Below are 144,179 nucleotides of genomic sequence, written 5' to 3' on the forward strand. Positions count from 1 at the left end.
TATACTCCAGCCCTTTCTTGTGCAGAGAGCTCAGGTGACCTGATCCTGCATACTTTTAATGATTAGTCCCACTGACATCAGCAACAGCTCACAGACTAAACATGGCAAAGTGAGTCCCTTCCTTTTTCATCCCCCCTAGAGAAGATCTTCCAGTGCAGAATGAATTATTTCTTTAACAATCTACTGCTGAAAACACCTGTTACTAAACCAGCAGCAAAAGGAAGGAGTGTAGGGAAGGCAAATTCCACTCACAGAGGTGAGAGCTTTAGAGTTTGGATCAGGGAACGATGGAGAGAAATTTGAGAACAGCTTTCACATTCCTCTGAATCCATAAAGCTCCTATCAAAAGAAATAAGCACCTACCGTGTTTAAGCAATTTTTATTTAAGTATTTAGAGGGAAACTTCCATATCATAAGTAAAAATACTAGAGTCGAACCTTGTGTACAAAAAAAAGTCACGGCAATGGGCTTTCTGCTGGACCACAGTAGTTTCTCGTGGAAAGGGGAAGTGAGGGTATTTCCAATACACTCTCTTCCAAATTAAAAAAATAAATGCTAATTAACTGCAGTACATTTCATCATTTTTATACAGTCAAGAGAATGAAAACAAAAAGCGATCTAAAAGAATGCAACCTACAAGGGAATAAAGTCATTTGGGCAGTAGAGGCAGAATAAGACTGTTTTTACGAAAGTTACAAAGAAACATGATACAACAACAAAAAAGGGAGTGGGGGAATTTCTCACTAAGATTAAAAACAAAATATATTCACTTGAACACCCTATTACTCAAACACAGAGAAAGTTTCAACCTTCTTGCTTTTTTTCTTATTTACGGGAAACACGTTAAAGTGCTTCTTCAAGAGTCAGAAGGCACCAATGACAGTTGCCTGATACCTTGAATGCACACTGAAGAGTGAGGAAATTGTCTGGCATGATGCAAACAGTAATTGTTTACGTATCTTTATACAACTTCTCTTTAAAAAAAAAGCAGCGACAAGTCATTACTTCAGTGCCATAATTTACTTCTGTTTGGTTGATTCATTCATCAAGATGAATTTCTCCCTTAGACCTCTGTGTGGCTTTTTATACACTGTACAAAGTGGGGCAATTCTGCAGTACAGCATTTTAGATTAGATTGGTAATCAGACTGTTTTCTAAGTTTTGAGCAGCCAATCCTGTTAAATACTCTTAAACATTAGACAAATGGAATAATTAAATGCACTATCTTGAAGGGAATACTCATCTGTGCGATGTAGAAATGGACTAGATTCCACAGAATTCAATTTGATACATAATGTCTTGTAGCAGATGTTATAACAAAATAACTTGCTTTTTGAACTACCTCACTGAGGCCATTAATGCTGTTCCTATAGTTGATTTTCTGGAGTAGGATGACACTTCATTGCTGTCCAAAGTGAGTTTGAACCTTTAACTCTCCAGAGTTTGTTCACTTCGTTGCTTATATTATTGCACTAGCTACTAAAGTCTTTATAGCTTCCTAAATAAATCTAATTGTTCAGAGTGCAGATTCTATATTTAGATAATGACCTGTATGAAATAAATAAAATAAGGGGATTTTTCTGGTCAGAGTTGCTGATATGTTGAATATCTTAATTATTTCTAATGTAAACTGTTTTGGTACGTATTCTTAAAAACCTAGTCATTCAGCATAAAAGGTTGACTTAAACAAATCCATTCTTAAATGTTTTCTTCTCAAAAATGCATCAGAGAATTGTTTTAAATACAGAATCTGTGAGGCTTCCAACAAATTCATGTAAATTGTAGTACAAACATAGTTTGTAATTCCGATAATGTAGACAGTTTTCTAGTGTCCATTGAAGTAAGGTCCTCAAAATGTAGTCTGTTTTGTTTCTGAATGGGAAAAAAGGCAAAACATTAAGCTGTTCCACTGGCTGAATAGGAGAACTGAGGAAAATGAGGTCTTCTCTCATTATCTACACAATCCATACTGTCATCTGCAAAGAGAAAAATAAATTTTACCCACATTGAATAATGCCGCGTATATTTTGATTTTAAACAGAGCGGAGGTTAATGATTTTCATGTCTTGGAACAAATGCATTGTAACTTCCCCCCTAGACCCCAAACTAAAAATATAGCTAAAGATAGTAACAGAAAGGCATCAAACTTAAGACCTGCCTTGACTCTCTATTTAATGTAAGTCACAGAAGAAGTTAATTTTCAGCACAGAGATGTAGCTGTGTTGGTGTCCATTTAACATTGCTGGAAGTTGTATGGCTGAATACATACTCACTGTACTGAATTTTCACCCCTCCGTGTCTAGTAGTACAAAGTGAATGCTAAGTTACCATGGAAATAGAGTATACTTAAATTAAAAAAGCACATTAGCCATTATGCAACAAGTGTTTGTTAATATACACCATGTGTATGTGTATGCATTTCTAAGCTTATGAATATTGGTGGTTGGAAATTTTCCAACGGAATGTTTTTCCGTTGGAAAATGCCAATTCATTGAAAATGAAATGTTTTGAGGAAACTTGTTAATTTGAACATTATTTCATTTGGAAAAGAGCCAGTGCAAAGTGTTCTGACATTTTCAGAATGAAGCATTTTGATTTATTATTTTGAAACAACTTATTAACATTTTTATATCAATTTTTGTAAAATGTCAAAATTAGAATGAAACTTTCTGATCTTGCAAAATTAAACATTTCAACTGACCTGAAATTATTCTTTCTCAGAACTTCATTTTCTAAGATATTTCATATATTTTGTTTTAGTTCCATTTCAGAACAGAAACCAAATTTTGAACTCTCAGAACTCCCCACAACAAAAAATCCAGTTTCTACTCAGTTCTCTTTATGATGTTCTATGCCTGTGAAAGGCACCAGACTGGAAGTCTCTATTTAGCTGTGGAGTGGGTACAGTCATTTACACTTCCCCAAAACACTAGACTGGAGAGACCACCAGTAGGGGCTGAGAGGGCAATTCAGTTTCTATGCCCAGTCAATAGTTTGCTTCTCTGCTGAGGCTACTAATAATGGGGTCGGTTATAGTATTGGTTTTCGAGGTATTTATGAGGATAGGGACTCAGACCGCCAGATCAAATCACATAGCTCACTGAGCAGCCACTAGATAACAACTTTCTGGTACTATCAATTAGAGATGGGCTCAGGGTGCAAAATTCAGTTTCAGATTTCTAAACATCCCAAAGCTGGAGCTGGAAGTTTGGTATGGACCCATCTTTGCCGCCATCCCAGATCTGAATAGGCAAACTAACAGTGAAAAGCTCCATATCAGTTTACTAACACCATGATCAAGTATAATCATACAGTTTAATTACTGTATATGAAGAAACCCAGATGAATCTGAACGGACATTTCTCTGATATTTTCTATAAGGCCAGATAACACTACTGAATATTATCTTGGGGTGGGCCTAAAAAGAAAGAGAAATATTTAGGAAACTTTACCTTGGTCAGGTGGAGTGATTGTAATCATCTGTGCTGTAAATTCTTCGTCAAAATACCTTGTGTCTGTTTCAGATGTAACTTGTGGTTTAAATGGAGGTATAAGCTGAAAGACACAAAAATACTGCAAGCTTATAGTTTATTGAAATACATTCTTTATAGGTTGGCTTTGAATTTCAGCTATAAACCACAGTGACTTTTCCTATACTGCTAATAAAATCATGGCTCGTAGGAAAGAAACGTATACAATACAAAGTATTTAAATGTGCATTTGCTGTTTATAGGATGTGAACGGCTTTGTTTCTAAATCGTGTTTGCAGTAGAAAGAGTTGTGAGCTCTTGATGCTACTTCAAGCAATAAATAAATAGCTGATATTTACAGTTAAGAAATTAATAGTCTGTTTTTTAAAAATAGTATACATACTATAGGCCTTATCACCTCTGCTTTAGGCAGGGGAGAGGGGCAAAAGGAGCAGAAAGCCTGCCTAATTACCCAAAATTGTTCAGAGGCAGAGGAGCTGTACTTCAGTGGCTTTACAGCTCCCTCCTATCCCATGGAAACAACTGGATATAAACTCTGCACTTCTGGAGCTCTGAAGGTTTAAGGGAAACTGGCATGGTCAGTGGAGAGCTTCTTACATTGCATCCTTCTCTGGCTAAACCATGAGTAGCACTAATAAGACCCTACGCTGTGCTGTTAAACTCTCTTGGGTGTGAGGGGTAGAAGTAAGCCCCGTGTAAGCAGGGAGTCCGGCAGCAGGACTGTAGGTAAACAGAGCTGTTTGAATGGGGTGAGGGAGGAGGGAGCGTGGGAAGTAGCACGCCCACCATGCTGGTCTTATGCAGATGCAGCGTTCCAAAGGATTTTGTAATGTGCAGTTCTGGAAGGCAGCATATCTGGTAGACAAACCTTGTTCTGTTTCCCACTACATGATACAGCAGAAACTTGAGTGTGAAGTCACAGTCTGTAGCCCTTCCACAGAGGACATGATGCTGGGCATCAGTTCACCCACCACTGGGGATAAATCTGGCAGTCGTAATAGCAACTACACTACACTAGGCAACACAACAATTGGGGAATGGGATCATGGAAGCATACCGTATCCCACTGAAACTGCAGGGACTACGTTAGCTAAGCAGAACATTAAATCACTCAGGCCTGGTCTACAATTAAAAGACAGATCTACGTAGCTATGGTGCTCAGAGGCATGAAAAATCCACACTGTGAGTGCTGTAGCTATGCTGACCTAGTCCCTGGTGTAGGCACAACAAGGTCAAATAACTTAAGGATGGCCACACTGGATCAGACCAATGGTTCATCTAGCCCAGTATCCTGTCTTCCAACAGTGGCCAATGCCAGGTGCTTCAAAGGGAATGAACAGAACAGGCAATCATCAAATGGTCCATCTTCTGTCGTCCAGTCCCAGCATCTAGCAATCAGAGGCTTAGGACACCCAGAGCATGGGGTTGTATCCCTGACCATCTTGGCTAATAGCCATTGATGGACTTATCCTCCATGAACTTGTCTAATTCTTTTTTGAACCCAGTTATAGTTATGGCCTTCACAACATCCCCTAGCAATGAGTTCCACAGGTTGACTCTGTTATGTGAAGTACTACTTCCTTTTGTTTGTTTTAAACCTGCTGCCTATTAACCTGACCCTAGTTCCTGTGTTACGCAAAAGGGGAAATAACACTTCCTTAGTTGCTACTGCAATACATACAATAAATAATACCATTAGGCCCCTTTAATTTTATTTCAGATTAGATTTAAAATTAAAGACAAAAATATGATCCACAGACACAGAATCTGGTGATACTTCAAAGAAAAATCCTGTGAGGTTTAGAACTAACAATTCAACATTATGGGAAGTGAGAATACAACTGTTTTAAAAATGGCCCTTATTATAAATACCTAATACAGTTACAATATGCAAACAATATACATATTTTAAACCTAAATTTTCAAAACTAACTAATCACTTTGGGTGTCCAATGATACCTTGAAGGAGTCTGAGGATTGGATAAGTGCTCAGCACTTTCAGAAATTCAGGCCCCTTTAAGAGGTCTCAATCATAGAACTGGAAGGGACCTTGAGAGGTCATCTAGTCCAGTCCCCTGCACTCATGACAGGACTAAGTATTATCTAGACCATCCCTGACAGGTGTTTGTCTAACCTGCTCTTCAAAATCTCCAATGATGGAGATTCCACAACCTCCCTAGGCAATTTATTCCAGTGCTTAACCACCCTGACAGGAAGTTTTTCCTAATGTCCAACCTAATGTCCTTTGCTGCAATTTAAGGCCATTGCTTCTTGTCCTATCCTCAGAGGTTAAGAACAACAATTTTTCTCCCTCCTCCTTGTAACAACCTTTTATGTACTTGAAAACTGTTATTAAGTCCCCTCTCAGTCTTCTCTTTTCCAGACTAAACAAACCCAATTTTTTTTTCAATGTTCCCTCATAGGTCATGTTTTCTAGACCTTTAATCATTTTTGTTGCTCTTCTCTGGACTTTCTCCGATTTGTCCACATCCTTCCTGAAATGTGATGCCCAGAACTGAACACAATACTCCAGCTTTTAATAGATCGGCACTATATTTGCCCTTTTCCAGTCATCTGGAATCTCTACCATCTTCCATGACTTTTCAAAGATAATCACTAATGGTTCAGATATCAATGTTAAGTACCCCAAATTATTGGACCCTATTAAAAATGAAGGCTTTGTAGTCTATATGTTATTAGAGGTACATTAGAAGGGAGCTCCATTTCATAAGATAACAATCCTATTTGCAAGTGAGTCCGACCAATCTATTTTTTTGTGAGGATAAACATCCTTTCTCCCTGATACTGAACCCTCAATATTCTGATCATCCATAAGGCAGTTTCTCCATCTAAGCAATAGCTTGGCCCTTTTTGCGTGTTTGTTCTATCCATAACCCATTTAGCTAATGGTGATTTTGGCACATGTGCTGCTCCCCGTCACTCTCTAAATTGTCTGCAGTGCTGAGTCTCAGAATGCGTGAGTGATTAAGGACTCGGGCTCTGCAGCAGAAACCTAAACTCTATGCTAGAGAATGACTGGGAACCACAGAAGGAAACAGAAAACAAGTATAAGATGTGTTTTAGATTATTTTTTACAAAATATTTGTAAAATACAATCTAAGACAGGGTGAGCTGCACCTACAAAACGAGGGAAATATTTTTGCATATGGTCAGATTTGGATTATTGAACTACGAGGGGAAGTGGGAGAATGTAGCAAGGAGTGGTGAGGTTTGTTTTATTAAGTGGATTTATTAAGTGGATTGCAGCCCTCACTGCAATAGCTCAGCAGACTATGGTTGAGAGGTGCCACTTATAGTGTAATGTTGCTGCATGCCAGCATAAGATACGTGGACTTAAGTTGCTTACCTAGCCAAGAGAAACTGGTGAGAAGATGCAATTAAAATATCAATATTTACATGGAGTTTGTGGAAGGATGAAGTACTGCACAGTTAAAATGCAGCCTTCTCCAAGGACAAATGGCAAAGATTTTCAGCAGGGATCTTCTGATAAAGATTTTAAATTTCTGTGACTAGACAAACTCAGCCAAACTCCCTGTTGTTCAAAGCAAGGTCTTGTCTCCCAGAAAATGTCCTTGTTCATACAAAATCTCAATTATGTAAACATATTCAACATTTCCTGATGACACTGGGGAACCATGTCTGTTCCAGAGATTCATGTAGCATATTTCACTCACTATGGGGTGATATTCTATCACTTTCAGAAGCTCCTCCAGGCCACTTAAACCTGTCTCTTTGGCTTTCACAGAGTGGGTATTTCTACAGTAGATAATGTCTTAGATCCAATTTCTGATTTGCCTACTTGCTAGAAATGGGCCAAAGAGGCTGGGTTTTGGTTTTGCAAAGACAATGTCAGAGGTAGTCTTGATCCAGGCACTCTTTTCCCCAAGGCAGCAAAGGTCTGGAGGGACTGGAAAAAAAGACTGAAGTTTTTGGCCCGTCACCACGCACTATAAGCTTCATGAAGATCATATTAAAAACAATATTTTTTACCCTGAACTGTGTAAACTCTGCAGTCAGAATGCTGGCACGCAGAAGTCCAAGACCTGATAAATTCACTGCAGACATTCTGCATGTGGCAGTCTCCTTTGATATCTGGTCTTAAAAGGGATATTGTCAAGGCTAGTAGACCCAAAATCAGACCTTCCAGACAGCTCTTTGTTTCCTGGCAGATGCACAAAAGGCAAATAAATGACTTGCTATCCCTCCAATTTGTTTGGCTGCCTTAGTCTGGGGAGCAGACAGAGTATGGAATATACACAACTCCTATTCTCTCAAGAATTGAGATCCTTGTAAATTTCAGAACTCTGCTTTCTGACAAGAATAGAGCAGGCAGAATGAGAGGCGCCCAGTAAAACATGCATGTGTGATCATGAATTAACATAGTTCTAGGGTTTGTTTTCCACTTGCCCAGCAGAAGAGTTGGAGTTCTGTCGGTTACAACCTTTTCTTTTAGAGGAAATGACAGATTTTCCAGAAGCAGAAGGGCAGAGTTATATTGTAAATATTAAAATGTGTATATAATACAACAGGTTAAAATTTTAGTCTGGCAACCTGGACAGCATCCTTTAAAAGGATCAATATATGCTGAATGATGTATAGGCATTCAAGTGTGAAACATGCAATGCTGAAATATTTCATCAGGATTCAGATGCATCTCTCTCCCTTCTGTGAAATGATATAAAGGGGCAACCATCTTTTCTAATACAAGAGTCTTCTAGTATTAGGAACGTGCATGTCATATTACATTTTGTTTGCTGTATCTTTTGCGTTCTCCAGGGGACTATTCAAAATCTTCATAACTTTATCAGGAATACAAAGAGGGACACATTTCTGCAAGGAGAGAGGGAAGTTTTGGAAGGAGAAGATAGGGTACCCTTTGTACTCCCAATACAATAGGAAAGCCCACAATGTTAATCTCTACTGGTATGATATGGAAACTGCTAACATATTATTACATTAGTTATACCAAAAGCTAAAACCCTGAGCAGATCATACATTTCTATTCATTAATAAGAGACTTTTAGGTTAAAAATAAATTATTATTGATGCCTACTGAGGCCCAAAGGTGGCTTTAGCACTTTCCAAAACCAAGGGAAGATATGACTCTTGCCTCCTAATTAAATTAGCTCTGATATGATGCGGGGAAAACAAGACAGTACGGAGGGCAAAGTGGGATAACATGAATAAAACCACACCGTTACTCAACAATGGCTAGTGCATGGCATGATGAAGTAGTTTCTCTTTTTATCACTAAGTAGATGTCTGAGTTCCATGTGGGTGTCATGACAAAAGTGTGTGTGAGGAGGGACTTGAATGAGTGGAGGGAAACTCTCGGAAGAGGTAATGAGGGCAACGTGGAAGATGGCACTAAGATAATGAAGGAGGAAGTGACTGAGGCCGACATCACTGACAGAATAGTGGTTATGCCAGTCACATGGCAGCTGGTCAGTCTTTCTGACTCTAGGGGCTCTTGTTAGAGAACATGGGGGCAGGGCTTCAGAAAAGAAGGTGACAAACCATGAATTCAGATACTTAAAATTGTCCTTCCCTTCTTTGTCACAAACCCCTTACTAGAACTGGACTAACTTTAAAAAATCCAAGTTTTACTTTGCTGTGTTTATGCTATTTGTCTGATCTAGTCTATTTGCATTATTCAAACAGAGAGAAATGCGAAAAAGCAAAAAACAGTTTCGCTATTATTTCTGATTAGTTTCATGTTCAGAGTCTCAGGCACTGGTTCAATGAGCCAGTTTCTGGGCTTCAAGCATCTTAGGGGTATCACTTGTTAAAGAGAAAACTGTTTCAACTAGAATTAAAACAGAATTCATGGAAACCAGTTTTGTAAAAGCTTGTGTTTACAAAAAACTAATATTTTGAGCCATTTTTGACCTAACAGATTCTCTTTTACTCCTATTATTGATTTAGATATGTTTTCTTTAGCAGGAATTTTTTAGTTAGAAATAAAGAACTATATTGGTGTAAGAACTATGTAACAATTCTGGCTTAGAAAAGCTGACTCAGAAACATAGCAAACCTTTTTTATGAAGTAATCTTCAATAACCAATATAGGGGACCACCTCAAACGTATTCAGTTTCTCCACAAACCCACTTTACATCAGAGGAATTATTATAAGTACCTTTTTCTCATATACGTCTTGCCAAACAATGCCAGAAAAAAATTTGTGTTGCATAATCTCCTTTGCATCATCAGAGCCACCACCTAACCTGTTTTGGGGCAAAAAAAAAAAAAAAAAAAGAACACTTGAGCATATGTAGTTTTCAAATAAGATTATTACTGAGAAGTGAGGAAGTCATGGGTTATATGGTTAAGTAACCAACAGTTTATCAGTTTCGGGTCTGAGAACAAGCCTTTACCTTGATGCATTTGTTTCGTGTACTAAGACTCATGAATACTGTTTGATTGTCCATTTCAGACTTCAACATGCTTTCAAAACCTCTAGTGGAACTATTTTAAAGAGACAAATTATTGATACAGAAAAAGATGCATCTAAAATTTGTGCTTCAAACTATCTGACCTCAAAATGAAGTTCTATTATGTGACTTTAAAAGGGGGCTTCTCTTACTCAACATCTCTGCTCTAATTCATATTTGTTTTAGTGGCAAAAGTAAGTTATTACTTTTAGCATGCAGAGCTTGTGCATCCCTATGGGAGAGTGAGCTGGATTCTAGTCCTTCTTGTGCATTAAGTTTTACTGTGTTCCAATTAGAGGTCCAATCAGTTACACCTGGCAACTAGGAAAAGGGAATGAGGTTTGCTCATGTGTAAATTAAAGCTAAAATCTGAAGATAATGGGAGTTATACCATAGAAATGAAGAAAGGCAGAATTTGACCTGTAGAACACTAATCATTTGTTGGAAGCATAACTTACAGGCCATCAAAAAACTCTCTTTGTGGAAATATTTGATATGATTCATAGATTCCAAGGCCAGAAGGGACCACTATGATCATCTAATTTGACCTCCTATATAATACAGGTCATAGAACTTCCCCAAAATAACTCCTAGATCAGATCTTTTCAAAAAACATCCAATCTTGATTTAAAAATTTCCAGTAATGGGGAATCCACCACGACCCTTGGTAAATTGTTCTCACTGTTAAGAAGCTGTTATGGAAGATAATGAAACACAAACACAGAACCCCATGTTGCCATTTTAGTCAACTTTCAGAGAAGAGCTGAAGCTTAAAAATACATTTTGTAACAAGAGTTGAGTGAGCCCTGACTGAGCTAGCCAGACTTCCTTCTAACTCTGTTACAAGGAGTAGTCACTTCTCAGTGGGCTGGGATATTTTCTTGGAAGCCAAAATGATCTTAACGACCAACAGTGAAAGACACAAGGCTTTAAAAAGAAATGAATTATGCAACCTGATGTAAATGTAAATTATAAGAAGACACTTGGTGCTATAATAACACAAATAATATTATCAAATTGTACACAAACAGTACCCTCCTTCCTGGATTCAGGGAAACACAATGGGTTTTCTATTGATTTAAATTATATCGAGATAGGGCACTTTTATTACGACAGAGTCTTCACACAGACATGACCCAACATAATTACAGGTATAAATTAAAACAATTTAGTTATTTTTGTTCCAGTTAACGTGTAGAGAAGCCCTGAGTCAACAGGAGTTTTAACTTTATTATATGGGTGAAATGCTTTCTCTCAAAGACTGAACCACATTATCCAAACAATACAAAAAGCATGTTCTTCTGGAACAAAACACACACAGAGATCAACAGGCTTCTAGTTCACCTATCACCTTCAGACAGATGAAATTCACAGATATGAAGGCTGGAAGGTACCATTACAACCATTATGATAATCTAGTCTGACATCCTGCATAAGGTGCCCATCACCATAATTTCTGAGCACCTCATGAACTTTAATGTATTTATCCTCCCAAACACCCCTGTGTGGTAGGGAACTATTACCATCCCCATTTTACAGGTGAGAAGCTGAGCCACAGAGTGGCTAAGTGACTTGCCCAATCACACAGGAAATAGGGTAGAGCTGGGAACTGAACTCACGACTCCAAGTCCCCGGCTAGCACCTTACCACTGGGCCACACTTCCTCTTATAACACAAGCCACAACACAATTTCACTCTGCAATTCTTGCAATCCTAACTGGATATAAATAACACTATAAAAGCAATACACCATTAAAAGTTTACAGTGAAATATTACAAAGATTAAATGAGAACCGAGACCTAGAAACTACAGAAAAAACTATAGTCTAAATCAGGGTGGATAAAAATCAATGATTTAAAAAAAAATAAATAAAAAAAATCAGATTTTTTTAATTTAAATTGGATTTTTTTTTATAAAATGCTTTTTGAGGAAAAAACCTATCTAAAGATAGTTTTAATTAAGATACATTATAGCTCAAAGATATCTCATAATGGAATAGGGATTATAAAGTCTAATTCTATAGTATGAGACAATATATTCATGTACTGTTTAAGAAAAGTTTTGTAAATGAGTTCCAATAGTTCATGGATTAGGGACGCAATCTTATGGGGTTCCAGGGGCTTCTGTATAGATTATTTCGGTTAGTCTTTCTATCTACCCAGTGGGACTCAGTGCTCAGTCTAGAAGATACCATCAGAGAGGCTTAGTTTTGCAGTTCTCAAACTGTGGATTTGTGTCTCCAGAGCTAACATGCTTGTTAACAGCAAAAATGTTTTTAAATCAATCAATCAATAAATAATATACAGAGGTGAGAAATAACAGACCTCAACCCTACTGTCCCTCTGCAAATTTGTGTACACAGAGTCAATCACTTACCTCTCTCTAAAAGTGAAAAGTTTCAAAAAGTTCAATGAATAGAAGATTGTTGGGAGCGGAATAGATCTGGACAAGGAGAAGAAGTCTGGAGATAAATGTGAGAAGGGAGGGACAGGCAGTAGAAACAAAAGTGAAACCATTTGAGCAGCATATTCCAGGAGTCTTGAGGTCTTTCTGAGTGTAGCCTTCATTGATCTACTATACCATTCTCTCACTAGAAGGGAAAACCTATAGTGGCAGCAGACCGTAAAAGAGACCCAGTTTGGGAATATTTTAATGAAGCTCCTCTACCTGTGGGTAAGACAGGATGCGTGCAAAATGCAAACAGTGCAACAAAGAAATGCAAGGCCTGGTTGCCCGAATGAAACAACATCATGAGAAGTGTTGCTTCTCAGGAGGAAGCTGCATTGAAGATGATGAAAGGAACATGTCCTAACATGCAGGATCTCCTGGTTGGTAAACTTTTTTATTTCATACTTCTTTCTTAAGGACTGCCTGTCTTCCTTCTGGACTAGTCTTGAATTCTCATGTTTGAGCAAAAAATATAGTTGTTACTCTATTGTACTATCATTTTAGATGCAGTGGTGATAAAAAATAAATGGCTGAAATAGGCTGATCTTCCTTTTACAATAATCATCTCTTGTGGTTCAAAAGAGAAAAATCATCATTAGGAAGGTGCTTAGAAAAAAACCATGAAACATGTGCATTCTCTGAACTTATAAAACTGCATGCAGCCTGGAAGTTATTTTAATGATCTGACTGCAAACATCTGTGCTCCAGAAGTGAAAGACAGCCAGCTATCATTCTGAAGAGAAACCAAGTGCAAATACAGTAATCATTCTGCATACCTAAATCACTGACAGGATTACAATTAGGGCCCTATCAATTTCATGGCTGCGAAAAAAGTGTCACGGACCATGCAACAAGCCCTTCCTCGTGAAATCTGATCTCCGTCTTGCTGCTGGGAGTGCCCCAATCAGGGGGCTCCTAGCTTCGAGTCCCTGCTGGGCTGGGGAAGGACAGGACTTGTCCTTCCCTTGCATGGCAACTCAGTGTGGGGAAAGGGAAGATCAGATCGACTTCCAGGTACCTTTTGGGTTGGGACCCCCAAGGTTACAATACCATAAAATTTCAGATGTAAACATCTGAAAACATGAAACTCCAATTCCTATGTAGTCCCAAATCAGCACTAACTTAAGCCACTTTTCATTACTAGGTCTTAAAGTGTGATCCTTCTGACTTTATGATAAAGACTACATACTCAATACACCTAAGTTTACAGAATCTGCTTCCTTCCGTTCAAATTTCTACCATTCCAACCCTGAAAAGCACTCTACGTATACTGGTTAAACAAATGCATTAAACACACTGAAGTTTAATTTTCACAGACAAGGTGGGTGAGGTAATAATATCTTTTATTGGACCAACTTCTGTTGGTGAGAGGGACAAGTTTTTGAGTTATACAGAGATCTATTTCAGGTCTGGGAAAGATACTGAGAGCATCACAACCAAATACAAGATCAAACAGATAATTAAGCATAAGTAGTTAGAATATGTGAAGGTGAAGTGGTCCATTAATATCCCTATAGTCATAGGACAAAAAGGGGGGTTAATGGGTTACGGATTGTTGTAATAAGCCATAAATTCAGTGTCTTTGTTAAGACCATGATTTTTAGTGTCTAGTAAAATTATGAATTTAAGCTCCCAGGCTCATCTTTTGAAAGTGTTGTGCAGGTTTCCTTTGAGGAAGAGTTAGATACAGAGCGATCGCTTTGTCAAAAATGTTCACTCACAGGTGATATGGTGTTTTTGTCCTTTATCATTTTCCTCTGAGAATTCATTTGCGACTATAGTGATTGTCTAGTTTCACTCACATAGTTGTTATTGGGGCATTTAGTGCACTGGATGAGGTACACCACGTTTTGTAGGATCCATGGATCTTGAAAGATGTGTGTGTGTGTGGGGGGGTGTTGATCATTGTAGCAGTAGAGATAAGTCTCAAGTTTTGCATCTGTTGTTCTATTAGGGTCCAGTGCATCCTGATCTGTGGGGAGCTTCCTGCTGCTGATGAGCTTGGATAGGATGGGGAGTTGTGTGAAGGCCGGAAGAGGGGATTCAGGAAAGATATCTTTCAGAATAGGGTCCACACCAAGTATGGGTTGTAGTTGTTTCATGATACCCCATATTGATTCCAGTGTGGGGTGATAGGTGACAATCAGGAGTGTGCAGTCAGAGGGTTTTTTTTTCTGTATTGAAGCAGGTTCTCTTGGGGTATTTGGGTAGCCCGTGCCATGATGTGATCTACTTCTCTCGTTGAATGTCCTTGTTTGGTGAAGGTAGTTTTAAGTGTGTTAAGGTGTATATCCCTAACTTTCTCCTCAGGGCATATTCTGTGGTATTTGAGTGCCTGGCTGTAGGTAACAGATATCTTGGTGTGTTTGAGGTGGTTACTGTATCTATGAATGTAGGTGTGGTGATCCGTGGGTTTCTTGTACATAGTTGTCTGAAGGGTTCCATTATTGAAGTTGATTGTGGTGTCCAGAAAGTTGATGTTAGTGTGGGAGTGTTCCAGAGACAGTTTAATGGACAGGTGATGGTGGTTGAAGTTGTGGTAGAAATCTATGAGGGAATTGAAGTCATCTGTCCAGAAAATAAAAACATCACCGGTGGTATCTCAAGAATATCATTGGTTTTGGGGTGCATTTGTCTAGAAATTCTTCTTCAAGATGGCCCATGAAGAGGCTGGAATATTGGGGAGCCATCCCAGTACTCAGGGCTGTTCCCATGGTTTGGACAAATTGTTTGTCGTCGAATGTAAAATTGTTATGGGTGAGGATGAAATGGATGAGTTTGGTGATGTGTTTTGGGGGGAAATCTGAGAGTTGACCATTGTCTTGTCGATATTTGAGGCAGGCAGTGATGCAATTATTGTAAGGGATGCTGGTTGATAGGGAAGTGACATCCATGGTGGTAAGGAAGGTGTTCAGAGGGAGGTTGTTAATGTTGCAGAGTTTCTGGAGGAAGTCAGTTGTGTCCTGAAGGAAGCTGTCCCTTGTGTCCTGAGTGGTTAGGATGGTTTCTGAGTTCTAATATTCCTTCAGTAAGAATGCTGTGGCTAGATGATGGGTCTACTGGGGTTCCCTTGTTTGTGTATCTTGGGAAGAATAGAGAAGCTCCATGGAGTGGTGTCACAGGGAGGATTCCTGTGAGTCTCTCCCACCTTAGATACAGACCACACTCACTCCAGGTCACCTTCACCACCACCATGCTTTATGATAGTGTTCATTCAGGATGCTGACTGTCATACTATTTACATATATACAAGTCCCAGTCACTTCCCTTCTTACTTCTGGGGTAAAAGGGAATGGTACTAGCAGCAACCAGATCTTCTTTCTTTGAGGCTGTGTCAGCCCCCTTCCCCTTTCCAGGGCTTCCTTCCTCTCTATTTATATGCTCCCAGCTGCTGGGGTTGCTTCTCCTAAATAGCCATTCAGCTGTGGCCCTACTTGTTATCTGGTCTTCCACTTAGATTCCAGTTAAATTTGTGGGGATTTGAGTGACAGGTTACTGAGTCAACTCCTGACTCAGAACCCCTGTCACAGGTGGGCTCATGGGGGATGAGTTTGTAGAGTTTTTCTTACCATTGTTTGAGGAAGGATTTGAGGATATCCTTATGTTCCTGGGTAAATTGTGGTATGGGGTCTTCTTCGAGTTCTTTATAGTAGGTGGTGTCAGAGAGTTGTTGGTTGACCTCATTCATGTAGTCATCACGGCTGAGGACTACGATGGCACCTCCTTTGCTGGTCTGATCACTATCTAGTGGTTAGATTTCAGGGAGTGCATAGCTGTCTTCTTGGCAGTGGAGATTGTGTTGGATGTGTTCTTTGTTAAGGATTTCACAGTTAATTTTCATGTGAAACAATGTAATGATCAAGGGTGTGGGTTAGTCTGCTCTGTGCTGGTCAGATTATTCTTTTTTCTTATGGTGGTCAGATTATTCTTTTTCTTATCACTGTGGACATGGGGTGATTGTTGGTAGGGACGTGATAACTGTGAGTGGTTTCGGAATTGTTGAAAGAATTCTTTGAGGCAGAGTCAGCAAAAGAATTCTTCTAGTCCTCCGCATGTTAGTATGGTATCAGGTTCTGTGGTAGTTTAACCACTTGGTTTTGTCTTCAGTTCTGACAATTATGGTCTGGTCAGAACTAAGCCTATATAAACATTCAGTGAGAGACCATCACCATTCCAAATTGGCTTCTCCCCCATTTGCAGAGCTCTGTGAACATGCAGCATTTTGTGTGAAATTTTTACAATGGTAAAGTTTCCATCAAAACTAGAAATGACTTTTTAAAAAAAAAAAAAAAATGTGTTTTTGAAAGTTTTAAAACGAACGTTTCATGGTGCATTTCAGATTTCCAGCTGGGATTGGTTATATGGGCACCAGGAACTGTTTATTGCATGGTTCCACAATTGGCTCAGCATGGTCCAAGGGCTCAGGAGGATCAGCTCAGCAGTGGGAGTGGCTGCAGGTTGCCAGAGGGAAAAATTACTTCTTTGAATAAGGACCTGAGCCTGGAGACTTCTCTCTAGCAGCCATGCACAAGGACTTAGGGTTTGCATCTACCTTGTCTCCCCATGAGCAGTATTAGCCACAAGAACAGACTCTGTGCTGTTCCCTTCTGTATGGCAGAGCCACTTATTAAATATTATTTTGAGTTGGAAGGGCAATGATCTATTGCACATGCATCTATGAGGGTGAAAATACAACTTGTCATCTACGTTCAGATATCTAAGATGTACTGACAATATAACATGATTCCAAGTTTTTGCTTTCAACATTAGCTTCTCTTCCCAGCTTCTTTGTAAGATAAGTAGGTTGGATGCAGAAGCAGTGGATTGTGGGAAATTTCAAAAGGCCACCCAAGCATTGTAGACCAGTAGCAGGACGACTATTTAACTAATTCATCTTGTCCATGCTCATGCTGGTGCTAAACTGGTTCAGACTGAAATGGTTTAGACTAAACCAGTTCATACACCTGCTTACAGCCTCTACTCTGTCTAGATCTGCTGAAGCACTGTGTGCAGATGGGAAGTGCTTTACAAGCAGTATGCAGGGCTTAAAGGAGTTCTTAGGTCACATTTCTCTAGGTGAAGACAAAGCTTTAGTAGTTGTGACATGCATGTAATGAAACAAAATGATAAAATTCACCATCTGTCTTGCGTGTTTGTGATACTCTAATGTAGAGAGGAGGAAATGGCAGACTGCCTCTCTTGGGGCTTTAACTGTGGATTTTCACACTTTCAAAGGTTTGGTTTCAGAGTAACAGCCGTGTTAGTCTGTATTCACAAAAAGAAAAGGAGTGAAGTGAGCTGTAGCTCACGAAAGCTCATGCTCAAATAAATTGGTTAGTCTCTAAGGTGCCACAAGTACTCCTTTTCTTTTTTCAAAGGTTTGGATTTCTTGTAAGGTCAGGTTCAAGCACTCAAACCACTGGCATGTGCCTGCAGCCTTAACAACATACTTTGCAAGGGAGTAACAGTACTAGAAACAATGAGATGCAGGAGCACTTTGTGTTGCTAAAAGGAGTAATTTTTGGTTTTAGATTAATAGATTCATAGATATTAAAGGTCAGAAGGGACCATTATGATCGTCTAGTCTGACCTCCTGCACAACACAGGCCACAGAATCTCACCCACCCACTCCTATGAAAAACCTCTCACCTATGTCTGAGCTATTGAAGTCCTCAAATTGCGTTTAAAGACTTCAAAGAGCAGAGAATCCTCCAGCAAGTGACCCGTGCCCCATGCTACAGAGGAAGGTGAAAAACCTCCAGGGCCTCTTCCAATCTGCCCTGGAGGAAAATTCCTTCCCAACCCCAAATGTGGCGATCAGCTAAACCCTGAGCATATGGACAAGCTTCACCAGCCAGATACCCAGGAAAGAATTCTCTGTAGTAACTCAGATCCCACCCCATCTAACATCCCATCGGGCCTATTTACTATGAATATTTAAAGATCAATTAATTACCAAAATCATGTTATCCCATCATACCATCTCCTCCATAAACTTATCGAGTTTAATCTTAAAGCCAGATAGGTCATTTGCCCCCACTGCTTCCCTTGGAAGGCTATTCCAAAAGTTCACTCCTCTGACGGTTAGAAACCTTCGTCTAATTTCAAGTCTAAACTTCCCAATGACCAGTTTATATCCATTTGTTCTTGTGTCCACATTGGTACTGAGCTTAAATAATTCTTCTCCCTCTGTGGTATTTATCCCTCGGTTATATTTATAGATAGCAATCATATCTCCCCTCAACCTTCTTTTGGTTAGGCTAAACAAGCCAAGCTCCTTGAGTCTCCTTTCATAAGACAAGTTTTCCATTCCTCGGATCATCCTAGTAGCCCTTCGCTATACCTGTTCCAGTTTGAATTCATCCTTCTTAAACATGGGAGACCAGAACTGCACACAGTATTCCAGATGAGGTCTCACCAGTGCCTTGTATAACGGTACTAAAACCTCCTTATCTCTACTGGAAATACCTCGCCTGATGCATCCCAAGACCGCATTAGCTTTTTTCACGGCCATATCACATTGGCGGCTCATAGTCATCCCGTGGTCAACCAATACTCCAGGTCGTTCTCCTCCTCCGTTACTTCTAATTGATGCATCCCCATCTTATAACAGAAATTCTTGTTATTAATCCCTAAATGCATAACCTTACACTTCTCACTATTAAATTTCATCCTATTACTATTACTCCAGTTTACAAGGTCATCCAAATCTTCCTGTAAGATATCCCGGTCTCTCTCTAAATTGGCAATACCTCCCAGCTTCGTATCATCTGCAAACTTTATTAGCACACTCCCACTTTTTGTGCCGAGGTCAGTAATAAAAAGATTAAATAAGACTGGTCTCAAAACTGATCCCTGAGGAACTCCACTGTTAACCTCCCTCCAGCCTGACAGTTTACCTTTCAGTAGGACCCGCTGTAGTCTCCCTGTTAACCAATTCCTTATCCACCTTTCAATTTTCATATTGATCCCCATCTTTTCCAATTTAACTAATAATTCCCCATGTGGCACAGTATCAAACGCCTTACTGAAATCTAGGTAAATTAGATCCACTGCGTTTCCTTTGTCTAAAAAATCTGTTACTTTTTCAAAGAAGGAGATCAGGTTGGTTTGGCACGATCTACCTTTTGTAAAACCATGTTGTATTTTGTCCCATTTACCATTGACCTCAATGTCCTTAACTACTTTCTCCTTCAAAATTTTTTCCAAGACCTTGCATACTACAGATGTCAAACTAACAGGCCTGTAGTTACCCGGATCACTTTTTTTCCTCAAAAATATGAACTATGTTAGCAATTCTCCGATCATACGGTACAACCCCTGAAATTGCTGGATTCCAAAACTGACAGAGGTTTATGATGCTCTGCTGAGAGGCTTAGTGGCTCACTTTCTATCTTTTAGTGGTGGACCTAATTCTGTTTCTCATTCCTCCCTAATGACAAGGGCAAAAAGTGCCATTAAGGCAAGAGAGGAAGGAAAGAAAACTTGGGGTGATGACTTTTTCAGAGCTTGGAATGTGAGAGAGAATACAAACATTTGAGACCATCTTTATCTGGTGGGCTGGAAGTGCTGGGACACGGAATTACCATGAGAAGGGTCAAAATCCAGGCATAAAATCTGCAGGTGCTGAGACTCCTCCAAGTTCAGCAAGGCTGAGACTCATTAGAGGGTTTATTGGGTACTTGCTGCTGATTGTGCATGCGCACACACACACACAAACGATACACAAAGCCATCCAGTTTAGGAGGAGCACGTTGTCCCATTCAAGCTTTACTGGTCTCTGATCTTTGAAAAAGAATAATAAAGTTCTTTGGAAGCTTTGCAATTTCAAATGCAACAACGCACTAGAATTTTTGCCTGCTTCAGTCTAAGATCCATCACAAGGCAGCAGAGGAAAACTTCAGATCATATTAAAAGGAAATGTTTATAGAAGCGCTTTGCTCTTTCTACAAAAACTGAGGTTCACATTCCAAGATGAGTAAGCTTATATGCTTCCCAAAAGAAACCTCAAAATTCCTTTACTCTTAAAAAAGAGGGGTACAAGATTGATTCTGGGAAAGAACAGTGACTAAAAGGCTGAGTATAATTATCTTTCCTCATATGCTCATGACTTTGAAGTTGGATCAGTTTTACTGAAAACACATGTTGCCGAATGCTAAAACATCTCACACAGGGGTGGCCAACCTGTGGCTTCGGAGTGGCACGTGGCTCTTCAGAGGTTAATATGCGGCTCCTTGCCTAGGCACTGACTCTGAGGCTGGAGCTGCAGATGCTAACTTTCCAATGTGCTGTGGGCTGCTCACTGCTCAACCCCCTGCTCTGCCCAAGGTCCCGCCACCACTCCACTCCCTCCCCCAAGGCCCCTGTCCCTTCCCCCTGCCTGCCATGCCCTCGCTCCTCACCAGAGCCTCCTGCGCACTGTGAAACAGCTGACTGCAGCGGGCAGGAGGCATGGGGAGATGCTGATTGGCAGGGCTGCCGGTGGGTGGGAGGTGCTGGGAGCGGCTGCTGATATATTACTGTTGCTCTTTGGCAATGTTCATTGGTAAATTCTGGCTCCTTCTCAGGCTCAGGTTGGCCACCCCTGCTCTCACACATTACCAGCTGAGATAGGACAGGTAATTCGTAATCTTAAAATTCCCTGATACCAGGCCAGGATTCATTAGTTACTGGCTATTTAGCTGAAATTTCCCAAGCACAGTACTTCACTATATCATCATCTGAAAAGAGATTTTATTGTGGGGGATCACATGGTTCAATTTCCCTTATAACTGGGGCTCTCTCCTCCCTCTCTACCACTTACCAGTATCAATTCAGTGTTGCTGATTTTCGGGATGGGCGACTCCTGCTGCTGGCAGTCTCAAGATGACACAAAGTTCTAGCAATCATGTGACTTGAGGGGGGCGGGGGAGGAGAAGGCTTCTAAACAGTTTTCTGTAGCCTAGTGGAAGAGGCACAAAACTGCAAGCCCAGAGACCATGAGTTCTAATCCTGGCTCTTTCACTGACCGCTGTTAGTATTTTGGTGCCCATACAAAACCTCATTATTAAACAAGGTTTTAGCCTATTAGACAGGAAGACCCAGAGACTTATAGACCAATCAGCCTAACTTTGATATCTGGAAAGATCCTGAAACAAATTATTAAATAATCTGTTTGTAAGCAGCTAGAGATAATAGGGCGATAAGCAATAGCCAACATTGATTTGTCAAGGACAAATCATGCCAAACCAACCTAATTTCCTTCTTTGACAGAGTTATTGGCTTAGTGGATATAGGGGAAAAACAGTAGACATGATACAGCTTGATTTTATTTAGGCTTTTGGACACAGTCCCACATGACATTCTCATAAACAAAGTAGGGAAATGTAGTCTAGATGAAATTACTATAAGATGTGTGCACAACTGTTTGGAAAAAAACAACAACACAACCATACTCAATGAGTGGTTATCAAAGGTTCACTGTCAAACTAGGAGGGCATATCTAGTGGGATCCTGGAGAAGTCAGTCCTGGGTCAGGTACTATTCAATATTTTCATTACTGACTTGGATAACGGAATGGAGAGTATGCTTATAAAATTTCCAGACGACACCGAGTTAGGAGGGGTTGCCAGCACTTTGGAATACAGGATTAGAATTCAGAACGACCATAACAAATTGGAGAATTGGTCTGAAATCAACAAGATGAAATTCAATAAAGACAGGTGCAAATTCCTACACTTAGGAAGGAAGAAAAATCAAATGCACAAATACAAAATGGGGAATAACTAGCTAGGTGGCAGTACTGCAGAAAACGATCCAGGGGTTATAATGGATCACAAATTGAATATGCAACTGTGATGCAGCTGCAAAAAAGGCGAATAGTCTGGGGAGTATTAACAGAAGTGTCATGCCGAAGACACAGGAGGTAATTGTTCTGCTCTACTTGGTGGGGCCTCAGCTGGAGCAGTGTGTCCAGTTCTAGGCACCACACTTTAGAAAAGATGTTGACAAACTGGAGACAGTCCAGAGGAGAGCAACACAAATGAGAAAAGGTTTAAAAACCTGGGAATGTTAAGTCCTGAAAAAAGAAGGCTGAGGGAGGAACCTGATCGCAGTCTTCAAAAATGCTGAAGGGCTATTCGAAAGAGGACTGTGACCAACTGCGCAGGTGGTCCCCCAGGAACTGGTTCTTGGCCCTATGCTATTTAACATTTTCATCAGTGACCTGGAATAAACATAAAATCATCACTGATAAAGTTTGTAGATGACACAAAAATTGGGAGAGTGGTAAATAATGAAGAGGACAGGTCACTGATATAGAGCAATCTGGATCACTTGGTAAACTGGGCACAAGCAAACAATGTGTGTCTTTAATCCGCTAAATGTAAATGTATACACCGAGAAACAAAGACTGTAGGCCATACTTACAGGATGGGGGGCTCTATACTGGGAAGCAGTGACTCTGAAAAAGATTTGGGGGTCATGATGGATAATCAGCTGAACATGAGCTCCCAATGCAATTATGTGGCCAACAAAAGCTAACGCAATCCTTGAATGCTGTAACGGGACTGGCCACCACCCGATCTCCCCGTTATCGCCAGAGGTTGCCCTCCAGCTCCCTGCATCTGTTGTCCCCCTCTTTAGGGCTCCTTAACCAAACTCAAGATAGTCCAAAGGAAATTAAAACATTCCCCACCTGGGGTCCACTTTATTCAGTTCTCAGGTATACACTGGTCCTCCAAGCCCCAGCACCAGTTCAGTGTCTCTCCTCCTAGCTGCAGGGTTCCCAGCCCTTTTCCCCAGAGCTGGGCATAGTTCAGTCTCTGCAAGCGCAAATCGTGTTCCCTGCAGCTGTTGTTTCCTCAAGCCAGCTACAGCTTCTCAGGCTTCTGCTTCCTGAGCATCTCCCATCTTACTGCAGCCAGCTGCTGCTCTCACACAGGTGTACCTCCTTTAGTAATCAGGGTTGGCTAGCCCCAGGCCCTCCAGGCATTAAGGGGTGAGCCACTTTGTTACAGATACATAAAAAAAGAATCTTGAGTGGGAGTAAAGAGGAACTGGTGTGACTGCTGCTGGAATATTGTGTCCAGTTCTGGTGTCCACAATTCGAGAAGGATATTGATAAATTGGAGAGGGTTTGGAGAAGAGCCATGATTAATGGATTAGAAACTAATTAATGGATTAGAAAACATGCCTTATAGTGAAAGACTCAAGGTACTCAGTCTATTTAGCTTAACAAAGAGAAGGTTAATGGGTGACTTGATTACAGTCTAAGTCAGAGCCTCATAAACAAACTAAGCAATTGCTTAGGGCCGCCAGCAGCTCAAGGGGGTCACTTATTCAGTTTTTATTATAAGAATTTGCTCATTTTAGAATGGGGGAGACAAAAATATTCCTGCTTAGGGCCCCCAATGGGCTAGCACTGCCAAAAAGTACCCACAAGGGGAACAAATATTTACTAATGAGCTAGTCAGTCTAAGAGAGAAAAATAAACAACATGATCCAATGGCTCAAAATTGAAGCTAGACAAATTCAGACTGGAAATATGGCATAATTTGTTTAATGTTGAGAGTAATTAACCATTGGAACAAAGGTCATGGTGGATTCTCCATCACTGGACATTTTTTCAAGATTGGATTTTTTCTAAAAGATCTGCTCTGGGAATTATTTTGGAGAAGTTCTATGGCCTGTGTTATGCAGGAGATCAGAGTAGACCATCCCTTCTGGTCTTTGAATCTATGAAAAAAACAAGTATTTACTTGTATTGTTACTGTTGTTCTTAGAGAGGAGGTGCAGACATGCATACATAGGTGTACACCCACCCAGGCTAGACTCTCCCCTGGTTATATAAGGGTAGCATCAACCAGACCCCCTCAGATGTCAAGAGTATAAAGTCTGATGTAGAGGCGACAGAGAGTGGTTGTGGAATACACACCTGCAACTCATCTCAAAGAACAGTTACAATGTAGGAAAAAGAAAAGGAGTACTTGTGGCACCTCAGAGACTAACCAATTTATTTGAGCATAAGCTTTCGTGAGCCATGCATCCGATGAAGTGAGCTGTAACTCACGAAAGCTTATGCTCAAATAAATTGGTTAGTCTCTGAGGTGCCACAAGTACTCCTTTTCTTTTTGCAAATACAGACTAACACGGTTGTTACTCTGAAACCTGTCATAATGTAGGAAAGGAACCATTTTTCTTCTTTGAGGAGACGCAGCTATGTTCCCTGTAGGCAGATCACAAGAAGTACCCTTGAATGACTTTACAGATGGAGCACTGTTCCTTAATGTACCGAGACACAAGCACCTTGGGTAGGGGACACTATTAGGGATGGAGGGTTCAGCACTCGTCCTGGGGTCTCGTTTAGGGCAGCTAGGCCGTGGGGTCCCACTTCTAAAAAAGGATACTTGACAGAGTCTGGGACCAGCAAGCATTCCAGAGGCCAGAGCCAGACATAATGTCTGAAGCCTACCGTGACTCAAGGAAGCTTGAAAGTACAAAGGCCCAATGTGTGAGTCCAAACACAGCAGCCTGGTGAGTGTTCAGAAAAGGGCTGCTTGACCAGGACTGTGACACCAGGTCTCAGAGGCCCAAATCTCAGCCACTTTTCCACACAAGTCTTTCAGTAGGAACACGGCAAATACATGCTTCTGTAACCCACACCAATATAGCATGATCCTGTGTCACCCTCTAGGAGCTGGACCACATATAGGAATGTACGACAGGATACTGCTTTGATACTAAGAGACATGGCTCCTTTGCTCAACTAATATAGGGCCATACTTCATCCACAGGCCCCAGGTTCAGTTCCCTGCAGATGACCCGAACAGAGTCATTGTTACATCTGCCTATTCTGTCTGTAACCATTAGGCCACAGTCTGATCCTAGAGCTGGGCAGAGAAACTAAGATTTCTGGTGGTCATTGTTCCACAGCTGTCTCTCAAATATTTATGTTATGTATACTTGTGTAAAGTAACTAGCAGTGTGCATGTCATGCCTCCTGGTACAGGCTAGTCCACAGAGAATAACAGCATACTTTCTGCCTCCCTGCTTATACCTATAGCGGACACTGAAGATATCTATGTTCTATGGCAGAGGTTCTCAAACTGTGGTCCGCAGACCATAGCTCCTTTTAAGGCACACCTGGGCAGCAGCACACAGAGAATGAAGGGCCACCCACCTAATCAGTGGAGCCATGCAAGTGTGACTCCACTTATTAGGTGCCTGGAACCTGGAGAAGACACACATGTAAGGTGAGGTGGTGGCCTTGGGTGGAATGGGGGTAAGTGGGGTGAGAAGAGGGGGTGGGGAAAATGTGGGGCGTGCAGGGCTCAACTGCCATAGAAAGAGGCTACTTTCCCCAGCTCCAGGGCTGGGGCTGCTGGGGAGATACGCCCCTCCTTCCCAGCCCCAGCTCTGTGGCTGCTGTGGCCGGGGAGAAACCGCCCCACCTTCCCAGCCCCAGCTCAGGGGCTGCTGCAGCAGGGGAGAGAGGGCACATCCATCGCATTAGAACGTAAGATTACTGATATTAAAATAAGAGTTGTGTGCTTTTATATGTAGAGCAAAAAAAGTTAAATATTATTAAGGTTTTTTTATATAGCGCTTTTATCCAAAGCTCTTTGCAATAGTTAGCTAATGGTGCAAATAACATTTGGAAAGTTCATTAAGTGGTCCGCCGAGATCCTCAGCAATTTTAAAGTGGTACACCTCTACCCCGATATAACGCGGCCTTCGGGAACCAAAAAATCTTACCGTCTTATAGGTGAGACCGCATTATATCAGGGTAGGGAGAGGAACTGCTCCCCGGCCCAGCTCACCTCCACTCTGCCTCCACCTCCTCCCCTGAGCGCACCGCTGCCGCTCTGCTTCTCCTCCCCTCCCTCCCTGCCAGGCTTGCTGCTCCAATCAACTGTTTGGCGCGGGAAGCCTGGAAGTGGGGGTGGGAGGGGGGGAAGAAGTGGAGCGGCGTGCTCAGGGGAGGAGGCAGAGTGGAGGTGAGCTGAGGTGGGGGGCTGCAGCAAGTGGCCGGGGGGGGGGGGGGGGGCAGAGGAACCGCTTGCGGTAACACAAATTCGGATATAACGAGGTAAAGCAGCCCTGCTCCCCGGAGCACTGCTTTACTGCATTATATCCGAATTCACATTGTATCAGACTGCATTATATTGGGGTAGAGGTATATGCAAAAAAAAAAAAAGTTTGAGAATCACTATTCTATAGATCAGAAGGTTGTACATTCAAACCCTGCTGAGGATGATTCGTGTGGAAGTGAAAACATATACAACGGCAAAGTTAGCATAAGAACCTTGGAGTAATAGTTGGAACTATTTCATATTGCAAAACATTGCATCTAGAAGTGAATTCGAATGCTGTGTTAATATTTATTTTATTGTTTGTATTTTGGTTAATAGGAGCTGCTCTGTTAAGGGGGTATGGCAGACTGAGAGAAGCTTGAAGGAGATTTTGCCTGTGTTTCCAGAGATTGGAAGAGGCTGTTTGCATAAGCTACAGAAAGGTGATAACTTGATCTAAGATGCATACTTTTCTGGAAAGCAGCCTCATTCTCACAGTGCAATGTTAATACTTAATAGCGATTGGATTCCTCAGAGTATTCCTAATAAACTATAGAACCTCTTCATTTGTAGGTTACCGGTTTGGATCCTAGCCAGCTCAGAAAGGATTAAAAATTGTTCCCATCTGATGGATGTTTGGTAGCCCCTATATGAGTATGGCAAGTCCCAGTTCCAGTTCCTAATATTGCCATTAAGCTTTGAACTAGATTGATCCCTTGTGGGCAGGGCCTGGTTCTTACTAAGTGTTTGTACCTACCACTATGGGGCCCCAACCTAAGTGGGGTCCTCCAGCTAAAACTCCTGCAGTGGGGGCCAGTCATCTTGCTATACATTTGTAAGAGTTGGGAAGACTAATGTCACATGCACACAGGAGTCTGGGCATGGGAAGTTCAAAAAAAAAAAAAAAAAAAAAAATCAAAGGACAGACCAAAAAACCAGGCCTTACATTTTTTTAAAAGTCTCAATTTCAGGGTCAATCTCAGTTTTTTGGGGACAGACATGTTATTTTTGTATGTGTGGGGTTGGCAGTGGTGCAAATGGTTGTAAGCAGTGCCAGGTCACTGTGGGAAGGTCAAATGTCCTTTGTAATCCTGTGATACTGTACTGGTTGTTGTGTATGAAGTCTTTCACTTATGGTTATCAATAAAAAAACAACAAGAAGGGAGCAGAGAAAGAGGGCTAACTTCACGGCACAGATAACACCATCTACCCACTAAGTTGCGGAGCAGCACTGCTAACAGCCCACTGATTCAACATGGAACTAAGAAACAGAAAACAGAATTGTAGATGTGAAAGCAGTCACTGCAGAGCATGCAAAAGTCATGTTCACTGTGATCTAGAATGGGTTATGTGGTTTGTTTGGGTTATAGCCTTCTGTACAATACAATGGCAGCCAGGGTATTTTGCAGTTCTGCCTCTCTATTACTGCATTTGCTTCCTGTTGCCATCTGGAGTATCCAGTCTGTACCAACATTTAAAACAAGAAAGACGACACCGGTTTGTTGGATCTTCCAACTACCCTTAGTTCCTGATAAATCTGCAATATTTAAAGGGATGTTGTCATCAAAAAAGAAAAAAAAAATCATCACACTTATCTGAAACCCTGAAAGAAATTAGAGGGGAAAAACCCCTTTTCCCTTTTCGTGTGTTTACTTAGGGTTTGTCTACACTGGCACTTTACAGCGCTGCAACTTTCTCGCTCAGGGGTGTGAAAATACACCCCCCCCCCCCCGAGTGCAGCAAGTTTCAGCGCTGTAAAGCACCAGTGTACACAGTGCCCCAACGCTGGGAGCTACGCCCCTCGTGGAGGTGGGTTTTTTATGGTGCTAGGAGAGCTCTCTCCCAGTGCTGCCGCGGCACTGCTTTAACGTTGCCAGTGTAGACTAGCCCTTAGTGAAAGTGACCATTTACAAAGTGTGGTTGAACGCACAATTTGCTCTGATTGTGTGGGTTTTTCCAACAGCAACATTGGTGAGAAACTATTTTTAACTCATTTTCTGAAATCCACTGGACAGGCATATGTGTTCTTTTTCATTTAGTACCTCAGCTGATTGTGCCCCTGTGTTTGTTTTGATGTGGTGGATCCAAACAAGAAATGCGACCATAGCTATCATTCAGAAAACCGAAGAAATTAAAATGTTTGATTTTTAAAAAACGGTCTCACCTTTGCTTAGGATCCTTCTTCAGCAAACCTGACAGAAGAGATTTTGCTTCAGGTGACAAAGTGCGTGGAAACCTAATCTCCTCCATGAGGATAAGTTCAAAGAGCTTCTCATGGTCCTGATTGTAGAAAGGGAGCCGGCCACACATCATTTCATACATTACGACTCCTAAGCCCCACCAGTCTACTGCACGACCATAGTCATTATCTTCCAGCACCTGCAGAAACACAAGAGAACAGCTTTAGTAGGTATTCCTGTGCTGTGACTATGCAAGGAATTCAAGTGACAGGGACTTATACTATTATATTCGTTTTCATGCATTTCACAACTCTGCAGGCACAGCATACTTGCTGCAGCTGAGAGAGCAGATCCCGTTGCACACAACTGACACTAATGCACACCAATGATTTATCCACAGGGAACGCTCTAGGCAAGCAAGAGGGAAAAAAGGCTAGAGAGAGATGGCTCTACCCCCCTTCCCCCCCCACATTACTTCCATGATATGCATAACCTAATGCCTAGAGGCTGAGAACCCAAGTCTGTTCTCAGATTACACAGCCAGCTGTTAAATCCTAACTTATTCATTAGAAACCATTCCAAATGGGGCCTCATTTTAAAAACAGGATGCCATTTGGGGGGCAAGAGAGGATTGATTAACCTATTGCTTCAAAGCTACAATCATATCTATATCTGTTCCCTTTCCATGTCAACTTGTACGTTTTCTTTATCCTCACCAGAAAAGCTATGCAGCAACCCAGGAAAGACAGCTTGCAAGTTTTAGAAGAATTGCTGAGCTGAATTAAACTGTAAGGGCCCAAGGTTCAAAATAGCTCAGTTCTCTTTTGCACTTCTGGCCTTTATGTTGCCCTAAATGGGAGCCAAGTGCTTTTGAAAATCTGGCCCTAAATCTTTTCAATTTGCAATCTCCTTATTATACACACAGATGTTCAGAAAAAAAAATTGTTTCTCTCTCACAGTGGAGAAAATCTACTATTACAATTTTCTCTTACTTAATTGTATCCTCAGGTTTAGGTTGGGTTACATGATATTTGATAGCTTTACTCTCCTTACAGTTCTGCACTTTACTGCTTCTCACTGGTACGAGGTAAAAGCACTGTTTGTTCATTCTTTAGTGCCTTGCAGTGTCAGTGCCTACCCAATTTACAGAACTGCACTTCAGAACCATTTATGCTCAGAAATAAGTCTTCAGTAGGACTCAGGACCAAAGAGCCAACTGAAGCCAGAAGTAGTTTTGCCGCTAACTTCCATGGGAGCAGAATCTGGCACTTTATGAATTAATTATTAAGATCCTGTGGATAAAGAGAAAGATCAAGATTTTCTTTGTAAAAAATTGTTTGTGTTCTCTCTATATATTCACTAATTATTTAGTACTCTGCCTTAAAAATGATCTGAATCAGAAAAAAAGTCCTGCAGTAAAAATCCAAAGGCTGTCAGGTATTAGATTACCCCGCACAGGTCTATTTACAGCATCTCTTGCTGTATGATTCACACCAAACGACAGCTGGTTCTACAGCTGCCCCATATATGTATAAGACCAACACAGCTGCTTGTCTGCCAGGATTCCAGGAGCCAGCCTCATCCTTTATGAGGAATCACAGTTTCTAACTTTATAGGAGATAGTGTGTGATAATGCAGTTAGCCATATTTCTGAGCCACACCCTTTCACGAAGCACTTCCTGTTCATTCTAAACCACTTAGGTTACTTAAAATAAAGTAGACACATTGCTGCTAGATACACAATAGGAATATTTTTTTTTTTTAAAAGCCAAGATCGAGTCCTACAAAATCAGGCCTTCTAAAACTCAACAACGATAATTTGGCCAAGATACTAAAAGAACACTAGTTATAATTCAGATTACTAACTAGAACCCTGAATTTCTTACCTCCATACAGCACAAAACAAGTACCAATCCTTATTTTTCAAAGTAAAAAATACTTCTCACAAACCCCACAGTGCTTATATTAATGTTTATACAAAACAGGACAATGATTTAGTCTTACTTTAAGTATGTTCACAACTGAGAAGAGAAAAAATAATATAGAAGTAGCATGAAAGGTACTTATATACCCATGATTTATTGCAATGTGCATGGTAACTGAGAAGCAATAGGTAACAAGGTCATTTAACTTAAATTAAGCGGATGGTCAGTTCACCACAGTTCTTGGCAGCTGTGTGATGGAATTTACAAGAGAAGACACAACAGCTGTAAACAGGACAGTCATCAATATATCTGACACATCAAAGCGGACGCAGTTCAGTCCCTGCCATCCATGCACAAGATTCCAATACGAACCTAAAAACAACTATGCAACAACTGTATAAACATGCTCTTATGCTGGATTCAAGTTACAAATAGAGAGGAAAAGAAAGAGACCCCTACTTTTAAGGATACATGACCTTAAACATACAGAATACTCATTCATGCACAATTTCCAGATTTTTTGCATGCTATCAGCCAGATGACAAAAGCCTTCAGAATTTAACACTCTAACCAATAGCTGGGATTTGCAATGAAGAGCGTGAGCTAGGTTAGTCAAAAGGATTTGTCCTTCTGTGTTATGCTTAAGCCAGATCATTATAAATATTAAAGGAAAATATTACAGGTAAAATGATTGAGGGGTAATTCATATAGAAACATTCCGTGGCTGCTTCAGACACATTCCGCGTCAGGAAAAAATTCAAAAGTAAAATAATCTCCAATGAGATTTGCCCAGTCTTTCACTGGCCCACAAAATCCACAGTTATAATCAGAGACTAAAGTTTAACACTGCTTTTAAAAGGGATAATGGCAGATTTAAAGCCATATTTGTAAACAACAAACTGCCTTAGCTGTTTTACTGATAACTCTTTGTGTCAGTGGTTCTCAACCTATGGACTGCTGATGATTCACAAGGAGCTTCTGGTTGTCCATGAGAGCTGGCAGACATCATGGAGCTGGCTCGATCTCCTTGCTTCAAGCTACTTTGACAGGTGCCCAGGTTCTTCATTTCAATGAAGCGGCTGGATGGCTGTACAAAGAGCTGGAAAAAATGAACACAGCTGCCTCCCCGCCACTGCTGTGTAGGAGGAGAGTATAAACAGAAGCCTCCAGAAAGGACAAGAGCCATCAGTGGAACAAAACAAAAACAAAAGCAATGTTTCCCAAAGGTAACTTTTCCATGTAACCAATTCCTGTACTTGTGCCTTACGCTGCTATAACTGAAAGCATGTTTACTCGTGGCTCCATTTCACCCAACTTGGACAAAGAGCGAAATGGAGCCACGGTTTCATTTTCATGCTGTTGTGCACTGGCACAGTGCTCCACTGTCCGGACTGCAAACAGTTCAGGGGAAAGGTTTAAAAACTTTTAAAGAGGGAAGTCATGAAAACATTTCTGCTAATTAAGTTCTGCAAAATGTCTTTAGTACAAAGAAATGTAAAATTCTGAACACAGATTACCTGTCCGTATTGTTCCTTCCAGAAAAGTATGGTACACTATTCACTTTGGGGAATATCTATCTATCTATAATGGTATATGCTAGCTGCACCTTTGTCCCCTACCTAGTCTCTCTGAGTGTACCTCCTCAGGTGTCAAACCTTGTGCCTTTACCTATCCCAGGCCTGAATTCCACTTTTCTACCTCTAATTAGACTGGGCCCTAGACCATCAACCCTGTGTATCAATCATGCTTACCCAGCAAGTCTGAGTGAGCTCTGACAACCTGTAGTTCTTCCCTTTGGGAGTCTCTGACCAGTGTTGTACAGTGACAAAACAGCTTTCCTAAAGGATGGTTTATTTTGCAGAAGGAATAAAGCATTTAGAGAAAAAAAGAGGGTCACTCACCTTGTGCAGTAACTGAGGTTCTTCAAGATGTATCCCCCTGTGGGTGCTCCACTTCAGGTGATTGGGCGCCCCATGCCTCTAGTCAGAGAGCTTTGACAGCAGTACCCGGTTGGGCTGCACATGCACTCTCCCTGTCTCACACCTGTAGCAGTGGTTAACAAGCGCTGTGTGGCCAGCCCCCATCTCAGTTCTTTCTCAACTGCAGAGGACCTTGCAAAAACTCCAAAGCAGAGGGGAGGAAGGTGGGTAGTGGAGCACTCACAGGGACATACATCTCGAAGAACCTCAGTTACTACACCTTCTCTTCTGCTTCGAGTGATGTCCTTGAGGGTGCTGCACTTCAGGTGACTGTAGAGCAGTGCCCCTCAGCGGAAAGGAGGGGCTTCAGAGTTGGATCTGTGACAGATGATAGGACCGTGAGTCCTAATAAAAAGTGTCAGATGTCAAATCTTGCTTGATTGCGTAGTGCTGAATGAATGTGTGGGCCGAGGACCAAGTGGCTGCTTTACATGTCTAATAGTCACAGCATTAAGGAAGGCTACCAACCGGAAGAGCGACCTGGTAGAATGCGTTCTAACCCCCCAGTGGGGGTTCAAGTTTGTCTTGGCGTTAGCAGAGATGAATGCACTCTGAAATCCATTTGGAGAGTCTCTGCTTATATATAGCTTCTCCTTTGGATCTCTCCGTAGTTGAGAGAAACAGTTTTGGTGCCTTCCTGAATAGTTTAGTCCATTTGAGATAAAAGGCTAGTGCCCTTCTGACACCTAGAGGATGAAGTGCTGCTTTTTGCCTGTTGTTATGAAGTTTAGGGAAGAATGCAGGAAGATTAATAGGTTGGTTGAGGTGGAACGAAGAGGGTACATTAGGTAGAAATTTAGGATGCACTCAGAGTGACCTTGTTCTTGAAAAAGATCGTGTATGGGGGTATGCCAGGAGGGCCCCATATTCTCGTACACATCTTATGGATGTGATGGCGACAAGGAAGGCTATTTTCATTGAAAGGCGTAATAGTGAACGGCAGCCAAGGGCTCAAACGGAGGTCTGGAAAGTGAATGAAGTACTAAATTAAGATGCTATGGAGGCATTGGGACTCAGAGTTCAGGACAGAGGTTCCAGAAACCTTGTAGGAATTGTTTTGTAGTTGGATGGGCAAAGACTGAAAAAACCTCATCCACTTTAGAGTGGAACATTGTGACAGGTGTGAGGTAAACTCTGAATGAGCTCAGTGAAAGACCCAGGTTTTTTTTATTGAAGTATATAGTCCAGGATTAGTGGTAGAGCAGAGGTGGTAGCTCTGATTTGTTTGTTCTGGCACCTGTGTGGAATCTCTTCCATTTGTGGAGATAGGCTGAGTATGTAATCAACCATCTCTGCTGCCTAGCAAGGTATCCTTCACCCTTTCTGAGCAGGTCATCTCCTTGCTTTGAAACCATGGAGGAGCCATGCTCTCAGGTGGAGTATCTCCAGGTTCGGGTACAAGATCTGACCTGCATCTTGTGACAGGAGATGTGGAAGAAGTGGGAGAACTCGCAGTGAACATGCAGACATCTGCTGCAAGTATGGAAATCAAATTTGTCTGGGCCATGTGACAGCTATCAAGATGACCCTGGATAGGTCAGTCTTGATCTTTTATCTGACCCTAGACAACTACGGGGTAAGAGAGAAAGCATAAAAGCGAGGTGCAGCCCATCTGAGGAGGAAGGCATTGTCTATGGATCCTGGCCCCAACCCCACTTTGGAGCAAAATGATGGGCATGTGCTGTTCTGACTCATGGCAAGTAGATCTCTGGGGGGAGAAACCCCATTGCTGGAATACATGCTGTATCACCGAGGTATTTATTTCCCACTCATGATTGTAGGAGAACTTTCTGCTTAACATGTCTGCTGTGGTGTTGTGACGTCCCAGAAGATAGGAGGCTGACATGGTGATGTTATGATAGATGCACCAGTTCCACAGTCTTAAAGCCTTGGCGCAGAGGGAGCGTGACCTTGCTCCTCCATGTTTGTTTATATAGAACATGCAAGCAACGTTGTCCATCGGGATCTGTATGGTTTTGTTTTTGATCATAGGCAGAAAGTGGGTTCATGGGTTGCGAACTGCTTGCAGTTCCAGAACATTTATGTGCAGTGCTGATTCCGAAGAAGACCACCTGTGCTGTACTGTCAGGTTGTTTAGATGGACCTCCCAGCCCACTAGGGAGACATCCATTGTGATTATCATTGTGGGGGAATCTGTAGAAAGGGGACCCCTGCACACACCTTGTGTGAATGGGACCACCACTCTAGCGAGTTCATGACCTTCTGTGGTATGTTGAGAGGCTTGCTCGGACTGTGTTTGTGGGGGATATACACTGTCCTGTGCCACCCTTGTAGGTAGCCCATGTGTAATCTGGTATGTTTTACGATGGAGGTGGTTGCCACCATGTGGCCTAGTAGTTTGAGGCAAGTCCTGGAAGATGTTTGTGGACTGTTCACTGTAGTGTTGATCAGATTCACTAATGTGACAAATCTGTGCCGCGGTAGTGAAGCTTTCGCCTCCAACGAGTTTAGGTGAGCCCCAGTGAATTCTAGTTCTTGTACTGGTGTCACTGTTGGCTTTTGAATGTTTATTTGGAGACTGAGTTTTGTAAAAACTGATGTTGTCTTTTGTGTGGCTTTGATGGCTTCTTCCCAAGTGGGGGCTTTGAGTAGACTGTTGTCTAAAAATGGGTACATCATGACCCTTTGCTTGCATAGATGGGCCGCTACCACTGCTAGAACTTTGGAAAAAACTTGAGGGGCCATGGAGAGGCCAAAGAGCAGTATCTTGTACTGATAGTGATCTTGTCCCAAAACAAATTGGAGGAACCGCCTGTGTGATGGATGTCTGGCGACATGAAAGTATGAGTCTTGCAGGTCAAGGGCCGAAAACCAGTCCTCTCATGGGATTACTGTTGCTAAAGTAACCATCCTGACAAAAGTGTTTTGACAAATTTGTTTAGGTTTCTCAGACCAAAAATGGGCCTCCAAACCCTGGATCAAGAAATATGGGAATAAAAGCCCTTCCCTCTGTGTTGTACCGATACTGGTTCTACTGCACCCAAGTGCAGGAGATGGTCTACTTCTTGTCTCAGAAGGTGTTCGTGAGGGTAGGTGGGGGGAATAGAGGTGAACTGGATGGACAAACTGGTGGTGATAATTTCCAGCACCCATTTGTCTGAAGTAATAATTTGCCATGTTGGTAGAAAGAGGTTTCAGCAACTGGAAGGATGGAGTGGAGGTCAAGGATAATCTAGGCATGGCCCAATATCTAAACAAATACTTTGCCTCAGTCTTTAATAAGACTAAAGAGGATCTTAGGGATAATGGTAGCATGATAAATGGGAATGAGGATATGGAGGTAGACATCACCATATCTGAGGTAGAAGCGAAACTCAAACAGCTTAATGGGGCTAAATCGGGGGGCCCAGATAATCTTCATCCAAGAATATTAAAAGAATTGGCACAAGAAATTGCAAGCCCATTAGCAAGAATTTTTAATGAATCTGTAAATTCAGGGGTTGTACCATATGATTGGAGAATTGCTAACATAGTTCCTATTTTTAAGAAAGGGAAAAAAAGTGATCCAAGTAATTATAGGCCTGTTAGTTTGACATCTGTAGTATGCAAGGTCTTGGAAAAAATTTTGAAGGAGAAGGTAGTTAAGGACATTGAAGTCAATGGTAAATGGGACAAAATACAACATGGTTTTACAAAAGGTAGATCGTGCCAAACCAACCTGATTTCCTTCTTTGAGAGAGTAACAGATTTTTTAGATAAAGGAAACGCAGTGGATCTAATTTATTTAGATTTTAGTAAGGCGTTTGATACTGTGCCACATGGGGAATTATTAGTTAAATTGGATAAGATGGGCATCAATAGGAAAATTGAAAGGTGGATAGGGAATTGGTTAAAGGGGAGACTACAACGGGTCCTACTGAAAGGTGAACTGTCAAGTTGGAGGGAGGTTACCAGTGGAGTTCCTCAAGGATCAGTTTTGGGACCAATCTTATTTAATCTTTTTATTACTGACCTGGGCACAAAAAGTGGGAGTGTGCTAATAAAGTTTGCAGATGATACAAAGCTGGGAGGTATTGCTAATTTAGAGAAGGACAGGGATACCCTACAGGAGGATCTGGATGACCTTGTAAACTGGAGTAATAGGAATAGGATGAAATTTAATAGTGAGAAGTGTAAGGTCATGCATTTAGGGATTAATAACAAGAATTTTAGTTATAAGCTAGGGACGCATCAACTAGAAGTAACGGAGGAGGAAAAGGACCTTGGAGTATTGGTTGATCATAGGTTGACTATGAGCTGCCAATGTGATATGGCTGTGAAAAAAGCTAATGTCGTCTTGGGATGCATCAGGAGAGGTATTTCCAGTAGGGATAAGGAGGTTTTAGTACCGTTATATAAGGCACTGGTGAGACCTCACCTGGAATACTGTGTGCAGTTCTGGTCTCCCATGTTTAAGAAGGATGAATTCAAACTGGAACAGGTACAGAGAAGGGCTACTAGGATGATCCGAGGAATGGAAAACTTGTCTTATGAAAGGAGACTCAAGGAGCTTGGCTTGTTTAGCCTAACTAAAAGAAGGTTGAGGGGAGATATGATTGCTCTCTATAAATATATCAGAGGGATAAATACCAGAGAGGGAGAGGAATTATTTAAACTCAATACCAATGTGGACACAAGAACAAATGGATATAAACTGGCCACTAGGAAATTTAGATTAGAAATTAGACGAAGGTTTCTAACCATCAGAGGAGTGAAGTTTTGGAATAGCCTTCCGAGGGAAGTAGTGGAGGCAAAAGATCTATCTTGCTTTAAGATTAAACTCGATAAGTTTATGGAGGAGATGGTATGATGGGATAACATGTTTTTGGTAATTAAATATTCATGGTAAATAGGCCCAATGGCCTGTGATGGGTTTTTAGATGGGGTAAGATCCAAGTTACCCGGGAAAGAATTTTCTGTAGTATCTGGCTGATGAATCTTGCCCATATGCTCAGGGTTTAGCTGATCGCCATATTTGGGGTCGGGAAGGAATTTTCCTCCAGGGCAGATTGGAAGGCCCTGGAGGTTTTTCGCCTTCCTCTGTAGCATGGGGCACGGGTCACTTGCTGGAGGATTCTCTGCTCCTTGAGGTCTTCAAACTACAATTTGAGGACTTCAATAGCACAGATATAGGTGTGAGGTCTTTTTTAGGAGTGGTGGGTGAAATTCTGTGGCCTGCATTGTGCAGGAGGTCAGACTAGATGATCATAATGGTCCCTTCTGACCTAAATATCTATGAATCTATGAATCTATGAATTGGGAGAGGTCTCTCGGACCCTCAACCAAACCATCAAATTTGATATTTCAGTCCAGGTTGTTATGATGTAGGAGATTGAGATGGGAGTGGCCTACGTCTTGTGGGTCTTTGTCTCTACCTCTGGGCGTCATATTACGTCTGCGGTTGTGTGTAAGGCACTGGTCTGGAGTGTTCTGATGGGTAATATATGACCTGTTTTAGTTTTTGTGCAGGTGTGTAGATGCCTAAAGACCAAAGAGTCGCTTTAGAGTCTTTCAATGCATGGAGGGACTCATCAGTCTTACCTGCAAATAATTTTGACCTTCAAAGGGAAGATCCTCTCTGGTGGATTGCAGCTCCTTTGGGAATCCAGACAGGTGGAGCCAAGAGGCACATTGCATTACTATGGCAGTTGCAATGGATCTTGCCACTGTGTTTGCGGAGTCTAAGGATGCCTGAAGATCTGTTCTTGCCAGGAGATGGCCTTCAGAAATGACTGACCTAAATTGCTCCTTTTTGTCTTCAGGGATAATGTCAATAAATTCAAACAGTTTTGAGTAATTTGTGTGATTGTATTTCGCCATCATGGCTTCATAGCTGGCTATTCTGAACTATAATGTTGCTGATGAATAGGTCTTGTGATCAAAAAGATCCCATCTTTTCCACTCTATCATATGGGGTGGTCCTTGAATGGTGTTGCCTGCCCTGCTCGTTGACAGCTTCTATGAGTTTGGCTGGGGGTGTGAAAATAGAAACTCTAGGTCCTTCAATGGGACATAACACTTCTTATCCACCCTCTTACAAGTAGTGGGGGGGATTGCTGTGGGTGTCTGCCAGATAGTCTTGGCAGGATGCATGAGTGCCTCATTATAGGAAGGGCTATTTTACAGGAGGCTGATGTGTGTAATATGTCCACCAACTTGTGTTGGGAATCAACAACCTCTTCCAGGGGGATTTGGAGCGTGTCTGCAATTCTTTTAAACAGCTCCTGAACTTGCTTAAAATTGTCTCCTACTGTAGGTGGTAGAAGCATGATGGTTTCATCTGGAGAGGAGGAGGAGGAGGTGTTAGCTGCAGAAGTGGCCTCCTGATCTAGAGCCTCCTGTTTCATCAAGAGTCTCCTCAGGGAGCTCACAGAGCCCCTCCTCTGATGCTGATGGGGAGCATCTCTGTCTTTCCCTGGAGTTACTGGGAAGCTTGGAATAATGTTCCCTACGGGTCCCAGTATGGCAGGAATGACACTCGTGGTGGCATCCATGAATGTCCATACCACCCCTGGGTGCCAACTCTGGAGCGGTGTCCTGGCTGTTCCTATAGATCTGGTCTGTTGATTCTCTGGATGGGTGAAGAGTGGTGTGAGGAACAAACCACTCCTCATCATCGGCCTCCTCGCTGGAAAAAGGAGAGGCAGATCTGTTTGTCTGTCTGTATAATGGTGCCGAATGTACCGATGCTGTATCAGTACTGATAGGAGGTGATTCTGGTGCCGCAGCAACTAAGTCCTAAGTACTAAGTCCTTATGTCAGAAAAATTGGTGCATTCCAAGAGATCTCAGTACCAAAGACGGAATCTGTAATTGTTGCAGTACTGGGAATTGTTGTGGTACCAGGAGGTATTGCGGCACCAGGAGAATCGGTGCTGATTATGTCCGTACCGAAGGGGGTAAAGTAGACTTTGGTACCGCTGTCTCTACACTATGCGCCAGAGGGCCAGGAGATGGCGCCATAAGCTGAAGCACTGCAGAGGTGCTCAATACAGAGTGTTTAATTGCTGCAGTCGGTGTCATGGTAGAAGGGGTGGTCTTGTCTCTGCAGTCCTTCTGAGAGCCTGCCCACTTAGGGTCTTTGGCCTTAGTGGTACTAGTAGGTACTTAGCCGTGGCGTGGTTTGTACTGATGATAGGGAGAGTTGGTGAACGCTTCTTTTTCAAGACTCCTTTCATAGGAGAAGTGGTAGCTCTCTTCTTCGTCTTTTTTTCTGAGAGACAGGCCCTTCCTGTGCAGAATCAGTGAGGGAAGTCTGTCAAAGCCGAGGTATGCAACCGGTGATCGGGAGGAGTTTGTGATCCCAGGTCAGAGGCTGGGCAGAGAGATTTCTCCATGAAGATGAGTTTAAGCTCCTTGCTTTGGCAACGAAAGCACTTCTGAGGTACATGCGTTTCCCCCAAGCAGCAGACACGCTAGGAATGTCCATCTGAGACTGGAATTGCCTCTCGGCAGGAGAGGCAACGTTGAAAGCCCAGAGACCCAGGCATTCACAGATAAAATTATCCCAGAGAGGAGTGAATGAAAACAAAGAAAAAAAAAATATTTTTTTTAAAATGGGGAGAAAAAAAGAAAAAGAAAAGGGATAGGAAACAAATTTTACGTAACTACTCAATCTACTACACTACACAGCTAATCCTAAATTTAAAGGTAAGTCGTACAGAGGCACTGCCGAAGCTCTGACTTGGATCAAGGGTGATTGAGAAGGAACTGACAGAGGGTTGGCAGCTAGTTAACTGCCTCTACAAGCACAATACAAAGAGAGCACATGTGCAGCCCTACTGGGTACTGCTGTAAAAGTTCTCCGACGAGAGGCACAGGGGCGTACAATCACCTGAAGTGGAGCACCCACAGGGACATCACTTGAAGAACAGATTTTAGAACATCAGTCTATCTTACCTAAAGCCTTACCATCCTCTGATGATAACCTAAGAGGGTAACTTCTTCAGATACCCCCTTTAGATGCCTATCCCTCAATCTGGTTCCCCTGGACCAACTTCCTCCTAACCACCACTCCGCGCATTCCTCAAGTCTTCCTTTTCAATCCTGCCACAGTTCTTTTGATCTTCTGCTTCCCAAGACCATTCCTGTCCTGGCTTTGTCTCTAAATGTCTCTCAAAGGTTTGCTGAGAAGTGGCTTGTCTTGAGCCATGCTATTCCCCAGCCTGCTTGTTCTTTCTTACAGACCCCTATTAAACTAGACCAATAGATTCATACAGGGAGCATCCCAGTAATCAGATCAACATACAGCATTCATAAATTATTATATGGAGCAGTTCCACATCCATCACAAAAGTTACTCATTTAATTTTTAAAAGGATTTGAAATATATTCAAAATATTTTCTATAGCTATTTAATTTTAAAAATTTAATATAAAATATATCCTGCTATATAATTATAACTTTTTATATACTCCCTGAAGTGAACTGTACTTTTCTCTTCTTAAAGACGCACAGACAGAAGAAAATAACCTATGTGAAAACATTTAACATTTCTCTATACTAATGAAATTTTGCAGAACAATGAATAAAAAGGTTTTTATCTATATCATAAAATAAAATATACACATTTTTACAAACAAACAGTGCAGTTAGTACAGGAAATATTTAAATAACAATTCTGCTATCTCAAGAATGGCATTTATTTAAGAATACAGTTAGGTACAATAGCTGTAATAAAAGGTACCTCTGGTGCAAGATATTCTGGAGTGCCACAGAAAGTCTTCATTGTTGCTCCATCCTTGATACCTTCTTTGCATAGCCCAAAGTCTGTTATTTTTATGTGTCCATCTTTATCCAGCATAAGATTTTCCAACTTAGATAAAAATCCAAATTAAAATGGTCATTAGATACACAATCCATAGACTTGAGTGAGTTTGTAAAATACTTGGATTTCTGCAGGTTATTCTTTTCAGCCCTGTTCACCCTGGGATAAGAATTATACTAGCTACCAAAGTACATATAATGTAAATATACATTTACATCATTTCCCTTAGGGATAACTTCAGAAAAGTAACTTGAGATCATTGGGCAGTTGACATACATATAGTGAGAATACAGAAAACAGTCATACTACATCTAAGCTCCTTAAATGTTACAGTCAGCAAAAGCACAAATTTAAAAACAAAGAAACTCCTTTGCCCCTGCTTTTACTTAGAGCATCTTTCATAGGCCATTTCAATACTGACAGAGGCTTGCAGCAGTGACAAAAACAATGAATCAATTTAAAGCTAAGGGATCAATTTACAATAGCACACTGTACATGGTAAATATGCTGTAAATTTACTCAGAATTTGATAATTATATAAAAACTGAGAGAATGCTGGCACTATCCATTTCTGATGGCACTACCCATAGCTCATGAAAATAAAGCTCTATATGCTGACGGTACTTATGCTATAGGGTGGGGTTTTCAAAGGAGCCTCAGAGAGAGAGGCGCTTAACTCCTACTGAATTTCACAACAGCTTGAATATTCATAGATTCCAAGGCCAAAAGGGACCATTGTGATCATCTAGTCTGACTACCTATATAACACAGGACAGAGAACTTCCCCAAAATAATGTGTAGACCAGATCTTTTAGAAAAAAACATCCAATCTTGATTTAAAAATTGTCAGTGATGGAGAATCCATCATGACCCTTGGTGAGTTTCTCCAATGGTTAATAACGCTCACTGTTAAAAATTTACATCTTATTTCCACACTGAATTTGTTTAGCTTCAATTTACAGCCACTGGATTTTGTTATATCTTTCTCTGCTAGACTGAAGAGCCCATTATTAAATATTTGTTCACTGTGTAGACACTTACAGACTGTAATCAAGTCACACCTTAATCTTCTCTTTGGTAAATTAACTAGATTGAGCTCCCTGAGTCTTTCGCTATATGGCACGTTTTCTAAACCTTGAATTATTCTTGTGGCTCTTTTCTGAACTCTCTCCAGTTTATCCACATCCCTATATACACAGCGCCTTTCATCTAGATGGCTCCTAAAATGAACTGTGGACTGAAAGAATAGTAATAGCACTTCTCATAGACTTCTGGTGAGGGAATGCAGCCATCATTCTTAATCAGAAAGAACACAAAAGTTTGTATGATTCATTTTTCCCCCTCAAATAGAAAAGCCAAGGAAAACGTAGTCAGTTTTAACTGCAAGTGAAAAATAGAACAAGGGAGCAGAATGTTCACACAGTCTGAATTTGTACATAGAGTGTACATTGACCAAGACACCACAAATACCCTCCATCGCTTAGAAGAACCAGGGTCTTTTTCATAATAAAGTGGTCAATTCTTTAATTTCATATCCATGTGAAGATGCATCCCCAATAACAGAGTGCCCCTTCGTATTCTACCAAGGCACTGGTTCCATACACTTGGGGAGAATCAATCCCAAAAATTCGCTTTCTGCAGCAGTAGAGTATTCAAGTGCTTAGTTTGAGATCTTATAACAATCATGGCCAAAAATAATATAGCTGTAATATTTCTGTTATAACAAAGTTTGGTGGATAGATTTATTGTATTTAAGTGTAATCAGCTTCTGTGACTTTAAGAACTGTAACAGTCCAAACCCATTTTTAATAGCCTATGAAATGAACAGTCTTCTAAGTACCTTTAAATCTCTATAAACCACATTCTTCTCTGAATGCAGGTAATCCAGTGCTGATACAATCTCAGCTCCATAAAACCGAGCCCGGTCTTCAGAAAAGACACGCTCTCTTGACAAATGGAAAAACAACTACAACAGCAAGAATTTATTACATTTAGAATGCACATACTTCATATACGTTATAGACAATCCTGCCTGGAATCAGATATTTACCCAGAAAGGAACCTTTTTCCCCCCGGACACAGCTGTGCTCCGAAACATTCTAAAAGCTGCACCATAAATTAAATGATTAAACGTAAGTGTAATAATATATTTCAAATTCATAGCTGCTCTATTTGACAATTTGATGTACTATTAATTTTTATCAGTATATATAAACAACTAAAACAAATCAAATTATTTTCTTAGCTCGTTACTTATTAAACCAGATTTTTATTGCATTACTTTAAAAGCAGGAGATTCCTTATTTGACATAAATTGGATTTCTCTTCTTCTGAAATGTCTAACAGTATGTGTTTTCATTTACAGCTCTGTCCTCAAAGTACCGTGTGCTTTGAAATTATAATACAAAAAGCTTCAATGGTGTAGAGAAAGCAGCAACAAGATGTATAAACCTCCTGCACCAATAAAGACAGACTTTAAGATACTAGTATAATTTTTGTTAACTAGGGGCTCACCCCTGAATATCCTTACTCATGTATGTAGTCCTAACTCATGTGAACAGCCCCACTGATGTAGGACTACTCATGTAAGTTAGGGCTATATATATGAGTAAGTTAATGAGGGCTCAAAGACAGCAAATCCTAACATGAAACTGAATACAAAAAAATATAGGAAAATCCCAAAGTCTTTTAACATGGTTTCCTTACCTCTCCTCCATTAGCATACTCCATAACAAAACACAAACGATCATGTGTCTGAAAGGAATACTTTAAAGCCTGAAACAAATTTAAACAAAGACTTAGCAGAGATCCCATATCAAGATTTACAAAAGCGCTTTCAGTGAAGTTTTAGAAACGGGGACAGAGAGAAAATACATTATATTGTAATATTTTATAGAAACTTCTCTCTGATACGTTCTTCAGCAGCATTTCTTCATCACTGATCCCATGGTGGTTTTACTAAAACAACATATAGGTCAGATATGGGAGTTTAACTAAAGTAGGGATCAATTCTGGAAAAACACACATGGATTAAAAAAAAATTGTCAAAGGGTTATATTACTATTGGACAGTTATATCTCTGTCCCTTCTGCTTTCTCTACTGCTGCTGCTCCAGGCTGACAGCCAGCCAGGGGATTGAGAAATTCTGTCAATATGCATTTACCATCAATTCACAAAAAACAGAACAGGCACGGAGAGTGATGAAATGTCATGAAGTGCCTTCATCCAGTTGTGTCATGTGCATTCCTGCATCACAAGTCCCACCATCTTGTTTGCCACACCCTTGGATTTATTTTGTTTGGGTCATAACCCAGGCTTACAGCTAGGTTTTCAAGCCAGGCAGTTGCAGCCCTTTGCTTTGAAGATATATTTTGATTTATGCAAGCATACTTTTATATACAAACAATTATGTCAATCTGGTGGCACATTTGAATCAATAACATCTTGTGCAGGAAGCGAGCATCAGATTTTGGGGTTTGTCAACTCTGACAGTATTCTGTAATAAAAAGTAAACAAACATATGCCATACAGTATATTTTCAAAAGTGACCAATGATTCTGGGGGCCCAAACTGAGACACCATAAAGCATCTCTGATTTTCAGGAAGTGCTGAGCATCTACCCTCTGAAAATCAGGATCTTTGAAAGCGTCGCAAGTTGTCCACCCCAAAAATAAAGGTACCCCAAAACACTACTTACTGTTAAAAACCCAGACCTGTGAGACTTGTTTTATAATCATGATGATAAGGAGGAAAGCCGTAGCTGTCACAATGCTCAATTTGCTTACCAGATGTACTAAAAAAGGAGGAACACTTACTGTCAAGAATGGGTGCCTCGAATTCTGTAAAACCCGGTTTTCTGTCAGCGTGTGAGCTACTTCATCCTGCAATGCCACCCAGAGAAAGTCATCAATGCAATCACTAAAGAACAAGAGTTCGATTAACAACAACAAATACATGGTCACATACACAGTGTAAATTGCAACCCTGAGGTCACTCTTTAGAAGCTAGAGGGTTACACCAGGGGTGAACTGGGCCCAGAATGTTCTAATTTACTCACCTTTGCAACAATAACTTCCTTCTTCAGGATTTTCATAGCATAATATCGTCCAGTTGCTTTTTCTTTGACTAGAATGACCTTGCCAAAAGTGCCTTTTCCCAGTAGTTTAAGGTATTCAAACTCATTCATGGTCTGTTAAAGATATGTAAGTTAAATATAGGTCATGATCAACTTCATAATACATGTAAATACTGTCTAAAGTAGATGAATTTACTGTTTTGGTCAGTTAAAATGATGTATATACCGTTTATGATTTGCTTCTAGAGAGTTAAAATAAAAAACTAGTTCTTCAAAAAGAATAGGATTGTTACACTTCCAAGGATATGACACTTCAAACGCATAGAATTGCTTAATAAAGAAAAAACTCTCCTCCATGTAACTGAGAATTTCTTCACATGAAATAGGTAAGAGCCAAAATAGGTGTTTTATTCACGCAGCCTGTGTCAGTGCGCAAGCTTGGGAAGGCCATCCACATCTCATTCTAAAGATCTGTCAGTCTGATTCCCACTCTGAGGTTCTGATATGAAAATAAGTCTCCCCATATTTATGGAGGATCAGCTTTGCTGTGACCCACAGAACAGTGCCAGAAAATGTGCAGAAACCACACTGCACATAGACTATCTTTCTCTTTCTTGTTTGTTTTTCTATTAAAAAAGGTGGAGGGAAAATAGGAAAGGGTTTGTCTCTTAGATCCTATTCCAGCATCTTCAACGGACAGTGCCAAAGGGGTGACAGAAGATCTGTGTATCCAGGGGCTCACAAGTTCCTTGCTAGAAAGGATTATAAGATGCTCCTGATAACAGCTTTCTTGCTCCCTGAAAGCATGATGAACTTTACTCCCACACTGTATGCTCTGCAAGGACTGTTTTAGTTCACTTTGAAATGCATTAACAAAAGCAAGACTGCACTTTTGGTTGTGTGGGACAATTGGTTTCAGGATTTAAACCAGGGGTACTCAATTTTCTTTGTCAAGGTCCACATTTCTTGGTCAAAACATAGTCAAGGTCCAGACTACAGAGAAAATAATTCAAAAACAACAATGATAATAAGAAGTAAATAAAAAGATGTCAGGGTCCGTTCAAATGCGTCTGGCAATCTGGATTTGGCCCATGAACCACCTATTGACTATTCCTGATCTGAACAGTCATTCAGACCGATCCTTGCTCAGAATGAATCAGCTCACTAGAGCTGAGAAACTTTCCACCACCTCCATGACACACTAGCCAAGCTAGTGAGGTCCAGTCCTTTTAAAATTCACCTGCAGCATCCTACTGGAACCCTCCGAAAAGATTCTAAGGGCCCAATTAGTAGGGGTCATATTAAACTGATGGCAGCCGTGGTTCAGAGTGGCATATGGGTAGTTGCCCAGGTTGGTATAAATTTAATTTTGTAGCATAACCAAGCGTCAAAGCATACGGTGCATGTTCATTAATGATGCAATTTGACAGGCATGATCCTTTTGCTGTTCATTGTTTTGGTTCATTTTCCCAAAACACAGGCACAACTCTGGGAACAAATGGAAGTGAGAGGGGCAAGGGCACAGAAGAAAGCCTTACTATAATTTACAGAGTAGGATCTTCTCACAAATAAATATATTGCTATGGGGGGAGGGGTGTCTTAATGGCTGCCTCTCGCTTGGATTCAGTATACCTAATAGTGCTCCTCCTCTTATAATTATTCAGGATCTAAAGGATTACTAGCTGACACTGGACTCAAAGCTTGGAGCTGTGGCATTAGCTAGGTGTGCACATGTAACAAGGTTCCCTTTAAAAACACTGATCCTGCTATACTAACTTACCACTTTATGTTTTGGTTTTGTCATAGAAACTTCCATTTCTTCAGCACCTGAATTATCACTAGGGGAACCAGATCTAAAATCCATCATTTCCTCCTCCTGTTTCTTAAGGCTGTCTGCTACTGTTTGGATGGCTTTTGTCCATTCTTCCCTGAGAAAATGTAAGCAATGACATTTGTTATTCATGACCTCAGATTACCATCTGCCTCAGCAAGAGTCAGAAAAACATAAAGCGTGATTATCTGATAATGTCAAACCAGTTCAATGAATGGTGAAAAATCCCATGTGTTTTTAGATGTAAAAGTTGGTGTTCAAAAAAACGCTTTTAATGTATATATCCATTATTACAGCTATTAATTGTTTTACAAACAGGAGATGACTCAAGTCCTTGCAATATGAATACAATAACTAGGACCTTCAATATATAGCAAAATTTCTAAAATGCACATTCAATCTTTAGGGCAACACATTGTCTAAGGATACACACATTACATCTCAACATTAGGCCTGCCAAAGCCAAAAAGCTACAAGGCACCTCCACAGCACAGAGCTATTTAACACACCCTCACTTTTTCACAGTACATTGTAACAAAAACATGCAAGAGTTCGACACATAGTGACAACTCATGACACACTTATGCCATTTTTTAAATGAATATACGTTTTCCAGTACCAGATAACACTGCCCAGGGTTCTTGGGCTATCAGAGAGGACACTAAATGTGTTGCAATGCTTGTATACAATATACAGCGTTTAACAAAATATCTCTGCTTTTGTCAGTTGTTCTCGCCTGCTTTGAGATTCCTCCTCTCCCCCCCCCCCCCCCCCGCGCCCCCAAAAATAGTATTTTTGATCTGAGATGCGGGTACTAGGTTACAGGAACTAGGTTACAGGAACGTGTCCACCATTGTTTCAGCAATGGATGCTCTAGTATCGCGCCCCTATTCCTTTGGAGACACTCCAATTGCAGTGAAAGTGTCCTGTGGGGAATTTTACACTGTAGGAAGCTACTGGAGTGAATGTTCTTGCCATTCTGGTTCATTTCAATGCAAGTCTACCAAAACAACAATTCGCATACAAACAATCGCTTATTTAAGTTTGTAACTGTAACCATGTCAGGTATTTTCCCTCATCCCTACCCCCAACTTGCTAGAGAGGCCAAAACAAAAAATAAAGTGGATTAAGTTTGGGTATCGGTAGATTGACAAAAGTGGTAATTAACAGCGAAGGAAAAAGTGCTGGGTTTTTTTGGTGAATCTTATGAGGTTTCTACTGAGCACTTACTTACATTAGAAAAATGGGTCGAGATTCAGTTGGTGTATTAATTTACATCAATCTAGCCACAACTTTTTTCCTACCCTGGACAAACTGCAGTGCCTTCTACTTCAAATAAGCAGGTGAAGGTGTACTCAGATAAAAAAACCTAGCCGACATCTTGACCTGCTCTGTCAAGTTAAAAGGTGTTGCAATATATACACACACTAGGAAAAAGATCATGGTTAGGAGAGGTTAATTAACACACCCGGGCCTGCAGACAAGCCCTTAGGAGATGAGCTCGCTATGTCCCTAATACACCCAAACTCTTGGTACCAATGGACAAGAGCCAAAAAATGGAAGTTTGATATTCTAAATGGCTGCGAAAAGCCCTGGAAACCTATTGGACTGGCCCACTTCTTTGTCCTTAAAATAAAATTTGCACTTGGTAAGCAGTATTCACCGACTGAAGCCAAAATAGAGCTGAAAACAGGAACATGCTTCCTTTTAAACTGTTTCCATAGACTTCATTTTCTAGATTTATTTACAGCACAATTCCTGACAAAGAACAGAATGAAGCCAAAGGAAACACCACTGAGAAGCTGATGAATTTCAGAAATCTTTGCTGAATGACACTGCTCTGCCAATTAACATCAACACCCACATTTTAGCAACCTATTTATTCAATATTGAAACAGCTACATGTGAAATGTCCTGCGATTAACAACAACATAAATACTGCACAGGACTATCCAACTTACAAAAGATTTTCAGAAGTGTTTGGCATTGGCCTAACCCTTCTCCCACTAAGTCACAGGTGGTAAACTCCCAGTAACTACAATTGGAGCAGAGATAGACCAGTGCTGAATACTTCGGAAAATCCCCCCCTACAGCTAGACAGGGAAAAGTAATTAAGAGCATTTAATTCTAAAATTCTGGATAGAGTGACTCTGCAGCACAGGCTCCCATGATTATATCCAAAAGATCTGCCTAATAAGAAGAAAGTGTTAAAAATGTTTAAGATGCAGATACTGCTGTGTCCACTTCATCATAACATACAAATTTTTCAAATACGCCTCCACAACTGCACCTCCAAATATGCAATGGAGTGAACACACTAGAGTAAGTAGTTTGCAGGCAGCTACACAGAATTTGGGGAGATATGTTTCCCAGGTGCATTTTGAGGGGCCATTGAAAAAAATTAGCTTTAGAAAGTACATCATTCAAAACAGCTGAACTTCAGTTTGAAAAATAAAATAGGAAAAAACAAATACAAGGTCCAGGCAAGAGAGAGTATCTGGCATATAATTCTAGTTAAAAACATAGCAGCTGTACCGGCATTTCCTTGTAAACCCCGCACTCTCGCCTTGCAGTACCTTGAATTTTTCACTGTCTGAATAATACACTTGTCCTATCTAGTTTCTTTAGGCAAATTATGTTCAATTTAGTATTCTCTGTCTGAAGAATATCTGCCTATCCTCAAAGAGGGGATGTGGAGTGAAGATAGCAAAACCTGTGGATTTTGTCCAGGCAACCTTAACTTGCATGATCAACCCTTGTTCAGAAGATCCTCAGCCACTGGAGTCTTGAGGTGAGGCCCTTGAGATGCCAAGTGGTCACATCTGCACACGGAATAATAGTTTCTGAACAAAGGCACAGATTTTTCTTCAACATTAGGAATGCCTGTCTTTATGCCCCACCTCTAAACATTAAAAATAACCATTACAAAGAAAACATCCTTCCTCCATTTGTGTTCACATTTCTCCATTTCCCTCTTAAAAGCAGCTTTTGGGTTTAAAGGATAAAAGGACATTCAAGCTACTTCTACTTTTAAGTCTATTTTTAGATCTCTTTTACTGATTTTGGGTGAAATGCCACTGACTTCACTGGGGCCAGGATTTCACCCTTAGATCCTGTCTACACTGGTGGAGGCATGTAGGCTACGTGTAGCTAGAAGCCACAGTGAAAGGCAGTCTGTGTCCACACTCAGTGCAGTGTATAGCTACACAAGGCAGCGAAAGGTTCTGGGAGTGGGGAGGCAGTGGGGAAAGGTTACTGCAGATCCCTGCTGACGGAGCCTTTCCCCAGGCAATGCAGCAGGAAAAGGATCCAACAGCAGGATGCTACACTGCTAAAAATGGCAGTGTTGATGTGGAAAGCGCTGCATGGGCATCCAGAGCACCACATACAGTATATACCTTGGGGTTCAGGTGTGTAGGGCACTCTACTCGACTCACCTAAGCAGTCTACACTGCTATTTATACCCATGCTAGCTGGGCGTGCAGTGTGTGTATTCTACATGCCACCGCATGATGATACACCACTGATGTACCTTCAGACTATCTTCCAAATGTATGTTGCAGAAATGACTAGTATTAGCATTCCAGGCTGTGATGCAGGCAGGGTGGATTTGATTTAACCATAGTTTTACATAAAAGTGCATTCTTGTTGGTTGTTATAAACTTAATACATATTCTTCACAACTCAGAGATAGATGTAGGTTTCATTTTTAGAAGGTACACACTATTCATTTTTAAACAGTGACTTATTTTGAAAACTTTTCTGATTAGTTTTACAGCTATATTAGAAAATGAATGAATGATTAGTTGGTTATTTCATTTACCAAAGGTAACTGAAGCAGATATTTATGAAGTCATTGGGAGGTGAACTATCATTAATATTTGGAGGATTTTCTTGCCATGCTGTATGAGGAGGAGAACATCACTAGACAGACATTTAAACTGTTCTATTTAACTAAAACGATGTTAAGTATTGTGGATTTTTTTTTCAACAGCAAAGATATAATATTTTAACAAAAAAGCATATGTCCCTCACTTCTCACATTTATCTCCAGACTTCTTCTCCTTGTCCAGATCTATTCTGCCCCCAACAATCTTCTATTCATTCAACTTTTTGAAACTTTGCACTTTTAGAGAGAGGTAAGGGATTGACTCTGTGTACACAAATTTGCAGAGAGTCAATAGAATTGAGGTCTTTTATTTTTCACCTCTATATGTTATTTATTTATTTTAAAACATTTTTGCTGTTAACAAGCATGTTACCTCTGGAGATATAAATCCATAATTTGAGAACTGAAAAACTAAGCATCTCTGACGGTATCTTCTAGACTGAGCACTCAGTCCCATTGGGTAGATAGAAAGATTAACCTAAATAATCTATACAGAAGCTTGGGGAACCCCATACAATTGGGTCCCTAATCCACGAACTATTGGAACTCAGTTACAAAACTTTTCTTAAACATTACATGAATATATTGTCTCATACTCATATAGAATTAGAATGTATAATCCCTATTCCATGGTGAGATATCTCTGAGCTATAATGTATCTTAATTAAAGCTATCTTTAGATAGGCTTTTTCCTCAAAAAGCATTTTATAAAAAAAATCTGATTTTTCGGATTTTTTTTTTTAATCATTGATTTTTATCCACCCTGGATGCAGCCTTTCTAATTGGTTGGGAGGGACGAAAGGAAGACTGAAATGCAATCTCCCTGAAATGGACGGTGTCTCATTCATTTTTGGGGCCATCTGCTACAAAGTGATAAAAGAAAACACGTAATTTACTTTTCTTTGCTTTAGTTTGTTTTCATCCTCCCCATGTCCTCATAACAGAATCATAAGCCATTAATATGACACCAACTGGAATCAATGAATGAAAGACTAAGTAGAAAATAAGCTAAGAAAATCAGGTAAAAATATGTGGAGGTTAAAGACAAATATTGTGCCTGTCATACATAAGGGGGGGCTGGGATTTTAAATACCCCACAATGATACCGGGGAACAATCTAAATTCAACAGCTGAACAGCAATTTAAATATTTAAACAGCCAGTAGTTGTAAACAGCTACGCTGGGATTCTGTTCTCTCAGCAGGTAAGAGATCAATTCTCCACTAGTCAGAGTACAGGATACATTCTTTTAGCTCTGTTTCCTTCAACAGCTGAAATACAAGTCTCAGGCAGCAGCATATTACTTCTTTGTCATCACTTTTATCATCTTATTTACATAACCCATTAGCAGGTGGTAGCAATACAACTAATTTGTTCCTTAAAAAGGTGTCCTCAGAAAGGGTCAGTAGGCGGAGACAGCTCAACTCTGCTGGGATTTTTGTTTTGCTTTGTGCTGACCTCTCCCTGTAATCTCAAGGTGGGAGAACCTTTATTTCTTACGCAACGAGAGCCCTGAAATCAACAACTCGCGTGGGGCTGAGCACCCATCCTCTGAAAAATCAAGCCCCTTTATAAAGGTCTCTCAGGTTGGACCACCCCAAAATTGTGATATCCATGATCATTTGTACTTTTGAAAACGTAAACCTATTAGATTCTAAACCTATGTCACCTGAGAAATCAGAGCTTTCGCAAGGACTGCACTAATAGCGCTGAACATTCACATCTGCTTTTGCAAGTAGTTTATGTATTAAATATGAATGAAACATACCGCTCCTCTAGAGTCTCCACATGAAATGTTCTTTCAATTACTGTGGTCCACTGGAGGCATCTAATGATGAATGTGTTTGGTTTAGGTCGTTCTGTCTTCATCAGCTGGCATTCTACCACAATCAAGGAAGAAAAAGTCATGGTACATAAGCAGGTTTAAATAATCATTTGTCTTTATTCTTATCTAGCAAACTGTTGCAATTAATCAGCCACAGAAATCTCTAAGTACTTCTTTAGGAGACATAAGACAGTTTGCTATGCTGATGAAACCAATAAATAGCTCAGTAGATAGTCATTTAAGCTTTGCTTGAACCAAGTTCTATTTACAAAAAGAAAAGGAGTACTTGTGGCACCTTAGAGACTAGAAAGCCTTCAGAGCTGACCAGCCATACAGGGTAATGCCACTAAAGAGATCCAAACTCAGGTCCCACATTCCCCTGACCGTGTGGAGCAGAGCACATGACAGGGGCAGTTCACAGTGGGTCTGATTACTGCATCCACTGAGGTTAATGGCAAAGCCCTCATCAATTTCAGTCACACAGGCTCAGGCCCATAGCTTTGAAGAAGTTAGCAGAGAGTTTCAGAGTAGCAGCCGTGTTAGTCTGTATCTGCAAAAAGAACAGGAGTACTTGTGGCACCTTAGAGACTAACAAATTTATTTGAGCATAAGCTTTTGTGAGCTGCATCGGATGAAGTGAGCTATAGCTCACGAAAGCTTATGCGCAAATAAATTTGTTAGTCTCTAAGGTGCCACAAGTCCTCTTTTTCTTTTAGCAGAGAGTGTGTTTGCAGTCCTTGTTCTACAAAGACCCCTGTGGCTAACAGAAAGATCAACAAAACAGTCTCTGGAGGAAAGAACCTCCAGTCCTCATTACCTTATCATTATAAGGGGCAGATCACAAAGGGGCATTCTGAAAAGCACCTTCTTAGCATAAAAAACACCCAGAGAATGGATGTGCAGACACCCATGTTAAACTCTGGTGACAGCTTTCACCCCTGCAGATACCACAACACAATCTAAACTAACAATTCCACAGAAGTAAGGATCATTTCATAACATCCATAAAGTGGACTCCTTATACCGTCATTCACACAGCACTTTCTTCAGAAAATTATTTCTGCATCTCTTAGGAATAAAGTGGCCCTTTTTTTCTTTCTTTCAAAGCCACATTTGGTATTTTATGGCCATTCCTCATGAGACAGACAGCTTAAGATCCTTCAAATTTGGGGCCGACACTGATCCTCATTAATAGCAGAATGGCTGCTGTAAGCTGAACAAACTCAAATAAGTTCAGCTAAGTAGCAATCTTCAGGCTATTTTAAGACATTTTTTGTACCTAGTTTTCTGAATTGCATTCAGCAGAGCTCTAATAATAATAGAGTTCCTCCTTCTAATGGAAACCTCAACCAATTGTCCAAATAAAAACAAAAAGGACCAAAAAAAAAAAAAAGGGGGAAGAGTTGTTGAATGTAGCTGTTCTTGTTCCAGTATCAAGTCTCTTGCTCTGCACTTTCTGAAAGCACTGCCTCATTATTATTTGGTCCAAAAGTTCTAAATTAACTTCACAGTAAACAAAAGGCCCTATAAAAAGTCAAGAAGACATCTCTACTTACTACTAAAGCTTCTAACAGGTTCCACCTTCAGTAAGATACAATTTAATAATGTGTACTGTCACTCTGGATCCATTCTTTTCTTAAGAGTATACACTCTAGCATTGTGAGGCAAATTTTATTATTGTGAAAACTTAGAGCGTCCCATTTTAAATTCAAGCCTTTAATTAGCACATTGTCTGTAAGATAAAATATTTACTGCCAGGGTATTTGGGTTCTGTATTTTTGGCAATATATTTCATGCCTCATTTGCTGCTGAAATTATAAGCTTTTCAACAAATCTGCATTTTTTAATCACAAGAAAATCTAATTTTTCTTTAATAGCATGCTGACGTTATACTGTGTCCTACTAAAGAACTGCAATAAGAAAAGAGAAAGTTTATTAATGAGTCATGGAAAGGTTTTAGTGTGATAAACAGCACTTCCTCATTCCCTAGAAAAATGAACATTAAAGAACCACCACAAACAGATGCAGTTATGCTTTTATTATGCTGCACCCACCTCTACTGCATGTGCTCCTGTGGCTGCCACCATCTTTTAGGAACTATAGTTTACACTGTATATTATGATAAGAGTTAGCATGGTCCAGTGGATAGGACTCTGGAATGAGTTCTACCTTTGGCTCTGCAACTGACCTGCAGCGTGACCTTGGGCAAGTCACTTTACCTCTCTTTGCCTGTTTCCCCTCCTATTTTTAGTCTGTTTTGTCTAGTTAGACTGTATTCTCTTTGAGCAAGGACTATGCGTTTGAACAAATGGAGCACTGATCTTTGCTGAGGCCTCTAAATACTACTGTATAATACAAACAAATAATAATACTGGCTATAGCTAATGAGATTAAAAAATTGTGAGTTGTCTGCTATGTTTACCCTGCAGCTCAATATTATTTTTAAGAGACTATTAATAAAATTTTTTTACATGTATTTAGTCAATGTCCTTGTCATGGACCCGCTTGCTACACTACTTGATATCTATGAATAGATAATTTCAGCTAGTAAGTATTTCTGTAAGTCACCATAAAAACAAAAATTAACTATTTAACTTCAGCATAACAAACTATGCTAGGCTTTTCAATACAGAGAACTGGACCAATTAAATATCAACACATTTCGTCTAAATCAGCACTGTCCATTGATATTTGTTAAGCTTGCTGATCCAGCAATCTTTAACGCATGCAGCAAGATGAATAATAGAGATTTGTCAGTTAATAACCACTATAATTCAAATATGTCACACAGAAGTGTTTTGTTTGGTAAACAATATGCTGTCTAATTACTCTGCTCAATCATAACAGAACGTATCACAAAATGCAGTAATCTTTATTTTTAACTTGCATTACACTAAAGTACTGTACCACACAGATTTTTTAAAAATTAATCAAGTTACTACCCAATTTCCTCCAGACATAGCTGAGTCTCCTGGACTTTATTTTATCAATGAACCCAGGAAATACCTCTTTTAAAATAAATAAATAAATAAAAAAATCTTTAAATCTGACCGTGCTCTTTGTGGTACTTTACAAACTACTCAGGACAGGTTACCATTTTTATATGTCAGTACAGCATCATGCACACCTATAGCACTCCATAAATAAAAAGTTATTACTGGCCCTATGATACTATGGATGACTGATATCACATTTTTATGTTCTGATATGAAAACAACCTCATGCCTCCAATATCAGCTGAAGATCACCTGCACACTTAGAAAAAACAATCAGTCCTGTCAAATGAACCCATACCACTATTCCCCATTTGCAACGAAGTCTGTACTATAAACTGCAGCCTGTTTAAAAAAAATGATGTAAACTATTCTCAAGAACCTCTTAATTCTTTCTTGGCATTTGGTCTTAAAATAAGTAGGACAGAGAAATTGTTTAACAGGAACAGACACGAAGGCATTCAAATGCAAATGATCATTTTGTATTTGAAAGACACTTAGTATTATCCTAGTGACTTTCTAAAATGTCACAATATTTGCTTCCCTAGCACTTAAGCAAAAGCCAGATTATTTGTGATGAAGGTGTCAAACTCTGCTCCCTATTTAATGACATCACGTTTTAAACCAATAATGTCAAGGAAGACACCTTCGCTCCCCACTTTTTTTTTTTAATAAAGAAAAATTAAAAGGACAGACAGTAAGAAGAGCAGTCTGGTGAAGAAGAGATGGTTTGAAAAGGCAAATAAGGAATGTTATGTCTCATAGCAAGCCTTCTCTCTGTGCTACTGGATAGACCTAATCATACAATACCAAGGTGCAAGTGAGAACAGAGTTCTGAATGCCACCTTATGCCCAGAGTCAGCAAGGTATGTAAATTCATTGGACCCTGGAGATCGCTGATAAAATCAAGTTATCTACTGGAATCTGATCACCTTGTGCAAAACCAGAACACTGATAATTCTTGGCCACAGATGCACAGTCCTGCCCATAAAACTACTAATAGTTTAGTTGGGCGTCTGCAGTTGTCATATACCAAATGCAACAAAACCTCTTATATTGAACATAGTCCACTCAAATTTTGATGACAGGAAAATAATCTGTTCCTTGTAGCAGGCTCTTCTCTATTTCCATGTTAATTTTTTCTATAAATTACCTCTTTCAGATGCATAACATTTAAAGGAGGGTTTATAATCTAATATGGAGATGTGCGTGACACCCAGAGATTACCATCACTATGAGTTCCACTAACCTAAGCTGTTCATAGCAATAGAATCTATTTGTTATTTGCCTGCATGATCTCTGGGGTGTTTCACATTATTTCAGAAAAGATCCACATGAACACTGATTTGCTAGAAGGTCTCTTACCTAATCTCTCTTGGTAGTGCAGGAAAAACAAAATAAATTACCAATAAGAGCAGAGATTCAACCCTGCAAATCTGTTGGAGCTGCACACTCAGATGGATTAGGCATTAGTTTTGATGGAATAAATTGAAATCACCAACAAGTATTTTATGGGAGGAAATTTCCAAATTGTATCCTTGAACTACACAAACAGGTGAACGGAGATTTCAAAATGTACAGTAGGCAAAAGAGAAGCAGGCTTTTTCTTTTTTTCCTTTTTTAAATAAAGATAAGACTGATTTTACAGAGGCGGCTTTTCAGACAAGCTTTCACAGACAGTGATGGGATCAAAGCCCATTCCATCTGAAGCATGAGAGTCTAGCCTGATCCTAGAGTAGTGAGGGACTTGCAGATTGCAAAACTGTAGATGCAACTTATATTTCTGCATCTACTGTGCAGAAATGTGGTTAGCATTGGACCCACCGTCTTATTTATTCTTCCTTGGGGGGGGGGGGGGGGGAATCAAACTCTTCTCTAATACCATCTACCCCCTTCCTTCAGTGTGTTATTCTCACATGTGTAGCAGGAGGTGCAAATTATTCACAACAAAACTGGAATACTCAATATTTGAGTTTTTGCATTTCATTACAAATATGAAAATGGCCCTATTTTCATTTAAAACCTTTTCTTCTGGAAGATTAGACCACTGAGTGAAAACTGAGCTGTTTTCTAGTGAAAAACATGAAGATTTCAGGCAGCAACAGAGTAATTTTTGAGCAAAAGTAGTTTTGCCATGAAAAATCTGCAATTTCACAAGTTTTTGACAGAGAAAGAGCCACTTAGTTGAATTTCACTAAATAGCAAATATTTGGAGTTGTGAAATTACTGAAAACAAATTGAAAAGTTTTTATGTAACACTCTGGGGCAAGCCTGTCCCCAGTTTTGCTAGTATCAACCTTCCCTGAGCCACTGCTAGCTATGTGTATCCCACTGGCAGAGTGAAAACAGTATTTTGGGCTGTGTTCTTCATCTGATACTTGTAAAGGAAACCCGAGTTAACTTTATACATTTTGGACGGCCCTTTACCCAACTACAAGCATGCTTCACAGACTAAGACTCCAATCCAAGACAAATGAAAGCGATCAGATTTGGGTACCCCTTATGGTGGACCTGTGTCTGTCTGTAAGATACTCTGATACCATGACAATTAGCTTGTTATACATGCCTAGACCAACAGGCTTGATCTGCCAAAAATTCTCAGAACCCTCAACTAAGGAATAAGTTAACCCCTTCTGAATGAGTTATGGAAGAAAAGCAGAAGAAAGGAGGTAATGCTCACCATTTTCAGACCTTAGCATTGACCTTTCCTCTGTAATTACCATAAAAATATAGTTAGCATCAACTTAATGAAGGTGTTAAAATCTTCAGGGTACATATCAAGTGCTTGAAAAGACAGTCTAGGACTTTGTCTACACTACGCACCTTTTAGCGACACGGCTTTGCTGCTACAGCCGTGCCACTAAAAGACACTCAGTTTAGCCACTGTTTGTCATCAAGAGAGAGCTCTCCCACCCACAAAAAACTTCCATCCCCAACAAGCAGTGGTAGCTTTGTCAGCAAGAGAGCGCTCCTGCTGACAAAGCGCAGTTTACACCGGTGCTTTTCATTGGCAAAACTTTTGTCTTTCGGGGGTGTGTGTTTTTTTTTAACACCTCTGAACAACAAAAGTTCAGTTACCAGTGTAGACAAAGCCTAGGATTTAATGGCTTTCTGCTGCTTTCTTTACTTTTCTGACCTGTAAGGAGAAATCAGCATAAAGAGGGAAGCATAATAGGCTCTATCATTGCTGAGGTGAAAATACTAATCAAATCTCTCTTGGGATTGGCTTGGCAAGACAAAAGCCCCAAACACACTCTCTTGTCATTCTGGACTGATGCAACTTGTGATAACATGCTTGGTTTTTATTCCCAACCTCATCTCACCCTAAAATAAGTGACTACACACCTATTGGGCACATGGGTACCAGGTCTGTCATGCGAATGGCTGGCACAGAGCAATAATTCCCAAGAACCTTTTTGCGTTTTAAGAGGCCTCAGGATGCCCTAGAGGAAATCTGATTGGAGATTCATTTTTGTACCTAATCTTTAAAAGGCATCTATCTCCTTCCAGATGTGCAAGCTCCCCCCTCAATGTATGGAGTGCCCACTGCTGCTCCTCAGGCAGAGCTTCACTACCCAGCCTACCAGGCAGGGACGCTCAATGGAGCACTCTTTATAACAAATGCGGCATGATTCCATTTGTAAAGCTGTGGGAAGTGAGGTGAAATGAAGGGCGGACTGCATATCAGCATGAGGAAGATAGACGTTGAGAAAGAATTGCGGACAATAAGATGCAACGGAAGCCAAAATAGGGGACGAACAGGTTAAAGAATATTTAAATAAGTTAGATGTATTCAAGTCAGCAGGGCCTGATGAAATTCAACATAGGGTACTTAAGGAACTAGCTGAAGCAATCTCAAAACCATTAGCTATTATCTTTGAGAATTCCTGGAGGACAGGTGAGTGGAGAAGGGCAAACACAGTACCTATATTTAAAAAGGGGAACAAAAAGGACTCAGGGAATTATAGACCAGTCAATCTAACTTGGATACCAGGGAAGATACTTGAACAAATTATTAAACAACCAATTGGTAAGCACCTGGAGGATAACAGGATTATAAGGAATAGCCAGCATGGATTTGTCAAGAATAAATCCTGCCAAACCAACCTTATTTCCTTCTTTGACAGGGAAAGTAGGGAAATGTGGTCTAGATGAAATTATTATAAGATGGGTGCACACCTAGTTGAAAAACTGTCCTCAGAGAGTAGTTACCAATGGTTCACTGTCAAACTGGGAGAATGACTCTAGTAGGGTTCCACAGGGGTCAATCGTGGGTCCAGTACTATTCGACATTTTCATTAATGACTTGGACAATAGAGTTGAGAGTATGCTTATAAAGTTTGCAGATGACACCTTGCTGGGAAGGGTTGCAAGCACTTTGGAGGGCAGGATTAGAATTCAAAACAACCTTGATAAACTGAAGAACTGGTCTGAATTCAACATGATGACACTCAATAAAGACAAGTTGCAACTGGCAACTCAATTAGGAAGGAAAAATCAAATGCACAACTACAAACTGGGGAATACCAGGATAGATGGCAGTACTGAGGAAACACATCTGGGGATTATGGTGCATCACTAACTGAAAGAGAGACACCAATGTGAAGCAGCTGTGAAAAAAGGCCAGAATTCTGGGGTGTATTAACAGGAGTATTTCATATAAGACCCAGGAGGTAATCGTCCTGCTCTACTTGGCATTAGTGAGGCCACACTTGGAGTGCTGTATCCAATTCTGGGGGGGCCACACCTTAGGAAAGATGTGGACAAATTGGACAGAGTTTAGAAGAAAGCAACAAAAATGATAAAAAGGTTTAGCAAACCTACCCAAGCAAAGGTTAAAAAATCCTGGGTGTTTAGTTTTCAGAAAAGAAGACTGGGGGGGTCAGGGGACCTAATAACAGTCTTCAGATATGTTAAGGGCTTTTATAATGAAGATGGTGATCAATTGTTCTCCATGTCCACTGAAGATGTACAAGAGATAATGGGCTTAATCTTCAGTAAGGGAGATTTAGGCTAGATATTAGGAAAAACTTTCTAACTACAATGGTAGTTAAACTCTGGAAAATCCTTCTAAGGGAGGTTGTGGAATCCCCATCATAGGAGATTTTTTAAGAACAGGTTGGATAAACACCTGTCAGAGACGGTCTAGGTTTATTTGATCCTGCCACAGCGCAGGGGGCTGGACTTGGTGACTTCTCATGGTGCCTTCCAGCCCTACATTTCTACGAACATGGTAAAGAATGCCAGGAGAAGGGAAGTAGGAAGAGGACCAATTTCTATTATCCCCTGAGCCCAAAAATTCTCTTGTTGCCTCTGACACACAATTTTGATTTTAAAATAAATAAAAAAATTGAACACATTCCATCAATTTCAGGGCCTGATCTCATGCCCATTGAAGTAAATGGAAAGACTCCCATTGATTTCAACACACTTAGAACCATATCCAAACAGCAAACATGTAGTTTAGGGTTGAAAGCCCTGATTCTGCAATGTTCTTAACCTTATACTACTGAATGGGATTAGCCATGTATAAGTACTTTGCTGAATCAGGGCTTAAAGTTAGCTATTTTTCCTAACGTACAATGTATAAGAAGAGTAAAGGTAAAATAGTAAAAGAGTATTTTGTATTGTAACTATAAACAACGATTAGTAATTTCAACTAGAAAAGACTGAAAAATAACAGTGTATTACATAAAGTAAATGTAATCACACCTTTGCATTAATCATTTGTACTTCAAAGCTACAAATCAGATTAACACTGCAAAATCTAATATTACATAAAATGAAAACTTTTTATGTTTTCATAGAACATTTGTCTTGAGCTGATTTTGATTTAACATGAAAGATATTGAGTATAAGGGCTATGCTTACAATAATTCTGTAAAACCCATACAGCAAGAATGAGAGTGCCTGTGAAAATGCTTACGAGCTACGGAGAAATTATTTAAAGGGGATTCCCGTTGGTCAACATCCTGCGGCCGCTCTTTGTAGCCAATGAACGTGCCATCGTTCTTCAACAGAAAATACCTTGGCCTCCATGTCTTTATGTATTCTCCTGGAAAAAACAGAGCAGAAAAGACAGTAAAATATTCCATATATTCCATCCTAATTCCTCATGTTCCAGAATTCCAATGAGAACCTCTTTAAAATATTAATACTGTACATCCTCTTAATACGGAAGGCATTTTAATTCATTGTTTGTTCTGCTGAAAACAATGGAAAAATATAGGCATCAGTTCAGATATTGACAGCAGATTTAACCATAAAATGGGACTTCATAAAAAGTAAATAGCTATATTTCCCCCATCTATGCCTATTTCATTCAAATTCTGCAACATCTGCTTAAATGCAATTTAAAATTTAAAAATCAGAGCAGATGTCCTATGTATTATTTTTGCCATTGTCATTTTTCATACTGACACGTGGAGACATTTTTTTCATTTACATTTTGCAGCGCAAGTATTTTAAACAACGGTGGGTAATTTAGTAATTAGTCAACTGCTTTATCAAACCCACAATAATTTTTAGAGCATAAAGAGGCAATTCTCCACTTAAGTTACATAACATCACTCACTTCTCTAAAAGAATGAAGCACAAGAGAGATTGCAATGTGAAGGGTAAAAACCTAACTTTTAATACGCAAAAGTTCTAAAGGTCCTTCAAAGTGCTTGTTCTCTCTTTTCTGAGGAAAGCATCCCTAAAGCATATCATGCCACTGGTCGTACGAATATTTTGCAGAGATAGCGTATTGTTACACACAAACAATACAGCCACACATAAACTCCTGGCAACAGAAGTAACAGTGATTACAAAGATCAAATCTCTATTTACTAGGGAAGCAGAGTGGTCTACTTGACAGGGCATTGGACTGGGATACAGAAAACATGGGTTCTATTCCCAGATCTACTGACTTGTTGTGTAACCTTGGGGCTCCAGCCCCACCTATTCCCCCCCTTCCGCTGAGGCCCCGCCCCCATCCACTCTTCCTCACTCGCCGCTTTTCCCCTCCCACCTTCTCCTGATCCAGGTCAGGAGGGACTTGCCTGGAGAGTCAGGGTTGGGAGCTGCAGCCGCCCGATGAAGGTAGAAGGCAGCCCCAGCTCAGCAGGGGCTGGAGCGGGGGGTGATGACTGGCGCCTCCTTGCCTACCCTGCTCACAGTAACCAGACTTTAGGTGTCTGGTCAGTAGATCTGCCAGGTCCCCTTTTCAATCTGACCTTCCGGTTGAAAACCAGGCTCCTGGCCACCCTAGGCATATCACCTCCCCTCACACTGCCTCTGTCTCCCTTCTCACTCTTTGCCTTTATCTGTTTAGACTGTCACTCACCACAATTCTGCAGCACCTAGCACAGTGGTATCCAATCTCAGCAGGGCCTCTAGGCACCATAAGTAATTTCTGAAGAATTATTTCTATTGCATTGTGCCTAGAGGTCCTCAATCCTGGTGTTAACAAATCCAGGGACTCTGCTCCAAGCTTTCTTCATCACTTGCAATTTGCTAATTTCATTCAGTTTCATTATAAAAAGCATGCAGGTGCACATACATACAGGAGAGTTCACCGTAGCAAGATATAGTGATCCTGGCTGGTTGTTTGAAGGGTTTGCTCCCAAATTAAATAATAGACAAAAATTACAAAAAAAAAAAAAAAGGCACAACAGGTTATTGACCAAATCTCCTTTATTCAGCTCTCTTCCCATCCCCCATCCCCACCCCACCTCTCCTGCTGTTCTGCTTTCCACCCCAGGTGATTTCTTTCATGATGATGTGTACTCTGCCCCAGGAACTCCCCTACAGCTGCCTTGCCTCTTTCCCTCTCCCACCTCTCCTTCTGTGGTGCAGCCTCCTCCTGCTTCTCCTACCTTCTCTCCCCTTTCTCAGGGGCACGCACACAGCTGGCTGTCGCTTGTTGCCACAATGGCTTTTGTCACCTTTTATTCTAAAGCAAAAAAAAAAAAAAAAAAACTCATAGTAAGTGGAGGAGAGGATCTGCCCAAGACTTAAGGGGTGATCTCCTCTGGGTATTGGGACTGTCTGAGAACATCTATTAGCACTGATACAAGTGTTATTGCAGACAGAAAAAAACAAAGACCCTGCATACAATCTAGTATGTTTGCCCCAGTTGAAACAGGTTTAGAAATAGTCAGAGGTACCTTAGGAATTTCAGAGGAACTCATCCACAGGTGTTGTGATTTAACATTTACATTCAAAATGTTAAATATACTTTTTTTTTTAAATCTGAACTTTAACGTAACACTGGCAACTCTTGGGAATCAGTAATAGGCTACGGAGCCTTTCACTTCTAAACCATCAGTTCAAATCCAGCCCAGGTCAGCAGTGTCCAAGAGTCATTACCATCAGGCTGATTATGTACCTACTCTGAGTAGAATGAGCTCGTGGTGTCAGCTGAGATCTTGTAGACAAGAGTCTCAAATGAGAAGAGCCACCATCATGACTGGACAGGGCAGACTGGGGGCAGCTTGCCCACCTGCTGTCTGGACTGCCACTGTTTTGTGACTTGTTCTCTAGGGCTGTCAGGCTGGCACCATCTCCAGCAGTGAAAACGTTCTTCACTTACTAAAGCAAACGCAGCTACAGACAATGAGCATCAAAATAACCAATATCCACTTACAGAGGGTAAATGCTTCAGCTTACCCTACAAAATAACCCTCAACCCCTCCCAACAATACATGGTATATTTAAAATAAAAACAGACAAGGAAATAAGTTTCAAATGTGGAGGACTAAGCCCCTAACAATTTTAAGGTAGGTCAGTTTTCAGGCTTAGAAATCTTGATGATATCCCTTTAATGATGAACTAGAGCAGTGGTTCTCAAACTTTTGTAGTGGTAACCCCTTTCACACAGCAAGCCTCTGAATGCAATCCCCCCCCCTTATAAATTAAAAACACTTTTTTTTATGACAGGTTTCAGACTATTATAAATGCTGGAGGTGAAGCGGGGATTGGGGTGGAGGCTGACAGCTCGCGATCCCCTGAGGGGTCTCTACCCCCAGTTTCAGAGCCCCTGAAATAGAGAAAGGGTCTAGTTCATCATTAAAGGGATTTAATTTAACCTGGCACCTTACAGTGTCTTGCTGAGTTCCCTCAACTCCCACCGACTTCAGTGTCTTCAGCACCTGCAAAATCTGATCCTCACTTAAAGCCAAAATTATAATTAATAGTTTTACCCTGCAAATTCACTAAGAGTAAGAGTGTGACGTTACAATCTGCCCTTTGTGAGGAGTGGCATGTAGCTATGTCCCACAAGCGGACCAGAGAATGAATTCTGTCAGTGTTCCTCCCCTGTGTTCCCCCATTGCTCTGGGGAGGAAGTTATTTCACTTGTTTCATGGAGCAGCTCACTCCCAGCTATGCACCTATCCAGTAACTCTAGCCAGTCCCCTCCCACTTGCACAGGAAGGGACTGGAGTGGAAGGGTCAGGCAAGAAGTAGCTGCTACTTGTACTTCCCACCACAGCCTGAGTCACAATCTGAGCAGGGTTCAGCAAGGGATTTTTACTCTTCCTTTCTCTTTTCTACAAATGAGTGACAATCTGCCATAAACTCTTTCTCCTCATTAAAGTTTTCAGAGGAAAGGTTTAATTTTAGAGACTTTTTTTTTTTTTTTAAGTGAAATATGAGCAGGATTTCACACAAAACTGCACTGAGTTGTTGCAACAAACATTTTACCTCCTCTTTCCCATTTTACATTTTATAATTTTATTTCATGTTTAAATTTAATCACTCCAGTATTTTTGCCCTACAGCTTTATTCCACCAATAAGTTCCAGGTAGAAACCCTTGAGGAATTAGGATTTTTGTTACCGTCTTCTATACGCTTCTTTAGAATGGGACCTTCACTTATTCATCACTGTAGGTGGTTCTCTTTCCTGATTCACATTGCTAATTTGCAGACTAGTAGTAAATTTCTAAATTTTCTTAAATTTTATGCTTGGTCTATGTCTGGAGCTTAATAAATTGTTGAGTCTTTTGGTTTTTGTTTGTTTGTTTGTTTATTTTTATTACCAGTATCAAGGATTACAACCAATCAGTAAATAATAATAAGTACAAAAACAAGATGTCTTGATGACCTGCAGCATTATGAAGCACATTGCAGTAACTATAGCATATGTGCCATTACATAACATGCTCTGAAGTGACAGGATAAACCAGAAATGTAACGAATGAGCATGAAATTGACTTATCCGTGGTTACAGGTGAAAATGATTAGAGAAGCTTGAATATACACTTAATCTATAGATTAATAAAACCGTAGGAAGTCTGATGATCCATCTACGGAAGCGCTGGAACACAAATTTGTCGATAAAAATCATGAATACATTTATGAAATTTCTGTTCTTGATAAACAAGTTTAAATTTCTATGATCGGCAATTGTAACTGCTAAAAAATATAAACCTACTTTACCTGTGACAGCTGTCATATTTTATCCCCCTTTAGAAACCATTCTTAAGTATAGAACAGTATGTAAAGGATATATGTAAAGGAGTTGGAACTTTAAAAATAATCACTCAGTAAAGCAATAGAAATGTATGAAATGAGGTGAAGTTTTGCTTTTTTTAAAACTGTGTGTGTAATTTTGCCTGTTTATTAGAATACAAACTAATTACAATAGGATATTTGAATATCTAAAGACAGAACTCTACGATTTTTGTTAAAACAGACAAGATACAGCAATGTCAAAATGCCCGGACAAAGCTGATTTAAAAAACAAACCAACAGCCTTTCCTTCCACTCGTGTTTGGAGTGTTGGACATTGGCATATTTGAAGGGTGAGTTAAAACATCGTTTTTAAAAAAGGTTTTATGTTCTGATTTTATTTCTTTAAGACAATTGTAAGTAAAAAGATATCTGAAGTGGCTTATATTAGTCATGTTGCTGCACATCCAACAGTTTCAATACATAAAAAATTCAAAGTGCAAGAGATGCAGGATAATGCAAAAGTGTGTGTGAATAAGAAAAGTAAAACTGCAGCTTTATTAGGTAACAGTAAAAAATAGCAATGAAGCACCATAGAAAACTGAACAATTTACAAAGCAAAACATTTTTTCCTCTGTGATTCATTGCTTGTGTAATGCCTTGGCAGTCATCTTTGTTTTCAGTAACAGAATGCTAACAGTGCAAAGAGAGAAAAGCAAAAGTATATTTTATAAATCCTACATATAAAATCTGGATTTGAATAAACTCATCTACAACTTGCTAGCTTAAAAAAAATATGTAAAATCTTTATACACCATTCTATTTACCCAAAGCAATTTTTGAACTGCAAAAATTCCAAAACTATACATTTCTGTAAATATACACAAAGATTGTTAGACCGGTTTCATTTTGTTGCCTTGTCTCTGCCCCCCGCACACATAGCACATTAAAATCCTTAATATACACTTTGGTAAACCTGTCTCATGCCAAAACCACTTTTCATTACAAGACGTACTGCAAAACATACTTGCACTTTAATATTTCAAAAGTTAAACATGAAACTCTTTTGGTTCATGAAAAGTTAATTCTACAGAGAATTTACAATAATGCAGGGTTATTTTTTTTCCTCTCCTCCCCACAACAGTGTCTTACTGAATCTGGAGCTGTCTACCACTGATAAACTGTCTAACATCAGAAACAGCTGCCACTCCCTGGGAAGCTTACAGGGTAAGTGGAGAATAATGAGCAGCAAGCACCAGCAGAACAAAAGAAAATCCATCTTTATTTACCAACTGCTGCATGCTTGTTGCTGCATCAAACTCATTCAAAGCCAACACCACACCCTCTAATTCATAACAGACTGTATTTAAGCAGTCTTTGCTTAAAATATTTTATCTAAACTCATGCATACACAGAGGATTTTTTAAAAAAGAATTTGATTAATAAAGCAAGAATCGAACAAGTTTACAAAAAGTACAGGTTTGACCGTTAACTTTTTAATGCCCCAAGCTAACTAGAACCTGCTTAGAAGCTTTGGGGGAAAAACAAGCCCACAATTATATTAAATGTACTAGAGTGACTATCAGGAAACTATGGACAAATAATGTATTATTTATTCTGCTCTGAGCATCAAAAAGCACCTTTATTAATGGACAAAACGAACACACTAAATATTACATACAGAGAAAATTATAATGCACTCCTTGATTGCACACATTACTATCTGAGTGCAACATGAATGTTATGCCAAATGCAGTACTAATGTTTCGCCAGTCAAAGAAACAGAATGACTCATTTATAAAACTTCAGTGGAAGCAAAGAGTGGTCTGCATCCTGTCTGCCCAATAAGGCTTCAGCAAAACAGATGCCAGCTTCCTTAAAGATGTGAAGTTTTTAAAACATGCCATCTCATGTGCACTGGTGTGACTGAAAAACGGGATGTGAATTCACAACTAGTGTCTGCTGTTCAAGCAAATTATGTCCATTCACTTTAAAATCAACTTTATTAAAACCAAGACAGATTCTTTTGTTGGAAAGGGTTTGACAACCCTCCTTGTGGTGGTGGGTTTTTTTGTTTTTTTGTTTTTTTTTAAATAGAAGCAAGCAGTTTTCAGACAGGGAATTAGTTTCACATCACATGTACATTTGATGCTTATAAATTAGAGAAGTCAGTTATGCCAAACAAAATATGTGTTGTAACTTTTTTGATTTCTAATTTGTTTCCCTCAGTTGATATGCCTCCTTTTTCTCCCCCTGAACTAACTGTCAAAACAGTATTTGGGTTTAGGGAGCTTGGGAAAAAAATAAAATGTATGCTAATGTCTTTCCCAATATGCTCACTAAGAGGCGAGGACCTCTGGTTTGTCTGCCTATTCACAGGAGTACAGAAGGGGGCCAGTGCTTTGATTATTTTTGGGTCACACTCTGGATGTGTTCTCAGCCTTTGCCTCCAGCATACAGCTGCGGACACTTTGGCTGTGCCCTGAATCTCAATGAGCCAGCTCAGACTGCAGTCAAGGGTGCTCCCCAATAGGGAGGTCAAGCCTGAGTCAGCAGACTGTCTGCACCAGACTGGCGCTCCACAGCTTATCCCAGCTCTTTTTCCTTTCACTGACCATATATGGCAGTCCACTGTCACAACAAGCTAATTCAGTGCAAGGCAAATCTGCTCACTGCTTTATTCTTACTCATTTTCCGTGCAGCTGGATAGTAGTACATTACATTTAAGGCCCTACAGCAGCCTGCATGACAATGATTGACATTATTGCCAACAGGTTAAGAAGAAATGCCTCTGCCTCTAGTGTGGCTCTGATTATCCTAAAACTACTACTGTTTCTCACGGTCACACAAAGCTACAATATATGGCACCTGCTTAATTATCATATCTTCAGGGAATTTGAAGAGGGGGGAGGGAAGCTGGAGGAGGGGCAAAGGGGACTGATTAAATGGTCTCATGTTCAGAGCAGCACTTAAAAAAATCTTCACACTGTACTCAAGTAGAAGCCCATTAAAAACAACCAAACAGCAACTTATGTTCATCTGGTTTCACACATCTGTAGATTATTTTTTAAAAAAAACCAACACCACATCTCTCACATAGGGCCACAGCTACAAAACAATACGACAAATTATTTGGAGGAACTAGCAAAACAAAGACACCGAGATTGCTTTAGAAGCTATGTTGGTCTTTAAATATATGGACAGTGTAAATACAAACATTAATTAGGGGACCAAAAGATGCTCTAAATCATAAAGCTAACTTGTGTGCACACTGGACACCTATGAGACATCAAAATAAAGAACATGGGGAAACAGACATTGATGATGACTTATTCAGGCACCATTTTCACATAAAAGGTGGACGGTGACTGATTTACATTTTATATATACTTAAAGTTTTAAGAACACCCAAGTTCAAAACTAGGCATCATCCAACAAGCAACACCCTGATCTGTATCAGAATATCTATATTCTATACCACAGCATTTCAGTTTTACTTCATAGTATATTTGAAACACAGGGTTGGGTTTTTTTGGTTTGTTTTTTTGTGGGGTTTTTTTGCAGCGTTTTGTTTAGAAGGTCAAAAATGTTGCCATCTTGCTTACAGTAATCAATTTAAGCAGTGCCAGATATTCCCAAAGGAGTCCAAGAGAATTAATCAGCATACAAAACTCCTTACTCCTACCTTTGGCACAGCTTACTCAGGCTAGTCCTAACCTACAGCTGTCTCTAGTGAGAAAAGATGCAAATGAGGTTTCATTAAACACTGCAATTTTAAGGATAGCTACATAAATTATAAGGAAGGATACACTGAGCTCTTAAAGTATGGTAAAAACAATCAGAGTGAACTTTGTCTCCATTACGCCATGGTGGAAGTAAAAGGGCTAAAAAGAAAAGCTATTAGAAGCCATGCAATGTAATTTTAAAACTTTTCCATAACACAATATGATCAGCAATTACAGCATTTTAAAAATGAAAACATGCAAGTAAGACGTGCCATAGTGTATTACTTTGTTTTTGACAAGTGCCTTTATGTATTTTAACAACAGAACAAAGGCCAGAGGCATCAAGCTGAATTAAATGTATTTTGAACCGTTTTTTCCCAGTGTTTTAGTTAGACTTTAAGGGGGACATGTCCAAAAGCACTTAAGCAAACAAGCCCCACTGACATTTGAAAAGCCTCTTGATTTTTCAGAAGAGTTGCGCACCTACAACTTCACCATGACTTCAGCTGGATTTGTGGGTGATCAGCACTTCTCTAAATCAGGCCCCAAATACATATAAACATAACCAATTGTTTGTGACGGGTGTGACATAATCCCCAAACAGCATAATGAGCACTAGTAAAATAAATAAACTTTGCTGACATTTTTGGACACCCATGGACTTGTCTAAACAAAGTCTAAAGGCCTTGGGTAGCCATGAAGATGGACACACACCATGCCTACACTGCAAACTTTTGCTGCCACAAGTTACCTCGACATAAAGCTGCCGCAGTTAGTATATGGCTTGTACATGTGCATACTTGGTTCCTTGAGTCTATGCTGCATGTACTCACCAGGAGCGCTTGTGTCAACTCACAGGGTGTGGTGCAGCATGAGTAGGTAACCCAGTGTGCATCTCACTACCATACAGCACACACTCGTTTGAGAAGTTTTAGCAATGCATGATGGGGCAGAGACAAGTCACACAGGGGTGACTGGGAGCAATGGATCAACTTCCCAGCACCCAACTGGCTCCGTCTCATAATGTCAGTTATATCCCATAATTTTCATGATTTTTTTAAAAAAATCCCATGAACTTGCATGGCCCTCCTCACTGTCCACCATCTCGGACAGAAGCACTGAGCCTGCAGAGCGCTACACTACTGCAATAAGTATAGCAAACACAGGACACACAATCCTCCAGTATTTTCAGAGCTGCAATGACAAACGAATCAACAGAGAACATAAGGATTTCTTGGAGGACAGATGGCTGTGAGACATAGTGAGAACCAATTCAAGACTGCTAGTGGCATTCACGGAGCAGCTGCAGACAGTGGTGCTTCTGGGCCCGAGAAACAAGCACTGACTGGTGGGTTCACATCATAATGCAGGCCTGGGACGATGAGCAGTGGCTGCAGAACTTTCAAGGCCACATTCCCGGATGTGTGTGCTGAGCTTGCCCCAGCCCTCCAGCACAGGGACACCAAAATGAGAGCTGCACTTACAGTGGAGAAGCAAGTTGCAATGACACTGTGGAAACTTGCAATGCTGGATTGCTACTGGTCAGCGGGAAATCATTTTGGAGTTGGAAAATCCACTGTGGGGCCCGTTGTCATGCAAGTGTGCAGGACCATTAATCACCTCCTGCTATGCAGGATTGTGACTCTCAGCAATGTGCAGACATAGTGGATGGATTTGAAGCAATGGGGTTCCTGAATTGAGGTGGAGCAACGGATCGCACACACATCCCTATTTTGGCACCAGACCACCTTGCCACAGAGTACAGCAACAGAAAGGGCTACTTTTTTGTCGTTACGCAAGCATTCAAGGATCACTGGGGACGCTTCACTGACATTAGTGTTAGCTGGTCAGGGAAGGTGAGTAACACTACCATCTTTAAGAACACATGACTGTTCAAAAAGTTGCAAGCAGGGACTTTCTTTCCTGAATAATGGAAATGCTGAAATGCCAACAGTGATCCTCAGGCACTGAGCATACTCTTTGCTCCCCTGATTCATGAACTGTACACTTGCCACCTCGACAGCACCAAAGAAAGATTCAACTACCAGCTCAGAAGATGCAGAATAACAGCTGAATGTGCTTTTGGTTGACTGAGGGGACGCTGGTGTTGTTCACTCACGTGACTGGATCTCAGTGAAGAAAACATTCCAGTGGTTATAGCTGCTTGCTGCTTCCTGCATAATAGCTGTAAAGCAAAGCGGGGGAAGTTGCCACTGGAGTGGAGGTGAAGCGGTGTCTGCTGTGTTTGAACAGCCAGACACAAGGGCTATTAGAAGAGCTCACTGTGGAGCTATATGGTTCAGTGAGGCTTTTAAATACCACTTACAGCGAGCCACAGTAATACCTCCTGGTGTAATGTGCTCTACCTGGCCCTGCTGTTTTGGGGCCTCTTGGGAATTCTACATCTAAGAATATAACACTGCAAATGCACCTGTTGATTCTGTGGTGCATACTGTACATTTTTTATTATTATACTGTGTTTGTCACTGATCCTATGAGTTGTGTCATACAGCACAACAGCAAGTATGTGGGTGCTTTCTGATCTGCTCGGCACTCTGCAACATATGTTGTGAACTAATGAAGATGAATTATTTTCCAAATAGAATTTTATTCAATAACAAAATTAGTGCAAAGAAAAATCTGTAAAATTTAAAAAGCAAATACATTAAAAACTTAATAAATTAATGGAACTGAACTTAACAAGGGGAGAGACTATTCATGCCCATTTTAGCTACACATACAGCAACCGTGGCTTTCACAGGTCAGTGTATGTAAAGCTGTGGTTGTCCTTACTGTCTCCCAGGAGGGATCCGACCCTGGGGGAGGGATCCGACCCTGATGTCATGTGCAATGCTGAGGGGCGGTGTAGGGAGGTGCTGCAGTGGAGATCTCCATGGACTGCAAAGGCAGGCAAGTCTGGACTTGTTGAACCTGTAGGTCCACAAAAGTCTACAGCATCTGTGTTTGCTGCCAGAGAAGCCTCATTGTTTCCCGACACACATCCCTCTCCTTTTCCTGTTGGGACTCCCAGGCCTTTTTCTCCTGCCTGCTCTTTCCTTCTCCAGGCTGTCTGCAATATTCACCCTCCAGGCCCTTTGCACACGGTCTGATGCAGCACTGGCTTGCAGGATCTCATTGAACACGTCATCCTCCTCTTTCTTCTCCTTATCTTGCTCACATATTCCGTGGATGTGGAGGGGAAACCCTTCAAGGCCACAACAACAGCAGCTACAGATAACACACACAATGTCAGTACAGTCACAACAGAAAGTGAAAGTTAAGATTCAGAACTCCCTTTCCTTGCTCCCCTGAAGTGTTAAACAAGACATGCTTATTGACAGTTGGTCTTCGGATTGCTTGTGCATGGCACCACTCACAGCACAAGCAATGGTGAGTACGGCCCACCGGGGTGAGGGGAATGGAGAGGAAATTGCTCAGGTGCATGAAACCATGAGTGCAGGGCAATGGCACTGACTACTGGCACCATTTTCCACACACAGTGGTGATTTTAGCAGATATCTCACTTCTGAGGGTAACAGAGGCAGAGAGACCACAGCTGCAACTGGCCTCCCAAAGCTGCCCAGGCCCGTATGCTGCTAGCCTGTTTACTGTGACGGAGCCTGCTGAAGTTATCGCCAACTGGCGTAGGAAAGTGTCCTACTGCAGAAGAAGAAATAAAGGCTGCCATCCTTAGAAACCTCTGGGAGAGGACTTCAGAGCACGTCCATGCAAATCTCTCAGGAAGATTCAAGGAACATGTACATAAACAAACTGTGCTGCATGGCCCCGACTGCCAAACTCTGTAGGGGAATGACAAACAGGTAACGTTACCTCTCATTGTTGCACCGCTACCTCTTCTAGTACAAGTAAATAAATTAAAAGTCGATTGTTGTGTCCTGCTAAGTTGGGGGTACCACCAGCACATCATTGTAATGGGAAAAGCAATTACACACATACCCAAGGTTCCTTCTCCTGTACCAGGCTTGCCTATGCTTAACTGGCACGACCGACTGAACTGTGGTGGAGTCTCACACAGGTCCCAGCTTGCAACACAGCTGGATCCTCTGGTTACGTATCCCTCATCCTGCTCTTCTTCCTTCTCCATCTCCGCCTTGCTGTTCATGCCAAGGGCTTGTGACTCGGGATCCTCGGAGGTATTGATGTTGGCCTGCGGGATGGTGGTTGGGCCTCCGCTAAGTATGGCATGCAGCTCCTTGTAAAAGTGGCATGTCTGCAACTTGGCACCAGATTGACTGTTGGCCTCCCTGGCCTTCTGATATGTCTGACACAGTTCCTACACTTTCATGCAACACTGCTTCTGGTCCATCATACTCTTCTCCTGCATCCCCTGTGCAATATGCTCGTACGTGTCAATGTTTCTACATCTGGTCCATAGCTGTACCTGTAACACCTCCTCTCCCCACAGGCCCAGGAGATCCAATATCATCTGTTTACTCCAGGCAGGAGAGAATGTCTGGAGCGTGTAGCTGGCCTGGTCACTGAGCAGTTGCACACAATGGAGAGCTGCTAGGTGTGCTTGCCAAGCTGGACAATCAGGAAAAGGCATTTCAAAAATTTGTGGGGCTTGAAAGGTGGGGCAAAGGGACCTTCCACTCTGCGTGACCCCTGGTCAGTGGCGTTCACAACTGTGACCAGAGTGGTCAGTGTCAGGCATTGTGGGACAGCTGCTAGCAGACTGTTAGGGTCGACACAAGTAACACAGTGTTTACACTTGCATTGTATTGGCCTCAGTACATTGACCACGGCTCAGTGCTGCTTGGGAAGAAGGTGTTACTGTGTCAATGGAAAAGGGTGCTTACAATCGGACGGGAGACAAATTTAAGTGTAGACACATGCGCAACTAGGTCAACACAGGTCAGCTTACATGGACCTAACTTTGTAGTTTAGACCAGGCATAAGTTTCTATAATTCCTGGAATAAATTGCAAGCAGCATTATTCTTAACATGAGTGTTGCACTTATTTGAACTTTGAGTTTATTTAAATAATATACCATATCTAGTATTGTTCTTCAGTGAAATTCTGTTGAAAGATTCAGAGATCTGGGAGTGGGGACAGGTAGAATGCAAAAAGAAAAGCAAATACAAACCAAAGAAGCATCCCTCGCAATGTATGAAAAACAAAAAGTGAATCAAAAGGCATAATGCAAGTTTTAATTCCACACACAGTTTATATATACTGTGCGTTGAAGACATTTAGGACAAGCTCTATTAAATGAAATAAAAATTGATTCCTCTTTTCATATAAAAGTTAGTAGAATCCAATATATACAAATTAGACTTTTATGGTGCATTTAAACTCTTATGCACTTTGCAAACATTAATCCTCAAAACCACTGTGAGGAAAATTAAATATTAGCATCCCAAAATTACAGGTGGGGAAAAGAGACAGAGAGGTGAAGTAATTAAATTAAGGCCAGAAAGAGAAAGACTGAGAGTGTGTCACAGGTAGAATGAGGGCTCATGATTTCTTGGCTCACACCACTACATCCTGGCTTCACTAAAACTCAACAGAGACTTTGGAGAAAGTGAAAAGAAACAGGAAAAAAAAAGAAAGGACTTCAGAAGAACAAAAGGGGTTACCAATACCTTTAGGGAACAATAGTTTCACTGAAGCATGCATATGAATAAATTTTAGAAACCTGCCATTTTGGAATAGAATGAAATGGTTGCATTCAGCACACCTGCCCAATAATCCACTTGATAATGAAGATAAATGGGTTTATTCCACTCAGTAAATTAGAGGGAGTTGAGAATAAAGACTCAATCCTGCTATCCTTTGGGTTCTGGGTTCTAATCCTGGTTCTGCCACTGATTCACTGTGTCATTCAATTACTGGAGTTTTGCATGAGAATGGAAATATTCACCATGAGAATGGAAAGATCGAACCCTAGCTCCAAGTTGTCTTGAACAATACAGATGTACCTCAGAAAGTTACTTTTTGTTTTGTTTTTCAAAGTCAATGAAAAAGTTCTAACTAATTTACAAGCAACAGAATGGACACATTCAAGATAGACTCCGGAAGTCCTGGGTGTATTCCAAACACTCTACACATACATGCAAAAAAACCAAGTTACAAAAACAGGTCAGTGCTATACAGATGCAATACCTAGTCTGTAAGAAGTCACATGAGAAAAAGGATGGCCTTTTCCATAGACAAGGCCAACTCTGTTCTCCCCTCCCCAATCCAACACACTCACTTGTAAGTTTATAAAACCTCTGGAAGTGGATGGTGAGACCAAGATAGTCCTGACTGTCTCATTAACTTGACTATTTAAATGGCTGCCAAGGGAAAATTTCAAGCAATTGTCAGCAAAAAAAATTTTAATGCCTGTTATTATCAGGGCATCCCTCCCCGCTTTCAGATTTGGTATTGTACAGATAAGAACAATAGCTCTCTTTCTAACTTAGATTGAGTCACTGCCCTGATGCTCAGTGAGGAAAGCCCCATGTAAGATAAATAGTAGGAATGCCCTGTTTGTTTCAGAGGAGTTATGAGAAGTAAAAATACACACCAGTTGGTTAATGCATTATCAGTGCAAACTGATATGCCATCCGAGCCCTGGCCCCAGGCGTATCAGTGCAAAGTGGCCCTAAATGGGGAGCTGAGGATTCCTCCTATGGAGGATTTGGAGTCGGCCTGCCCAGGATCAGGGAAGCAGAAAAGGTGACTTACAGCCATCCCCAATCTTACTCTCCTCAGTCGTGCCAAGTGTAAACTCAGTGCAGCTGAGCATATGTGCCAGAAACCAGATTATCTACACTAATGTGATGGAACATATCATAGCTGCCTACAGACAGTTTCACTGGAATTCATTCTTTTTTTTTTCTTTTTTTTAAATCACCACCACCACAACCACCAGCAATCAGTGTCCTTTTGTCAGTTTCAGCACAGAAACTACTGACTGAATGGATGTGGAGAAACCTCTGGGGTGGCTTCTCTGGGCTCGGATGAGGCATGTTATCAGGGTAGCATAGGGCAGCTATGTACCACTACAGCCCCAGGATTCTACCACAAAGCAGAGATCTTCCATCAGCCACTCTTCATAATCCTGGCTCCACTGAAGTCAACAGCAAAACTCTGATTGACTTCAGAGGGGCCAGGATTTAACTCAGTCTTGGGGGAAAAAAATCTCTAATACTCAATAGGAAACATTACTGCATTTTTAGCACACCTAATCTCCATTCTAATGGAGCATCAGCTTCATCCCTAACTGCTCAAAGTCCCAGCTGAGCAAACAACCCGTTCACTCCCATGCAAATATACTGCTTACTAAAACAACAGGATGTGAAATATAACTAATTCAGTGGATTGAACAACTGACTCTACACCAATACAGTATTTATTAATGTTCATATTGCACTAACAGCTTAGAATGTTAAAGATACTTTTGGTTAAATAAAGCAACCAGCTAAGGTGCCTATCCAATTCCAGGGACAGTCAGGATTTTCAGCTGAAGATGCAAAAGCAAAAACTCAAGGGTGAAGGCAGAGGAGAGACAGGACATTTCTTATTTAAAATAAGATCACAGGCTTTGCAATTAGAGCAATCCTACAGTAATGAGGATAGGCAGGGGGAGGAGAGAAATTCAGTGGTTCCACCCTCTAAAATTCCCCCCATTCCCAGGGGACACAAACAAACAAAGGACAAGCTCCCTCACTCTCCACACACACAGCCCACCCCCCAAAATCTAGTAGGGCGTCCAAAATAGCACTTCCTCCACCATAAGGATGTACAGAGGTCGGGGTCAGCTGCATAAGCGCCACCTTCCAGAGCACCTGATATCTCAAGTGCAATGTGGCACATGCACGTGATTCTCCTCCCCATCACACACGCACGTCTTCTACCCCCAGCATGTATCCAGGGAGCCCCCAGGGCAGACCAGCGTTGGTTTTTCCCCCCAACATTTAACATGACAAAAATCACTTGCCTAGTCAGGATATATTTACCCTAATAACTGCACATTCTGCTATGAACATGAAAATGGCTCTCTAGCTAAGTCAGATACCTGTGCTTTAAACATGAGAGAACCAGGAAGCCGTAAATAAAGCTTATGTGAACCTTTCCTGCTGAAGGTCATCTGGGGTAACGCTCCTGCAGAAGGGCATCTGGGAAGGCAGTCCTGCCTCAGGGAGTTTTTGCACAAGAAGGTGCACAAAAAAACCCCACGAATCCTGCTTTGCTTAGTGTACGTTTTGGACACATGGCAAATTTCCCCCTCCTCCTCCCAGCACTCCCTGAGCTGATACTGTCATCTCACTGCAGCTGCTATAGGGGGTTTGCTGCTGCCACAGGGGTCAAACCAAGAGAGGCCACCCTGACGATCCTGCTTCTGCCAGCAAGTTAGGTGGGGGAGGGGAGAAGCAAGGTCTGGCAGAGATCAGCCAAGATGTTCCGGCTACTGTGACTCCGACTGGAATCAGCTGCCCCAGAGAGGATGCTGCTGATAAAATGACAGGATAGGGGTGGGGTAGATGGACATGCTATTAGACCGGTGGGGTCTCTGCCAGTCTAGGATGCTGACTCTTCTGCAGTATACCCTAAGTCTCAAAATCCCACACTCAGGACCACCATGGGTCACCAGAGCACACAGTGGGGTCGGGGCGACGGATTGGCTGGAAGGCTTTGTTTTGTTTTTAAAAGTGGGCTTAGCACTGCTCCACATCCAGGGTTTCTTTCCTATCTCTGAAAGCTGCCAGTTTGGATTGAGGCAATTTAAATAGCCTGACTATGTCTATGAAAAAACAAATGTCAACTGGGTTCCAATGCAAAGACTGTGGATGGAGTCTGAGAGCTACTCACTTCTGTTCTCACCTACGACTTTGTAGCCCAGCAGAAGGGCTGCCAGTTTCTGTAGTGGAAACTCACAAAAGATCAGCTCTGCTATGGAAGCCTCGGCCTGTCCTTTTGTTTAGTGACATTATAAATCTGGATTATTCCTATAATTAAACTAAGATTTTAGTCCCTCCGCAAAAGTAAATATTGTACAAGCCAAGTTTTAATTTGCATGGTCACTATCAAACCTAAGGACAAGTGAATATATGTTCAACAGCAAATCTCCACTGTTCACTTCATCCTAAGGATAGTAAGAAGGATTGTTTTGATGGGGGGGGGGGGTATTTGTTTGTGGTTTTTTAAAGGGCTACCTTCTTGCAAAACTGTATTTTTCAAAATTAAGACATAATTGGCACAGAAGAAGGCAGAGAAAAAAAACCTTTTCAGTCTCTCCTTTAAAAAACAAAAATTAAACCACTGAAATAATTTTTGGCAACAAAATGATATTTCAGTGAAACACTTTACTAAGTACCTAGCACACTTTATGAGTGCTCTGTAAACAACAACAACATCCGAGAAACTCCGCAGTCTCACACTTTTCATCCTCCACCCCTTACTTTAGTACGTGAGCATCCGAGTTTAGCCACCTTTCCCTTTCTATGAAGAAATGGATGTCCTCCCCCAAAAGAATGACAGGCATTGAATCCTCTAACTACAGTAGCACTAATGGCTGGAACTATTATGAATCCAAAATAAATGTCTCCAATATTATAAGCAAGTTTCCCACTAACTTCAGATCAAGGGTTTTAAAACTCTCAGGTTAAGGTGTAAAATTTGATTAAAGTAGCATATCTTATAAATTCACCTCCCTTTCTTTTCCTTATTAAAATTACTCCCCAGAATGTGATTTCCATGAAGAAGTGAATCTAATATTGACAAGAGTCGTATGAAAAGGGAATTTTTGAAAGCCTGCACGGGACTCTTGCAGAAAGCCTAAAAAGGTAAAATCTATAGTAGTTTATCACACAAAATCAGCTGCTCTGCAGATCAAGGCTCAAATTCCATACTTCAGCTGGAATTCCTACGAAGAGGATGGGTAAACAAATTCCTGCATTTTTAATTCTTCGCACTTATTTTTAACAAGAAACAGACTAACTAGAAAGAGAGTTACTATTTTACAGTTTGCACTTAGTTCCTTGATGGGCATGCTTACTCTTGAAGGTAAAATTGGGAAATTATAACAAGCATTTGATAAAAAGGTTGGTTACAAAACAGCTGCCCCCCCAAAAAAATCTTCGCAGTACTGCAATTGTATGATTGTTTTAAAAGAACAGAGCCAGTATAATTCCCTTTTCCTCTTTACTGAAGTTTAATAAACATTTTTTCTGAGTTACCAATTTTAGGAAAATTGCTGGATAAACACTTGCGTTAACCCAGCAGAATGGCTCAGTGCCAAATGTAATGCCAAACTTCCCAGTTGCAAAATGAGCTGTTTTTACACACCAAAGTAACCACACAGCAGGCCTGTGGAGTCTGAAGACAGCTGACAGAGATGACTGTTGCTGTCCCCCCATTGCACCGACATCCATCCAAATACCAACATCTGCTGTGCTACAATTTACTTTTTACACAACATTTAGCAAAACAGTGCCTCTGACTGCAACATCATTAAGGAAGTAACAACAAATAAATCGCGAAGTCCCATCAGACAATTGTAAAATTAAAGCGTAGTTTGTCTTGCATACGCTGAGCTTTAGTTCAGATCTATTTGGACTTCAGAAATAAGCACTGGAATCTGTTTCCTTTTATTAAACACCCAAGCCAAAATTCCATAAACGGTGACAAGTGTAATCCATCATTACAGTGAAAATTACAGTTTTGAGGATATTGACTTGACTCAATAGACCAAAAAGCAGATGTCTGAGAGGCATCCTGGCCTGCCCAGTACAATCTCTGCAATCCAAACTGCTGAAAGGATTACGTTATGCCTTAAAGCAAGAGAAGTGTGCTTTCGTTTCAGGGCCCACTCCTTTTTAGGTGACCTGAGTGCATATTTGGGTTTGTGAAGCAAGGAATTAGCATTCCTAAAAACTGAAGTAGTCCTTGGTGTAAATGCAGCATAAAGTGCAGGGCAAACGCAATCCAATCTGATCACACAAGACCAAGGTGGTATGGTGGGTTGATACACCAATCCTTTTAATTTTGTAGACCTGGGTTCAAATCTGGATTTAAGTTTCTAAGGCCATGTCTATACGAACAGCACTGCAGTGTACCGGCTGCACCGCTGCAGAGTGTCCGATGAAGATGCTCTATGCTGACGGCAAAGAGTTCTCCCATCAGCATACAAAACCAGCCTCCATGAGCAGCATAAGCTATGTCGGTGGGAGAAGCTCTCCAGCCGACACAACACTGTACACACAATTGCTTATGTCGGTGTAACTTATGTTACTCAGGGGAGTGGAACATTCCCACCCCTGCGTGACATAAGTTTTACAGACTTAGGCTATGTCTACACTATAGCCTAAGTGAAAGCAAGGTTTGGGGGTTTCAGTTTATTTCCCACAGACATCTGTTCACAACACAGAACACAATCTGACAACGGGCAGTCGCTGGTTAGCTGTCTTTCAGGATTGTGCTGCCAGGGCTACTGCAAGTCAGATTGGTAGAGCACTAAAAGCCACAGCAGGGTGGGGAGCTTAGAATGTCTGCCCTTTGCTTGGCTATTGCTGATCGTGTTTGTCCCTCCTTTTCATAAGCACAAAAAAAAAAGGGGGGGAAGGCAACAAGTTCTGTCAGTGAAATCCTCATTAGCATAAATTGTGACTTTTTAAACATAAAAAAAGGCACCCAATTGCTTTCCAAAGAAGTGTTTGAAATTTTTCATTCAAAACGTTTTTTCAATGAAATATTTTAATGAAAAATAGAAATTTTCACAGGAAACTCACTTTTGATTTCTTTTGGGTTTTATAAAAAAAAATTACATTGAATGTGTTTCTTTTCAGCAGCAACAATATCTGGGTTTTTTCAGTTTTTGATAAAATCCTTAAAGCTTTTAAAGAAAAGTTGTTTTTCCATCAAAACATTTTCTCAGGAAGAAAAAACATTTCCCTACCCAGCTCTAGGCAAAGTGTATTTGCCCACTTCACTAATCGGCTATACCAAACACTCAGCTGACGAGTGCAGCAAACTTGACAAAAAGAACCAAGTCTCCATCACAAAGCACCCTATGTCATCCTATAGAAGCCATACAGCTCTCTCACTGAATCATGTGGTTAGAACAGACCACAAGAGTCATCTAGTCTAACCCCCTGCCAAGATGCAGGGTTTATGTCATGTCTAAACCAGTGGTCCCCAAACTGTGGGGCACACCCAGAGGAACATTTAGGGAGGCACAGTGCGGGGCTCAGGCCAGCCCCCACGGGGAGGGAGTGCCATCCAGCCTCACTTCCACTCCATCCCCTGCCCAGTTCTGCCCTTATTCCCTCTCTGCCCCCAACCCAGCTCCAGCTCCAGCCCCAGCCCCGCTCCGACCCCTGCTCCGCCCCCAGACCACTTCTGCCCTTATTCCCTCTCCACCCCAGCCCAGCTCCAGCCCCACTCCGCCTCCTGCTCCGCCCCCAGACCACTTATCATAGAATCATAGAATATCGGGGTTGGAAGGGACCTCAGGAGGTCATCTAGTCCAATCCCCTGCTCAAAGCAGGACCCATCCCCAATTAAATCATCCCTGCCAGAGCTTTGTCAAGCCTGACCTTAAAAACTTCTAAGGAAGGAGATTCTACCACCTCCCTAGGCAATGCATTCCAGTGTTTCACCACTCTCCTAGTGAAAAAGTTTTTCCTAATATCCAACCTAAACCTCCCCCACTGCAACTTGAGACCATTACTCCTTGTCCTGTCCTCTTCTACCACTGAGAATAGTCTAGAACCATCCTCTTTGGAACCACCTCTCAGGTAGTTGAAAGCAACTATCAAATCCCCCCTCATTCTTCTCTTCTGCAGACTAAACAATCCCAGTTCCCTCAGCCTCTCCTCATAAGTCATGTGTTCCAGACCCCTAATCATTTTTGTTGCCCTTCACTGGACTCTCTCCAATTTATCCACATCCTTCTTGAAGTGTGGGGCCCAAAACTGGACACAGTACTCCAGATGAGGCCTCACCAATGTCGAATAGAGGGGGATGATCACGTCCCTCGATCTGCTCGCTATGCCCTTACTTATACATCCCAAAATGCCATTGGCCTTCTTGGCAACAAGGGCACACTGCTGACTCATATCCAGCTTCTCGTCCACTGTCACCCCTAGGTCCTTTTCCGCAGAACTGCTGCCTAGCCATTCGGTCCCTAGTCTGTAGCTGTGCATTGGGTTCTTCCGTCCTAAGTGCAGGACCCTGCACTTATCCTTATTGAACCTCATCAGATTTCTTTTGGCCCAATCCTCCAATTTGTCTAGGTCCCTCTGTATCCTATCCCTGCCCTCCAATGTATCTACCACTCCTCCCAGTTTAGTATCATCTGCAAATTTGCTGAGAGTGCAATCCACACCATCCTCCAGATCATTTATGAAGATATTGAACAAAACCGGACCCAGGACCGACCCCTGGGGCACTCCACTTGACACCGGCTACCAACTAGACATGGAGCCATTGATCACTACCCGTTGAGCCCGACAATCTAGCCAACTTTCTACCCACCTTATAGTGCCTTCATCCAGCCCATACTTCTTTAACTTGCTGACAAGAATACTATGGGAGACCGTGTCAAAAGCTTTGCTAAAGTCAAGAAACAATACATCCACTGCTTTCCCTTCATCCACAGAACCAGTAATCTCATCATAGAAGGCGATTAGATTAGTCAGGCATGACCTTCCCTTGATGAATCCATGCTGACTGTTCCTGATCACTTTCCTCTCCTCTAAGTGCTTCAGGATTGATTCTTTGAGGACCTGCTCCATGATTTTTCCGGGAACTGAGGTGAGGCTGACTGGCCTGTAGTTCCCAGGATCCTCCTTCTTCCCTTTTTTAAAGATTGGCACTACATTAGCCTTTTTCCAGTCATCCGGGACTTTCCCCGTTCTCCACGAGTTTTCAAAGATAATGGCCAATGGCTCTTCAATCACAGCCGCCAATTCCTTTAGCACTCTCGGATGCAACTCGTCCGGCCCCATGGACTTGTGCACGTCCAGCTTTTCTAAATAGTCCCTAACCACCTCTTTCTCCACAGAGGGCTGGCCATCTATTCCCCATGTTGTGATGCCCAGCGCAGCAGTCTGGGAGCTGACCTTCTTAGTGAAGACAGAGGCAAAAAAAGCATTGAGTACATTAGCTTTTTCCACATCCTCTGTCACTAGGTTGCCTCCCTCATTCATTAAGGGGCCCACACTTTCCTTGGCTTTCTTCTTGTTGCTAACATACCTGAAGAAACCCTTCTTGTTACTCTTGACATCTCTCGCTAGCTGCAGCTCCAGGTGTGATTTGGCCTTCCTGATTTCATTCCTACATGCCCAAGCAATATTTTTATACTCTTCCCTGGTCATATGTCCAACCTTCCACTTCTTGTAAGCTTCTTTTTTATGTTTAAGATCCGCTAGGATTTCACCGTTAAGCCAAGCTGGTCGCCTGCCATATTTACTATTCTTTCGACACATCGGGATGGTTTGTCCCTGTAACCTCAACAGGGATTCCTTGAAATACAGCCAGCTCTCCTGGACTCTTTTCCCCTTCATGTTAGTCCCCCAGGGGATCCTACCCATCCGTTCCCTGAGGGAGTCGAAGTCTGCTTTCCTGAAGTCCAGGGTCCGTATCCTGCTGCTTACCTTTCTTCCCTGTGTCAGGATCCTGAACTCAACCAACTCATGGTCACTGCCTCCCAGAATCCCATCCACTTTTGCTTCCCCTACTAATTCTTCCCGGTTTGTGAGCAGCAGGTCAAGAAAAGCTCCCTCCCTAGTTGGCTCCTCTAGCACTTGCACCAGGAAATTGTCCCCTACGCTTTCCAAAAACTTCCTGGATTGTCTATGCACCGCTGTATTGCTCTCCCAGCAGATATCAGGAAAATTAAAGTCACGCATGAGAACCAGGGCGTGCGATCTAGTAGCTTCCGCGAGCTGCCGGAAGAAAGCCTCATCCACCTCATCCCCCTGGTCCGGTGGTCTATAGCAGACTCCCACCACTACATCACTCTTGTTGCACACACTTCTAAACTTAATCCAGAGACACTCAGGTTTTTCTGCAGTTTCGTACAGGAGCTCTGAGCAGTCATACTGCTCCCTTACATACAGTGCTACTCCCCCACCTTTTCTGCCCTGCCTGTCCTTCCTGAACAGTTTATAACCATCCATGACAGTACTCCAGTCATGTGAGTTATCCCACCAAGTCTCTGTTATTCCAATCACGTCATAATTCCTTGACATCACCAGGACCTCCAGTTCTCCCTGCTTGTTTCCAAGGCTTTATGCATTCATATATAAGCACTTGAGATAACCTGCTGATCACCCCTCATTCTCAGTATGAGGCAGGAGCCCTCCCCTCACAGACCTTCCTGCCTGTGCTTCCTCCCGGTATCCCGCTTTCCCACTTACCTCAGGGCTTTGGTCTCCTTCCCCCGGTGAACCTAGTTTAAAGCCTTCCTCAATAGGTTAGCCAGCCTGCTCGCAAAGATGCTCTTCCCTCTCTTCGTAAGGTGGAGCCCGTCTCTGCCTAGCACTCCTCCTTCATGGAAGACCATCCCATGGTCAAAGAATCCAAAGCCTTCTCTCCGACACCACCTGCGTAGCCATTCGTTGACTTCCACAATTCGACGGTCCCTACCCAGGCCTTTTCCTTCCACGGGGAGGATGGACGAGAACACCACTTGCGCCTCAAACTCCTTTATCCTTCTTCCCAGAGCCACATAGTCCGCAGTGATCCGCTCAAGGTCATTCTTGGCAGTATCATTGGTGCCCACGTGGAGAAGCAGGAAGGGGTAGCGATCCGAGGGCTTGATGAGTCTCGGCAGTCTCTTCGTCACATCGCGAATCTTAGCCCCCGGCAAGCAGCAGACTTCTCGGTTTTCCCGGTCAGGGCGGCAGATAGATGCCCTTATTACCTCTCCACCTCACCCCACCCCAGCCCAGCTCCAGCCCCACTCCGACCCCTGCTCCGCCCCCAGACCACTTCTGCCCTTATTACCTCTCCACCCCAGCCCAGCTCCAGCCCCAGCCCCACTCCGACCCCTGCTCCGCCCCCAACTCAGTTCTGCCCTCATTCCTTCTCCACCTCAGCCCAGCTCTGGCCTCAGCCACAGCTTCTCTCTGCCCCCTGCGCTACCCCAGCCCAGCCCGAGACTCAGCCCTAACTCTACTCTGCCCGCAGCCCAACTCTGCCTTCATTCCTTCTCTGTCCCCAGCCTCACTCCGACCCCTGCTCTGCCCCCAGCCCAGTTCTGCCCTTATTCCCTCTCTGCCCCCAGCCCAGCTCCAGCCCCAACTCCACTCCAACCCCAGCCCCCCCAGCCCAGCTCCATTCCATTCCCTGCTCTGCCCCCAGCCCAGTTCTGCCCTTATTTCCTCTCTGCCCCCAGGCCAGCTCCGCCTCTAGCCTCAGCTACTCCGACATCCCCACTTCAGCCCTAGCTCCTCCTTCAGCCCAAGCTCCTCTGCTGAGCCAACCGAGCTGTAATGGAGGAGGAGCGCAGACAGATTCCATTACTGGGGGCGAGAGGGACGTGACAGGGAAAGTTTGGGCCCCACTGGTCTAAACCATCCAAGACAGACTCAAAACCCTATTAACTGCATTGTGAAGAGAAAACATCTTTTAGTAGATACCACTAAAACTTCAAACTTTTCACTAAGGCTTTATCAACACTGGCAACTGAATGACAAAACCTTTGTCTTTCAGAGGTGTTAACCCCCCCCCGCCCCCCCCGAAAGACAAAAGTTTCGTCGACAAAAAGTGCTGGTGTGAACAGTGTTTTGTTAGCAGGAGCGCTCTCCTGCCAATAAAGTTAACACCTCTCGTTGAGAGTCGTGTCACTAAAAGCTGCGTAGTGTAGACATAGCCTAAGTAAGGGTATGTCTATACAGCTGACATTAAATCACTGCCACGGCAGCGCTTCAACGTGGCTGTGTAGTCGCAGCTCCAGTGCTGGGAGAAAACCACCTCTGCAAGGGGAATAGCTACCAGTGCTGTCTACAATGCCACTTTACAGCGCTGAAACTTGCATCACTCAGAGGGGTGTTTTTTCACACCCCTGAGCAAAGAAAGTTTCAGCGCTGTAAGTGGCAGCATAGACAAGGCCTTACTGTGGCTACTAATAACCTCTTCACCCACAAACCAGATACAACAGTTGGAATCCAGTGTTTGTTACTGACATTAGTACAAAGTGTGCCAGTCCTGAGGATACAAGAAATTCAGTCTAAGCACAAATCTTGCCCAGAATTTCTTCAGGGAAGAGATTTAAAAAATTTTAAATATTAAATACAGAATTTCACAACAGGAGTTAAAGTCCATAGGAGACTTATCTGAAGATTCGTTCTCTTGAGAATTTTAGGCTGAATCCCAGAGCTCAGAACTGAAACCCCGTATGTGTCCATTGATCCCCTGTTCCTGTTAGCTTTTGTCAAACAGATGCATGCCTCGTGCATATGCAAGTCATTTTATTTCCCAATCATTCGGCCACTTCAAGTGTTTTGACCATATTCTGACCCGTCAACAAGTATTCTAATTGAGGAAGAAGGGTTTCTTCACAGCAATTTTATTACAGGGTATAAATGTTTTCTACCACCACCACTCACTTCTGAAAACAAACGAATACCTTAAACCCAGCAGCAACAGAAGAGAGGATGAAAGGAGAGAGAAAGGCTAGATTACACAGAAGTTATTTTTGTCTACTTGAAGTGATGGGCACAGACAACTAAATATAGGATTTCCCAAAGCAGGTGAAAAAGGAAGATGACATGAGCCACATGTTTAAAGGATTCAGAGTAACAGCCGGGTTAGTCTGTATTCGCAAAAAGAAAAGGAGTACTTGTGGCACCTTAGAGACTAACCAATTTATTTGAGCATAAGCTTTTGTGAGCTACAGCTCACTTCATCACATCACTACATCACTGCATCCGATGAAGTGAGCTGTAGCTCACAAAAGCTTATGCTCAAATAAATGTGTTAATCTCTAAGGTGCCACAAGTCCTCCTTTTCCTTTTATGTTTAAAGGAGATGCCAATACATGAGCTGCTCCACACTCCAAAAAAGCCACACCCCTCAATTTGCACATGCAAGATGCAATTTTACTCTCCATTTCTTTATAACCTCCTTTGGATAAATGGCAATAGAAGCCTTAGGCAGATAGATTTCCTGTCTCTTACCTGTATGTGTATAAGTACATACATATACACACCCAAACACAGAGTCACTGTAAAGGATCCGTGTTAAGCTTAGCAGAGTGTGAACCTTTTCCAGTGGCATTAGATAGAAATTCCTTAGAAAAATATGTTTGCACACACATTTGGGTATAAGCTACTACCTGAATTCAAACATTAGGGAATGTTGCTGTCGTCGTCACTGGTAACAACAAGGATGTCGTTTTTATATAAATCTGACTACTTATACCAAAGACAATTTCTGTTTTATAGTTTGCTCAGATTACAGTCTATGCCACTTGAAAAGCTTGTGCGTATAACAACTGAATTATTCTGAACTCCACGTTTGGAGATATAACACTAGAGTTTGTAACTTTTTCTTTAAATCTACTTTTAGTGTTTAAATTAGTTTTTGAAACATGCTGCATTGATAGTACCAGAGTCTGAAGCCTTCTATTTAATCACTGTGACTATGCCTGCAGGGCAAACATGAAAGCTAGCTCATGTACAGATACTTGGGTTCCCAGACTTTGTAGTCAGTGGTCCAAACATCATTTAATAAGGAAGTTAATTGCAAGGTTTTATTTGCAATACATTCAGACAGTGAGAGACAGAAAGACATACAGGGGAATACATACTGCAGTGATCAGCTCTGGGCTTACGCAGGTGCCCCATTCACATCAGCATTCTAACCTACTACTAGCTTGAGAAGCAAAAGAACGGTCAGGAGGATGCTACATAGAAACATTCTATCCATCTAGCCTGGGTGCTTATATGGCCCCTATTACCATAATATCCAAGTGCCTCACAATCTCTAAGGTATTTATCCTCACAACCCTCCTGGGCAGCAAAGCAGTATTATTCTCCCCATTTTGCAGACAGAGAACTGAGGCACACAAAGACAAGGTAACACAGGAGGAAGTCTGTGGCAGAGCAGGGAATTGAACTTAGGTCTCCCAAGTCCCAGGATAGTGCCCTAATCATGAGACCATCCGTTCACCACTTTGTTTCACTCTCTTCTCCTATCAACCAACTAATGGAGACTACCTATTCCCTTTCGGCAATAGGAGTTGGGGAACGTCTGCACACTTCGTGGGTCCCTTTCCTACTCCAGGCAAGTTGAAAGGGGTGCAGCACACGTGCCACCTGCACTGTAGACGTGCGCACCCGTCTTTCATGGAACGGCTACCGCCACTTTAATGTGGGAGGAGCTTCTCTTATAGTCAAGGTTCTGCCCGCTTTCAGGAAGTCTGTCTCTCCCAACTAGGTAAAGAAACTGGTGTCCCTGATCTTCAGCATTAGCCTGCCTCTGGGTGAGGGGAATCACACACGAAGCATCTGAAATAAAGGAAATTCCACAGGAGGCAGGAAATTCCACGTTTTTAAAAACGATCAGTGAAACACATTACAGAGGCAGGCACATGAAGCATGCATCCTCCAACCACCTTACCTCTCTTTTCCAGGTATTTTGTTTTAAAAATAAATAAATAAATAAATATAGAAACGCCACACCAATCCAGCTTACATACTGATGAAGCTCCATACACAGATCCTGGCTTCAGATTTCAGGGTAGTGATGAAAGTCTCAGACCCAACACCAGGTTTCTCCATAAGCAGTGGACAGCACAAGATAGCCCCTCTCCCTCACCACGTCTCAACCCCGTCCTTGTGTGGTCACCTTTCAGAAAAAGAGCATGGATCAACCTCTAATGTCCATCCTGTCCTCAGCTATTTCACTGAGAGCCACCAAGAGCACAAGGTGTGATAGGGAGAGCTACAGCAGCTGGTAACATTACAGTGAAGCTTCAGAACTGCCATCCAATGGCAGCAACTTTTAGTCACTATTATCCTGGAACAGTTTCAAAATTAGCGACCTAGACATAACAAGGGTCCATTATCCTGTTACTAACTACCTAAGCTAGCCTGTCTCCCCACTGGAGGTGGGTCCTCTACAATCACCACCGTCAGGGAAAGGGAGAGGTGTCTGTCATTCCAATACCACTGGGTCTTGTTGACAAGTGTTAGCACTTTCCACTCTGCCCAAGCACTGGGAAGGACAGAAATGCTTGGATCAGTTCTGTCTCAGGCACAGGGCATGACATGTCAACCAGTGAGCCAAGCACAGCAGCAGATCAAGTGAGCTGTAGCTCACGAAAGCTCATGCTCAAATAAATTGGTTAGTCTCTAAGGTGCCACAAGTACTCCTTTTCTTTTTGCGAATACAGACTAACACGGCTGTTACTCTGAAACCTGCCTCTACTTTGTCATTTTGGCCTCCAGTTTATCCACAGAGACTGGAGGGACAGGTTCACTGACCAAAGGCCAACTCTTCTGCACTAGAACAGGTAATCTAGTGACCCTAACCTTTAAACCTCACTGATACAGCATGAATTGAGACCATGTCTTGGATACAGCATTGATGCAGTGGACAGCAGCAGCCACAGGCAAGCTGTTGTGGCTCCTTGATCTTCAGCCACCCAGTTATGATGGATGTTAGAGTAGGCCCCCTGCTGCCGTAACTCAGCCGCTGGCACAAGGTAGCAGACTGCGTACATGCAGATCATGCAGAGTAAAGCTCAGTCCACCACACTGCCTCCCGACCACACCTCACCCCTGCAACTCCCTCTCCCTCCCCTTACGCCAAGAGATCACGAAAGCAGCTGGCATCAGAAACAGCTCTGTTTTCTGACAGCAGATAGCCAGTAGGGAATTTCTGTGTAGGGGAACTATCTCTGGCCATTTTAAGACCACTTTTCATCCTTACTGGACTAGAGAATTGGCCCCACGTATTTAAAAGCAGGAGGAAACTGTCTGTCCCAGTGACTGGACCGTTACACTAAATCAAAAAGAGTAATAATGTCTCTATACTTGGTTACCCCCTGAACTACTTCTCTTAAACAGCCTTATTTTCAATTTATCTGAACACAACATACAGAATACTAGCAATGGAGAAAACCTGCTGACAACAGGGGGAATGACTTTTTTTTCTCCTTGGATAGGACAGCGATCAGCATGGTTTCCGTCACAATTAATATTGGGCAGGATGAGTGCTCATCCAAATAGCTTTGGTCTGGAAATCAAGCCGCCCTTCTCACACACAGATCAGACTCAGCCCTGCATGAGATTCCAAGCATTGGAGAGACTCCCCAAACACTTTAGCACTTGTACTTCCAGCCACAGCCAAGAAGTCAAGAGAAAATCAAAGGCGGGAGGGGGGGGGGGGGGAGAACAACACAATTAACCATACTTTTTCAAACTCTTGGAAAATATTCAGGTCAAATTTAGGGAGACGGGGCTGGTTGGTTTATCGAAGTCTGTTTGGCCACCCTCATTTTATTCCTCTTAGCTCCAGTCTTTGGTTGGAAGGTATAAAAGCCAGCAGAATGATGAACACTCAATAAATATCCTGTATGTATAATGGTTAAACAAGTAGAAATGAAAATTCTGAGTTCTCCCATGCTTTTATTTCACCACATGAATCATAAGAGAAATTGTCCGGCATAGTACATCGTCAGAGATATGTACAGACACTGAAGTGTGAATGTATGTTTACAACCACACATCCTGTTGTGTCATTCCATTTCTAAAATGGTACAGCGAAAGAGAAGTCTCCAGCACCATCTGGTCTTGTCATTATCACACCCAGTCTAGTCAGTCACTAAACAGATCTGTCTGAAACAAAGCTAGACAGTCCAGCTCCAGTCTAGTAGCCTTCATCTGCTGACAATGACATAAGCATTACTCCAACTTCAGGCCTGAACATGTTACCCCTAGCACAGGTAGGAGAGGAAGCGTCAAGAACACTGACTGCTGCATGAACTTACCACCAATCAACTAGCCAGCCCAATGACATTATCTAAAAAAAAAAAAAAAAACAACTATTTAGAAAAGATATAATAAATCTGATTTTTCTATTCTAAATAAAGCCTTCTAGATTCTAATACTTTTGGGGAGAGAGCGGTAATTTTCCCTTTGTATTTTACTCGCTTTTGATTTCCATGAATACCCAAGAGGCTTCAGGACCATGTAGGACACAAAAAAACAGTAGCTTTGGACATATCAGTCTCTTTAGGCCCAGAGGTACTGTTTCAGCTGATTAACTAGTTTAAGTTGCCATATGTTTGAGAGAAGCCACTATTTCAGAGAGAAGGCCTCCTCCTCGACTAAACTGAGTCTCTGACATACACACACACACAATGCTAAACTCTTTTCCAAAATTACAATTGGGATACAAGAGAAAAAAAAAATCAGTAATCTGCAAGATATGCCTAAACTGCAAGAGGTGTTGTTGTAATAATGACTTATACGTGGCTGGCTAATGATTATTACCTACCAGTCACATGGCAAATGTTTCATCTTTGCCCATTTTATAACCAGGATTTTATATTCTCTCTGTTGACCAAACAGCCATGGCCATTTTAGACCTTTTGCTTCTTTTGAAGTTAGGGGTAGTGTGTGTATCGGAGAGGCTGGAATATCTCCAATCGTCAGGAACAAGAAAAGAAAAAAGAAGTGTTAGTAGCAATTGCCAAAGGATGAAAACCAACAATATGACAGGCCCCTAACGCAGCAGAAACAGGATTTTCTAAACTGAAAAAGTACTTAACAGGTCTGCACCAGGAGAATATTCAAAATCAGACCTGCTTGCTCCAATGACAAGAATAAGTTTTTCCTGCTTTCTCTCCTCTAAATGCGCAAAGCCCAGAATGGCTACAGAGAAGACAAGCTGGATCCCATTCCATCCATGCTTCATTGACAGAAATGTTTACTATGGTCCAAATGGAAGGCCAATAATTCTTTTATTAACCCTGCCAGGCTTTCAGAGATCAAACTGAGTTTGCAAGACTGATGGTGAGGCAAAAAGACAACCTCTTTCTACCTGTAAACTGAAAAACGCTGATCTGGAAATGATTGACACAGAAAAGCATGGAACCCACAGAACCTTTTAAAACACACAATCTGGACTGGAACCTTACTTCATGTTGCACAGTCAAAGCTTTGTTTAGGAGACATATTTTCCTGCCTCAAACAATTCTGTCACCAGGACAGTCTAGCTTGGACTCAAATGCTGCTCCCAGTTACTCTGTGAAGCCCAGATGAAATCAGTTGGATTGCACCGGTTGTAACCAAGAGCAAAAGATGGCCCTCCATCCTTCAGGAACGCCCACCACCTCAATATGCATTTACCTGGATCCTTCCAGCCCTGTGACTTCCACAAACAATGCACACTCTTCCTCAGCCTGCTGGAACACGTTATTCTGCCTGTCCTAAATATAAAACTCCCAACAACATGAAGAACAACATGAGGAACCAACATCATAATTAAGAGGAAGATGGTGTCGCTAAGGAATACCAAACATCTCCTCACAACAACTTAGGCTTTACTCAGGAGTTGAACTTCAGGGAAACAAAACAGTTTTTAGGGTCCCAGAAATAAAGCATAAAAAGACAGAAAGAAAGAAAAATATCTTAATTAAAAGCCATTCGTCCAGAGACATTCAACATAGCTGCTCAGATTTAGTTTGCCAACTTAGAGCGTGCCTATACTGCAATAAAAGTCCCCCCTCACAGACGTTGCTGGCCAGGGTCAGCTGACTCAGGCTCACGGGGCTTGGGCGCAGGGCTAAAAACTGCAGTGTAGACATTCAGGCTCGGGCTGGAGCCCGGGCTCTGAGACCCACCCTCCTCCTGGAATTTCAGAGCCCAAATGTCTACACGTCCATTTTCAGCTCTGCAGCTCAAGCCCCATGAGCTTGAGTCACTTGACCTGGGCTCTGACACACAGCAGACCTGAAAACAATGATAGAATTCCGGGGAACAAATCTGCAGGACAAGATCAACGGTGCGTTTATATTCAGCCAGCAATATACCGTGAATGGATAGTTTCGTTTTTGAAATGAATGTTTGCATTGTCCTCTAAAAAATGCCACTCTCACCTTATGTTTTTAATATTGGAAATTTATAATTGTGGAAGGAAGTGCTCCAGGAGCCAAAATTTACAAATTCTTACCATAACTTTGGAACGGTAAACTTTTCTAGTGTCACAAAGGCCTAGTCTCCAAGGGCTTTTTTCAGAACACACACACACATTTGGTGTCTATTAGTGTGAAGAATACACATATGAAACGCCAGTGGATGCACAACCATATACCACATACTGCAGATTTCATTTCTTTTATACTTACCTTTGCCTTTTCTTGCTGCAAGGGATATCTAATGACAGTTGGGAGTCGGACCTGTTTTCTGCCTCTCTTTGCTTTTTTTCTCCCCCAAACCCACACTTTAATACACTCTGATTTTAATTACAAATTAAAATAGGTGACAAAACCCCAGTTCTTATGAGCAATGTCTGACAGCATACACGCAGGATTAAAGGATTCTGACAAGGGAATAACGGTCAGTTGCCACCTTTCATGGAATTATTTTAACCAGAGTAGAAATCCTTAACAGTAACCTTTTAATATGTAAAAGGCACCTTCTAACAATCTAAACAAAAGACCCAAAGCCATAAAACTCTCAATGTTGTTGCATTATAAAGACAAATCAAACATTTTGAGAGTCAGCACTTTTTTCTCCCATTATCTTAAGTTATAAAAAAAATCTTCCAACACATATTTCAAAAAGAAAAACAATAGAAAAATCTAACTTGATCTAAATGTATATAGTTATCTTTCAGTTTTCACAACCTCTCCTAGCACTTGTGTGTATGGAGTAATATTGATTAGCTAAAACAAAGCCAAATGGTACATTTAAAAAACAAACAAAACAAAAAACTGACTTTGAAATATTGTTATGAGAACAGGGGCAAGCTATGTAAACCCTTCAGTTCTGTGGATTCTTTGTATTCACGATTATTGTCACAAACTGAAAGGCTCATATTCCCTACTAAGCAAACATTTACAATTAAATCCATTCTGCACAACACATTTGCATTTTGAGATAGAATAGTCAGTTGTTCAGCTGCTGTGATTTAGATGGATTGGTTCATTATTGCTGCAGTTCGTTTTCAGCTACACTGTATAACAAAGGGGTGCCAATGTAGTCTGGAATGGCTTTAAACTCTAAGTATTCTTCCGTGATGATGTAATTTAAGTATTTCCCCCCATCTCTCTCTCTCTCTCATTAAAAAAAAAAAAAAAAAAATCAAGGTATCAGGACTTCACAGGCTAAACTTCACTGAAAACGATGAAAACAATTGTGCTCAGAAGGGTAGGTTCATGAAAGTCAGTGGGAAGGTTATTACTGGGGAATAACTGACAACTTCCCAAATATGAAAACTGTATTAGTTTCCTACTTCTCACTTGGAGGAAGTTATTAATTACATTATGGGGGGGGGAATAACACACCCATATCATGCAGGCAATTTAAACTATATCAAGAGAGCACAGAGAACAAGGAAACAACAATTTCTAGTTTAAAAAATTAGAACCACCTCATGGGATAAACCACGAAAATCTCACTGCAAAGAGTTTTTCAGGTTAAGAAACAAACCATTATCCCACTCCCTTAACCCCTGACAGGTGAGGGACAATGCCAACGAACTGAAATAAGTTAGTTCTCCAATTGAGGCCCCCTTTTAAAAAATACAACTTTCTCTAAGGTAGTCCCAATCTCAAATCTAAGCATGTTTCATCAATGACAGTGAAAAGTCATAATGCGGGTGCAGTCCACCAATATAAACATGGTCCTCACCAACATATAATGGCAAAGCACAACAGCAAAACCAAGAAAATGCTATACATCGCTTGCTATTACAACTCACTGAGGGCTTATCTACTTGGGAGCACACAGGAAAATTAATCCAAATTATCTAAAGGTGTGAATTTAAAGTGGATTAGTTAAACTGGATTAAACCTAGGTGGATGTTATTCTTCAAAATTCAAGTGCCCTTAATTCACTTCCGAATTAGGCCTTAATTTGGTTTATCTTAATTCCCTTCCAAATTGAATTGAACTAAACCAAATTAAGGCCACTTTAATTCAGAATAAGAGGGTCCATGGTGAGATTTAACATTGTTTAGTTAATCCACTTTAAAAAATAATTTGGATTAAATTTTCCTGAGTAGACAAGTATAGCATACCCTCTCTCATGTCCAGAAAATAAAACTAACTCTAAAATTACTTCCCCTCCCCAGAGCAAGCAACACTGTCACATGCTAATTAGTACCATTAGGCTCAGGCCTTGCGCCCAAAACTTTGAAATTAGGGGCCTAGTCTATGCACCAACCTGCACTGAAATAACAAAAGCTGAAAATGCAAACTGATCTAGTTTCAAGTATTTTGGCACAAGTATTTTTATTCTAAAATAACAGTGTCCACACGTAGACTTGCATGAAAATAACTAACCCAGCTTAGTTAAATCAGAGAAGATTTGAACGTAGATCAGGCCTGGGATTAAGAAGTAAATGTCTTCAGCTGAGGATCACTCACTTTACTTGGTTTCACCAGAATTTAATTTTTACTTAAAGCTGATTTTTTTAAAAATTCTATTGTAACTGTGATCTGGAAAGTAACATTTGAATTTAGATAATTAATACAAATAATTCTATTAGAATAGCGCCTACAGATCTTAACCAAGACCTACATGTATGAACACAGAGAATGAAGCAGTCTCTGCCCTGAAGAACTTACAGTTTAAAACTCAACATACAAAGGAAGAAGCAGTATCCCCATTATAGAGATGGAGAAAACTGCGGCATAGGGAGATTAAGGTCTGACCCACACATAGTGTTTACAGCGATATAAACATTTTGGTTAGGGGTACAATTTTCACCAAAATTGTTATAGAACAGCTCCTAGTGTGAACATTTATACTGGTATAAAAATGCTTTAAACCAACATAGCTTATTCTCCTAAATTTCGGGGAATCAACTACACCAAAATAAGCACCTTTATACTGTTATAATTGCGCTCATATGACCGGAGTGGTACCGTTTTAACTGGTGTAACCTGTGTTTAGACAAGGCCTAAATGGCTTGACCATGGTCACACAGGAAGTCTGTGGCAGAACCAGGAATTGGCCTCAGATATCCTGAGTCCCAATCCAGTGCTTTAACCACAACATGATCCACTACATATGATTAAATAATAAGCAGGGCCTAATTTTGTAGGCATTCTTGTTAAGTTATCTGGTCAGTTTTAGTTTGAAGCTTACAGTAATGAACAGTGTAAACTCAGTTTGCAAATGATTTGTTTGTGTTAAAAATTGTTATATGCAAAGCAATACCATTTACTCATATCAATGGGGCCCTGATTTTCATTTTGTTGGCTGTTTTACTGGATAATCTGAGGAAGATAAAAATCAGTTCTGACAGAGTTCCTTATTGATTCTGTGTGTACTAGAACTATTATTTGAAAATAGTAATACACTAATTTATTAAAGGAGGTTGAACCTTAGGTTTTTTTAGGCATTTTTGAATTAAATATCTAGATGTAATTTATCAGATAAAAAGGCAGTTTGGACATAATCCCAAAATAGAAAACTATATAGCCCTGTTAAATTTCTTACAGTATATGCTGAAGTTATTCTTTTACACTGCTAGCTTTTTAGAAATGTATCATGTTTGCCTCAAGACCCCTTCATGGGAATGATCTCAGTTAATGGAGAGACCAACAATATTGCTAAACCTAAGCATTAAAAAATTATGAATCATTCTCCCGAAACCATGAGACTTAAAAACTAATACAATTTCAGTTCTTTTTTCTTTGCCTTTTGGTTTTCAAGCCTTTGCAGTACACTTAAGTCATGTTTTCAAGCTTTCATTTACAACCATGAGCGTTACAAACTTTCACTTAAAAAAAAAAAAAAAGCAAGCTGAGATTCTCATGTAATCACTTGACAATTCCTAGAGCTGGGACTTAAAAATACCAAATATCACAAGACTTGTGATGAAATCATGGAAGTTGGCAACGACACTGTAAGCAGCCATGACTCCCATAACACCTACATTCTGCTGGAACAATGGTACCATACACCTCAAGAGGAAGAGTCTTTTTGTACTTATGAGCTACCGCTTTTCCAGCAACTGTGGAACTCACTCCCAAGACAGATCATATTGCCCACCAAACTCAGGACCATCAGAAGAAAGGCAAAACCCACTTCCCTGGCTTGTGTGTCCCTCTATGATCCCCACCAAAATCACATATTAAAAAAAAACAAACAGCATCCTACACAATGAAAAGGAAGAGAGATCCCCTTGTGTTCACTTTATTAAACTTTCAAGCCACTCAGACACTGCACACTTATGCTCTTGGTAAAAGAACTTAGATCCTGGACCTACAATGCACTCCCTCCACCCCTCCTGAGCCCTATTGATTTCCCAGATTCTGCCCACACGCAGACCACTGCATGATCAGGGCCTTAGATGGGTACTTCAAAATACTCCCTCCAAACTCACTCAAAAATTAAAAAGTGGACAATTTTAGCCTCCTCCCCACAACCCTCAATTTATAACTTCTGTGTACCTCTCCTATAATCAGAGATGATCAAGTCTTTGTTGAATAAACTGATGATTCTAACAATTCTTTTTGGACCAACTGTCTTTTTTCATTATTGGCTCAGTTTAGTGGTGGGAGCATAATCCATGAATTCTATAACTTTTTCCAACTAAAAACATTCTAAAAATAAGCTCTTGTTATTCCACCCCCACCCCCACCCCATTTAGTTGCAAAGTATAATTCCCACAAATACGAACTATATCACACCTAATATGGTGCTATTGTTTCTCCATTCTTTTTCTTCCTCTTTCCTTGTATGGTTTCCTGGTTTTTGTTCCTTTTTTAAGACACACATTGCACCTGTAGTGTGATACATGCAATACCACTGGGGTGAGGGGAAGGGGAATCTATTTTTAAATATATTTTTAAAATTAATTAAATCTTATAAAAAATCTCTTAATAAATATTTCCAATATGTTTAGCCTGCATCACAAAAGAAAAACATGGCTTAGAGATATATTTCCCAACAGGCCACGGAGTTATTACTGGAAGATGATTCAAAAAAATGTCCATCTGAATGAAAGGTTAGCATATTAAGTAGTAAAGTCTGTTTCTTGAATGAAGCTATGTCCATCAACTGTCCTAGTCATCTTTAAAGAGTTTTCCTTTAAGAGTACTTTGCAGATTAAACAAATAATGTCGCATGGCAGCTACATTCTGCCACAGATGTATGGTTCTTTTCTCTACATTCTCTTTATCCTGCTTTCAGACTACCCCCACTCAGTACTCTATTTCTTGCTAAGCCCAGACTTGATGATCTTACATTACAGATAAGTGGGAAAACACATAAGCCATTTATTTACTCATTCTCCCAATTTATTTTTTTTTTCAAATATGTGTATGTACCAAGGACTCATGAAAACGAAAAAAATAAATGATACAAGTTAGAACTAGAAATATTGTAGGCAGGGACTGTGCAACCTGCCCTACAAAGCATTACCAGCTCACATTAAGCTGGGCTTGAAAGACTCCAATCCCTCATTGCTGAAACACAAGCAAGGTGGTCTTTTAGTGACATGATCTGATACTTATTAAGGATAAGGCTGAAACTTAATTCATTTAGTTTCTGACAGACAGTAAGCAAAATGTGAAACTACGTTTCCAGAGGTGTAGTGACAGGGCATTAATCTAATGAACTGCATAGTAACATATGATATCAAATGTGCCAGCATCTGATCTCTTCTTTGTATCATTTGATCGGAAAGTCTATATAGTATCATGCTTACACAGGGGTTCCACGGCAAGTCATTTATAAACATAGTGAAAAGTATCTGGCCCAGTGTAATTCTTGAATATGGGGGGGGAGGTGGCAATTTCATTTCTTCAAAATTCAAAGCAGAAGCAGTCATTTATTTTTAATTAAAAATTTATTCCCAAGAAACTAAAAGTTTTGACCAAAATAAAAACTTTTCATAACAAAATCTGTTTTGCTCAGAAAGATATTTGCCATTGGAAAAAAGTTTCAGTGGAACACTTTTGACTCTACTCCCGTGGTAGCCTGTTCATGCCCTTCCTTCCTCCAAGCAATCTTTAATCTCCCTTCAGTCAGCCTTTTTGACTGTTCAGTGCTGATGCCACCTATGTTATACTGGCTAACCCTGTCCATTTGTGTCCTTTGCCATCCAGAACAGACCATCTCCAGTGCTTTGCACTCATTCCTGCTTCTTACAATCTCTCCACAAATAATTCCATCAGTTGAGATTTTCTTTTTAAAATAGTCTAGTGACTAGCCATTATCACCTCATATTTCTCCAGATGTTTTGTGATCTCATCCTTTCTTAATGTCTCTAGCATCTTGCCTACCACCAACGTCCGATTTATTGGTCTATAATTTCCTGGTTCCTCCCAGCTCCCAGAGCAGGACAAGAAAGAGACAGAAACTGAGAGCTAGAGCACACAACTATTGCACCTTGTGTTGAAAAAGTGACCAAAGCGCAAAGCCAAAGACTAACATTGTTTATCAAAGGTTCTTTTTAACCCTAAACCTCAGTAGCAACAGATTTCCCTATAAGATACAAACCTTCAGCTATATACTTTGTTATTCTCTTTAAAACAAAGGAAACAGCAACTCCTTTCCCTTCATTATGAATCCCTCCCTTCCCGCCCCCCCGCCCCACTTCGTTTCTTGTTCAAACCCTAGCTTACTCCTTTTCTTTCCTCATCACCCTGCTTTCTCCTCTGAAGTATCTTTATACTTTGCAGCTGGCATCTCCTGATGTGTTTTAAGATACTCTGTATCAGGTGCCACAGCCACTCCTTTGAAATACCATGAAAGTCCGCAGATCCTTAAGCTAATCTGAACCTTGAAGGTTCTGGTTGCACGTGTCAGTGGGAAAAGCCCAAAATTACATTGCAGGAAGAGACGAAAACTCCCCAAAAATTGAAGAGCCAAGTAGGGGGCAAGATGATAACAGAAGAGAAAAGCAGTAAGAGTTGAAGGGGAGCAGTAACACTGTGTCCCAGGGATTGCCAAACAAGCCAATCGGTGGAAACATGATCATGTGACCCTGGTTCAATCGATACTAATAGATGAACAGTTAAAAATATTGACTGGCTCTCAGGGTAACAATGTTAAAATATTTTAGGCTATGTTACACTCCCTCAGCAGAATGGAGTGTGCATCAACCCAATGGTTTAATTATGCATATCCTGCAGTCATCTTATGCTGTGATTACAACAGACCTCACAAGATAATCAAGTTGGCAACAGGTCAACGCCTGGCTTGGAGATCTCTGAAGAACACCAGCTATTCAACAGGGGGTAATGGTCCCTCCATGTCGGAGCAGAATCAAGTCTCCAGTGTGTCAGTGGAAGGCATCCTGCCACTGGAAGCACTATCTTACAAATGAGACAAGGAGCCATTTGTCATTAAAAATCTGGTAATATCTGCCTGTTGGTCAGCCAGATACACAATTGGGTAATTACAGTCTACATGCCTAAAATCCTTCTGCCGTTTCTGCTGGACAAGGTATTCTACGCTTGTTGGCTTTACTGCTGTGTGGTGCTTGTGTTCACTGTTTAAAAATACCACCACCACATTTGGTACCTACCGGTGGACAAAATCCCTGTGTAAATTTGTAACTGCTTTGGGATTCCCATGAGGATTCTTATCTCCTTATTTAGCCCTGACAAAATTCTCATCTGTATACACTATATACAAAAGAGAAAATCCCTTCCCCAAAGAGTTTACAACCTAAATAAGAGAGACAGAGGATAGGACACACTGGAAAAGGCAGATTTAGGGATGGAGAGTTGATATTGGGAGGACCCACTAGTGTGAACAGATGAATGAAAATGGGAAAAGGAAATCATTAGGACCTTGAGACTGGTATTTACTTCAGTCTAGAAGAAATTCCACATAAAAGGGCACCCATCCAAATCTCTGGGTGCCACGGACATACATTTAGAAACACAGTTACATGGAGTTTCAACATCTAAAACCATTCAGAGCAGATGATTTTCTCCTCCCTCCCGCATATCATTTAATCATCAGTCACGGGACTTATACCGCTTAACTGACCCGTTATGCCTTCCCACAAGACAAAATCCTAGCCTCCAATGTCTCGTCCCTCTACCAATGTAACACCGGGTACTGTATGTGCATGCACATATACACCCCTAAACATGACAAAGTCTAAGTTACTCCACTCCAGGTTTTCCACATGTGCATAAAGAAATACTGCAAAGAGAGGTCAGGGTTTCTAACTATTGTTTTCATATGTATAGCTGATGAGCAAGCACTTGTTCCATCCTGATTAGGGTTACAGAGCTATGTGCTGCCAACTGAAAAAATAAAATGAGTTCATTCATGAATTCTTATACATCTGATTGGCTGAGGCTAGAAGTGTCATGGAGATAGATGCCCCGGCCCCTCCACAAATAAATATCTGAACTACTGGAAGTGGCATTTCCCAGCAGTCCCATGAGTCAGTCACTTAAAGGAACTATCAGACATGCACAGAAAAAGATGTTGAATTTCATTTCTCCATTTATATTTTTCACTTTGAAACAAAAAAAAAAAGACAAGAAAGCTACCCAAGAAAGTCATGCTACTTCTATTTCTACCAGGTCAAAAACACCTGCTCTAGACATTAATGGCATATAGAGCACCTGCCGTCCAGAAGGGCTCCAAAGCCCTTTGCAAGCTGATTTACACATACACAAATCACTGCAACCACTGGAACGCAGCCACCGCTGGGGTGAAATGTAGCAACTGTTTAACTGCACACAGCCATGCTGTTCTACTGTTCAGGACAGGAACTAAAAGATACCTTATCCAACTGAAACTGAGGAGGGAATTTAAGGTAGGCAGAACATAATTACCCAAACTGGCATTTGGCCAGTTGGGGTTAACACTGATTACACTTGTGAAAAGAACCATGGGATCTTTAAAGACTGCAAGCAGTCAGGATCTCGGTTTTACTTGTTACCCAAAAGACAAACTGTATATGTTTACTATATCTGTAATCCTCCCTTTGTAGTCCTTCCCTACAGTAATTACTTTTTATGTCTTCTTTCACAAGCTCACAGTACCAGGCATCAGTTTTGGAAACTTCCTCTGGCTGGAGCATTTAGCCTTGCAGAACTAGCAAATTAATCTGGTCTTTTTCAAGTGCAGATCTATAACAAGCATTGTAGCTGTGAAGTCACTTAAAAAACAAACACACTCATGGACCAGCCTCTCTCCCTCCATGCAAGTGAATCAATTTTCAAGACCAATCTCATCATTGCTGCCAATGAAACTCAGAATATAGTAAAAAGAACAGGAGTGCTTGTGGCACCTTAGAGACTAACAAATTTATTTGTGCATAAGCTTTCGTGAGCTACAGCAACCAGTCAGAATATAGTGGAGCTTAGCACATGTGGTATCCTGGCAAGCAAAGAAGGGGATACTGCATCGCTTTCTGAAATCTCCCATCAGCAGGTTAGTGAAGTAACATTACCAGTTGTGTTTCGCTACTGAAGTGGAAAGAAATACGTGCCAGAGTATTCATCAGGAAGGGGACAGGAAGAGGGGAAAAGCTGTGCAGCAACCACGATAAATAAATGGGGTTTACTTAGATGCAAAACATCAAGATGAATATGCAAACTCCGAGCACAAAATTAGAATCTCAGATACACAGCATGCACTACTATTTACCACACCAAAAAGAAAAAAAAAAGTTACAACACACATGGTCAGCAGGCGGTCTTGTCACATTAAATTACAGATTATAATCTCTGATGCCTGGAGGGCAATAAAGTGTCTCTAAAGGCATTTAGAAATCAATTCAAGAATCTAGAACCAAAATGTCCCCCCAGCTATATTGCAAAGTAAGAAAAAACAGTACGTGTGTTCAGCTCATCTTTTTATCGTAGGAAGCATAGAAATTTCAATTTTCAATATGAGGGTCACTGTCATCTTGAAATCTAGTCAGACTGTTAAAAAAAAAAAAAAAAGAGAAAAATAAATAGTTTTGGATACTACATCTGCCCTTGAATTCCCCTTGAACAATGTCTGTGGATTTACAACAATGCTTTCTTATTTAAAAAAATGTTTCTCTCTCTCTCACCGTTCTTGTGAGAAAAAAAACCACCTAAACAGAGGAAGACTGACTACAATAAAACTGCATAGACGAAGTGCTGCCAACGTGTGCGCACACACAAAATACACATTTCCCTCCAACCTCTTTCAGTTATAGTCATGTTAGCTGTTACTAGGTAAAACAAAATATTCAGGCAGAAATGTGATTTAAGTCCACAGTGTCCCTTTAACTGAAAGAGTTTCTAGGATCCTAAAATGGAAAATAAAATGTAAGCAATTCTTTTCCTTGGCTTGTTTTACCCAATCAAAATGTCTCTCTCAAACATATTTATTGCAAAAGATAGTTTAGATTCTTCAGAACTATCCAGTGACATGAATTAAGATGTTATACATTTCTCTAAGCTCTAGAGAGGGGACATTTACGTGCATAAATGCTGTTTGAAACAAAACTGAATAAAAAATTATAGTGCTTTCATATGGCCATGTCAAAGTCTCCTGACCAATCATCAGACGAGAATGGAAAACTAAAGGCTATAACAGATTTTAGAAAAAATAATTGCCCTTTTATTTTAACAACATGGATTTTATCAATTTTATTCTTGCAGAAGAATCTTTAACCTTTATCAAGGTTATGATAAGGAATGCCATCTTCTTCCCCCAAAAATTATTCTGTACCTTTGCACCTTCAGGTTATATTACTTTGCTGTTGCAAACTTTCCAGAAAAATCCTGAGTCTGCAGAAGCAGCAAGCTGGAGGATACAAAATCTGGAAGATACAAAATCTGTTGTTGTCTACAACAAATGATGAGATTATGAAAAGCACCTAATGATGTTCTCTCCTTTCCAGGAAGCAATAGTACAGTACAAAGAAACAGGTAAGCCAAATACCTGATAGCATAACAACACTGTTCCTAAGGGAAAAAAATCATACAATAAAATTTCACTTACTCTTAGCAAGACCTTGAGGGAGTGGGGGAATGTCTCGTAATGCAACAGGATAGAGGGACATGCAATTACTGTGTCAGTTATATTTCAGCTTTCTCTGCCCCACCTCTCATACAGAAGGACTTTATTAAAGTTTTATTTTACCAGTGTTAAAACAGATGTACATGGAGTGTGCAAAATTAATGCTACTGCTCATGTCTTGGGTACAAAGAGTGAAAGGGTTTTTTAAAAAAAACAAATCAACCAAACAGTGCATTCACTAGCAAATCTACATGGGATCACAGTGGGATCACAGCATAGCTAATAATCATTGTATCCCTTGCTGTCCACGTGAAGATTCATCTTGAGAATTATATTTTCTGGTGATACATGCTCACAGATAGAACAGCTACAGATATGTTATCCCCATTTAAAATGATACCATAGAGACAAAATAAATTGTCCCACCATTGCAATAGTCCAACTTTCAAGTCTCTATTTTAAGGAGCCTCTTTTTTTCTATTAGCGTAATTTTCAAACCAAACAGTGAAGACACTGAGTTTTCTGAGAAAAACATAATACACACATTTCACAGAGTCTTGCATGCCTCATGGAAAGTCATACACCTTTCCTATGTATATTTAGTATTAGGAAGGGTCAGATTTTAAGAGAGAAAAATAAGGAAGAGCTATTTAAAGGTATGTTGTTAAAGGTGAGACCAAGCCAATTTGTTGGTTGACCCAAACGGACAGTGTTCCTTTAAATGGGAAGGAAAAGACACTTACCTCGCTTGTGAAGCCATCCTTCCTTCACTATTGCTACTTCATTCATAATGGCAGGAATGTCTCTTGAAAAAACAGTTTATGCCAAAAGATCACCCCACTGTTATTTCTGGATTCCAGCAGAAGGGGCCACGGAAAGGGCTTCTTTCCTCTCTCTTTCAGCTATTTCTAGAAATTAAAAAAAACAAACAATGTTTTGCAGCATTTCACATATGTGCAGTAAGGAACACAACAGAAGGTAGCTTATATATTGCTGTTTTGATTACAAAGTCCAAATGAGGGATTTGTTCTTCAGAAGTATTTTTATTTGGGGGAAGAATGGGGATGCCAAAGTGAATGTCTGAGGAAGTTCTACCTAGTCACTCAACAGATAGAACAGCAATGTCAGTACAAAACCCTACATTAGACACGGACTGCAAGTCTTACTCCAGGTCTCTTCCGTCTCCCCACCAATAAAAAGTACTCCCCAACAGTAATTTTATCGAGTCTAGTTTTTATATCCCTCAGTGTGGAAGCTTCCCGCACTTCCTTTGGGAAACTTCTACAACCTAATGCATCTCAACATCAGGAAGATTTTCCTAATATTCCACTTCAGTTTTACCTGTTAAACTCATCCCATTACTCTCACTGACCTCTCTAAGCAATTCAACTCCCTCTTAAATGAGCATATGGTATCTTGGGTAAAATCATTTAATTTTCTCTTGTCATAAATCAGCCCCTACATCCCCTTGCTCTTGTTGCTTGAGGCCTCTGCTTATGCAGCCCCAAACTGTGTTCCTTGGTCTTCCTGGCTATTATAGTTCTCTGTTTGCTCTCCACTATCACCAGGAGGTCTGTTTTCCAAGTTTCGCTCCCTCACTGAAAATCCTTCTTTCCAGAACTATAACCTTGTATTATCTTCCAAACTGAATCTGATTTTGTTCCTTATTTTCTGCCCACATTGCCAATTTCTTCAGGTTTCTTTTTATAAGTCCTCAGAGGTATCTGCAACTTTACCTAGTTCAGTATAACAGGGGAGTATCATTAAAATGTAATTTATGCCAAATTCCAGATAATGGTGAAGATATTAAAATAACACCCCCTCACACCCCATCCCCAGCAACTAGACACACATCCTTCTGCTACTGAACTCAGTGCACTGGCTAAGATAAGACTGGACAAACAATAAGGGCTGTTATTCACTCCTCTTCTGAAGGGATCACATCTTTATGCCTATTCAGTCCATGACATCTCTACTTGGATTGGCAACAAACATAGCAGTCATGATGGGGATAGCAGTCCATTAGGAACTGGACTAAGGTCAACTAATTTCATGTTATCCACTGATGCGATCACTGATTGTAACAACCTCTTGCCATTATGAACCTGGACTACGACTGAACATCTGATAGAGATGGGAGGTTCCATATTTCATTGCCAGTACTCTGAGCCAGCCAGAGCTTCTGTCTAATGAAGTTAAAACTGACTTATATCAATCACTGTAAATATAAACTGTGCAACTTTGAGTGGGATGAGTTGTGAGAGAAAGGAGGTCAGGTCCCTGTTTGTATTTCTGTGAACTTTCACCAGTTATCAGAGTTCTATATCTTTAGAAGTTACACCCTGTATTTTTCAAATAAATAAATAAATTCACTGTTTTTCCAAGTTAGTAATCTGCCATTTCTCACTTCTTATAATTATCAGCTCTAAGAAACGAGCCTGAGATTTGCCTGCCGGGGGAGAGGGGGGAATACAAAAATCTGATCCTGGAACAGACATGTAGGAATTTCTTGACATCACAGACAAGTACAGAAGAATTATATGTCACAAAATGGAGATGAGTTTCACCAAGAAGGTATCTTAGGACAAGCACCTTTTGACATGCAGCTAAGATAAGACTGGACAAACAATAAGGGCTGTTATTCCCACACACCTACTGACAGTTACACCAAGGCATCAATGGGAGAACAGACCTCATTTAAAGCCTTCTCTCAAATACGGAGTTATCTGCAAAGTGTTGAATAAAATCCCTATGATTATCACAGCTACAGTCTGAAAATGGAATTGCTGTGTGAAAGTTAACACACATTACTTATTGGTATAACACTATGCCACAACAGGTTAGGGTACTGTACATCATACCCACGCACTGAATTTAAAACAATGGAAATAAGCAGCCAACCCCTTTTCCACAGTCACTTGGTGAAAGAGAAAGTTAAAAGCAAAATAACTAATTAGTAGGAAGGCTAATCCCCTGATTAGAAGAAATAAAAAACAATGACAAAAAGGTTTCTGGAATTTCAGGCTGGGTGATGCCATATCCATCTGGAATCACAAACCTATATATTTGCATAGCACCACCTTATTTATTATGGGCTTGATTGTCAATTTGCGCAGGGTTAGTAGCAGCATCTTATTCCGCTACCCCTGAAATAGCCCTAGGTGGACTCCTCCTGAAGGTCGAAACAGCAGACTGGACTTCTACATAGAGTGCTTCCGCCGACGTGCACGGGCTGAAATTGTGGAAAAGCAGCATCACTTGCCCCATAACCTCAGCCATGCGGAACGCAATGCCATCCACAGCCTCAGAAACAACTCTGACATCATAATCAAAAAGGCTGACAAAGGAGGTGCTGTTGTCGTCATGAATAGGTCGGAATATGAACAAGAGGCTGCTCGGCAGCTCTCCAACACGAGTTTCTACAAGCCATTACCCTCTGATCCCACTGAGAGTTACCAAAAGCAACTACAGCATTTGCTCAAGAAACTTCCTGAAAAAGCACAAGATCAAATCCGCACAGACACACCCCTGGAACCCCGACCTGGGATATTCTATCTACTACCCAAGATCCATAAACCTGGAAATCCTGGGCGCCCCATCATCTCAGGCATTGGCACCCTGACAGCAGGACTGTCTGGCTATGTAGACTCCCTCCTCAGGCCCTACGCTACCAGCACTCCCAGCTACCTTCGAGACACCACTGACTTCCTGAGGAAACTACAATCCATCGGTGATCTTCCTGATAACACCATCCTGGCCACTATGGATGTAGAAGCCCTCTACACCAACATTCCACACAAAGATGGACTACAAGCCGTCAAGAACACTATCCCCGATAATGTCACGGCTAACCTGGTGGCTGAACTTTGTGACTTTGTCCTTACCCATAACTACTTCACATTTGGGGACAATGTATACCTTCAGATCAGCGGCACTGCTATGGGTACCCGCATGGCCCCACAGTATGCCAACATTTTTATGGCTGATTTAGAACAACGCTTCCTCAGCTCTCGTCCCCTAAAGCCCCTACTCTACTTGCGCTATATTGATGACATCTTCATCATCTGGACCCATGGAAAAGAAGCCCTTGAGGAATTCCACCATGATTTCAACAATTTCCATCCCACCACCAACCTCAGCCTGGTCCAGTCCACACAAGAGATCCACTTCCTGGACACTACAGTGCTAATAAACAATGGTCACATAAACACCACCCTATACCGGAAACCTACTGACCGCTATTCCTACCTGCATGCCTCCAGCTTTCACCCTGACCACACCACACGATCCATCGTCTACAGCCAAGCTCTGCGATACAACTGCATTTGCTCCAACCCCTCAGACAGAGACAAACACCTACAAGATCTCTGTCAAGCTTTCTTACAACTACAATACCCACCTGCAGAAGTAAAGAAACAGATTGATAGAGCCAGAAGAGTTCCCAGAAGTTACCTACTACAGGACAGGCCTAACAAAGAAAATAACAGAACGCCACTAGCCGTCACCTTCAGCCCCCAACTAAAACCCCTCCAACGCATTATTAAGGATCTACAACCTATCCTAAAGGATGACCCAACACTCTCACAAATCTTGGGAGACAGGCCAGTCCTTGCCTACAGACAGCCCCGCAACCTGAAGCAAATACTCACCAACAACCACATACCACACAACAGAACCACTAACCCAGGAACTTATCCTTGCAACAAAGCCCGTTGCCAACTGTGCCCACATATCTATTCAGGGGACACCATCACAGGGCCTAATAACATCAGCCACACTATCAGAGGCTCGTTCACCTGCACATCCACCAATGTGATATATGCCATCATGTGCCAGCAATGCCCCTCTGCCATGTACATTGGTCAAACTGGACAGTCTCTACGTAAAAGAATAAATGGACACAAATCAGATGTCAAGAATTATAACATTCATAAACCAGTCGGAGAACACTTCAATCTCTCTGGTCACGCGATCACAGACATGAAGGTCGCTATCTTAAAACAAAAAAACTTCAAATCCAGACTCCAGCGAGAAACTGCTGAATTGGAATTCATTTGCAAATTGGATACTATTAATTTAGGCTTAAATAGAGACTTGGAGTGGCTAAGTCATTATGCAAGGTAGCCTGTTTCCTCTTGTTTTTTCCTCCCCCTCCCCCCCCCCCAGATGTTCTGGTTTAACTTGGATTTAAACTTGGAGAGTGGTCAGTTTGGATGAGCTATTACCAGCAGGAGAGTGAGTTTGTGTGTGTATGGGGGTGGGGGGGGATGTGAGAACCTGGATTTATGCAGGAAATAGCCCAGCTTGATTGTCATGCACATTGTGTAAAGAGTTGTCACTTTGGATGGGCTATCACCAGCAGGAGAGTGAATTTGTGTGGGGGGGTGGAGGGTGAGAAAACCTGGATTTGTGCTGGAAATCACTTTAGATAAGCTATTACCAGCAGGACAGTGGGGTGGGAATAGGTATTGTTTCATATTCTCTGTGTATATATAAAGCCTGCTGCAGTTTCCACGATATGCATCTGAGGAAGTGAGCTGTAGCTCACGAAAGCTTATGCTCTAATAAATTGGTTAGTCTCTAAGGTGCCACAAGTCCTCCTTTTCTTTTTGCGAATACAGACTAACACGGCTGTTACTCTGAAACCTGTCATGATTTGGGAGTCATTCTGCCTCCTGTTCCAGGGAGGGAGTGGCAGCATGAAGTACAACATAGACCAGCATGTTGGAGAGGGTAATTACACACTGCCAGGCACACCCTTGCTCCCTCTCAGCCTCTTTGGGGAGAGGGAGAAATAACATAGTGGCTCTGTGCACTGAAGTGGCAGTATGGCACAAAGAATTAAGAGGCCCATAATACCCTTCATGCCAGCATGCAGAAGAGGCCAGAGTCGGGCCTTATATTCTTTATTCAGCTATGCTGGTGTGTGTGTTAGTGAGAGCAAACTCATTTAAAATATCTTCAATTCATAACACGGGAAGGTGGGATGTCTTAGTGCAGTTGGACATAAAGCTGTATCTAGCATAACCTCACTATACCTGGTGCAATTTTAATTGCACATCCAAATTATATCTAATGCAATTCAACAGAGAGAGAGAGAGAGGAGGGTGTTTATTTTTAAAGACACAATGGTAGCACAAAGATCTCACATAGGAAGAGGCAGTCAGCTCTCCTGGGGGGGATCTATGCATTAGTGAATATGGACAAATGAAAGGTATGCCTTTTGCACACGCTGAAAAAATGGATGATCATAAGGCTCATTAAGTAACTTTAGGAATGGTTCCCAGTGAATAGATGTCATTTGAGGTGACTATGGGCTGCTTTTAGAGCCTGTATCTGCATGTGACTGAGTGACAGCAGGAGCTGCAGATGAACAATTCTTCCTTTCTCTCTCTTTTTTTAAAAAAAGATTTGTTTCTATGACACCTTATTCAGTATCAAAAGACCACCTGTACTCATCATTCAGACAGATTAAAATAAATAATTATTGATATAAATAATACCTTGTGTCTCACTGCTGACTATTCTGCCAATATAGGGAACAGTTGATAAGTACGTGCATAAAATTAAGTTGTGAAAATTCAGTACGCTATTAATTTTAGAAAGATACATCATCTCCTTATGTACTAGCATAATGAAAGCTGTCTTAAGGGACCACCCAAACTAATCTTCCAATAGAAGGTAGAGCAGAACTATACTCAATATATTTGGGGCAGCCTCTTAAGACAGGAAAAAAGAAAAGGAGTACTTGTGGCACCTTAGAGACTAACTAATTTATTTGAGCATAAGCTTTCGTGAGCTACAGCTCACTTCATCGGATGCATCCGATGAAGTGAGCTGTAGCTCACGAAAGCTTATGCTCAAATAAATTAGTTAGTCTCTAAGGTGCCACAAGTACTCCTTTTCTTTTTGCGAATACAGACTAACACGGCTGTTACTCTGAAACCTGTTAAGACAGGAAGTTGCCTAATCAGGGTGCTCTCTTTTACTGTCTTTCAAATGTGCCCCTTTCCTGTTGTAGGAGCCCCATACAAAATTAAGAGATGTACCTGTTCTCCTCTTACAGAGAGCGCTCTCCTGCTCAGGAAGAGATTTTATTTTGTCTTCATTTCCTGCACAATCTGTGGAGCCAGGCCATGCTCAGGGGGAACATGCTGGGATCTTGGTAACAGAGTTGAGGGAAATACCAGCACTCTGCAGTAACAACTGCAGAAGCAGCAGACTCTGTAGGCAGTGCCCTATCCTCAGTGAAAGGATTTGAAAGGTAAAGTATCAGGCTTTCATTTTAACAATATCCCGTGTTCCCTTTAGCTGGAGAAAGTTTTAGAAAGAAAAAACCCACCCCTTGTTTGGCAGTCTCTTGGGTGGTCTCAAAGATTGTAGTAACTGTCCTTTTGGGTAAAAGAGAAGAAATTTGTCCAGATGAGCTGGAGCTGTTGTTGCTGGTGCTGCTGTTACAGTCTGAAACTGTTTTTCGTTCTTTTATTCATCTTAATTAAAAGGTTAAAAGGATTTTTAATGGTGTGTTTGCCATGGTGCTAAGCAGGCTGAGGTCTCTGTATATCAAACCCTGGACCTCGCTTAATACTGTTTAATGTTGGACACTGACTAGGTTGTGTTAACACCTTTGCCCCATTTATTCCATCTAAATTCATACAACAGGTCAACCCAAGCAGTAACAGATCCTCCAGCCTCACCCTTTTATCTCTATCTTGACTTGTATGTTAGAGCCCCACAAATTCCACCATCATTTCAACGAGAAGAACCATTAATTCCACTGTGTTCACAGGCTCGATACCAACTGCAGGTGTGGGGAGGTAGAAGCCGACCCACAGCCATCAAATCCTAATGACTAATTTTCAAGAAAGCAGAAAATGAACAACCACCTTTATATCTCAGCTTAATTTTGAAAATCCTGTTGTGGGCCACCAATTATGTGTGATTACTGATGTTCTCCATTAGTCTAGAAGGTTTCAGAGTAACAGCCGTGTTAGTCTGTATTCGCAAAAAGAAAAGGAGTACTTGTGGCACCTTAGAGACTAACCAATTTATTTGAGCACGAGCTTTCGTGAGCTACAGCTCACTTCATCGGATGCATACCGTGGAAACTGCAGCAGACTTTATATACACACAGAGAATATGAAACAATACCTCCTCCCACCCCACTGTCCTGCTGGTAATAGCTTATCTAAAGTGATCATCAGGTGGGCCATTTCCAGCACAAATCCAGGTTTTCTCGCCCTCCACCCCCCCCCCCACAAATTCACTCTCCTGCTGGTGATAGCCCATCCAAAGTGACAACTCTCCACACAATGTGCATGACAATCAAGTTGGGCCATTTCCAGCACAAATCCAGGTTCTCTCACCCCCCCACCCCCCTCCCAAAAACCACACACACAAACTCACTATCCCGCTGGCAATAGCTCCAGCGGGATAGTGAGTTTGTGTGTGTGGTTTTTGGGAGGGGGGTGGGGGGGGTGAGAGAACCTGGATTTGTGCTGGAAATGGCCCAACTTGATGATCACTTTAGATAAGCTATTACCAGCAGGACAGTGGGGTGGGAGGAGGTATTGTTTCATATTCTCTGTGTGTATATAAAGTCTGCTGCAGTTTCCACGGTATGCATCCGATGAAGTGAGCTACAGCTCACGAAAGCTCATGCTCAAATAAATTGGTTAGTCTCTAAGGTGCCACAAGTACTCCTTTTCTTATTAGTCTAGAAGATGTTCCACTTAAGACACCACCATGTCAAAACAGATTTCAGAGTAACAGCCGTGTTAGTCTGTATTTGCAAAAAGAAAAGGAGTACTTGTGGCACCTTAGAGACTAACCAATTTATTTGAGCATAAGCTTTGAAGTGAGCTGTAGCTCACTTCATCGGATGCATATAGCTCAAGAAAGCTTATGCTCAAATAAATTGGTTAGTCTCTAAGGTGCCACAAGTACTCCTTTTCTTCATGTCAAAACAGGTATTTTGTCATAATTATACATGGAGCTTATGATAAGGCTTAGAAAAGCTTTTCCAGATATTGCAAGCTACAGTAGAAGCACAAGCTGAGAGCAAAAGAAAACTGTACCACACGTCCCATTTTCTGTGACTCCATAAACTTAATCTAGACTTCCAAACTGCAATTTGCAATGCTTACATTTCTCATGTCTTTAATGGTCTAAGAACCAACAGATACATCTGTTCAAGATGGGGGGGGGGGAGGAGAGGGCTACCCAAGTTTAGCTCTCCTATCTCTGGTTCTGGTTGTAGTGTGGACAAACTCTAAGCAGAGTAAAACTGAGTGTGGCTGCAGAAAGGGGACAGCTTCTCCTGAACCCTACATTTTTATATGCCCTTCAAGTGAGAAACAAGCCAGTTTATAAAATTCTTGTACAAGTTTTAAATTATATGAGCATATAGAGTCAGGAGACTGTACAATGGAATCAGAGGGAACACATTTGTAAACAAATGGTTTGCCCCAACCTTTGTAAAGATAAAACAAGTCATAGGTCCATTTAATTCTCAACTAAATTACTTCTATCAAATATTATTAACAACTGAATGCTAGAGTTCTTGGTACCACATAATAAATTGGGACACTTCTTTTAATTAGTGACTGCATACTTTCAAGAATTTGTGTACAATATTTGCAAAACAACAAAAGCCCACATATTCAAAAAGTAAAAGGTAGTGGCAAAGTCTTTACATCCACAAATACTACTGTCATGGTAAATATCCTGGCTGTCACTATGAAATTAATAACTACATAAAATCTAGTAGCCACACAACACATATTTTTCACTTGTAAAAAAATATTATAGTATACTTAATCCAGCAACTCCCCTTAAAAACTGCATTTTAAAACGTATGTTCATGTCATGATGTAAAGACAAACAAATCAATTCACGTATTTGCTTCTTGTATATTGGAAAAGGGAAATAAATACAGTTAACACTTCACCTAAGCAAAACATGTAAAAAGGCTGTAACCACATGAGTACCAATGGCACCAAATCAAAACTTCTAATGCATCTTCACATTGGTTATGATAAACAAATCCAAAATACACCGGTCACGTTAAGGAAACACCCACATACACACGGAGTGTTTTTCAATGAAGCTGAAGTGAAGTGAAGGTGCTAGAAGTCTCCAAGGAACAATTTAGTCATTACAGAAGTTGGAAGGGGGCGGGGGGGGGGAACCACCTCGATTATATTGATTACAGTTCTACCCTACATTGAGTCATAACTTTTGGGGAGACTTAGAAACCTAGTATGAGCCGTCAACAGCCTTCAAAGCATGGCAATATCCGCCGGCGCACACAGAGAGAGGCTTGTGAAAACCGAAGGGCTCCAACGAGCAAGGCTCGAAGAAAGATCCAACCTCGCTCCTACCCAGGCACTGGAGGATGGGGGAGGCTCGAGGAAGGAGATCCCAGGCTGGATCCACCCCAGAGCTGGCTCCGCCGGTGAGAGACCCCGGACGCTTCACTCACCGACACTCGCACGTACTGATTCCCGGCCCGCCGGCGGGCCGGCCCCTTCCTCTTAGCGACGCCCAGACCCCCGGCAGAGCGAAGAAAGGGAGTAAGTCAGAGAGGGGCCAGCCCCCAGCCGCTTCTCCTCCCTGCAGGCTAACCCCGGCCGGGGGGGCGCCGCCGCCGCCGCACGCTGCAGCGCGCCACCCCCCGCCCCGCCGAGGCCCAGGCGGGTCGCTAGGCGGGTCGCTGGGCGCGCCGGGGGGGGGGGGGGCGGCGGCGCGATGCGCCCCCCAGCCCCCGGCGCGATGCGCCAGCCCCGGCGGAGCAGGCCCCGGCGCTTCCTCCCGCCGCCCCGCGCGCCCGGGGAGCGGGGCACTTACACGCCTGCGGCGGGGAGCAGCCCCCGCAGAGAGGCGGCGACGGGGGGCTTGGCCGCGGGCGGGTTCTCCTCCGGCGCTAGGGCCTAACCGGGCTAGCGCAGCCTCCCGCTCGCCGTGCCCGGCCGCTCCTCCGCCCCCTCTCGCGGGGAGTCAGCCCATGGAGCGCGCCGGCCGGCCGGACCCCGGCCTGCGCTGCCCGCCCGGCGCGGGGCTGGCCTGGCTGTGGCCGCTCCGGGAGCAGAAGCGGGCGGCCGGGCCCCGAGCCGCCTGCCGCTGCCCCAGCCAGCCCGCTTCAGGCTGGCCCTGCTGCAGCCGCCGCTCCCGGCTCCGCCAGCCTGCGCTCGCCTCCTCTCCGCCTCTCGCTCGCTCGCTCACACCCACAGGCTGGGGGAGCCGCTGCCTGGCCTCGGCGATGCCTGCGGGGTCCTACCGCCCGCGCAATCAGCTCGTCCCCTCTGCAGAACCCGCCCAGCCCGCCTGGGCGAAGGGGGAAAAGGTTCTGCAGCTCCAGAAGCGCTTGTCCCGGCCACCCCCCACACACACTTACACACACGCTCTCACACTCTGCGGGTCGACAAGAAAAGGTGTGTGTCCTGCATGCTGCAGGAGGAATGGGGAACTCTGCTGGCTTCCTGCCCGCAGATTTCCTTGCCGTGGTAACTAGGGCTGCTTTCCACTCACCCGGGTGTTTACTAAAAAGAGAGCTCAGCTCACACACGCACATGGATGGGACCAGAGTCCAGCCTTATTAGCTCGAGTCACAGCTCAACCCCCCCGCCCCCGGCAGACTGCAAGACAAACACACAGTGACAGAAGAGGGGAAACTGGCCAGACTTAGATCGGGAGCTTTGGGGGATTTTGTTGTTGTCGTCTTTGTACAGTGCCTAGCACAGTCGGGCCCTATGCAGTTAATGCCTTACCACAATACAAATAGCAATAAAAGCTATGTGGCCAGCTCTCCCAGTCTTTGGTGTGTTGAGTAAAGCTCCAGCTCTTGGATGCATTTGGTAATGTGAGAATCTCAGTTTTCGTTTTTAAAAAGTAAGGGGTTTTTTAGGCCTCATGATTCTGCAGATAGGCCTAAAAATGTGATTCAAGAGATTTCTAATAGCTCAAAATGCAGAAGTCACCTAAAAAAAAATTCTGTTCAGAATTTTTTTAAAATTGGATGAATTTTAAACCAATCTCATGATTTTGGAGGGGGCATGACTCATGATTTTTTATGTTTGGGATTGGCAACACAATTTTAAAAAGAGTGAAGACAACCTCCACCCACGTATAGACAGACAACAACCAGAGGTATGGGCAATTGAGTTACAGATCGGGGCGAGAGACAAATATATGAGACACAGAAGTCTCATGACTAGGGAAAGTAATAAATACATATATCCTAAGTGAAACAGAGTAGCAGCAGTAATCCCCAAATGGTGTAGGGAGGATTTTGATAGCCTCATTCTCCTCCTGCCTACACTTCACCAAAGAGAAGTTATTCATTAAGGTGATTGCTTGTTTCACCTTACAGACTTGAATTTTTCATATTTAGGCTTCAGGCATGCAAATATACACATATGAGGAATCCATTGAAATCAAGGGGGCTCCATGCATGTACAGTGGTGGTCAAATTGCAGATCTGGAGCCTCAGCTATACTTGCAAGAATTATTTACTCCACTGAAATGTGTCTCGGAAAGAGCTTTTCCCATTCCATTAGAATTAATCTTTTAGTTGTAAGAGCACATTACAGTACTGAGTAGATAGAATGGAATGAGTCAGGATCTATTGCTGATTCAAATTCTCCCTTAATTCATGGTGAAATTTGTGCTTTGCATTTCTCTGAGGACCTCAAAGCACTTTACAGAAGTGAGTAGTATGGTATGGCTCAAAGTAGAGGCACAGGTGTAGATTAAGGCAGCGGTACAGAGGCCAACAAACAGAGCTGTAAACAGGGGAAGGAGTACTAGTAGGACCTTAGAGACTAACCGATTTATTTGAGCATAAGCTTTCGTGAGCTACAGCTCACTTCATCCGATGAATTGGTTAGTCTCTAAGGTGCCACTAGTACTCCTTTTCTTTTTGCGAATACAGACTAACAGGGCTGCTACTCTGAAACCTGTAAACAGGGGAGTTTGGGGGGAAGACACAATAAGAGCCAGGCAAAGGAACAGACAAGCTAGTGAAGGGAGTGTGTGGTGTTCTGGCAGTGTTTTGGTGCTCATTGGGGGTTTGTGTTGCTGTGGGTGGTAGTGTTTTGGTTTGTTTTGTTTCCCCCAGACGAACAGGACTTAGGTGAGAAGGCTACAACAGACACAGAGGCAGCAGCGGTAGTGACCCAAGCAGTGGAAGACACAATGAAGATGACTGGATGTGGAAGCTGTGGCAGGTACATGATCCTGGAGGGGGTACCTGAAAATAATTTCATCTGCATGAAGTGCTGCCTGATAGAGCTGATGGAAGAGAAGATCTGAGGATTGGAGATGCAGGTGGAGACTCTGGTTGAGTTTAGAAGGGGATTCAAGCGGATGATGGAGCAAAGACATGAGGATGCTGAAGGGAAAAGCTCAGACTTGCAGATGGAAGCAGGACCAAAGAACTCTGAGGGGATACTGCTGGGTAAGGAAAGTGGATAGTGGAAGCATGTGACTAAGAGAATCAGGCAGAGGAAAAGACGGGCCAGTGAAGGAGAAATAGAGCTCAGGAACAGGTTTGTGGAGTTGGAAAATGAAGAAGGGGCACAGCAGGTGGTCACTGAAGGTGAGAGGGCAAGGAAGAAGAGAAGAGCAGATAGTCCTATAGGAAGAGGGCAAGAGTCAATGGAGATAACACCAAATATGAGCCCCAGGAGGATACGGGATGGGTTGCAGAGGATTGCAATGGACAACAGGAATTGAGCCAGATGGAACAGGGGATAGACTGGAGAATCGCACCATAGCCAGGAAAAGGCAGGTCTACGTGATTGGGGACTCATTACTGAGAAGAATAGACAGGCCTGTAACAAGAGCTGATCCAGAGAACAGAAGGGTGTGCTGTCTGCCTGGGGCTAAGATACAGGATGTGGACCTGAAGCTGAAGAGGATCCTAACGGGAGCAAGAAAGAATCCATTGATTATTCTTCATGTGGGAACATGTGATTCGGCTAGATTCTCACTAGAACGTATCAAGGGAGACTATGCCAGGCTGGGGAAGACGCTTAAGGAAATTGAGGCTCAGGTGATCTTCAGTGGGATTCTGCCTATTCCTAGAGAAGGGCAACAAAGGTGTGACAAGATTGATGCTCAACAGATGGCTCAGGCAGTGGTGCTATAAGGCGGGCTTTGGGATATGTGGCCACTGGGAGGCATTCATGGACAGAGGACTGTTCTCTCGGGATGGACTTCACCTGAGTAAGGAGGGAAATAGACTTCTAGGATGGAGGATGGCACAACTGATTAAGAGAGCTTTAAACTAGGAATTCAGGGGAGATGGTTGGGAGATGTCCAGGTAATCTCCATGCCGGATTTTCTCTTTGAGAGGGAAGAAAAGTAAGAAAGGGTACAGCCATGGGTAGGAGAATGAACATAAGGCAGAAGGGCAGTGTACATACCAATCTAACAGGTAATATTGGCGGTAGAATGTCTGTGCCCAATCGGGTACAGAATGTGAGCGAAGACAAACAGCAAAAATGAAGATGTTTGTACACCAATGCGAGGAGCCTGGGTAACAAAATGGAGGCACTAGAGCTACTGGTGCAGGAAGTGAAACCAGATATTATAGGGTTAACGGAAACAGGGTGGAACAGTCGTCATGACTGGGCTACAGGTATTGAAGGGTCTGTGCTGTTTAGGAAAGACCGAAATAAAGGTAAAGGTGGTGGAGTAGCGTTGTATATGAATGATGAGGTAGACTGTAAAGAAATAAGAAGCGATGGAATGGATAAGACAGAGTCTATCTGGGCAAAAATCACATTGGGGAAGAAAGCTACTAGAGCCTCCCCTGGGATAGTGCTTGGGGTGTGCTAAAGACCACCGGGATCTAATTTGGATATGGATAGAGCCCTCTTTGATGTTTTTAATGAGTAAGTACTAACGGAAACTGCGTGATCATGGGAGACTTTATCTTCCCAGATATAGACTGGAGGACAAGTGCTAGTAATAATACTAGGGCTCAGATTTTCCTAGATGCGATAGCTGATGGATTCCCTTCATCAAGTATTTGTTGAACCAACAAGAGGGGATGCCATTTTAGATTTGGTTTTGGTGAGCAGTGAGGACCTCATAGAAGAAATGGTTATAGGGGGCAACCTTGGTTCAAGCGATCATGAGCTAATTCAGTTCAAACTAAATGGAAGGATAAACAAAAATAGATCTGTGACTAGGGTTTTTGATTTCAAAAAGGCTAAATTTAAAAATTAAGGAAATTAGTTAGGGAAGTGGATTGGACTGAAAAACTTGTGGATCTAAAGGCCTGGAATTACTTCAAGTCAAAGTTGCAGAAACTATCAAAAGCCTGCATCCCAAGAAAGGGGAAAAAATTCATAGGGAGGAGTTGTAGACCAAACTGGATTAGCAAGTATCTCAGAGAGGTGATTAAGAAAAAGGAGAAAGCCTACAAGAAGTGGAAGATGGGAGGGATTAGCAAGGAAAGCTACCTTACTGAGGTCAGAACATGGAGAGATAAAGTGAGAAAGGCCAAAAGCCATGTAGAGTTGGACCTTGCAAAGGGAATTAAAAGCAATAGTAAAAGGTTCTATAGCCATATGAATAAGAAGAAAACAAAGAAAGAAGAAGTGGGACTGCTTAACACTGAGGATGGAGTGGAGGTTAAGGATAATCTAGGCATGGCCCAATATCTAAACAAATACTTTGCCTCAGTCTTTAATGAGGCTAATGAGGAGCTTAGGGATAATGGTAGGACGACAAACGGGAATGAGGATATGGAGGGTAGATATTACCACATCCGAGGTAGAAGCCAAACTCAAACAGCTTAATGGGACTAAATCAGGGAGCCCGGATAATCTTCATCCAGGAATATTAAAGGAACTGGCACATGAAATTGCAAGTCCATTAGCAAGAATTTTTAATCAATCTGTAAACTCCGGGATTGTACCATATGACTGGAAAATTGCTAACATAGTTCTTATTTTTAAGAAAGGTAAAAAAAGTGATCCGGGTAACTACAGGCCTGTTAGTTTGACATCTGTAGTATACAAGGTCTTGGAAAAAATTTTGAAGGAGAAAGTAGTTAAGGACGTTAAAGTCAATGGTAAATGGGACAAAATACAACATGGCTTTACAAAAGGTAGATTGTGTCAAACCAACCTGATCTCCTTTCTTTGAGAAGGTAACAGATTTTTTAGACAAAGGGAACGCAGTGGATCTAATTTACCTTGATTTCAGTAAGGTGTTTGATACGGTTCCACATGGAGAATTATGAGCTAAATTGGAAAAGATGAGGATCAATATGAAAATTGAAAGGTGGATAAGGAACTGATTTAAGGAGAGACTACAGCGGGTCACACTGAAAGGTTAACTGTCAGGCTGGAAGGAGGTTACTAGTGGAGTTCCTCAAGGATTGGTTTTGGGACCAATCTTATTTAATCTTTTTATTACTGACCTTGGCACAAAAAGCGGGAATGTGCTAATAAAGTTTGTGGATGACACAAAGCTGGGAGGTATTGACAATACGGAGAAGGACCGGGATATCATACAGGAAGATCTGGATGACCTTGTAAACTGGAGTAATAGTAATAGGATGAAATTTTATAGGGAGAAGTGCAAGGTCATGCACTTAGGGATTAAAAACAAGAATTTCTCCTATAAGCTGGGGACACATCACATGGAAGTAACAGAGGAGGAGAAGGACCTTGGAGTATTGGTTGATTACAGGATGACTATGAGCCACCAATGTGATATGGCCGTGAAAAAAGCTAATGCGGTCTTGGGATGCATCAGGCGAGGTATTTCCAGTAGAGATAAGGAGGTTTTAGTACCGTTGTACAAAGCACTGGTGAGACCTCATCTGGAATATTGTGTGCAGTTCTGGTCTCCCATGTTTAAGAATGATGAATTCAAACTGGAACAGGTACAGAGAACGGCTACTAGGATGATCCGAGGAATGGAAAACCTGTCTTATGAAAGGAGACTCAAAGAGCTTGGCTTGTTTAGCCTAACCAAAAGAAGGTTGAGAGGAGATATGATTGCTATCTATAAATATATCCGAGGGATAAATACCATGGAGGGAGAAGAATTATTTAAGCTCAGTACCAATGTGACACAAGAACAAATGGATATAAACTGGCCATCAGAAAGTTTAGACTTGAAATTAGACGAAGGTTTCTAACCATCAGAGGAGTGAAGTTCTGGAACAGCCTTCCAAGGGAAGCAGTGGGGGCAGAAGACATATCTGGCTTCAAGACTAAGCTTGATAAATGTATGGAGGAGATGATATGATGGGACAGCCTAATTTTGGCAATTAATTGATCTTCAACTATTAGCAGTAGATATGCCCAATGGCCTGTAATGGGATGTTAGATGGGGTGGGATCTGAGTTACTACAGAGAATTCTTTCCTGGGTGTCTGGCTGGTGAGTCTTGCTCACATGCTCAGGGTTTAGCTGATCAGCATGTTTGGGGTTGGGAAGGAATTTTCCTCCAGGGCAGATTGGCAGAGGCCATGGGGGTTTTTTGCCTTCCATTGCAGTGTGGGGCACGTGTCACTTTCTGGAGGATTCTCTGTACCTTGAAGTCTTTAAACCACGATTTGAGGACTTCAATAGCTCAGACATAAGTTAGGGGTTTGTTACAGGAGTTGGTGCGTGAGATTCTGTGGCCTGTGTTGTGCAGGAGATCAGACTAGATGATCATAGTGGTCCCTTCTGACCTTAAAATCTATGATTCTGTGATTCTATGAAGACTCTGTTCCTACAAATACAAACAACTGCCATGCTGGCTCAGACCAACTGTCCATCTAGCCCAGTATCTTGTCTCCAACAGTGGCCGGTACCAGAGCTTTAGGAAGAATGCAGAGAACAGAGCAGTTGGAGCGATCCACCCATCTTCCCCTGTCAGCTTCTGGCAGTCAGAGATTTAGGGTCACCCTGAGCATAGGGTTTCATCCCTGACCATCATGGCTAATAGCCATTGATAGACCTATCATATATGTAGTTACCTAGTTCTTTCTTGAACCCACTTATATTTTTGGCCATCACAACTTTCCATGGCAATGAGTTCCACAGGTTGACTCTGCATTGTGTGAAAAAGTACGTCCTTTTGTTTATATTAAACCTGCTGCCTATTCATTTCACTGAGTGACCCCTGATTTTTGTATTGTGGGAAACAGTAAATAACACTTCTCCATTCACTTTTTCCACACCATTCATGATTTTATAGATCTTTGTCATACCTTCCTTTAGTCATCTCTTTTCTAAGATGAACAGCCCTAATCTTTTTAGTTTCTCCTCAAATGGAAGACTTTCCATACCCTTCATCATCTTTTTTGCCCTTCTCTGGACCTTTTCTAGTTCCAGTATATCCTTTTTTAAACAGGGCAACAAGAACTGGACACAGTATTCAATGAATGGGTGCACCATAGGTTTATAGAATAGAGTTATGGTATTTTCTGTCTTATTTTCTATCCTTTTCCTAATAATTCTTAACATTTTGTTAGCATTTTGACTGCTGCTTGCACACTGAGCTGAAGTTCTCAGAGAACTATCCACAGTGGCGCCATGATTTTTTTCTTGCACGGTAACAGCAAATTTAGAACCCAGCGTTATCTATGTGTAGTTTGGATCATTTTTTCCAACATACATTACTTTGCACTTATCAGTGTTGAATTTCATCTGCCATGTTGTTGCCCAAGAAAGACAAGGTGGGTGAGGTAATATTTTTTATTAGATGAACTTTTGTAGGTGAGACAGACAAGCTTTCGAGCCACACAGATCTCGTCTTCAGATCTAGGACAGAAACTCTCAGCTTCAGAGTGAAATGCAAGGTGGAACAGATTGTGTAGCATAAGTAGTTAGCACATATTGTAAGGGATCATTCAAGGTAGATGGACAGATTAACATCTCTGCAGTCGGGACAAAAAGAGGGGGTTAGAGAGTTACAGATTATTATAACAAACCATAAATCCAGTGTCTTTATTAAGATCATGATTTTTAGTGTCTAACAAAACTATGAATTTAAGTTCCCAGGCTCATCTTTTGAAAGTGTTGTGCGGTTTCCTTTGAGGATGAGGACTGAGAGGTCAGATATAGAGTGATCGCTTTGCAAAAAGTGTTCACCCACAGGTGATAGGGTGTTTTTCTCTTTTATCATTTTCTTGTGTTAGTTCATTCAAAAGTGTAGTGCTTGTCTGGTTTCACTCACATAGTTATTAGGGCATTTAGTGCACTGGATGAGGTATACCATGTGTTGTGATAGGAATGTGTAGGATCCACGGATCTTGAAAGCTGCCATGAGAGGACCTTTCCTATTATCCCATGAATACTTAGTTTCTTTAATAGTCTTTAGTGAGAGACCTTGTCAAAGGCCTTCTTAAAATCCAAGTACTCTGTATTGCAGGGGTGGGCAAACTTTTTGGCCTGAGGGCCACATCGGGGTTCTGAAATTGTATGGAGGGCTGAGTAGAGAAGGCTGTGCCTCCCCAAACAGCCTGGCCCCCACCCCCGATCTGCCCCCTCCCACTTCCCGCCCCCTGACTGCCCCCCTTAGAGCCCCCAGCCCATCCAACCCCCGCTGCTCCTTGTCTCCTGACTGCCCCCTCCCAGTACCCCCCACCCCTAACTGCCCCCCAGGACTCCACCCCCTATCCAATCTCTCCTGCTCCTTGTCCCCTGACTGCCCCAACCCCTATCCCCCCCTGTGTGCCCCCCCCGGACTGCCACTCCTATCCAACCCCCCCAGTTCCCTGTCCCCTGACCGCCCCCCCCCCCACCGAGAACCTCTGCCCCATCCAACAGCTTCCTGTCCCCTGACTCATGCCCTGGACCCTCTGCCCCTTATCCAACCCCCCCACTCCCCACCCCCTTACCATGTCGCTCAGAGCAGCAGGACTGGCAGCCACATGGCCTGGCCAGAGCCAGCCATGCTACTGTGCTGCCCGGCAGGAGCTCGCAGCCCCACTGCGCAGAGTGCTGGTGGCACGGCGACCTGAGGCTGCGAGGGAGGGGGGGCAGCGGGGGAAGGGCTAGCTTCTCTGGCTGGGAGCTCAAGGACCAGGCAGGATGGTCCCACGGGCTGGATGTGGCCCGTGGGCCATAGTTTGCCCCCCTCTGCTATATTGACTGGCTTACCCTTATCCACATGTTTGTTGACACCCTCAAAGAATTCTAATTGATTGGTGAGGTATGGCTTACCCATACAAAAGCCATGTTGACTCTTCATCAACAAATCATGTTCATTTATGTGTCTGATTATTCTGTTCTTTACTATAGTGTCTACCAATTACTATAGTGTCTACCAATTTGCCCAGAACTGAAGTTAAGCTCTCCAGCCTGTAATGTCAGGGTCATCTTTGGAGCCCGTTTTAAAAATCAGTGTTATCTTAGCTACCAGTCATCTGGTACAGAGGCTTTTCGGTGATAGGTTACATATCACAGTTAGTAGTTCTGCAATTTCATATCTGAGTTCCTTCAGAACTCTTGGGTGAATGCCCTCTGGTCTTGCTGACTATCAGTGTTTAATTTATCAGTTTGTTCTAAAATGTCTTCTATTGACACATCAATGTGGGACAGTACTTCACATCAGAGCTATCCTTTTTGGGTGTTGAAGTCAGTGGATCTACTCACATGCTTAAAGTTACACCCTGATACTGTAAGCATGTATCTAAGTAATTTTCTCATGATCACATAGTAAAACAGTGGTTGCACTGAAAATAGAACTCAAGTCTTATTATGCATGGTCCCCTGCCCAAACCACTAGATTATGCTCCTTCCCATAAATTAATTTTGGAGGAGACCTCTGATTATACCAGCTGAATTCTTTGGAAGTCCCATAACAAGACAGTTATTATTATTTAATATTTATGTTACAGAAGTGCACAGATGGCCCAATCATTAGTAATGCCCCATTCTGTTGGGTCTTGTTAAAACACAATGATGCCCCAAGAGTTTACAACCTAATCTAAGAAGGAGTTTACAATCTAAGGCCCAATCCACCTGCAGGAAAGGGGTTTAAACATTGTCTCATCATTATTACACTTCTAGTAGGGTTCTAAGGAAATAAAGTTAATTGTTAAGGTACAGTGATTTCCAATTATCTTAAATTGGATTGAACTAATCTTTAGTTCTATGGACATTTTAAATACCTTAATACTGCCATCCATTATCAAAATATTATAATACAATAATGGTTTGCATTTGTACAGTGCCTTTAGTGCAAGATTCCCAATGTGTCTTATAAATATTAATTAGTTAGGCACCACAGTACCTCAATAAGGTATTTTAATATCCCTTTTAAGAATAGGAAAACTAAGGCACAGAAAGGTTAAGTGGCTTGCCCCAGTTTGCTTAGAGAATCAGTGGCAATGGAATGGTTGAAGGAATGGAGTCCAGGAATCCAGACTCCCAGTGCTCTGTTCCAGTCATTAGATAATATTGACTCTGCAATAATAATGGCCCACAACATTGGACTTTCAAATTATGGTACTTTCAAATTATGCAGTGTTTTGAACCATTGCTAAATATACTGTAATAATTTGTAAGAGTTTTAGTGCAGTTATGTTCTGAAAAGTGATTCTGTGACAATGTGACTGATATATTTTTTGTTTCTCCATATCAAATTTGCCTTGTTTACTAGTTAAAAGATGTTTTCCGAGCTGAAAACTCAAGTTGGGTTGTGAGAGTAAAGTTCAATTCTTTCAGAATCATAAAATCACGAGTAATAATTGAAGTTTCTGTAACTGGAACCTAGTTAGCAAGTATACTGATGATGTAGAAGCCAGAAAAGAATTCATTACACTTTCCTACTGCTCAGTTGACTCTGCACTGATAACACAAATAAAAAGGGATAAAAACGTACTAGCATCAATAAAGTCAGCAGATCTGACTTTGCATAGACACAGGTAGCAAATCTGTTCAATATGCAGGTGTAATTTTTATCAGTTGAATGATTATATACATTCTCTGAAATCAGCAACCAAACCCCATATCCTGTGGTACCTATTTTCTTCTCACAATTTAATCTAATGGATCTATCTGAGCAGTTATACCATGGCCACCACAATGGTCCATAGATTCTAACGCCAGAAGGGACCATTGTGATCATCTAGTCTGACCTTCTGTATAACACAGGCCATAGAACTTCCCCAGAATAATTACTCTCTGAGTTAGAAATTTACATCTTATTTCTGAATCTGTCTAGCTTCAACTTCCAGTCAGTGGATTGTGTTATACCTTTCTCTGCCAGATTGAAGAGCCCATTATTAAATACTTGTTCCCCGGGTGGGTACTTATAGGCTGTAAACAAGTCACCCCTTAACCTTCTCTTTGTTTAGCTAAATAAACTGAGCTCCTTGGGTTTCTCACTGTAAGGCATGTTTTCTAATCCTTTAATCATTCTCATAGCTCTTCTCTGAACCCTCTCCAATTTATCAACATACTTCTTGAATTGTGGGCACCAGAACTGGACACAGCATTTTAGCAGTCCCCACACCAGTGACAGATACAGAGGTAAAATAACCCCTCTTTTCCTATTAAAGATTTCCCTCTTTATGCATCCCAGGATCGCATTCGCTGTTTTGGACACAGCACCACTCTGGGAGCTCACGTTCAATCGATTATTCACCACAACCCCCCAATCTTTTTCAGAGTCACCACTTCCCAGGATACAGTCCCCCATCCTGTAAGTATGGACTACATTCTGTGTTCCCAGATGTACACATTTACATTTAGCCATACTAAAACCCATACTGGTATCAGAGTGCCTAATGGATTATTGTATGTAACCCCAGCCCTGCCCCCAACCCTTAAAAACCCCACAACAATGAAGCACCAAGAAAATCCCTAACAGGAAAGAGGAGCTTGGGTTTCATTCTCTCCTGTGTCAGGGGAAAGGGAGTGTTTGTTTCTCCTTTTCCACCAAAACTAAACTACAATCAAAACATCTTTATAACTCTGTCCTCCTGATGAAGAAGCATTAGTAATATTATATGATGTATGACTGATTGCTGATATACTCAAGCATATATCAGTATATATTTTAAAATCTGCTGCTTCAGATGGTGGTACATGCCATACCACCTCATCTTGGGCCAGGCCCAACACCTGCTGAAGACACTGGAAACTTTTCCATTGACATCAGTGTGCATTGAATTTTTGCCTTCTGTAGGATGTAAATGCACTTAAAGGGAAGAAGCAGTGGTAAACCCTGCTGTTTCACTTCTTTTTCCCAGGTTTGTAAGCACACTTATGCTTTACACTAAATATCAAGCATATATTTAGCTGTAGGTTAAAATGAGTTTGAATACAGAAGGTATCTCTAAAACTTATGTTGGTGGATTAAAAGGAAGCTAAAAGTCAAAGTGTGGAGCCTGTAGCATATTAAATAGACCTAAATGAAAATTAATAGATGAATCTAGAAGAAAGTTAGTCTAAAGGATTAATTTCTTTTCTATGGCCCCAGTTCTGTAATCAGATCAGGGGTCTGTGCTAACAGATCTGATTGCAGGATATGGGCTACATTTCTTGCCCTTTTTACCAAATCTTGTTCTGATTGGTAAGATCCCCAATCAGTTTGGAGAACAAGTTCTGTAGGGTTTCTCCCACTAATAAAGCAGCAGATTAAGAAGTAAGATCACAGAAGAAAAGGCAAATATCAGCCCTGAGAGAGGAAAAGAAACCTCATTTTGTTTGCTGAAAAGGAAGTATTTTAAAACAGCAACAGATCATTTAGATTTACCAGCTGCTTATTTACAATGATATTAGAGATGGGTTCAAACAGCAAAGTTCTGGATCTGAACTTCCCCAAAGTTTTGGAGGTGTTTAGATTTAAGGCTTAGATTCAGGTTTAGCTCCAGAAAATATGAAAGTACTAGAGATAAAATACCGAGGTAAAGTAGGAAGTGGCTGCTTTGCAACAACAGTTGGGATGTGTATTAAGGAGTGAAGAAAAACATGGCATTTTTTCTCTAAGGACAATGAAATCACTAGGGAATTGTTATAAATGCATACATCATGAGTTTTATAATACAATTATCACCAATGGCATTACAGTCTATGAACCCTATTTTTCAGGGAAGTCCCTAGATTTCCCTAAACACTTCCTCAAACTTCACATCTGTTTACTCTGGTTTATCAAATACTAGGAGATAAGGTGTACAAACTGTTCCCCTGGTATTATATTACCATAAAAGTACTTAATATATAGGTTAATGGCAAAGAATGGGTGGATTACCAGAATATAAATCAATGGAGTAGCATGAGACAGGCCCTTCTGTCCTATTCCATTGTTAAAGAAATATAGCGATAAGATACAATTTTATGACAAATTTTAAACAGTTTACTTTAAAACATTTCAATTATTTAACTTCAGAGAGAATATTTATATCCAATGACAGGAAAGAAAAATCAGAGAACAAACAGAAGCATCAGAACTAAATTAACCCTTGACATAACAGGTGCTAATCCACTGGTGTTATATGCCAGTGGTGAATTTGTTCCTCTGTTTTTAAAAGATATATTACACTGAACTAAAGAAACACCAGTAAAGAGATGGAGGGTGAACTCTTGATCCCACTGAAGTCAATAGGAGTTTTACCATTGATTTCAATAGAGCTAGGATTTCACCTAGGTAGTTGCACCTTTTAAATAAAGATGAATTTGGATTAGCCCAAAAATCTAACTTGATAAATAAAAAAAAAATAAAAGAACATAACTTCATGGTGCCAAACCTAGAAATCAACAACTGGTTCTAAACTGTAAAAGTCTGGTGTTTGAAGGGATGTTAAAAATAGATATTTCTGGAATAGCCATAGAGTAGTTGACTAACTGGGAAGATTTTTTTATAGCTATATAGTCACATGGATCATTAAAACTCTTGACTGTGAGAAATTTACATTAGAAATAATTTAATATATTATTAATTATTATTTGGTTTGCACTTCTATAATGACTTTGATCCTAGGATCTGAAAGTGCTGTTTAAATTGATATTTTAAAAAGATGGAAATCTGGACTAGTCCCCATTTACTAAAGCATTTGTTGGAAGTACTTCCCAATGGCTTTGAACAAGCACTCTGCACAGTCTTATAGGAGACCTGTTTGGTTTCCAGTCCGTTTCCTGCTCCCCAAGATGACAAAGCCTGAGAACATTGAGGAGGCAGTATGCTTTCTTCAGCTGGAGAAGTGGGAGGAAGGCATGCTTCTGAAGAATTCAGTAGCAGTTTCTCTGTCTCTCAGGGCTGTGTGGTGAGCAGCCTAGAGTAGGCTGCTCAGTATCTGTGCCAGAGAGTCAACGGTCATACTGGGGCCAGCCCAGGTCAAAACTGCAAAATCAGAGACCATTACCAAACTGAGTTCATAAGGCAAGAAGTGGGGTCAGGCTATGCCAGGGTCTTGCACCAGGGTCAGCAGTGGCTCTAAGCCAAGATCAGGGTCAGGAACCAGACTGAGGTCAAGAGCCAAGAGTTTGGGATCCAGGCAAATCACAGAGAGAAGCGGTACATGGGGTCTGAGAAAAGAAGCATACCAGAGGTTTACATTGCTTAGACACGTTCCCAGCCATGCCTTCCTGCTTTATATGGAGAGTGTCAGGAAATCACAAAGGACTGTCGTTCATCCCCCCACTTCCTCCAGGGCTTAGCGTCTCAGTACTTTTCGGTGGCATCTTTCCATGGACTGATGAGGAAGCAGTGCCTGCCTCAGATTTGCAGTCCTCAGTTCTAGGCCTCTGGGTTCTTACATGACTTTCCCTCTTCAGGCTTCTCCTCTTTGGGGTGCAACCAGGCCAGGCTTGTCTGGATGAGCTTTTGAAACTCTCTCACCAGGCTGGGGGCATGGATGAGGAGGCAGGTTCCCAAGTCCTCTCTTTGGATCCATATCCTTCCCAGTCTACAAGGTAGTATAGTCATCATTAGGTGCATTTGGAATTGAGGATGGCGTGCACCTTGTATTCTTCATGGTTCTCGTCTTCAGCAGGTGGAGGTGGAGGAATAGTTTGGCCAGGGAAAGGGTTTTCAACATAGGGTTTTAGGAGGTACGCATGGAATCCAGGGTGTATCTTGAGGGATTGGTTAAACTGTAATTTGAAAGCAACTGGATTGACTTGCTGGCAGAGTTAGAAAGGTCCCAGAACAGGTGGTCCAGTTTGTGGGAGAGTCTACTGGATGGAAGATGCTTTGAAGTGAGCCAAAATTTCTGTCCTTTGGAGAAGGCCGGGGCCTCCTGGTATCTCTGATCAGCATATCACTTATAAGCTCTCTTTGCATTCTCTAGTTTCTCCTGAGTATGATGGATTTGTTGGACCCAGTCAGCATCAGCTGGATTCGGCACTGCTGCTGATTGTGCTGGGTGGAATAGGGAGTGGAACTCATAATTTGCAAAGAAGGGTCTCTTTCCTGTAGATTCATGGTCCACATTGTTGTAGGAAAATGAGGCAGGTGGTGAGAGGTTGTACCAGTTACCCTGATGACAGTGAAGAAACTGAGGTACTGTTCCAGTACCTGGTTCACCCTTTCAGACTGTCCATCGGTTTGAGGGTGGTAAGTGGTGGAGGTAGCGGCATAGAAGTCCAAGAGTTGCAGGATTTCATGCCAGAAGTATGAGGTGAATTGGGGTCTGGTCTGAGACAATGGGGTCAGGGAGCATCTGAAGACAAATAATACGTATTATCAACAATTGGCTGATTCTCTTGACCGAGGGAAGGCAGCTGCAGCAGACAAAGTGGTCCATTTTCATCATACAGTCCACAACTATCAGGATGAGAATGTGACTGTCAGAGCTGGGGAGTTCTACAATGAAGTCTAATGTAATCGATGTCCAAGGCTTTGGGGGTATTTCTAGGGATATTAAAGTACCAAGGTTCAAGGTGTCTTGGTGTGGGCACAGAGCTCACATGAATCTACATAGGCTTCAACTTTGGCCATCATGTGGGGCCAATAGAAAAAGCGGGCGGTTGTGTGGGATGTCTTATGATAACTGAAATGTCATGACAGTGGGTTGTTATGACAATGATGTAGTACCTTGCGGTGGGGGCCCTAGAGGGGCATGCATGTGCCCACAGAAATATGTTATTTCTTCTTTTTGTGGAGAAGGCATTCAAGTGCTCATCCCGAGTGCTCCCGAGTGTTCAGAGGCATCCCGAGTGCTCAGGAAGTGGTTCCTGGGCAAGGGGGTTCTCCTTCAAGGTGGACTGAATAAGGGTGATCAGAACTTGGCAAATTGCCACATTGAGGAAATTACTATGTTTGAGGAGGCATGGTGGTTTGGAGGATGGTTCCTCACCCTCCTGTTAATGCTCTCCTTTTTGCAACAGGTGTTGGTCTTCCTTTTCAGGACTTAAGCTGGTAGGTCATGGTGAACTCAAACTGAAAGAAAAACAGGGTTCGCCTTTGGTTTAACACTCAGGTCTTGCAGAGATACTCAAGGTTCTTGTCTGTGAAGACCTGTGTAAGGTGCCAAGTCCCCTCAAGGTGGTGGTGCCACTCCTCGAATGCAGTTTTAATTGCGAGCAACTCCTTATCTAATATTTTGTCATCTCTTTCCACTGGGGTGAGGTTGCGGAAGTAAAATGCACAGGGGTGCAAAACTTGCTGGGGTCTGAGCTTCTGTGAGAGTACCATCCAAGGGCCACATTGGACGCATCAGCTTCCACTATGGACAGCCAGGCTGGGTCAGAATGCACCGGATGGGGGCCATTGTGAAAGCAGATTTGAGCTATGTGAAGGCATGCTGGGTTTCGGGCGACCACGTGAACCAAATGGTCTTATGCAGGAGCAAAATCAGAGGAGCCATTTTTCCTGAGAAGTCAGTGATAAATAAGGCTATGATTTTATCATGGAAGTCACGGAATCCATGACTTCCAAAGACCTCCATGACTTCATCCCTGGGGGCTGGAAGCTGCAGGGTCCCATCACTTCCACAGTGGCTGGGAGCTGTGAGGTACCCCTGCCGCCTGAGGCAGCGGGCGCCTAAGCTCCAAGCCACCCTGGGCAGTGGAGATACCCTGCAGCTCCTGGCCACCGTGGGTAAAGGGGATACCTCGCAGCTCCCAGCTGCCATGGTCGACAGGGGGACCCCCGGCAGCTGTGGTGGCAGGGGGATTCTGGCAGCTCCCCCGCCTCTGCGGCGGGGCAGGGGGATCCCCGCGGCTCCCCACCACTGCAGGGAGGGGCAGGAAGACTCCCACAGCTCCCCGCCACCGCTGGGGAGAGGGGACCTTGGAGCTCTGAGCCCCACGGGTGGTGGGGGCCCCAGAGCTCCCAGCCACCCTGCAGCTGCCCAGCCCCTTCCCATTTTATCATGGATATTTTTAGTAAATGTCAGGGACAGGTCATGGGGTTTCGTGAATTTTTCTTTATTGCCTGTGACCTGTCCATGATGTTTACTAAAAATATCCATGACAAAATCTCAGCCTTAATGATAAACCACTGATAAAAATGGGCAAAGCCTATGAAGTGTTGTAATTCACAGAGTTCCAGGGAACTGCCCAGTCACAGATTGCTGCTATTTTTTATGGATCCATCCGAATGTCCTATGTGGAGAGATGTAGCCTAAAAACTCCAGTTTGGCTAACAACCTGTGCTTCTGCAGCCTTTCTAGAACACGTCAGACATGACAACGGTGTTGTTCTTGGTTCTCCGAAAATATCAGGTTACTGTCGAGATAAACGATGACATATTGATCCAATATGTCCCTGAACAGGTAGTTCACAAAGTGTGGGAAAGTTGCGGGGACAGTGTTAAACCAGGGGTATTCAAAGTGCCTGTACTGGGTATGGAAGTTGGTTTTTCATTCATCCCTGGCTCTTATATGCACTAGGTTGTAAGTTTCTTCAAGCTTTAGCTTCATGAAGATCCTGGCCATTCACATGCAATCTAGCAATTCTGGAATATTAGGCAGAATATACTGGTTGTGAATTGTGACCTGATTTAGGGCTCAATAGTCCATGTAAAGTTGCAGCAATCCATCTTTCTTCCATACAAAAAAGGATTGGTGCCCTGAATGGGGAAGTAGATTAGCAGATGAAGCCCTTCTCAAGATTTTCTTAGATATACGTGCACAGTGTTTCCAGTTCTGATTAAAACATGGTGTATGTTCATCCATTAGGGGCCTTTGCCCTGGGCTGCAAATCTATGGGGCAATCATAGTCCCAGAGAAGGGGCAGGATGTCCACATTTTTTTTCTCAAAAACATCAGTGATTTCTTGGAGGGACATGGTTGTGGGCTCAAGGTACCTCGTTTCTGGCTGGCTCCCACTGCCCGGGATGTCTCCTGGGGTGGTAACATCCCTTCCTGGAGAACAAAGGTTAGCTCATATGGGGGTTGGAGGCCCACTTTTTCGCAGTAATTGAAAGAAAAGTTGACATTCTGTCTCCTCCAGTAGATAAGTGGTAGGAGATGTACCTGCTCTTTCCATCATCTGTTGAGAGATTAGCGGAAAAGGGAAGTCTGGGGGTGGTCGGAGCAGTCTTTTAGGGCTGGGTTGTGGGTGGCCTGTGGGCATGGGGTGAGCTGCTCAGTGTCTAAGCTGAAGAATTGAACATCAGTCTGGTGCCAAGCCAGGTCAAAATTGTGAAGTCAGAGTTTAACAAATTGAGAGCATGAGGCAAGAATTGAGTTCAAGCCACCTTGGGTCTGGTCCCGGGGTTAGCAATGGTCCTAAGCCAAAAAGAGTAAACCAAGATCAGAGTCGGGAGCCAGACTGAGAGTCTGGGATCCAGGCAAGTTGCAGTGAGGAGCAGCAAGCAGGGTGTGGGGTATAAACATACAAGAGGTCTGTGTTGCTCAGACAACTCCCAGAAGTGGTTTCCTGGGTTATATGCAAATTGCCAGCCAAACAGGGAATCAGAGGGTAGTCTACACAGCAAAGAAAAACACGCAGCTGGCCCATGCCAGCCAACTCCAGCTCACAGCGCTTGGGCTGTGGGGCTCTTTCATCGCTGTGTATGCTTCTAGGGTTGGGATGGATCCCAGGCTCTAGGACTCTGCAGGGTGGGAGGGTCCCAGAGCTTGGGTTCCAGCCCAAACCCAAGCCAGGAAGTCTACACAGAGATGAAATAGCCCTGTAGACCAAGCCCTGTGAGCCTGAGATGGCTGGCACAGCCACGGGTTTTTCTTTGCTGTGTAGATGTAGCCAATGAGGCCAGTTGTTTAGACCCTGTTAGGCAAGTCTATCCCTTTCAAGTTCTTCTCAGGGATAACTCTGCCTGGGTCACCGGTGGCAACGAGGTAGCAGCACCTGACTTAGACCCTCTGGTCCTACGTTCTAGGCCCATGGGTTCTAATAGTGACTGATTAATTAATAGTGTTGACAAACTCTTGCAGGAGTACCCTTCATTTCTCCTCATCTGAATGACTGTGACACAAGCCAAAACGTATGCTACATGGAATATAATGACTGAATTGGTTAGATATTGAACATGCTAAAGTAGCAAACACATGAGTCCTGTCCCTTAGATCCCCCCAAATGATTAATTATCATCACAGTAGTACCCAGAATTCCTGTCAGGATAAGGTCCCTGCCATGATAGGCACTATACACATACACACAGCAAGTTCTTACTCTGAACACACAGGAGTCTTTCTTCTGAAGAGATTACAGTCTGCTTTGAAAAGCTGAATTTTCCTCTCTCCGTAATTATAATATCTGCTATGGCCTCATTTTGGGGAACTTGTTTGAGAATGCTAAAATTTGCAATAGATTTTGGAAGTTAGATCTAAATCTTGTTAGTTATGTAAAAAAGGGGAAACCTTAATTAAGATTACAGACACACATAAAAGTCTGGAAATAGAAATATTAAGATTCTTGTAGTAGACTTAACTCACTCACATTGCTAGTTGCTATTAATCTGTAAATGTACAAGCGAATCAATGTAATGGTGCTAGCAGAGATTCTAGTTGTAAATTTCCATTTGGTTCCTGACGCTAGGCCTTGGTATTGAACAAAAGGTCTATTGGGCTAGATTGGTTCCCATGGTACTGGTTTCCCAGTAGAAACAGATTGAAGCTTTCTGATGGAGTCTTCTGGAATTTCCTCAAGGGTAAGAATTTTACTTTCTGAATCTAACAGTTCAGCACATAGTTGCTTTGGGGGGGGGGGGGAGAGGTGCTTTATGTATGCAGATAGATAGATTTCAAGTAAAAAGAAAAGGAGGACTTGTGGCACCTTAGAGACTAACAAATTTATCTGAGCATAAGCTTTTGTGAGCTACAGCTCACTTCATCGGATGCATTCAGTGGAAAATACAGTGGGGAGATTTATATACATAGAGAACATGAAACAATGGGTATTACCATACACACTGTAACGAGAGTGATCAGGTAAAGTGAGTTATTACCAGCAGGAGAGCGGGGGGGAGGGGGAACCTTTTGTAGTGATAATCAGGGTGGGCCATTTCCAGCAGTTGACAAGAATGTCTGAGGAACAATGGGAGGTGGACGGGGGGAAATAAACATGGGGAAATAGTTTTACTTTGTGTAATGACACATCCATTCCCAATCTCTATTCAAGCCTAAGTTAATTGTATCCAGTTTGCAAATTAATTCAAATTCAGCAGTCTCTCGTTGGAGTCTGTTTTTGAAGTTTTTTTGCTGAAGAATTGCCACTTTTAGGTCTGTAGGTCAGTAGGTTTCCGGTATAGGGTGGTGTTTATGTGACCATCACTTATTAGCACCGTAGTGTCCAGGAAGTGGATCTCTTGTGTGGACTGGTCCTGGCTGAGGTTGATGGTGGGATGGAAATTGTTGAAATCATGGTGGAATTCCTCAAGGGCTTCTTTTCCATGGATCCAGATGATGAAGATGTCATCAATGTAGCGCAAGTAGAGTAGGGGCATTAGGGGATGAGAGCTGAGGAAGCGTTGTTCTAAGTCAACCATAAAAATGTTGGCATACTGTGGGGCCATGCAGGTACCCATAGGAGTGCCGCTGATTTGAAGGTATACATTGTCCCCAAATGTGAAATAGTAATAAACACAACCCTGTACTGGAAACCTACTGATCGCCATGCCTACCTACATGCCTCCAGCTTTCATCCAGACCACACCACACGATCCATTGTCTACAGCCAAGCTCTACAATACAACCGCATTTGCTCCAACCCCTCAGTCAGAGACAAACACCTACAAGATCTCTATCAAGCATTCTTACAACTACAATACCCACCTGCTGAAGTGAAGAAACAGATTGACAGAGCCAGAAGAGTACCCAGAAGTCACCTACTACAGGACAGGCCCAACAAAGAAAATAACAGAACGCCACTAGCCATCACCTTCCGCCCCCAACTAAAACCTCTCCAATGCGTCATCAAGGATCTACAACCTATCCTGAAGGACGACCCATCACTGTCACAGATCTTGGGAGACAGGCCAGTCCATGCTTACAGACAGCCCCCCAACCTGAAGCAAATACCAGCAACCACACCACACAACAGAACCACTAACCCAGGAACCTATCCTTGCAACAAAGCCCCTTGCCATCTGTGTCCACATATCTATTCAGGGGACACCATCATAGGGCCTAATCACATCAGCCACGCTATCAGAGGCTCGTTCACCTGCACATCTACTAATGCGATATATGCCATCATGTGCCAGCAATGCTCCTCTGCCATGGACATTGGTCAAACTGGACAGTCTCTATGTAAAAGAATAAATGGACACAAATCAGACATCAAAAATTATAACATTCAAAAACCAGTTGGAGAACACTTCAATCTCTCTGGTCACTCGATTACAGACCTAAAAGTGGCAATTCTTCAACAAAAAAACTTCAAAAACAGACTCCAATGAGAGACTGCTGAATTTGAATTAATTTGCAAACTGGATACAATTAACTTAGGCTTGAATAGAGATTGGGAGTGGATGGGTCATTACACAAAGTAAAACTATTTCCCCATGTTTATTTCCCCCCCTCCAGCCCCCATTGTTCCTCAGACTTTCTTGTCAACTGCTGGAAATGGCCCACCTTGATTATCACTGCAAAAGGTTCCCCCCCACCCCCTCCCCCCCACTCTCCTGCTGGTAATAACTCACTTTACCTGATCACTCTCATTACAGTGTGTATGGTAACACCCATTGTTTCGTGTTCTGTGTGTATATAAATCTCCCCACTGTATTTTCCACTGAAGGCATCCGATGAAGTGAGCTGTAGCTCACAAAAGCTTATGCTCAAATAAATTGGTTAGTCTCTAAGGTGCCACAAGTACTCCTTTTCTTTTTGTGAATACAGAATAACACGGCTGCTGCTCTGAAACCTGTCAAAAGATTTCAAGTAGGTTTTTTGTACCTAAATATGTCACATTAACAGTGCATTAACAGTTCTTTTTATTATTTGTGTATTAGCATTAGGAGAGGAGATTGCATTTAATTTCCTTTGTGCTTCTACCGCCCACACTATATTTTATTAATACACACAAAAAAAATCTGCCAGTGCATGTTAGCATTTGCATGGTCTCATTTTAGTTGTACAGTTCATAGATTTTATAGATTTGAAGGTCAGAAATTACCATTATGTTCATCATTCTAGTCTGACCTCCTGCATAACACAGGCCATAGGATTTCACCTAGTGATTCCTATATCTCCATTCCTGCACTTACACATACCTCATCAAGATGAATGGCCTCTGGGTAAAGAGATCGCACTTCAGGAAGGTGAATAAGGCAGGGATGAGCTCACATCTTTGTTGTTCTCTTCCTTCAATGCTCTCAAGACCCACTTCTGCAGTGATGTCTATGAGAAATCAGCCAAATTAACAATGGCCATTTAAGTGACACTGTGGAATAAATGGATCCTGTTTAATTCATAATAAGAAACTGCAAATGCGTATCTCTGTATACAAAAATAGTATATATTTGAATGCGTCCCTCTTCCTACACTTTGTGTATTACTGGTTTTCTTAGGCTCTGATTCTGTAAACTCTTTATTAGTATTATTTATTATTTGCATTACTATAGGACCCAGGAGACCCAGTCACGGACCAAGACTCCTTTGTTTTAGGCACTGTATAAACACAGAGCAAGAAGACAGCCTCCGCCCCAGAGCGCTTATGCATGTGCTTTACTTTCCACATATAGGTAATTTGAAGGAGACATCAATTGAACTACTTAGGGGTATAACATGAAGCAGATACATAAGTTTTTGCAGAACGGGGGCCTTACATTCAAAGCTGTTTGGGGCAGGAACTGTCTCTTAATATGCCTTTGTGCAGCGCCTAGCACAATGTGGCCCCAATCCTGATTGGAGTCCCTGAGTGTTATTGTAATACAAATATTAAATGCTGAAAATAGTAACAAGGGCAACAGTAATAGAGAGAAACCAGGGGGCCAGTCCTGCAGTCCTTACCGCAGCAATCAGTCTCCTAATTTGTGTTATGATGAAGGCCTCTGCTTTATGTTTCAATGAGATACTTATTGCAAGACAGGCCCACTGTATTTTCTTCTGGCTTCCATCTGCCTCCTATATATTGTTCCAGCAGCAGCCGTATAATCAATGAGGACATGCAGGGAAGCTGTACAAAGTGATGTCACAGAATGGCCAGAGCTTCTTTAGGCTCTGATAAAATCTTAGCAGATGCCCACTGAGCATGATCACTGTTCTTTTCCAGTTCAATATCTCTCTGTTTTTAATGTCCCTTTCACGCACCCACCTCCTAAATTAACGAAGAGCCTTCTCCTGGGTAAAGACTATTTATATGCAATATTTGTTTGGAGGGGTTTTGTGGCTTTTGCTTTTGTTAAATATTTTTGAGTTATCCTTCAGCCAATAAATAAATAAACAAATAAATAATTGAACAAATAAAGAAGGTCTTAAGCCTTGATTCAGCAAAACACTAAGCACATGTTCAACCTTGCTCATATAGTCCATTGGCTTCATTGTTGAAGCCAATGGGATATAAGTGCTTGGCAAAATTGAAGCCTGACTGTTGAAAATGTGCATTTTGTGTGTACTAACGTAGTAATGTTCACTTCTCTTATTTCAGAACAAAATAATCATTTTCAAAACAGCAATTTTCATCAGATCTCAAAGCACTTTACAAACGTGTTCAGTATCATTCCCCATTTTGCAGATGGAGAAACGAAGGCACAGAGAGGCGAAGTGAAGTCACTTGCCCACGGTCACCCAACAGGTCAGGGGCAGAGTTGGGAATAGAATCCACATTTCCTGAATCCCTGTCCATGTCTCCATCCACTAGGCCACACTGCCTACTAAGCAAACTAGGATGCCTCCACATTGCACAATTACCTAACACACCCATCCATGCAGTCTTATTACCCATGGTCACCTTTCTGTTCCCATAAACCCTTTGACTTGTGCACCTGTCTTGTCCCTATTTAGGTAATCAGCTCCATATGGGTGGACCCTTATGCCTCTGTAGAGTTGCAATGAAATCACTGGAGCTCCACATAGCAGTAGGGGTCCATCCATGTGGTTATTATCTCTTATTCTATGTTTACACTGTAAATAGAACCTAAACCTGACTTGGACCTCTGGATGCTACTGCTATTCACTGGCATTGTGGCTAAGTTAGGGACTTAGACTCGAGATCTGGGTTCAGTTCCCTGCTCTGCTATTGGCTGCCTGCATGACCTTGGATAAGTCACTTAACATCTCTGTCTTAGCCCTATTCTACAGATTAGGACATAATAGTATTTTACTTTCTTTGGCTATTTAGATTGTAAGCTCTTTGGGGCAGAGACTGTCTCTTACTACATGTCAGGACAGCTCAAGAGGGATGGGGGTCTCTAGGCTCTATTGTAATACAACTAATAAATGAATAATAACCTCCAATAGCTGACAAATAGCTGAAGGGATTGTCCTCAAAAACTCACCTTTGGGCTAAAACTAAGCCTGGAGAGAGTCAGCATCAATGGGATATTTTCATAAAAACATAGGGTTCTAATGCAAATCACTAGAGCAGGTTTTCAATAAAGTGAAAAAATAAATATAAAGAAAAAGAATTATTTTTTTTCAAATTTAATACAATATAGATGGTTTAAAATCTTGGATAAAATATCACCAGCCATCCAGCTTTCCTTCTTTATGATCGTAGATGTGGAAAGCTATCATTATAGTTTGCAAATAATGTTACCCTTTTATGTATGTTGTCTGAGCTTTTTTATGACAAGTCTTCCACTAGACAGTTTCTTACATGACGGCATTCTTCTTTTTACTTCAGAGGAAGCTGTTAGGCAATGATTTTTCACTGGCAGATTTTGTTAATAATATCCACCGAAACCTGCACCTTCAAGAAATTTTCCACTTTGAAACTGTCATGACATATTTTTTCTTATTAGAATGTTTGCCTAATGCTAGACATAGAAACAAATATTTATCACTCTAGGTATGCTTACACAAATCACCATTATTAATCTAAATCACTTCAATTAAAATTGACACAATTGAGATAATTAATACTATTTTGATTGATAAATAAACCCTTGTTCCTTTTATCCTGGCATTCATTAATTACCTGCCTAATGTTGTTGCTGACCGGGAGGGATATACTCCTGTTCTGTGGATGTTGTGTATTTGTGTGCATTCCATTTTACCAGTGATTGGCTGTGTCTTGAAAATAACAATATTTTTGGACTATGATATAAAGTTTTGTCTATTTGTCTGTCTAATTGCTGGGGTAGAGTGTGCATTACCTCACATAGAATAGGGTAAATATTATTTGCTATTTGATTTGAGATGAAATTCCAGTATTATTTCATTCCCATATTTCTTCCTCCCCACTTCCCCCCAATTCTATGGAGCACTGGTATCCACCACAGCACTCTAGAATAGTGAGCAGACTGCGACACTGTTGCAGGGTTTCCCTACAGCAGACCTGTGCCAGTACTATTGATCAAGACACAGGCACTAGCTAAGCAATGCAAGGTTGTTCTAATTCCCTGACTTATCTCCTCCTCCCTCTACCCACTGGAAATAGTAAACCCTGGTTCTCAAAATCAAACTGCAGTCTTCTGACTGCAGGGAGTCTAAGTAACTTTGATTGCTGAGTCATTCAATTGACCCACATATATAAAATTTCTGTGTGTAGCTAGTGATCATATAAAATGCTTATTGTAATCCTGTAAAATTGGAAGCTCTAACTAAGCACTATTTTAAAATATATTCAGCTTGAGATTCTACAGGCTCCCCAAATCACCATTCACTCAATGTTCACCAAATAATATTTCATTATATCCGCTGAATTAGTATGTTCTTAGGGGTCCTTTTTTTCATTCACAAGTCATCTTAGTGCTAATCAGCAGTCTGGTCTTATACCTGCTACTGCTGAGAAAGTCAGATCTTGAAAAGCCACAATTTCAAGACAATTTTTTCCCGTCAAAAATCATATATGGGTTTTTTGGATCTAGTATGTGATGTGGAGGAAAACTGAAGATTGACTTATTTTCAGCTATGTATTAAGTCTGTTTTTAAGCAGCCAAGACTTCTCTCTGCTCTGCATTATGAAATTCACCTTGTAACCCACTGCATCTTTTTGTAAACATTGTTTTTAGGAGTGTGAGCTGTTTTTTGGAGTAGCTGATCAAAATGTATATTCCAGTACCACTGCACCAACATGAACTACTAGTGTTAATGTTGTTTGAGGGGCTCCCACCAATCCCTTCCCCCATTTCTAAGGGTGTTATAACTGGGCCAGGAACATTTTGGTCTCGTCTGAAACTTGACAAAATGTATGTCATGTATGCATGTAAAGATGGATGCATAAAAGGTGATTCCTGCATCTATATTTTGTTGGGCAAGTTATTAAACTGGTCTCAATCCTTCAGGATGAAAGTTGCTGTGTCAATGTGATTGTAATAATTATCCTTCATTAGGAAAAATGATACTTCTTGTTAACCAGTGCAAATAGTGGATGAGAATGGATGCTCCAGGTACACTTTCAAACTGGCTAATTCATAACAGTCAGGTTACAATTCATACCAAAATAAGACAATTTAAATAAAAGGAGAAAAATCAGAGAAGACATGATCAGATGAAAAGGTATGTGATCAATCTACAATATGAATGAGCTTCTTCTGCAACAAATCTCTTAAATTGCCTTCTTCACTGCCACATGAATCAGAGCTCATCAGCCAGCTGTCCAAGAGAAAAGGAATTTTTCCATCTACTTTATTTTCACTTTTGGGCTGGCCAGTTTGGGATGTATATGCTGTATTCCAATCACTGCCCGGATAATCTGGTGTCTTGCTGAAGTAAATGGGAGTGTGACTCTGGCAGACAAGGTGCAAACTTATGTCAAGATTTCTAGACCTCACTGAGTGCTGACAAATGTATAGCTAGAAACCAGTCTGGCTCGCCTGTGTGTTAGTAGTGTTAAAATGGGTATTAAAGTTATAAAAATGTGTTTAGACTTTATGAAATGCTTGTGAGTTTCTTCATGCATTAATCTCTGTAATATCTGTATCCCATTTGCTCTGAAACTATAAACCCTCATAGTCAGGAGAGATGCATTACCAAGTTCTCCACAAGAGGTGTCATCTTCTGCCCAACAAAAGAAGGCCCATAGACACCAGATGAGCCACTGTGGAACATCAGAGGAAAAAAACTTTGTTGATTGCTTCCCCCACACCCATGAAGAGGAGATGTGCAGGTGGACTCATCCCATCAGTTTGAACTCTGGGAGAACGGAATAAAAATCTCTGACTAGAAGGAATTGTATCTCTTTATGCTGCTTGGACTCTGAGAGGCAAAGATTTCTAAGCATAAGCAAGAGATCCCCAGCTGCTTAGCCTGGCTTAGCCCTAAAGGACACATAGAGCTTGCATATCACAGCACTTCTACCACCTTTTGAAACCTAAGCCTGTAATTCATTTGTGGGTGTATGTTTACCTACTTTAACCTTGTAAATAACTCATTTCTCTTTCTTAGTTAATAAATCTTTAGAGAGTTTATTATAGGATTGACTACAAGCATTGTCTTTGGTGTAGGATGTAAGGTGTGGTTGACCTTGGGTATGTGACTGGTCCTTTGAGACTGGGAGTAACTTGAATGGTGTAAGAGACCATCTA

General features: G+C 41.7%; 1 protein-coding gene and 2 long non-coding RNA genes across 8 annotated transcripts; 2 read left to right on the forward strand and 1 right to left on the reverse strand.

Annotated features, from left to right (window-relative positions):
* Positions 1-1,005: 1,005 nt before the first annotated feature.
* Positions 1,006-116,416, reverse strand: AKT1 (AKT serine/threonine kinase 1). Of its 6 annotated transcripts, none has more exons than XM_073349807.1 (14): positions 116,029-116,414; positions 105,924-106,088; positions 61,833-61,961; positions 52,857-52,968; positions 47,150-47,297; positions 45,352-45,483; positions 45,110-45,175; positions 44,001-44,069; positions 43,135-43,260; positions 41,214-41,342; positions 28,609-28,823; positions 9,650-9,737; positions 3,453-3,555; positions 1,006-1,872 (listed from the first exon to the last, which is right to left on the reverse strand). In XM_073349807.1, the coding sequence occupies exons 2-14, from the start codon at positions 105,967-105,969 to the stop codon at positions 1,850-1,852; spliced, it is 1,386 nt and encodes a 461-aa protein (XP_073205908.1). In that variant the 5' UTR covers positions 105,970-106,088; positions 116,029-116,414; the 3' UTR covers positions 1,006-1,849. The 6 variants fall into 6 exon arrangements, with proteins under 6 accessions (XP_073205908.1, XP_073205906.1, XP_073205907.1 ...); XM_073349805.1 differs by having other exon boundaries at positions 1,006-1,976; XM_073349806.1 differs by lacking the exon at positions 116,029-116,414 and adding an exon at positions 115,664-115,759 and having other exon boundaries at positions 1,006-1,976.
* On the forward strand, positions 66,588-105,184 carry LOC140913430 (uncharacterized). Its single transcript, XR_012159585.1, has 4 exons — positions 66,588-66,693; positions 67,485-67,567; positions 79,760-79,860; positions 104,904-105,184. It is a non-coding gene; the product is annotated as an uncharacterized lncRNA (long non-coding RNA).
* LOC140913431 (uncharacterized) lies at positions 115,495-118,731 on the forward strand. Its single transcript, XR_012159586.1, has 2 exons — positions 115,495-115,754; positions 118,298-118,731. It is a non-coding gene; the product is annotated as an uncharacterized lncRNA (long non-coding RNA).
* The last annotated feature ends 25,448 nt before the right edge of the window (positions 118,732-144,179 follow it).

Source organism: Lepidochelys kempii, chromosome 6 (assembly GCF_965140265.1).
Source record: "Lepidochelys kempii isolate rLepKem1 chromosome 6, rLepKem1.hap2, whole genome shotgun sequence".
Taxonomy (NCBI): domain Eukaryota; kingdom Metazoa; phylum Chordata; order Testudines; family Cheloniidae; genus Lepidochelys; species Lepidochelys kempii.

Bases quoted from the DNA above. Each gene is read 5' to 3' on its own strand.
- AKT1 (XM_073349805.1), bottom strand. From the start codon at position 105,969: ATGAATGAAGTAGCAATAGTGAAGGAAGGATGGCTTCACAAGCGAG. The intron at 45,484-47,149 runs GTAAGTTAGTAT...TATCTTTAACAG, and splicing joins CAAAACCAAAACATAAAGTG to ACCATGAATGAGTTTGAATA. The intron at 41,343-43,134 runs GTACTTAGAAGA...TTTTTATCTAAG, and splicing joins TGGTTTATAGAGATTTAAAG to TTGGAAAATCTTATGCTGGA.